The following is a 144,179-nucleotide window of genomic DNA, read 5'->3' as shown; positions in this document are numbered from 1 at the left end:
AAAGAAACTCAAGCATTTTATTCTATTTTGCTATGGACAGTAGAGTTAGAACCAACAAGTAAAAAGTAAAGGAAAATAAGGTTTCTAGCTCAGTTTAAGGAAAAGTCTGCCAAGCAAAGCTGTTCAACAAAGATGAAATGAATCCCTTATGAGGTGGTGAGCTCAGTGTCATTGGATGAAACCATGAAAAGACAGAAATAGTGGCAGAGGGTTAGTTCTTCACCAAGTGAGAGCTCTATGAGCCCTTCTACCTCTGACGGTACTTGTTTCCCTCCCAACTCTCCATGTTACAGGCATTTAATAGAAATATTTAGCATTTCTATTTAATATTTCTAACAAAAATATTTAGAATTTGTGTATCATAGTGGTTTTTCTGTGTATAAATGCCATATGCATAATATAATAAAATATAAATCCACAAATTCCTAATAAAAAAATGGAAAGGTGTCTATCATATAATACAGCATAAGATGTGTGACCTCACCTTAAAAAACTGATATGCGGCTGAGTGTGGTGGCTCACATCTGTAATCCCAGCACTTTGGGATTACATTTGTGAGGCCGAGGCAGTTGGATCACTTGAGATCAGGAGTTCGAGACCATCCTGGCTAACATGGTGAAACCCTGTCTCTACTAAAATACAAAAAATAGCCAGGTGTGGTGGTGTGGGCCTATAATCCCAGCTACTAGGGAGGCTAGGGTGAGAGAATCACTTGAACCCAGGAGGTGGAGGTTTCAGTGAGCCTTGATCACTCCACTGCACTCGAGCCTGGGCAACAGTTCGAGACTCTCTCTCAAAAAAAAAAAAAAAAAAAAAAAAAAAAAATGAATATGCAAAACTCCAAACTTAATCAATTAGGGATAGAAGACTCCTCACAATATTTTGATAATAAACATTTGTAAAGTAATATGTATGTGAGAAAAAATGTTTGGAAGATAGACATAGCTATTTCTGGATTTACAAGTGATTTTGTTATTCTTTAGTGTTCTATATTTCCAAAATGTTCTATAATAAATACATATTATTTATGCCCTTACAAAATAATAAGTTTTTAAAAATAAATTTTGATTCTATCACCGGGGTCTCAAATTCCTGTTTTTGCACTCTGCCTTATCATTGGCACATAGTTTCCATTCTCAAGGTTCCCTCACATTCACAAGACAGCTACTGGAACTCCAGTCATCATACCTAATTTCTATACAGCAATTTCTATAGGCTGTGTCATTCCTGGATTTCCCATCAAAAAATGTCCACTTATATCTCATGGCCACTCCTAGCTGAAAAGGAGGCTGATAAATACATACTTTTGCTGCTTCAAATAAAATGTGGGTTTCTGTTTATAAGGAAGAAAAAAGGATGAATACTGAGTAGACAACTAGCATTCATGGCCACAGAAATCAATAAATCTGGGCTTAAATCCCAGTTCCACTAAACTAACTCTGTGATCTTAGGCAAATTATTTGGATTTTCTTTCTATTTCTTCTTCTAATTTACTTTCTATTTCTTCTTCTAATTTACTATCAAAATAGCCACTTCATAAACTTATGGAAGAGAGAGTATGTAAAAGTAGCTATCACACAGTAGGTGCTCAGTAAATGAAAGGTTCAGGTCATTCCTTTACTGAATGTACCAAAAGGGTACTCTGCAATGGAGAATAAGAGTAATCATGAAATGTTTAAAGGAGACTATTTCTAGGCAAATATTTCCCCTTCAAAAGATGCCTGTTTAGATTCTACACTTCAAACTACCAAAGGAAGATAACTAAGTCATCAAAATCACAATTTACCAAAACTATGTTTCTCTCCTAGTTGTTGAGCTCATATGGATTCCCTGGATCTTCATTTATTATCAGAAAAAAAAAGTATCATTTCAGAACAACATGGTTGCAAGTTTTGTTCTTTTTGATAGATGACAGAACCAATTAGTAAGGAGAAAGAAAATGGATTCTCTTCATGAAAGGATTCCATTTTTCTTTACTGATACCATGGAAAATGATAGCACATAAATGAGCTATCTCAAAGAAGTACTATAAGCAAATTATATACAGAAAGCCAGGATGATGTTGGCTTTTTGGACCAAGAACATCCATTCTGATTAAGAACATGTTGGCACAGGAAAAACAGAAGTGAAAGAGTTTATAGTTCTCAATAAAAATCAAGGCTTTTATTCTTTACCTAAGGAAGTATGCTTTACTAACAGAGATTCCTAAATCGTAAATAAAATCCAGGTTCTAATTTCTTACACTAAAACTAAATGAATAGCCTTCCTTTGTCAAATACTGTGGTTCATCAGAATACCTATGAAACCAATTTTTGAGTGGTAGGTTTTAGCAACCTCTAAATTTACTACATGGAACAACTCCATAAGTAAATATGAGTGCCAAGTGTACAGAAGACAGAAGCATTTAATAATCTCCAGCTTTGTCCCATATGGGGCTACCCAGGGCTCTTTTTACTATGGGAAATCAAGCTATGACAAACAAAACCCATGGGAAACATAAAATGTGTTCCACCCCCTCAGAGACTGGCAAGTCACCAGGGGAGGCAGACTAAATAAATTCTATATTTGCATATTGCTGTCAGGGACTACACTGAGTAAATAAAACAGACGTGACTTTCTTGAAAAATCCCATACTCTGTATATGAAAATTCACACTGACACATATTTTTAAGTTGATGTCAGAGGAGACCCAGAAGCCTTCTCAGCATATCCTTTGGAGACTGCTTCTAGCAACCCGAAAGTCAGGTAGAGTGGGACTATGCTCAGAGTCTGTGACTGTAAGGTCCAGGAGAGCTGGGTTCTTGACTGGCTTTGCCATTAACTGTTGCATGACCTCGGACAAGTATCTTCAGCTCTCTGAATTAAAAGTTCTTCAAAGTCCCTTCCAAATCCAAAATGATTAGTTTGTGAATATCAGATTTGTTACAAGGGAGGTTACAGGCCTCATTAGACAAGAGCTAAGGAAAGGAGAGTGAAAGGTCTATTAGAGGGTCAGCGAATGAACCTGATCATCTAAAGAAGGATTCGGTATGTGTAATAACAGGAGAAAAGGTTGAAGAGAGAGGTCTGGCCAGAACATGAAGGGCTTTGAATACCACTGCAACTTTTAAAGCACACTTGTATTTATCTAACATCTGATACATAGTAGAGCCTCAAATGTCCCCAGTTACATAAAAATGGAACAAAATGGGCATTTGAGATTCATATGCATTCCCAAATCTCAATTACCTAATGATTACTTCAACTTTCCTTCCACACCTTTCATCAGAGCAGTTAACAATGACAAAATTTCCCCTTCCCTTTCTCAGACTCTTAAGGACAAAGAAACAGCCATAATTTGAAGCATAAAAGCTCCTCTGACCAAATTCAGAAACTATTCAGTACCTTCCCTACCTACTTTGCATACATAACACAGCTCTCCCTTCCTGCCATCCAGTGTTATGGTTAACTGTATGTCTGTCTCACATTGCAAGCTAGGCCTATAGCTCAGTTGTTAAAATTCCAACTCCGGATTCAAATCCAAATTTCTACACTTAAATGTTCTGTGACCTTGAACTAAACACTTAAATCCCTGATGCTCAGCTTGTTTATCTAGTAAATGGGATTTTATTCATTCACTCAACAAATATTAAGTGCCTTTATGTGTGAGGTACAGTTCTAGATGCTGAGGGTAAAATAGTGAAAAATGCAAGGTCCCTGACTTCATGGAGACTATATTATAATGAGGCAACAGGCAATAAAAAGGTAAACAAATAATTTATTGCTATAAAGAAAACAAAACAAGACAGTGTGATATAAAGTATGAAAGAGAAGGCAACATTAGGATGGTGAAACAAGGCATCTTTTGAGGAGGTGACATTTGAATGAGGACAGAAATCTCAAAAAGTCAGCAACTGGAAGAACTGAGAGAAATGCATGTCAGGCAGAAATCAGAGCAAGTGCAAAGGTCCTGAGGCAGTCACAACTTGGTGGGTTGGGAAGAACCAAAAGCCACTGTGTCTTTTGGTTCTCAGTGGGCCAAAGGGGCTTAGTAAACCAGAGACAGAGCAGTAAGAGATTAGTTTGGAAAATATTAATGTAAAACACTACATGCCTCATATTCCATTTTTCACAATTCTGACCTTTTCTATATCAAAAGTTTTAAGAATCTCAAATATGCTCTTTCTTCTCAAGTCTAATGAAATTCCAGTGCTTAGCCTTGAAGCTATGTTCCCTAAAAAACTACTTGAGCAAGAGTCTCAGAAACAGAGTTCTGAAAAAGATTGTCTCTTACCATATAACTGAAAGAAAAGAAGGATATATTCTATAACAAAAAGATATAGTGTGTTATCTTTGAGGAGCAATACAGTGTAATGTGAAAAGTATGAAACCTGGAGCCAGACTGCATGGATTCAAATCCTGACCTGCTACATACTAAATGTGTGATTTGGGTAGATTACTTAACTTTTTGTACCTCAAATCTCATTGTAAAATTACGATAATAATAGTACCTATCTCATAAGTCATTAGAAGGATTAAGAGTTAGTAAATATTAAAAACAGAATAGTGCCTGGTACATTGTATAAGTAATATATGTTACTTATTACTTTTATAATTATTGTATTTAATGAAGTGTTATATCAAGAAAATTCACAAAATATCTGACTTACTCTGCTACCTCATTTGAAGACATCTGAAAACATATATTCTGCTTTCTGTTATAATAAAAGTGTTATTTGTAAAAACACAAGAAATTAGTAATTGTTGCCTTGTTTTATGAAAGTAACTTATAACTCCTAAAATTCTCCATTCTTGATTATTTCATTTAATAACTTACTGATGTTGTAATAGTATTTGAATTATTATCTATTTTCTGAAAAGTATACTACTTGGAAAGCTTCATTGTTAAGTAAGAAAAGAGCTTTGAAATTTCCTTTTTATTCTCTTTATCATTAAAGGTTGTGATTAATCCTGTGACTCTACTGGATTCCTTTATTAAAAGAGCTTGTCTCATTTAAATTAAGATTGTTAAGCAAGGAACAGATTGTGTAAGATCCTGTAGATCATGGTAAAGAGTTTAGATTTAATTCTAAATATACCAGAAAGGCATTTAAGGCTTTTAAGAAGATATAAAGACACAAACCAGTTGAAAGAAAAAGGATAGAAAACTATATTCTATGCAAACAGTAACCGAGAGAGCTGAGGTAGCTATATTATTATCAGAAAAAAATAGACTTAAGCCAAAGAAAGTTACAAAAGGCAAATAAAGACATTGTATGTTGAAAAAAGGCTTAACTCATCAAGATATAAAAATTATATACATAAGCACAAAGTCCCAAAATAAAAAAAGCAAAAATTGACAGAACTAAAGGGCAAAATGCATAGTTCTACAATCATAGTTAAAGATTTCAATAACTCACTTTCAATAATAGAACAACCAAATAGAAGATCACCAAGGACATAGAGGATTTCAACATTACAAACTAGTAACATCTAACAAACATATGGAATCCTCTAGCAAACAATAACAGAACACATTCTTCTCAAGTGCACAAGAAACACTTTCCAGGACAGCCTATAAGTTAAGCCACAGAACAAATTTTAAAAGACTAAAATTATATCAAATTTGTTTTCCAATCACAATAGAAAGAAACTAAGAAAACAACTGAAGGAAAATTGGAAAATTCACAAATATCTGGAAATTAAATAGCACATGCTTAAACAATCAGATCAAAAAGAAATCACAAGGGTAATTTGAAAATACACTGTGACAAATGAAAATGAAAATATAACATACTAAAACATATGAGATGCAGCAAAAGCATTGCTCAGGGAAATTTATGGCTGTAAATGCCTACATTAAAAAAAGAAGATTTCAAATCAATAATATAAACTTAAAGGACTACAAATAAAAAGGGCAAAACAAACTCAAAGCCATCAGAAGGGAGAAAATAATAAATATTGGAGATATATAAAAGAGAGAAAAAAAGAAGAGAAAATCAACAGACTGGCTGCAATGGCTCATACCTATAATCTCAGCTACTTGGGAGGATGAGGTGGGAGGATTGCTTAAGCCCAGGAGGTGAAGGCTGCAGTGAGCTGATCATACCACTGCACTCTAGCCTGAGTGACAGAGCAAGATCTTCACAAAAAAAAAAAAAAAAAAAAAAAAAAATCAGCAATATCAAAAGTTGGTTCTTTGAAAAGATTAACAAAATTAACAAACTTTTAGGCAAATTGACTAAGATAAACAAAAAAGAGAAGACTCAAATTAGAAATGAAAGCGGGGACATTATTACTGATTTTATAGATATAAAAAGAATTATAAGAAAATACTATGAATAACTGTAAACCAAAAAATTGGATAACCTAGAGAAAATGGATAATTTCCTTGAAACACACTAACTCAAAAAGAAACAGAACATCTGAATAGACGTAAAACAAGTAAGGAGATTGAATCAGTAATCAAAAACGTTTCAACAAAGAAAAGTCCAGAATTGGATGACTTCACTGATGAGTTTTACCAGTTCTGCCATTTAAAAAGGAATTAACACCAATCCTTCTAAAAACTATTCCAAAAAAGTTAAACAGAAAGAAACATTTACTCACTCTACAAGGCCAGCATTACCCTGTTACCAAAGCCCAACAAACACACAAGTAAACTACAAACTAATATCCCTTATGAACATAGACATTAATAATCCTCAACAAACTACTAGCAATCATATTAATTGCTTCATATCAAAAGGATTACTTACCATAATCAAGTGAGTAGGATTAACCCCCATGAATGCAAGGATGGTTCAAGATACAAAGTCAATCAATGTAATATGCCATATTAACAGAACGAAAGAAAAAATATATTATTACCTCAGTTGATATAGTAAAAGCATTTGACAAAATCCAATACCCTCTCATGATAAAAACACTTGACCTAGGAATAGAAAAAAAATTCCTCACAGTGATATAGGCCATATACAAAAAAACTCACATCTAACATCATACTCAATGGCAAAAGACTGAAGCTGAACCTTACTTTATACCAGATACAAAAATTAACTTAAAATTGATCAAAGACCTAAAATCAAGAGCTAAAACTATCAAAATTTCTAAGTTTTCTCTTAGAAGGAAACATGGGCAAATCCTCATGACTTTGTATTGGGCAATAGTTTCTCTCTTTTTTGGCAATAGTTTTTTATTTATTTATTTAAATTTTTTTCATGGAGTTTCACTCTTGGTGCCCAGGCTGGAGTGCAATGGCATGATCTTGGTTCACTGCAACCTCCGCCTCCCAGGTTCAAGCACTTCTCTAGCCTCAACCTCCTTAGTAGCTGGGATTACAGGCATGCACCACCATGCCTGGCTAATCTTTTGTATTTTTAGTAGAGATGGGATTTCTCCATGTTGGTCAAGCTGGTCTCAAACTCCCAATCTCAGGTGATTCGCCTGCCTTGATCATCCAAAGTGCTGGGATTACATGCATAAGCCACCACACCCAGCTGGCAATAGCTTTTTAAATATGGTCCCAAAAGCACAAGCAACAGAAGAAAAAATAGGTAAACCGCTTTCATTAAAGTTAAAAATAGTTTTTACTTTCATTTTAAGTTCAGTGGTACAAATGTAGGTTTGTTACATAGGTAAACTTGTGTCATGGAAGTTTGTTGTGCAAATTATTGCAGCACTGTTCACAATAGCAAAGACATGGAATCAACTTAAATGTTTTGCTTCTAAAAGGCAGAACCCTAAGTATTTCATTCACCTCTGTGTCCCTAGTACCCAACACTATGCCTCATACCTTGCAAGAGTTCTAAAACAGTTATGGAAGAAGGTCTAAGTAAGGCTTTCGAATGATGTCAGTCAAACATATCTTCCTACATTCCTTTCATGAGGGCAAGGGGTGCCACTGAGCCCAAATGACAACAGGGCAACTGACTATTAAAGAATCCATCTCTCTGAATGGGAAAAAACTGGAAGCATTCCCTTTGAAATCTGGCACTTAACAATGATGCCCTCTCTCACCACTCCTATTCAATATAGTATTGGAAGTTCTAGCCAGAGCAATCAGGCAAGAAAAAGAAATAAAAGGTATTCAATTAGGAAAGGAGGAAATCAAATTGTCTCTATTTGCAGACGATATGATTGTATATTTAGAAGACCCCATTGTCTCAGCCCAAAATCTCCTGAAACTGATAAGCAACTTCAGCAAAGTCTCAGGATACAAAATCAATGTGCAAAAATCACAAGTATTCCTATATACCAATAACAGACTTAAAGAGAGTCAAATCAAGAATGAACTGCCATTCACAATTGCTACAAAGAGAATAAAATACCTAGGAATACAACTGACGAAGTATGTAAAGGACCTCGTCAAGGAGAACTATAAACCACTGCTCAATGTAATAAGAGAGGACACAAACAGATGGAGAAACATTCCATGCTCATGGTTAGGAAGAATCAATATTGTGAAAATGGCCATACTGCCCAAAGTAATTTATAGATTCAATGCTATCCCCATCAAGCCACCAACGACCTTCTTCACAGACTTGGAAAAACCCACCTTAAACTTCATATGGAACCAAAAGAGAGCTCACATAGCCAAGTCAATCCTAAGCAAAAAGAACAAAGCTGGAGGCATCACACTACCTGACTTCAAACTATACTACAAGGCCACAGTAATCAAAACAGCATGGTACTGGTATCAAAACAGAGACATAGACCAATGGAAAGGAACAGAGGCCTCGGAGGCAATGCCACACATCTACAACCATCTGATCTTTAACAACCCTCACAAAAACAAGCAATGGGGAAAGGATTCCCTGTTTAATAAATGGTGTTGGGAAAACTGGCTAGCCATGTGCAGAAAGCAGAAACTGGACCCCTTCTGGACACCTTACACTAAAATTAAGTCCAGATGGATTAAAGACTTAAACATAAGACCTAACACCATAAAAACATTAGAATAAAACCTAGGCAAAACCATTCAGGACATAGGCATAGGCATAGGCAAGGACTTCATGACTAAAACACCAAAAGCATTGGCAACAAAAGCCAAAATAGACAAATGGGATCTAATTAAACTCCAGAGCTTCTGCACAGCAAAAGAAACAATCATTAGAGTGAACCAGCAACCAACAGAATGGGAAAAAATTTTTGCAATCTACCCATCTGACAAAGGGTTAATATCCAGAATCTACAAAGAACTAAAACAGATTTACAAGAAAAAACAAACAAACCCATTCAAAAGTGGATGAAGGATATGAACAGACACTTTTCAAAAGAAGACATATATGAGGCCAACAAATATATGAAAAAATGCTCATCACTGGTCATTAGAGAAATGCAAATCAAAACTACATTGAGATACCATCTTATGCCAGTTAGAATGGCAATCATTAAAAAATCTGGAGGCAACAGATACTACAGAGGATGTGGAGAAATAGGTTGGGTGGTAATGGGAAGTAACTGCTAATGGATGCAGGATTTCTTATGAGGGGGACAAAAATTGATTCTGGTGTTAGTTGCATGATTCTGTGGATAGACTAAATACCACTGCATTGTATACTTTAAATGGGTGAATAATAAGCTATGTGAATTATGCCTCAATAAAGCTGTCAAATACAACAAAAAAGAAAACAGGGCTGGGTACTTTCCATAAGTCAAGTTACATAAAACCAGTCTACGTGAGCCAAGAAATAAAAAGAAATGAGCTATAACTCTTGCAAAGCCTTCCCTATCAAGCATATACCCATCAATTTTATTCATGTTTAACAGTTTCTCGTTATTCTTTTCTATAAATATATCATCATATATTAAACTATGTTCCTCAACATGTACACTTAGAATGTTTTAAGCCTTGCATTTGATGCAATATATACACTTATGTTTATATATGCACATGCATATGAATTTATAAATATACACACACACGTATATATACATGCTTTAGTATTCTTTTGGGATTATCACTTTATGAGCATATACATAGGATAGGTTATTTACAGGAGAATTAATAGAGTCAAATTCGGGTTGATAGGTGCAGCAAACCACCATGGCACATGTATACCTATGTAACAAACCTGCACATTCTTCACATGTATCCCAGAACTTAAAATAAAAAAGGCATGTTCTACACATACACACACACATACATACACAAATTTAATATATTATTTTGTGAGTTGCTCAAGACATTGTAAAACTTACCTAACTAATGTCTAAGTGCCTAAGCAATTATAGGACCAAATTATATATTATCAAATAAAATGTAAACATTCACCTCTAAACAATATCAACAAGTAGGTTAAATTTGTCTTTCGTAATTCAGAATTTTTCTGTTAATGAAAAAAGTTGAAAATTAAATAAATGCATTTATTATTATATGTCTTTCAAAAAAAACAGTGTCAAATTGTCCCCAAAGCTGTTCCTATTTACACTTCTATCTGCACTGTAGAAGGATGCCTATTTCCCCATGTCTTCAGCAATACTACCTAGAATTCTAATAAGTGATATTAAATATACTTCTGCTTTACATACAATTTCTTTATAAAGTCAAGTATCATTGCATTTATGTATTGGCCATTTGTATTCATTTTTCTATGGACTTCTTGCACTTCTATTGATTTTTCTTTTAAAAATAAACCTAAAGAAATTCATGCTTTTCCTGAAAAAACATATATACATAAACACACTCATGGTTATTATATCAACTACATAAAAACAAGGCAAAAGAAAAGACTGAAATTAAAGAAAATTTTTCCCTTTTTCCCTCTAAAATCTTTATAATACTGTATCTAACTTTTTACATTACACAAGAGGCAACTGGAAAGTACAGCCATACTTTCACTGATGAGAGAATAGATCTCAATGATACACTTTGTTTTCAAAACATATTTATGAAAAATAGCAAGGTAAGGCAGGTAAAGATTATGGCTGCGGAATCAAAAAACTTAAGCTGAAAAACCTGAACACTCCACCTAAACCCTGTAAGGAAGATTCATCCTCATTTGCAGAGTGGAGATATAAACAAACCCTACAATCACTGCAAAAATCCTAAGATGGTTCAGGTGGAAACAAATTGGAAAGAAATTTGGTATTATTCCTGAGTCTGAGGTACAGGCCAGCATAACCTTTAGGTCATCATCTTAGACAACACTGCCTCCAAAAAGTGTCCCCTGACTACCTAAATCTAGCTTATTTAGCCTTGACTTAGGTAGCAATTACTCCTCTAAACATGACATATCACTTATCGCACTGCAGTATTGTCTGTTTAATCACTTTCTATTTGGGGGGCCTTCACTAGCTATTCTGAAGTTTGCAGCAGACTTCAAAAGCTTGCTCATATAGCCTTCCAAAAAGACTGTTTTTAAATACAGGTCTCTGAACACTTAGCATTCCCTGTAGTATGGAGTAGTCTGAAGCATGTAAACATTACCACTTACAATAACTGTAAGGAAAGGCTGGATATGAGGTAGGAGGTGAGACTGGACTCCAGAGCCAGGGATCAGATGCTGGACCAGATTGAGGACTAGCTAAAACAGGGCCAGGATAGAAGCAGTTTTCAATCAGATGCCCCCAAAGTGTGCCATTTCAATTTGCATTTGCCATGGCAACACAGAGTTAATGCCCCTTTCCGTGGAAATGACCCAATGAGCCAAAAATCACTACCTCTTTCCTAGAAATTTCTGCATAAACCACCCCTTAATCTGCATGCAATTAAAAGTGGGCATAAATATGACCACAAAACTGCCCTGAGCTGCTCTCTCTGCCTACAGGGTAGCCCTGCTCAGCAGGTGCAGTCACAGAGCTGTAACACTGCTTATTTGATAATGCTGTTTTCTTCTATTTCTGGCTTGCCCTTGAATTCTCTCCTGGGCAAAGCCCAGAAACTTCCTGGGCTAAAATCCACTTTGGGGCTCTCCTGCTCTTCATCAGCTTGGCACCCAATGCAGGGTGAAGAAAGAAGATGGCTTCATGAGAGATGGCAGTCGGAGATCCAGGAATGGCAGTCTGCAAGGTGGCAGTTAGCCAGCGGCAGTCTGCCAGGCAGTAGTCAAGGACTGGCCAGGTGGCAGTGAGAGATCAGCCTGCTGGCAATCCACAGGGTGACAGTCAGCAGGAAAGTAATCATCTGGACGGCAGTTGGCAGGATGGCGATCATCGACAGGAGGGCAGGAAGGCAGGAGAACAGTCAGTGGTATGGCAGTTGGCGAGATGAGGAGCAGAGAGGAAGCAAAGCAGAGCCGTAATACTCTAACACTAATAAAGGGCTCTTTTCAAAACTACATTTTCCCTGGCAGGCAGCAGAGCTCATCAGAAGGGCAAGCAGCCATAGTGCCACTACCTCGTGTAGCGCCTGCTTCCCCCTCCTGCAGTCTGGTGGGTTACCAGCCTGGGCAGGACCATCCCATTGCCACCATTGAGCCTACTGGTGGAGTGGCCATAGTGCAGTCTACCTCATGTGACACCCGCCCCTCCCACTGGCAGCCCAGTGGGTTACCACACATGCAAGCCCTTCCCACTGCCGCAGTTGAGCCAAACCCAAGCAAGCTGAGGTATCCTAGAGACATCTTTACCCAGGTCCCACACAAAAGATCAGTCAGCTCCATTTCCACTCTGGTGAAGAGGTGACTGTCCCTTCTGCCCCCACTCCCATAGTATCAGGAGAACTAGGGAATAAAATAACAGCCTTTAGCTTAGAAGTCCCTTATCGTTTGAGTGCTAGAAAGCAGGTCCTTGTCACCTCTTCTCCCAGTCCTTTGTCTTCTGACTCCATTGTATTGTTCCATCAGTCATTTCATTTTCAGTCCTAAAATGAGTAGTCTTGTGTTTGCTTCTAACTTTCTGTTAATTATGTGTGGGCAATTAAAGCAAGACACTTGGTTGAGAGAGACCTCTGTTTTGTTCACTCTGGGATGCCAGAGTCATTTTGTTCTGTGACCAAAACTTGGTCTTGGGTTCACTGCTGGCCACCCCCTGGGTGGCCCAGGGTTTTCAGCATTTGGCAAGGGAACCTTTATTGGCTGTAATTTGGGCACTGTGATTTTCAGCATTGGTAATTTGACCACCCCCAGAAGCTTTGGGGTATTTGGTGTTGACATTCCCTCTAGTATTGTGGGTTATAGCCACACACCCAGGGTAATATTGGTCTTGCCTTGTTCTGCCCTAAAGTTAGAAGTATTATTTTCTTAAATGCCAATTTCAAGCCCTTTCCTACGTGCTGTCTTATAACTGCCTTGCTCAAGTCCCTCTTGGTCAAAGGAAATGGGAGTTCCCAGGCCCCTAGCCTGCCAAAGCCACTTACAGCACAGACAAGTGGCCACCCAAATATTCTTTTTCAGTGTCTCTGCTGCTGGGTAGGTTCTCCGGCAAGTCAGAGCCTCTGAGGTCTCCACCTTGGCAACACTGTTTACCCTTCCCTTCCTCCCTTACACAGTCACCATTTTGCCTCTCTCTCTGCACAACCCTCGCTCTCTGTGGAATTTAGGCTTAACACCCTACTGCCCATTTGAAGCTTGTAGTCTATTTTTGTAACACCTTGCTATCAACAGAAAGTGGGAAATGAAAAGAGAAAAGTAAGTAGGCATTTGCTAAACTTATGCTAACTGAAATCCCTTGTAGTGACTCTTACTAGACATAGGGACAACAGCAAGAATCCTAAAAGACTTGTACTAGAGTGTCTTTTAGACACTGGAGTAAGTTCACATTATCAGCCAAATTAAAAAAGAAAAAACTTACTCACTATGGCAATCATGTTTGGGTTCAATAAAAATTGGCAAATCAACAAATCTAGCCTAGACATGGTTCTTTATGTCATAATGATATTGTACAATTAGACTTGTTTTATAAAAAGGAAAGAAAATGGGAAGAAGTTCTCTATGTACAGGCTTTTGTAACCCTCTACCAGAATGCTAACTTAAGGGCTAGCTATAGAATGTCTCTGGCATATTCTAGCTATAGAATCTCTCTGGCATAGAATGTCTCATACTCCCAGAGACCTGGAAGCTGCATCAGCTATCCTAGATGACCCCCTCCTAGTTGCTCTCCATAGGAGGTCTGTGCTTCCTCTTTGGAGCCTCCCCAGCCCCCTCATTCTGAGAGGGGCCCCACTAGTTCTCTAGTGCAGAATTCTACTCCAAAGTCATCAGGAACCCCTCCCCCTCATTCAACAAGCCCTGGTCCCTATTTCCCACTGCCTGAGGAAGTAAGCCAACCAGTACTACTAGTACTACTAGGAGTGGGCCCCATATCAGCCACCTAAACTGAACTTGTGTCTGTTGCAGGAGGCAGCTGATGGAAATAGAGAAACAATCAGAGTATATGTGCCTTTCTCCATGTTTGATTTGGCTTTATGCAAGGAAAAATGTGGTTGGTTTTCGGAAGACCCAGAAAAGTTTATAGAGGAGTTTGTTAAGTTGACCATGTCTTTTGATTTAACTTGGCATGACATGAAGAAATTATCATCCACTTGTTGTACTGTAAAGGAAAAATGAAGAATTCAAGGTATTGCTCATTAACATGCAAATGGAGTGACTGTGCATAATCCAGGCCATGCCATGCATTGTGTGGGAGGAGATGCAGTTCCAGATCTAGACCCTGGGATTATCAAAGAGGATCTCAAGATATTGAATCCAGAAATCATATGTTAACTTGTTTAATAGTCAGTATGAAGAAGTATGCGGTTAAACCAGTAAATTATGAAAAGGTGAGAGAAATAACTCAGAAGAAAGATTAAAACCTCGCTCTATTTCAGGGCTATTTAGTTGACACCCTCAGGAAATATACTATTACAGACCCAGACTCCCTGGAAGAGTGAGCTCTCCTGGGTGTGCACTGTGTTACCTAGTCTGCCTCCAACATTAAGAAGTGAAGCTATAAAAAGTATCAATGGGACCCCAAACCTCCATGAGTCAACTCTTAAACATTGCTTTTGGGGTTTACAATAATAGTGACAGGGCAGAGGAAGAGGAAAAAAAAAAAAAAAAAACTGAATTGGCCAAAAAGCACAACTGTTAGAGGCTGCTATAGGCCCCCTACTGCCTCAGGGTTACCCCCATCAAGGAAATGTCATGAGATCAGCAACTGGAATGTTCAGACAAGAGCCCCCCTGCCCCCCGACCATTCACCAGCCTCTAGGCAAAAATCAGTGTGCTTTCTGTAAGCAAGAAGGCCACTAGAAGAAAGACTGACTCAGGCTTAAGAGGGAGTCTAAGACACCCAGACCCATAATGGCCAAGAAGGTAGAGGACTGATGAGGCCCAAGGTCCTCTACAGCTCCCACTGGACATCTTACAATCTCCACAAAAGAGCCTCAGGTAACTCCTAATGTAGCAGGCAAAAATACTTGAGTTCTTATTGGATACAGCAGTAGCCTGCTCAGTTTTAACCCATTTCCCAGTGCCACTGTCTTCCCACTCTTGTACAGTAATGAGAATTGATGGCCAGCCAAAAATTAGGAGACTCACCCACCCCCTTGGTTTTACCATGGGGTACCATGCGTTTTCACACAAGTTCTTACTCATGCTTGAGTGTTCTATCCCTGTAATGAGGAGAGACTTGCTTTCCCAATTACAGGCCAAAGTTCAGTTTGGGATGCCTCATGAGAAGGCAACAGGCCAGGAAGGTACACTTCTCCTAACCCTAAGTGATTGCCTTAACACAGAAAAAGAGAAGACCTTCCTTCCATCACATATTGTTTCTCAAGTAGACCCCTCTGTTTAGGACATGGAAGTTCCCAGCAGAGCTGTTAATGTACTCCTAGTTGAGGCTGTTTTAAAGCCCAGTGTTAATTACCTATGGAAAAAACAGTATTCTTTGAGACCTGTGGCTCAGAGTGGCATCCAGGCCCTAATAACAAAGTTCCCAAAGTATGGATTATTAGAGTGCTGTCAGTCTCCATGTAACACCCCCATTTTACCTGTAAAGAAATCAAATGGAGAATATAGATTTGTTCAGGATCTAAGGGTAGTTAATAAGGTGGTAGTCCCAGCTCACTCAATAGTTCCTAATCCTTATACAATATTGACCCAAGTCCCTGAAGATGTTCATTGGTTCACAGTGTTAGACTTAAAGGATGCTTTTTATTATATATATTCCTAGTATATTTTTGCTTTTCCATGAAATGATCCAAACACTCATACTGCATCTCAGCTTACCTAGACAGTCCTTCCCCAAGGTTTTAGGGATAGTCCCCACCTCTGTGGCAATGATTTGGCCAAAGAGTTAAGGGAACTACAGTAAACTAATGGGTCCATCTGGTAATACATAGATGACTTATCAGTTTCTAGCCCTGCTAGGGAAGACTCTGACAGAGACACAACCCAGCTCTTTAATTTTCTGGGAAAGTGAGGGTATTGGGTATCTCCCATATGAGGCCCAAATCTCTGCAGAAGGTTAAATATTTGGGGTATGTGCTCACTCCTGGACAAAGACTTTGGCCCAGGGGTGAAAAAAGACCATCATGGCAGTCCAGCCCCCTCAGATTAAGGGACAGTTAAGAACCTTTTGGATAATGGCTAGATTCTGCAGGATCTAGAGTCCTGGGGTTGTGTTTATAGCAAAGCCACTTTTGAAGCTTTAAAGGGAGTAATCATGAGCCTTTAAATTAGGATGAAAGCTAGCAACAAACTTCTTAACCCTAAAGGAAAAGCTGGAAACTGCTTCTGCTTTGGGAATTCCTAACTTAGAAAAACTCTTCACCCTCTATATGGCTGAAAAACAAGAGATGGCTTTGGGCATCTGATATGGTTTGGCTGTGTTCCCACCCCAATCTCATCTTGATAGTGAATAAGTTTCACCAGATGTGAAATGAGTTAAGACTTTGGAGCACTGTTGGGAAGGCACTGGTTTTGAAATGTGAGGACATGAGATTTGGGAGGAGCCAGGGGTGGAATGATATTGTTTGGCTAAATCTCCACCCAAATCTCATCGTGAATTCCCAACCATTGTGGGAGGGACCTGGTGGGAGGTAATTAAATCATGCGGGCAGGTCTTTCCTGTGCTGTTCTCATGATAGTGAATAAGTCTCATGAGATCTGATGGTTTTGAAAAAGAGGACTCAGGCCAGGCACGGTGGCTCACATCTGTAATCCCAGCACTTTGGGAGGCTGAGGCAGGCAGATCACAAGGTCAGGAGTTCAAGACCATCCTGGCTAACATAGTGACACCCCATCTCTACTAAAAATACAAAAATTAGCCAGGTGTGGTGGCAGGCACCTGTAATCCTAGCTACTCAAGTGGCTGAGGCAGGAGGATTGCTTAAACCTGGAAGGCAGAGGTTGCAGTGAGCCAAGATCACACCATTGCACTTCAGCCCAGGCAACAGTGTGAGACTCCATCTCAAAAAAGAAAAAGGAAAAGAAAAACAGTACAAGCTGTTTTTCTTCTACCTGCACAAGCTCTCTCTTTGCCTGCTGCCATCCATGTAAGATATGACTTGCTCCTCCTTGCCTTCTGCCATGATTGTAAGGTTTCCCCAGCCACATGGAAATACAAGTCCAATTAAACCTCTTTCCCTTGTAAATTGTCCAGTCTCAGGTATGTCTTTATCAGCAGTGTGAAAATGGACTAATACAGCATCCTAAGTCAAAGGTTCAGGAATAGCCCCAGACCAATGGCTTACTTTTCTAAATGGCTAGACTAGATGGCAGCTGAGTGGCCAGGGTGCTTGTGAGCCATGACTGCCACCATTCTATTGGTAGAAGAAGCCAGAAAGTTTACCTTGGGATAACAATTAGATGTCATGACCCCCACCAAGTATAGGAGGTCTTAGAAACAAAAAGGCACCAATGGCTAACAGGAGCTCACTTACCTAAATACAAGGCCCTTCTGCTTGACACCCCAGATGTAATTCTTAAAAGTGTGTCAGGTTTTAACCCCTGCTACCTTGTTACCAAAGTTCATGTCCCAGGAAACCGTTCCCCAATTCATTCATTCCTGTGTGGAAACCACAGAACAGATCTACTCTAGCAGGCCTGACCTCAAAGATGAGACCCTGCCTAATCCTGATGTTGAGGGGTTTATAGATGAGAGTAGCTTTACACATGAGAGAGTAAAAAGGGTGAGTTATGTGGTAGTTAGCCAACAAACATTCACTAACACAAAAGCATTGTCTCCCCAGATTTCCACTCAAAAAGCAGAACTAATTGCTTTATTAATCAGGGCCCTCCAATTGGGAAAAGACTTAAGAGTCAATATATATACTGACTCTAAATACGGGTTCCTCGTGCTCCATACTCATGCTGCTATATGGAAAGAAAAGGGACTATTAACAGCTAAGGGATCCCCCATACAATATCACTTTGAGATCCTGAAACTTTTACATTCTCTCCAGCTCCCAAAGGAGGTAACAGTTATTCACTATTCACTACTGGGGACACCAAAAGGGAGAAACCTCTATTATCAAAGGAAATGCTCTGGCTGACATAGCAGCTAAGACCACAGCTAAAGAACACCAATATTACAAGCCACTGCATTAATGCCAGATACTCCACCCTTGCCAGCCACCCAATATTATACCCATGAGGAAATAATAGGGCAGAACAGAAAGGCATACAAAAAGATTTCTCAGGATGGTTACTAGGAAACGACAAACTTTTTCTTCCCAAGGCTGAGCAATGGAAGATAGTTAAGTATTTCCATGACTCCTCACATTTTGGATGGGACTCCCTATTCAAAAGAGATTTTCAATTTTTTTAGGAAAGAAACTATTCCAGGCTATACAAGAGGGTAACCAGGGCCTGTGAACTTTGTGCCTATAGTGGTCCAGGAAGCCCCACCTCTACTCAAACCTGTACATCGAGGGACATAACCTGGGGAGGACTGGCAAATACTCAGATGCCATATTGCAGGGGACTAAAATATTTGCTAGTATCTATAGACACTTTCATTAGGTTGATTGCAGCTTTCCCTACAAAAGTGCCCAAATTTTTACTTAAAGAGATTATCCCAAGGTTTGGATTACCTAAAAGTCTGCAGACTGATAACGGACCCTCCTTCTCAGCTAACATGGCCCAGCAGATTTCCTCAGCCTTAGGTATTACCTATCAACTTCATTCCTCCTGGAGACCTCAATCCTCAAGTAAGGCAGAAAAAGCTCATATTTTAAAAAGGACATTAGCAAAGCTCTGTCAGAAGATCTCAGAGGCCTGGGTTTCTCTCTTACCAAGAGCACTTTTATGTGTAAGGATGGCTCCAACGGGAACTTTAAAACTTAGTCCATTCGAATTGACTTATGGGAGACCCTTTTAAACTTCAGACCTCCTGCTTAATTAAGAGACACATAGAATGAGCACCCATATTATTAACTTAGGCCAGGTTCCAAAGGCCCTCCAAGTATATGGAAATAAAATATTGCCCCCTCCAGGAAATAATTAACCTCCCTATTCAACCAGGAAACTTAGTCTTGCTAAAAACTTGGAAAGAAGGATCCTCTGAAGATCATTTACAATCAGAATGGAAGAATCTCTATCAGGTATTATTGAGTACCTACACTTCTGTTAAACTTCAGGGAATAATTAGTTGTATTCTCCCGTAACATGATTTTTCATTCTACTTTCCCTACTGCATTTAATCTGAGTGTATTATACTTTTATATTTGAAGATCTATCAATCATATCATAATTCTCTTATACAAAAGTTTGACAAACTTAATATTTTAACTTTTCTGACCATAAAGCCCCGAGTATTTTTAAAAGTTTTCCGAGTTATATTGTCATGACAATTATTAGCAGTACCCAATTGAGCAAAATAACATAAACATCATAAAATGTATATAGATATTGAACATAAAAATTGCATTGGCAATGTGTAGGCATATCTCATTTTATTGGGCTTCACTTTATGGCACTTTGCAGATACTGTGTTTTTTAGCAACTGAAGGTTTGTGGCAATCCTACATTAAATGTGTCATTTTTTCAACAACATGTGCTCACTTCATGTTTCTATGTCACTTTTTGGTAATAATTCTTAATATTTCAAACTTTTTCGTTATTATTATGTTTGTTATGGTGATCTGTAATCAGTAATCTCTGATATCACTATTGTAATTGTTTGGGGGTTCTATGCCCATATAAGATGACAAACTTCATCAATAAATGTGTGTGTTCTCACTGCGCCTCTGACTGGGCATTCCCCTTTCTCTCTCCCTCATCTCAGGCCTCCTATTCCCTGAGATATGACAATAATGAAATCAAGCCTATTAATAACCCTACAATGACCTCTAAGTGTTCAAATGAAAGGAAGAGTAACACATCTTTCACTTTGAATCAAAAGCTAGAAATAATCAAGCTTAGTGAGGAAGGTATGTCAAAAGCTGAGACAGGCTGAAAGCTAGGCCTCTTGTGCCAAAGTTAGCCAAGTTATCAATACAAAGAAAAAGTTACTGAAGGAAATTAAAAGTGCTACTCAAATGATAAGAAACTGAAATAGCCTTATTGCTGATATGGAGAAAATCTGTGGTCTGGATAGAAGATCAAACCAGTCACAGCATTCCCTTAAGCCAAAGCCTAATTCAGAGCAAGGCCCTAACTCTCTTCAATTCTATAAAGGCTGAGAGAGGTGAGGAAGCTGCCCAAGAAAAGTTGGGGCTAGTAAAGGCTGGTTCATGAGGTTTAAGGAAAAAAGCCATCTTCATAACATAAAATTACAAGGTGAAGCAGCAAGTGCTGGATGTAGAAGGCTTGCCAGTTATCCAGAAGATCAAGCTAAAATAATTGATGAAGGTTGGCTACACTAATCAACAGATTTTCAGTGTAGACCAAACATTCTTCTCTTGGAAGCAGCTATCACCTAGAACTTTCATAGCTAAGAGAGGTCAATGCCTGCCCTAAAAGCTTCAAAAGATAGGCTGACTCTCTTGTTAAGGGGTAATACAGCTGGTGGCTTTAGGCTGAAGCCAGTGCTCGTTTACCATTCCAAAAATCCTAGGGCCCTTAAGAATACTAAATCTACTTTGCCTGTGTTGTATAAATGATGTTTCATTTTGTTATCACAAAGCCTGGATGACAGCACATCTGTTTACAGCAAGGTTTACTGAATATTTTAAACCCATTGTTGAGACCTACTGCTCAGAAAAAAATAGATTCCTTTCAAAATATTACTGCTCATTGATAATGTAGCTGGTTACCCAAGAGCTCTGATGGAGATGTACAAGGAGAATAATGTTGTTCTCATACCTGCCAACACATCATCCATTCTGTAGCCCATGGATGAAGAAATAATTTCTAATTTTGAGTTATCATTTAAGAAATACATTTCATATGGCTATGACTGTGATTCATCCAGAAGGTCTGGGCAAAGTCAATTGGAAAGCTTCTGCAAATGATTTATCATTCTAGATGTAAACCTCAAGTTGAATTGCAATCTCTAATATTGGAGGTAGGGCCAGGTGGGAGGTGACTGGATCATGGAGGTGGGTTTCTCATAAATGGCACAAAATCATCTCCCTGATGCTGTTCTCATGATAGTCAGTGAGTTCTCATGAGATCTGGTCATTTAAAAGTGTGTGGCACCCCTTCTTGGCCCTGCTCTCACCATGTGGCAATCCTGTTCCCGCTTCACCTTCTGCCATGATTGTAAGCTTTCTGACCCCTCTCCAGAAACTGAGCAGATGCCACTATCATGCTTCTTGTAAAGCCATCAAAACTGTGCAGACTTTAAATCAGGTAAACCTTGTTTCTTTATAAATTACCCAGTCTGGCCAACAGATCCAAGATGGCCGATTAGGAGCAGCTCAGGATTGCAGCTCCCAGCAAAAGCGTGGAGGCTACTGCAGGTGATCCCCAGGCAAGCAGGGCCTGGAGTGGACCTCAGCAGTCCTATAGCAGAGGGCCCTGAATGTTAGAAGGAAAACTAAGAAACAGAAAGAAATAACTTCATCATCAACAAACTGGTTGTCTACTCAGAGGCCCAATCTGAAAGTCAACAACTACAAAGACGACAGGTGGATAAATCCACAAAGATGGGAAGAAACCAGCACAAAAAGGATGAAAATACCCAAAACCAAACGCCTCTCCTCCTCCAAGGGATCACAACTCCTCACCAGCAAGGGAACAGGGCTGGATGGAGAATGAGTGTGATGAATTGACAGAAACAAGTTTCAGAAGGTGGGTAATAAGAAACTTCACTGAGCTAAAAGAACATATTCTAACCCAATGCAAAGAAACTAAGAAACTTAAAAAAGATTTGACGAAATGCTAATGAGAATAACCAACTCAGAGAGGAATATAAGTGAATTGATGGAGCTGAAAAACACAACACGAAAACTTCGCAAAGCATACACAAGTTTCAACAGCCGAATTGACCAAGCAGAAGAAAGGATATCAGAGGTCGAAGATCAACATAATGAAATAAAACGAAAAACCAAGATTAGAGAAAAAAGGGTAAAAATGAATGAACAAAGTCTCCAAGGAATATGGGACTATATGAAAAGACCTAATCTACGTTTGATAGGTGTACCCGAATGTGACGGAGAGAATGAATCCAAGCTGGAAAATACTCTTCAGGATATTATCCAGGAAAACTTCCCCAACCTAGCAAGGCAGGCCAATATTCAAGTTCAGGAAATACAGAGAACACCACAAAGATATTCCTCAAGAAGAGCAACCCCAAGGCACATAATCATCAGATTCACCAGGGTCGAAATGAGGAGAAAATGCTAAGGGCAGCCAGAGAGAAAGGTCGGGTTACCCACAAAGGGAAGCCCATCAGACTCACAGCAGATCTCTCCGCAGAAACCCTACAAGCCAGAAGAGAGTGGGGGCCAATATTCAACATCCTTAAAGAAAAGAACTTTCAACTCAGAATTTCATATCCAGCAAAACTAAGCTTCATAAGTGAAGGAGAAATAAAATCCTTTATGAACAAGCAAGTACTCAGAGATTTCATCACCACCAGACCTGCTTTACAAGAGCTCCTGAAAGAAGCACTAAACGTAGAAGGGAACAACCAGTACCAGCCACTCCAAAAACATACCAAATGGTAAAGAGCATCGACACAATGAAGAAACTGCATCAACTAACGGGCAAAACAGCCACCTAGCATCAAAATGGCAGGATCAAATTCACACATAACAATATTAACCCTAAATGTAAATGGGCTAAATGCCCCAATCAAAAGACACGGACTGGCAAATTGGATAAAAAGCCAAAACCCATCAGTGTGCTGTATCCAGGAAACCCACCTCACATGCAAGGATACATAAAGGCTCAAAATAAAGGGATGGAGGAAGATTTACCAAGCAAATGGAGAGCAAAAAAAAAAAAGCAGCAATTGCAATTCTCGTCTCTGATAAAATAGACTTTAAACCAACAAAGATTAAAAGAGACAAAGAAGGACATTACATAATGGTAAAAGGATCAACGCAACAAGAAGAGCTAATGATCCTAAATATATACACACCCAATACACGAGCACCCAGATACATAAAGCAAGTTCTTAATGACTTACAAAGAGACTTAGACTCCCACACAATAATAGTGGGAGATTTTAACACCTGATTGTCAATATTAGACAGATCAATGAGACAGAAAATTAACAAGGATATCCAGGACTTGAACTCAAGCCTGGACCAAGCAAACCTAATAGACATTTACAGAACTCTCCACCCAAAATCCACAGAATATACATTCTTCTCAGCACCACATCACACCTACTGTAAAACTGACCACATAATTGGAAGTAAATCACTCCTCAGCAAATACAAAAGAACAGAAATCATAACAAACAGTCTCTCAGACCACAGTGCAATCAAGTTAGAACTCAGAATTCAGAAACTAACTCAGAACCGCACAGCTTCATGGAAACTGAACAACTGGCTCTTGAATGTTGACTGGATACACAATGAAATGAAGGCAGAAATAAAGATGTTCTTCAAAACCAACAAGAACGAAGACACAACGTACCAGAATCTCTGGGACACATTTAAAGCGGTGTACAGCAGAAAATATATAGCAATAAATGCCCATATAAGAAGCAAGGAAAGATCTAAAATCGACATCCTATCGTCAAATTTGAAAGAGCTAGAGGAGCAAGATGAAAAAAGCTCAAAAGCTAGCAGAAGACAAGAAATAACTAAGATCAGAGCAGAACTGAAGGAGATAGAGACACAAAAAACCCTTCAAAAAATCAATAAATCCGGGAGCTGTTTTTTCAAAAAGATCAACAAAATAGACAGACCACGAGCCAGATTAATAAAAAAGAAAAGAGAGAATATCAAATGGATGCATTAAAAAACGATAAAGGGGATATCACCACAGATTCCACAGAAATACAAACCATCATCAAACGACTCTATGCACATAGACCAGTAAACCTGGAAGAAATGGATAAATTCCTGGACACTTGCCTCCTCCCAAGCCTAAACCAGGAAGAAGTCAAAAACCTGAATAGACCAATAACAAGGGCAGAAGTTGAGGCAGCAATTAATAGCCTACCACCCAAAAAAAGCCCAGGTCCAGATGGGTTCATAGCTGAATTCTACCAGACATAGAAAGAGGAGCTGGTACCATTCCTTCTGAAACTATTCCAAACAATCCAAAAAGAGGGAATCCTTCCCAAATCATTTTATGAGACCAACATCATCCTGATACCAAAACCCAGCAGAGACTCAGGAAGAAAATAAAACTTCAGGCCAATGTCCATGATGAACATAGATGCAAAAATCTTCAATAAAATACTGGCAAACCAATTGCAACAGCACATCAAAAAGCTTACCCACCATGATCAAGTAGGATTCATCCCGGGGATGTAAGGCTGGTTCAACATACGCAAGTCTACAAATGTAATGCACTACATAAACAGAACCAACGACAAAAACCACATGATTATCTCAATTGATGCAGAGAAGGCCTTCGATAAAATTCAATAGCCCTTTGTGCTAAAAACCCTCAATAAACTAGGTATTGATGGAACGTATCTCAAAATAATAAAAGTTATTTAGGACAAACCAACAGCCAATATCATACTGAATGGGAAAAAAACTGGAAGCACTCCCTTTGAAATCTGGCACTTAACAATGATGCCCTCTCTCACCACTCCTATTCAATATAGTATTGGAAGTTCTAGCCAGAGCAATTAGGCAAGAAAAAGAAATAAAGGGTATTCAAATAGGAAAGGAGGAAGTCAAATTGTCTCTATTTACAGATGACATGATTGTATATTTAGAAGACCCCATTGTCTCAGCCCAAAATCTCCTGAAACTGATAAGCAACTTCAGCAAAGTCTCAGGATACAAAATCAATGTGCAAAAATCACAAGCATTCCTATACACCAATAACAGACTTAAAGAGAGCCAAATCAAGAATGAACTGCCATTCACAATTGCTACAAAGAGAATAAAATACCTAGGAATACAACTAACAAGCAAAGTAAAGGACCTCTTCAAGGAGAACTACAAACCAATGCTCAACGAAATAAGAGAGGACACAAACAGATGGAGAAACATTCCATGCTCATGGTTAGGAAGAATCAATATTGTGAAAATGGCCATACTGCCCAAAGTAATTTACAGATTCAATGCTATCCCCATCAAGCTACCAATGACCTTCCTCACAGAACTGGAAAAAAAGCACCTTAAACTTGATATGGAACCAAAAGAGAGCCCACATAGCCAAGTCAATTCTAAGCAAAAAGAACAAAGCTGGAGGCATCACATTACCAGACTTCAAACTATACTACAAGGCTACAGTAATCAAAATGGCACGGTACTGGTACCAAAACAGAGATATAGACCAATGGAACAGAACAGAGGCCTCAGAGGCAACACCACACATCTACAACCATCTAATCTTTGACAAACCTGACAAAAACAAGCAATGGGGAAAGGATTCCCTGTTTAATAAATGGTGTTGGGAAAACTGGCTAGCCATGTGCAGAAAGCAGAAACTGGACCCCTTCCTGGCACCTTACACTAAAATTAAGTCCAGATGGATTAAAGACTTAAACATAAGACCTAATACCAGAAAAAACCTAGAAGAAAATCTAGGCAAAACCATTCAGGACATAGGCATAGGCAAGGACTTCATGACTAAAACACCAAAAGCATTGTCAACAAAAGCCAAAATAGACAAATGGGACCTAATCAAACCCCACAGCTTCTGCACGGCAAAAGAAAGAGCCATGAGAGTGAATTGGCAACCAACAGAATGGGAAAAAATTTTTGCGATCTACCCATCTGACAAAGGGCTGATATCCAGAATCTACAAAGAACTAAACCAAATTTACAAGAAAAAAACAAACAAGCCCATTCAAAAGTGGGCAAAGGATATAAACAGACACTTTACAAAAGAAGATATACATGAGGCCAACAAACATATGAAAAAATGCTCATCATCACTGGTCATTAGAGAAATGCATATCAAAACTACACTGAGATACCATCTCACACCAGTTAGAATGGCAATCATTAAAAAATCTGGAGACAGATGCTGGAGAGGATGTGGAGAAATAGGAACACTTTTACACTGTTGGTGGGAGTGTAAATTAGTTCAACCATTGTGGAAAACAGTGTGGCGATTCCTCAAGGACTTAGAAATAAAAATTCCATTTGACCCAGCAATCCCATTACTGGGTATATATACAAAGGATTATAAATCGTTCTACTATAAGGACACATGCACATGAATGTTCATTGCAGCACTGTTTACAATAGAAAAGACTGGGAACTAACCCAAATGCCCATCGATGATAGACTAGACAGGGAAAATGTGGCACATATACACCATGGAATACTATGCAGCCATAAAAAATGATGAGTTCGTGTCCTTTGTAGGGACATGGATGAACCTGGAAACCATCATTCTCAGCAAACTGACACAAGAACAGAAAATCAAACACGGCATGTTCTCACTCATAGGTGTGTGTTGAACAATGAGAACACATGGACACAGGGAGGGGAGCATCACACATTGGGGTCTGTCAGGGGGAAATAGGGGAGGGACAGCAGGGGATGGGGAGTTGGGGAGAGATAGCATGGGGAGAAATGTGAGATACAGGTAATGGGGAGGAAGGCAGCACATCACACTGCCATGTGTGTACCTATGAAACAATCTTGCATGTTCTTCACATGTACCCCAAAACCTAAAATGCAATAAAAAAATCCCATGCCAATAAAAAAATAATAATAATAAAAATTGAGATCTTGGCAGGGTGCTGCCAGCATCTACTACAACTATTCCACCTCACCACTCTCCACAACACTGCTACAGAACTAAAGAGAATCATTTCTGAGGTTGAAATGTGAGGTTTGTGAAGTAGATACATCTAGAAGAAAAAGGGAGAATGCAGTAACTCAGATCAGTCCAGGGGAAAGTATGCTGTGACAAAAAACTGTTAGGGCCCTGAAGACATGGAGAGCTGCGGGCTGATGGGCTGTGATCATGACAGTGTTGGGTATGCTCTGACAGTCCCACTAGGCTCATGTATGCAGGGCTCATCTACGACACTGGGTGGTTTTAATGCTCCTGAACAGCAACTGGATTCTGCTAATTGCCTCACCGATGATGATGGGGAAAAGGATCAAAAGGTGAATAATTTACCATCTGCCATGAATGCTTTTGCCAACTTTATGAATGAAAAGTTCATTGGATTCTGTAGTTGGTTTTGGTATTTTTCAGGTCTTGTTATTGTTGACCTTTCTTTCTACAGAGTTTAAAAACCAGAGACTTTATTACTAAACTGATAACTGACCACATGCCAAAATAAACAAATAAATAAAACAAAAACCCACTTATAACCCATAAGTTGCCTTTTGAAAGAATCAATAAGGCATTTGAATTGCTCCAAGATGGACATTTGTGACTATTTGTGCCTGAGTGGTGTGTGTGTGTGTGTGTGTGTGTGTGTGTAAGAAGAATTTATGTGAGAGATCTTACACATGTGACTCTTACATAAAATTTTATGAAAAATGAGAGGGCTCAGATTAACTGTAAAACTCACCAGTTGTGGGAAATGGTTTAGAGAGAATATCAAAAAAAAAAAAAGAACTTTGAGTCAGTTGTGAGGTGCCCATGTTGCTGTCCTCATATATAAAATGAAGATAGTGACACCATATCCTTTGAGAGACTCCTGTGAAGATCAAATGTAAAAATAAAAAAGACCAATGAAAGGAAAAAAAATTACCCAGTTTGAGGTATTGCCTTCTAGAAATGCAAGAGCAGACTAATACAAGATGCCGTTAAGAGCATTTGTGAATCAAGAGTGGACTACATATCCACATAAACAGGAATTTAGAAGTGATTTCAATGCTTATGAATGACTTTGAGAGGTTCCAAAATTCAGTGGAGATTCCCACCACTGCAGATGTGGGAATAGCAAGAGAACTGGAATTAGAAGTGAAGCCTGAAGATGTGACTGAATTGCTGCAATCTCATGATAAAATTTGAACGGTTAAAGAGTTGCTTCTAATGGATGAGCAAAGAAAGCTATTTCTTGAGATGAAATCTATTCCTGGTAAAGATGCTGTATTATTGAAATGAAAACAAAGGATTTAGAATATTCCATAAACTTAGTTATAACGCAGCACCAGGGTTTGAGAGGATTGATTCTATTTTTTTTTTTTTTTTTTTTTTTTTTGAGACGGCATCTCATTCTGTCACCAGGCTGGAGTACAGCAACCTCCACCTCCCTGGTTCGAGCAGTTCCCCTACCTCAGCCTCCCAAGTAGCTAGGACTACAGACACGCACCACCACACCCAGCTAATTTTTGTATTTTTAGTAGAGACAGGGCTTCATCATGTTGGCCAGGATGGTCTCAATCTCTTTGCCTCAGCCTCCCAACATGCTGGGATTACAGGTGTGAGTCACTGCTCCCAGCTGACTGACTCCAATTTTTAAAGGAGTTCTACTGTAGGTAAGATGATATCAAATAACATCACATGCTACAGAGAAATCATTGTGAGTCAACAGAAGCAAAATTTATTGTCATCCTATTTTAAGAAATTTTCACAGCCACCCCAACCTTCAGCAGTCACCACCCTGATCAGTCAGCAACCGTCAACATCAGGGCAAGACTCTCCGCCAGCAAAAAGATTATGACTTGCTGAAGGCTCAGATGAGCTTTATCATTTTTCAGCACTAAAGTTTTGTTTTGAGTTTTGGTTTTTTTTGAGACAAGGTTTGTCTCTGCAACCCAGGCTGGAGTACAGTGGCACCATCTCAGCTCACTGCAACCTCTGCCTCCTGACCTCAAGCCATCCTCCCACCTCAGCCTCCCAAGTAGTTGGGACTACAGACATAGGCCACCACAACCGGCTAATTTTTGTAGAAACAGGGTTTCATCATATTGCCCAGGCTGGTCTCGAACTCATGAGCTCAGGCGATCCTCCCACCTCAGCCTCCCAAAGTGCTGGAATTACAGGCATAAGCCACTGCGCCTGGCCTAAATATTTTTAAATTAAGGTATGTACACTTTTTTTTAAGACACAATGCCATTACACACTTAATAGACTACAATATAGTGTAAGCATAACTTTCATATGCACTGGGAAACCAAAAACTTTGTGTGACTTACTTCAAGGTGTTAGTCTGGAACAAAATCTGCGATACCTCTAAGTTATGCCTGTATCTCTTAATGAGATGAACATGGCTTTTATTTTACAAATCTATGCACTTATAATAGTCAATGTACAAAATCAATCCTTTTTTATTTTATTTTTAAATATAAGCTCTGAGAAAGCTTGTTTACATAAATAAGTAGATAGGAAAAGTGACCATTTCCTTAATGCCAATGTCACAAAATCCTTTGATCTCCTCAGAATTATATGCCAAATATCCCATGGTGATCTATGATTTAAAATTACGTTTAATTATCTATTGGTTAATAGCTACATTAAGTCTTTCTTCAATTTTGTTGAAAGAAAGAAACCACCTAAACTGAAAAAGATTTGTTGCTCAAAGATTCGAGTCAATCACTTCAGGACCAGCACCAACTTTCCTTCTATGCACCTTAGCAAGAGTTGGAATGGATGAGAAGTATACATACAACACTAATTTTATTTAAGTATAGTTATCAAGATTTTTCTTAAACTAGGGACATAGTATTAAATATGCTTTCATGTTAATGCATTAAGTAAAGGATCGCACAACAAGTCAAATACCTCATAATTTCACAGTCGTGAGCAAAAATATTTCTACATGCCACAAGGTGAGTGACATTTCTAAGGTACAGGTACTGTTAACACTCCTGTGATTTCTTTTGGTGACAGTCACAGGTACTGCTAATATTATCATGCTTTGTGATTGTTTTCATACTTGAAGAAGATGCTAACATTTATTCAGATATTAGACAAAACGAAGATGTTCTTTTCTTTCCACCCTCATTCACAGACGACCAGAATTCTAGGGTTAAGAATTCCTGGTTTAATAATGAAAGGACAAATGGAGTGATGATGAAGAGAAGCAATCAGGGAAGAAGTGAAAAGGGAGGAGAGGAAAAGGGGAGACAGACAGGAGAAGAATGGATAGAATGAAGACAAGCAAGAAGGAAATCTATCTCCATCTCTGGGCTTGCAGATTCACAGGCAGTGTGTGGTGATTTCTGTGGTGATTTTATGTTAACATTTTATAACAACTAGGTTCTTCGGTTTACTCTTACCCACTCATCTCTTACTGTTCTATAAACAGGGTCACCCGGCTGCAGAACTGCAAGTCCCAATCCAACCAGGATTTTCAGCCGTCTTCCCCAACTGCATCTTCACAGACACGCCCCAAATCTTGTGCCCTTAATTAACAAGGAGTTCATAGTTTCTTGGGATATTCCCTCCCCATTAGTCCCTCTAGGAGTCCTCAAAGAGGGGAGTGCTCACCTCTTTTCTCAGCCGCCACCTGTTGCTCTCAGACCCTCCGCTCCGGCTCCCTCCGCGCCGACTCCCTCCGCTCAAGGTCCCTCAAGCTCCGGGTCCCTCAAGCTCCGGGTCCCTCAAGCTCCGGGTCCCTCAAGCTCCGGGTCCCTCAAGCTCCAGGTCCCTCAGCTCAGAGTCCCTCCGCGCTGGCTCCCTCCGCTCAAGGTCCCTCAAGCTCCGGGTTACTCAAGCTCCGGGTCCCTCAAGCTCCAGGTCCCTCAAGCTCCAGGTCCCTCAGCTCAGAGTCCCTCCGCGCCGGCTCCCTCTGCTCAGGTCACTCAACTCTGAGTTCTTCAGCTCCGGTCCGGCTAACTCAGCTCTGAGTTCCTCAGCTCTGAGAGTTCCTCAGCTCTGAGAGTTCCTCAGCTCTGAGAGTTCCTCAGCTCTGAGAGTTCCTTAGCTCTGAGAGAGTTCCTCAGCTCTGAGTTCCTCAGCTCGGTCCAGGTTCCTCAGGTACGGGTTCCTCAGCCCCGAGTTCGTCAGCTTTTGAGTTCGTCAGCTCCGGGTCCCTCAGTTCCGGGTCCCTTCACTCAACGTCCTTCAGCTCCGAGTTCCTCAGCTTCGGGCCCCTCAGCTCCGGGTCCCTCTGCCCAGAGGCAGGTACCTGCAGCTCCACGCTGTGGTCAGCCTCCTCTGTCCACCAGCCTGGGGGCGTTTCACCATTGCTGGTCTCAGAAAATAATCCTCTGGCTCCTTCTTCTTTGGAAGTAGAGCCTTCTCGCCCCTCTGACATTAATCATCGGTTTTCTTGGACTCTCCGCAGTCTGCCCCTCAAAGGGCACAGGCTCCCGCCAGGCACCGGTTGGCTGCTCTCGACGCAATTCCGCTGGGGCTCAGGCCGGTTCTTGTGCGCTTGGGGCCCTTTTCCTCTCAGGAGGTCGGCTCCAGAGACCACCATTCTTCTGCGGGCTCCGTCAACTCGAGTCCGCTGTTCTGGGGCCTTCAAGCCACGGAATGTCAGGGCAGAGGTGAAACACGTGTTGAAGGGTCGCTGCACAGTCGTGGCCTATGAGGAAGCTCTCGAACTTTCCATGACCCTTGAAGTGCTCATTCGAGGCTATGAGGAGGCTCCACGATGGCGAGTCTGGCTGAGGGCGAGCAGCAGGCCCCGGGCTCACACAGGAGACTGTGTGGCCGCAGCCTCTCACCTGCAGTCTCAGCCCCACTCAGCCAAAATACTAATTCACCAGCAGAGAAGGGCCATTGAGGGGAAAGCCCTCGGAGCAAAACAGCATCCGATTCCATTTGTCCCAGAGTACCTTCCCCCGCCCCCTCAAAGCCAAACAAGAAAATAACTACATTATTCCTTTCACAACCTCAGCCTGGCCTTTTTTTGGAGGGCGGGATGGAATCTCGCACTGTCACCCCGGCTGGAGTGCAATGGCGCGATCTCGGCTCACTGCAACCTCCGCCTTCCGGGTTCACTCGATTCTCCTGCCTCAGCCTTCAGAGTAGCTGGGATTACAGGCGCCTCCTACCACACTCGGCTAATTTTTTGTATTGTTGAGTAGAGAAGGGGTTTTCACTATGTTGGCCAGACTGGTCTTGAACACCTGACCTCGTGATCTGCCCACCTCGGCCTCCCAAAATGCTGGGATTACAGGCGTGAGCCATTGAGCCCGGCCTGCTGGCTGGCTTGCCTCGCTTGCCTTGCTTGCTTTTTCTTTCCTTTCCTTCCTTCCTTTCTTTTTTCTTTCTTTCTTTCCTTTTTCTTTCTCTTTCCTTCCTTCTTTCTTTCCTTCCTTCTTTCTTTCCTTTTTTCAGAGATGGAGTCTCCTTCTATTGTCCAGGCTGGAGTGCAGTGGTGCCATCTCCACTCACTGCAACCTCCGCCTCCTGGGTTGAAGCGATTCTTCTGCCTCAGCCTCCCAAGTAGCTGGGATTACAGGTGCGCACCACCACGTGTGGCTAATTTTTGTATTTTTAGTAGAGACGGGGTTTCACCATGTTGGCCAGGCTGCTCTGGAACTCCTGACTTCAGGTGATCCGCCCACCTCTGCCTCCCGAAGGTGCTGGGATTACAGGCGTGAGCCACCTCGCCCAGCCACCTAGTATGAACTTTCTAAAAACTCCCAGAGTGGTAGAACATCCTACTATGGATTTTTAAATCTTCTGTTTGTTTATATACAAACAATATACTCTCAGCTCTTACTGTGTAGTAGATACTGGAAATATAATGATACATATGATGATTCCAGTCCTTGAAATGACAGAATCCATATTCCTGCCAATAAATAAAACTAGCTATTACTGGCTAGTTTACTTACCATTAAATAAAAATAAGCTATTATCATGTAGAAGACGGAGCGATGGGTGCAGCAAACCACCACCATGGCACGTGTATACCTATGTAACAAACCTGCACGATCTGCACATGTGCCCCAGAACTTAATGTATAATAAATAATTATTTTTTATAAAAAACTATTATCCATTATATTATAAATGCCAGGAGAAGAACAAGAATCTGTGGGAACACAGGGGTGCTTCTGACATTTGTAATTATATGAATGTCGACATTTGTAATTAAATTATGATTATAAAATAATCTTATGTTATATGTGATTATTATATTTATATATTACATATTTAAATACATAATTATTTTATATAATTTTATATAATTATATATTTATGTTTTATATATTATATAATTTAATAATTTATATATTGTATGTATAATTTTTATATATTTACATAATTATAAATAATTATTGTGAAGGACTTTGGTAGGCCATATTAAGGGGTTTATAATGTACCCTAAAAACAATAGAGCACCATTGGAAGGTTTTAAGCAGGGGATTAACATAATTAGATTTATATTGTATAAAGATTGCTCTCTGCATTGTAAAGAATGGAGGAGAGAAACAAGACTGGAGTCAGGAAAAATGGGCTTGAAGAATCCAAGGCCACCATGAGTGAACCAATGAAATCCCTTATAGATATGTTTTCATTTCTACTAATAAAACAGTGAAGGCTGTTAATGTTAACATTCACCTACATGAATAATAGCAGTGTGTCCAAATAATTTCAATATATCATCCCTTGCTTGCCAAAAACTTATCAGTTTTGACAAGATGATTGGAAATTTGTTTTGCTTCATTGAAGATAATCTGCAAACTAAGAAGATATTGTCCCTATTGAGTCCTCCATCCAAATAGGTCTTTCTGATTTTATAACACAGGGTTGTCTTTGACTCCCATTATCCTGGGTCCCCAGTTTCGCAGAGACAGAGTCACTTGTTTACTCGATACAGAAAGGCTTTCAGCACACTTTAGTCTGTTTTGCCTAGCTAAACAGGTATTTCTCAATCCTCTAACCAGAATACAGGGTTATAGGTCTTGTTTCAGCGCATGATACATAAGTTCATGACAAGGCACATGCCCTCTACTCTTCTTACATCAGCCCAATTCCCTGCCTCTTAATAGACCAGAAAACAACTCCTTGCTTTACTTCCTCTTAGCTTCCTTTGCCTCTCCCAAGACTGTATCACAAAAAGCTCAAATTTTGTTCTTCCATATGTTTTCTCTCCTGTTTTTTCCCCTTTTCCTCTTCTAAACTGTCTCTTTCCCTCATTATCCCCAAAAGAAATGACTCAGGATCACACATTTTCAAATATGGAGGCAAATTCTTATTTACCAGAATTCCTCATAGAAAAAAAGATAATAGTGCATAACTATCCAAGTAATTGATCCATTGCCTGTTCTCTAGACCCTGGGAAAGTCATACTGCTGAGATGCAAATCCTGGCTCAACCACTTGCTGTGTGACCTTAGGCAAGTTATGCTTAGCCTCTTTTCATTTCACTTTCCCCATCTGTAAGGTAGAGATAATGGTCCTATCTCATAGGATTACTGTGAGGGTTGAGTTGATATACAGTAAATACTGAACAGGGTCAGGAACTCAATAAGTGTTCGCTATTACTGTATGCTAGGCACTGGGAATATAGCAATGAGTGAGATAGAAAAGATCCTTGCTCTCCTGGACTTCATATTCTAATGAGGGGAAAGACAATACAAGTAAATAAGGATAACTACAGAGTGTGATAATGTTATAAAGAGAACAATGGAGTGAGGATGAAGACTTTAGATAAGATGGTCATGGACAGAGGAAAGATGAGAAGGAATCAACAATGCAAGGAGCTGGAGAAATAAGCAGCAAATGTGAAGACCATAAGGATGGAAAGAGCTTGGAGACTTCTTGAAATAAGAGGCCAGTGTGGCTGACGATTGGTGAGCTCAGGGGAGAGTGAAGCTAAAGCCAACATTTAGGCAAAGGCCAAATTCAGCAGAATCATGTGTATCCTGTTAAGAGGCTGGATTTATTTTCAATGTCATGAGAAGACACTGAAGGGTATTAAGCAGGTAAATAATATCAGTCTATGTTTTAAGAAGACCCTTTCTACATCTCTGTGAAATGCATTGTCCCAAGCAACCTGCTCAGCTAACAAAATCTTAGTATGGCTCAGGAACTTAAAGTTCATGAAAATTCATCTCCAAAGTCCCTCCTATTCTAAACAATCAGTGGTTCTATGCTGAAATTGAAGAGACCTTTGATTTCTCAGCAACACAATGTACTTAACAGAGCTTTATTATTTCTTTTTCCCTTTGTGCCATTGGTTTTAAATGGTTGAGTCATATCAAATAAATGCTTTTAATTGTTCTTGTTTCTTGCCTTCAAATTCCCAAATGCTAATCAACAATTTTCTGCTAATGAAGTGTCCAAAACTAAAAACAGCATCCCAGGTGCTATCTCACTAGGGCCAAACAGAAAGAGCTATTATCTCCCTGCTTTATGACAAGAGACCAATGTCATATTTTTCTCACAATATTATACAACAGACATGTATCTAATTTGCCGTTTAGCGTCACCCTAGGGCCTCTTACAGCTATTACTATTTTCCAGGTGTTGCCCGCCTCATGAAAAAAATTCTTTTCAATTATTTTTCCCCAGATGCTTCTGCTTGAAATCTTTCCAAGTTGAGTGTCATTCCCTCTGCCATATTGTTAATGTTTTATATAATTTATTTGGCTTTCCTGGTGTTTGCAACATGTCTTCTTTTAGGGTCATCTGAAATTTTCATTAACATGTTTGTGAACAGGATGAAGCTAGAAGGGAAGTGCTTAGGGACTCATCTTCTGTTCCTTTATTAGTTAGGTATCGGTTCTAGAAATGGAGAAGGATCCCATTCATCAAAAGCAGAATTTGCCTCTACTCTTTTCTCTTTTCTTACACACACACACACACACACGCACACGCACACACACACACACACACAGTCCTTGACATGAACAAACCCTCTATATCAGGGATCCCTAACATGGGGATCACAGACAAGATGGCACACTGGGGTTCCCAGGCACCCCTGTGATTGTATCCACAATATGTTTACATTGTTGTGTCCTTGAGTAGATATGCAGCTTTCTAGGGAAAAGGCCAGCAGATTTCATTAGAATCTCATGGCTGGCGGCGGGGGGGCTCGGCTGGGCATGATAGCTCACGCCTGTAATCTCAGAACTTTGGGAGGCCAAGATGGGTGGATCACTTGAAGTCAGGACTTCGAGACCAGCCTGGCCAACATGGCAAAACCCATGTCTACTAAAAATACAAAAAATTAGCTGGGCATGGTGGCACACACCTGTAATTCCAGCTACTCAGGAGGCTGAGGCAGGAGAATCATTTGAACTCAGGCGGAGGTTGTAGTAAGCTGAGATGGCACCACTGCACTCCAGCCTCAATGACAAAGTGAGACTCTTACGCACATACAAAAGAATCTCATGGGAGTGTGTAAACTGCAAAAAGGTTAAGAACCATTGTTTTATATCATTGTTTCTCAAAGACTGAGCCAACAGTCAGCTCTATTGGAATCACATGGGATGCTTAGTAAAATGCAGATTCTTGGGTCCTATTCTAGACATACAGAATGGAAATGGAGATAGGAATGTCAATTATTTTTGACTGGGATAAGTATGTTAATTGTACAAAATTTAAAAGGTCAAAAAAGTCTCCTATCCCTGTTCCCTAGCTAGTGGTTTCTTTTCAGAGAAGCAACCACTGTTACCAGTTTTCTGTGTATTTTTTTAACTTGAAAAAAAACAAAATAACAAAGAAAAAAAACTCCCCAGGTGATTTATATTATGTTTATGCACAATAAAATTTGAGAACCATTGCTTTATAAAGAAAAAGAATGAATGTTTAACTGTGCTAAAGACTGTCTCAATCAGAGAGACCTTGTTCCCCTACCCAGCTAAGATCCTGATTATCCTAATACACAATGCTCAGAGCCAATTACATATATACAACTTTCCATTGTTTCATCTCCTCTTGGTAAAGAAAATATCTTCAATCTTTTTTCTGTTTCATTAGAATTTACCACCTCTGCTTCTGGCTCTCTGTGACCTAGCCTGATACCCCACCCTGATTCAGATGTTAATAAACTGGTAGCCAAAGTAGGATTGACCTTCTGACTGCCCCATTGCTGGGATTACTCATTCCCTCCAGAAAAACTTCTTAACCTCTTTGGTAAAACAAAAAACCTCCCTAGTCTAGGCAGCTTCGCTTATTAACTGATAGAAACAGCTCATCTCAGAAATTCTGTACACAAAATTAATCATTTCTTGTGGGCATTTACAAGTCTAGATTGCCTTGTACCTGCTCTACTGGCAGGTGTAGAAGCAGCCAGCTCTACGCTGTGGCATGGAAGCTGTATCTCTTGGCTTCTGTCTGAGTTGGGTCCAGAGATTCAAGCACAGTAAAGCATAGTTCATGTTTTCATATGTGAAGCTGTGTAAAATGTGGAATGGTCTATAAAAGAGAACAGATGTATTTTAAATGCCAGTTCAAAATTTTAGCCCCCAATTTTACACCTGAAAGGCTAACAAATATATGAAGAGAGGCATAAGGTTGCTAGAAATTTAAAGACATTCAAATTTAAAGAATGAGATAACACTTCATGTCCATCAGCTTAGCCAAATTGGAAAGAGAACAATACCAAATGTAGGATATAATCCATATACTGTGGTCCAACAGTCCCACAGCAGCTACATCCTAAAGGAATTGCCTCATAGATCCAGTAGGATTGTGGTCAAGGATTTCACTTTGGCTCTGTTTGTAGTTGTGGTAAGTAACCTAAGGGTCCATCCCAAAGGAATGGATAAAAATAATGTTCTGGCTATCCACTATGGAACACCATGCAGCATTTAGAATACCAAACCACGTATATATTCAGCAACATGAACAGATCTTACACAAAGACTGTTATGTGAAAATGTAAGAAACAGGACAAGTTCTATAGTACATTTTATGAAAATTAAAAACACAAATACAGGCAGAAAGTAGATTAATGGTTGCTGGAGGCTTGGGGCAGAGAATGGAGAGAAACTGTGAATGGGTACAGGATTTATGTTAGGCGTGATGAAAATATTCTGGAAATAGATTGTGGTGATTGTTGAACAACTTTGTGAGTATTCTTTTTTTAAAAAAATCACTGAATTGTACACTTTAGAGGGGTCAATTTGGCAGAGTGCAGTGGCTCAAACCTGTAATCCCAGAATTTTGGGAGGCCAAGGTAGAACGATCACTTAAGCCCAGAGGTTTGAGACCAGCCTAGGTAACATGGGAGAGACTCCCTCTCTACAAAAGTTGTTTTTTTATTTTTAACAAAATTAGCTGGACATGGTGGTGTGCACTTGTAGTCCCAGCTACTCAAGACGATCACTTGAGGCCAGGAGGTCAAGAGGGCAGTGAGCTATGATCATGCCACTGCACTCCAGGTTAGGTGACAGAACAAGACCCTGTTTCTAAAAAACATAAAAATAAAAATAAAATGGGGAATTTTATGATATGTAAATTATATCTCAATAAAAGAAAAACACACACAAACCAATACTAAGTATTTTACAAGGATATATACATACTTAAGGATATATCAGTCAATATTGGAGTGGCTATCTAAAGGGGGAAGGGATGAGATTGGGGATAAGAATGGGGTAAAAGAAGATTTTTATAGCCAATGATGCTAGTGCACCATGAACTATCAACTGAGGAAGACTCAATCCTCTGTGCCTGTGATAAAACCAACAAACACACACCAACAACAACAACAACTGAGGGTGGAAGGAGGGAAGAAAAAAGGAAAAGTATATTATAGTATAATGAGGGAAAATGTGCTGTAATGAGGAATAAAAAAAATTAGAATACTACAATGGTAAGAACATCATAAGTGCAACTGGCTGGGCACAGTGGCTCACACCTGTAATCCCAGCACTTTAGGAGGCTGAGGCAGGCAGATCACTTGAGGTCGGAAGTTCAAGACCAGCCTGAGCAGCATGGTGAAACCCCATCTCTGCTAAAATACAAAAAAAAAAAAAAAAATTAGCCAGGCATGGTGGTTCACACCTTTAATCCCAGCTTCTCAGGAGGCTGAGGCATGAGAATCTCTGGAACCTGGGAGGCGGAGGTTGAAGTAAGCCTAGATCTTGTCCACTATAGTCCAGCCTGGGCGACAGGGTAAGACTCTGTCTCAATAAAAAAAGAACATTGTAAGTGCAGCTATGTAAAACGATGTATGTAAATGAACAAAAGTACACAAATAGTTATAATGTAGTGTTGTGTAAAATAGTGTGTTGTACTGGCCATGCCTTGGCCATCCATTGCATAAGCTTAGACACCAATGTACTTAATTTTTCTGTAGCTCAGACTCCTCAGGCAAAATGGAAATGATAATAATAATACCTACTTCCAAAAGTTCTTATGAGAATTAATTAAGTTAATTTATGCATAATACATAGTAAACCTTCTGTAAAGGTTACCTGGTATTATTGTTTTCCTAACTTTTGAAACTGTAGACTCTGGACTCAAACTATGTGTCCCATTGAACTCTGCTAGCCACTGATCATGTGAATTTCACAAAGTCACCCAGTCTGAGCCTCAATTTTCACATCTATTGTGAGAATTAAAAGGGATAATGTAGTTGCCACATGGCAAGCACTCAATAAATGCTAACAGGCTGGGCACAGTGGCTCACACCTGTAATCCCAGCACTTTGGGAGGCCAAGGTGGGCAGATCACTTGAGGTCAGGAGTTTAGGATCAGCCTGGCCAAGATGGCAAAACCTCATCTCTACTAAAAAGACAAAAATTAGCTGGGAGTGGTGGCATGCTTCTGTAATCCCAGCTACTCAGGAAGCTGAGGCACAAAAATCGTTTGAACCCAGGAGGTGACGTTTGCAGTAAGTGGAGATCATGCCACTGCACTCCAGTCAGGGTGACAGACTAAGACTCTGCCTCAAAAAAAAAAAAACCTAACAGATTATATTATTAGGAATATTACTAACATGCTGTCATAGTTTTAAAGTACAAAAAAGGAATAGAATATACAAAATTTAATAATTTTATGTTCTTTCTAATGTATAAATTCTTCTATTTTTATAACATCTAATTTTTGTGGATAGAGTTCCCAGACCCTCTTCTCTAGATGATGGGTCCCATACATCCTCTGGGCACTTTGAACAGCTCCTTTATGGGAGTAATTAATTAATTAGGTAGGTAGGCAATTTTGGTTAGTGTCTGTCTTCCTCAGGAGAATCTAAGCTCCAAGATGACAAAGAAGGTGTCAGATATGCTCAATATCTAGCACTAGCCGTGGCATTTTGTTAATTAACAAATATTTGTGGAATGGATGAACAAGAAATGAAATAAGCAAAAGCATTTTAACATGTACATTCCGAAATAGCATAGTCATGATATTAGAGGTATTATTTCCTCCATCTCTCTGAGAAGTGAGGAAGCGCCCATCTTGTAAGTTAAGAAGACAGTAAACATTCAGATTCTGGGGAGCTATTTTTGGCAGCTTTTCCTTAGGAGAATCACACTGCCTGAACCTGTCCCCAGGAATCCTTTCAGTTACAGCAGTGCTCTGGAAAGCCAGTACTTTTCCAGAACCTCTTGTTCAGTAAAAGGAAAAGTACTCAGTCTCTCTAGATTATCTTCACCCAGTGTACATTAGCCCTTACTCACTGACTCATGAAAGGGTAGAGAGCTTAAAACTTTCATTTCACAAATGAGGAAATGAGCCTAGAAAAATGAATTGATTTTCCAAGCCTAATACTTGTTAATAATAGAGCTGGTGCATTCGGGAATAGGCTCATTCTTACAGTTCTCTCTTTCTCAATATATATATAATACATATAAAATATATTTGATTTATTTAAATTACATTTATGAAAGATTTTTTATTACATTGGGGGAAAAGCTCTTGATGTGTTAAGTAACATGAGCTGACTAGAATTACATATATAATACATATTCAATTATAAAATATATAACTATATGGAGAGCACATATGTGTATATGTGTATATATTTCTCAGTTACTCATCTATGTAGAAAATGTAAAAAGGAGTATAAAAATGTTAACAGTGTTTATCCCTTGTTGGTATGTCATAGTATATTTTTATTTATGTTTTTCTGTATTAAAATTTGTTGTTAATGAGCATATAATACTTTACAATCAGAAATTTCAGTTTTTTAATTCCTTCTCTAACAGTTTTTAAAGATTTTATTTTGGTCAGCTCCACCAAGTGAAGGGCGCACCCAAAGAAGTTCTACCAGTCATTTAACCTAATCTATAAAATGGGTATAATCATACCTACTTCCCAGGGTTCTTGTGTATATGGAATAATAAATATGAAATTCCTTCATAACTCTAAAGCTTGATAAAGATGTTAAGTGGTATTGTAATGATGATAATGGTCTGTGACCTATAAGAGATGGGAAAATCCTTAGGATAACAGGTATCTTTGTGCTGAGGAGTTTAGGTTGGGAGGGGAACAAAGTCTACTGTCAGGAGAGAAGTAAGAGCTATTTCGTGCTTAAGAAAAACAATCAGCTGGGTGAGGTGGCTCACGCCTGTAATCCCAGCACTTTGGGAGGCTGAGGTGGGCAGATCACCCAAGGTCAGGAGTTAAAGACCAGCCTGGCCAACATGGTGAAACCCCATCCCTACTGAAAATACAAAAATTTGCCAGGCATGGTGGCATGCACCTGTAATCCCAGCTATGTGGGAGGCTGAGACAGGAGAATTTCTTGAACCCAGGAGGCAGAGGTGCAGTGAGCCAAGATTGCACCACTACACTCCAGCCCGGAGAACAGAGCAAGACTCTGTCTCAAAAAAAAAAAAAGAAGAAGAAAAACAATCATATGGTTGACCCCAGTTCTCTCCTTCCCCTATACTTCCAATAAATGCCTCAATATTTCCTCTTAAGATTAAACCTCCTTTCTGTCTCTTAAGTAGCCCATACAAGAAGCAGCTTATAGTGGACAGGATCTAGTGTATTTTGAGACAATAGTATATCACAAATGCCATGGAAAATGAGATTTCACACATAAGGATGATTTTTTTTTACATTAATCAGAGATGCCAAGGGTAGTATGTAAAATTATTGTTTCTTTTTAATTTAGTAATTATTTTTAGAGACAGAGTTTTATACTGTTGCCCAGGCAGGACTGCAGTGATGCAATCATAGCTCACTTCAGCTTCAAATTCCTGGGCTCAAGTGATCCTCTTCCCTCAGGCTCCAAAGTAGGTGAAACTACAGACATGTGTCACCATGCCTGGCTAATGTTTTTAATTTTTAATTTTTTAGAGTTAGGGTCTCCCTATATTGCTCTGGCTGATCTCTTAACTCCTGGCCTCAAGAGACCCTCCCACTTCAGCCTGCCAAGTAGCTGGGTTTACTATATTTTAAAATGTAATACAGACTTATGATAAATTTACCCAAGAGAAATAAAAATTTATGTTCTCACAAAAACCTTCACACAAACGTTTATAACCACTTTTATTAATAATAACTAAAATAATAGCTAAAAACTGGAAATAAATCAAATATTCTTCGTTGAATGAATAAAGAAACTGTGACACATCCATATAATGGAGTGCTACTCACCCATACAAAAGGATGAACTACTGAAAATCACAACAACATACATGAATCTTAAATGCATTATGCTAACTTAGCAAAGGAAGGGAGACCCAAAAAGGCTACAGACTGTATTCTCCATTTATATGATATTCTGGAAAAGAAAACTATAGGGGAGAACAGATCAGTAGTTCCCAGAGGATAAGATGAAGGGAGGGGTTGACTACAATAGAACAATAAGAGAATTTTGGGGGGTGATGGAATTACTTTTGATTGTGATGGTTACATGTATATACATTTGTCAAAATTCATAGAACAGTACATCAAAAAGGAAGTTTTACTATATAAAGTTTAAAAATAAATGCATAAAAATAATGTAGTCCCAGGGTAAATTCAAACAATACAAGGAGTTTAACAAGAAAGTCTCCCTCCCAGGTCTTTGTGATAATAGATCTGTATTTTGATTGCAGTGCTGGTCACATACATCCATACACGTGATGAAATGATAGAGAACTCTACACATTACACCAATATCAACTTCCTGCTTTTGATATTGTACTATAATTAAGATGTAACAAGCCAGGCATGGTGGCTCATGCCTGTAATTCCAGCACTTTGGGAGACCGAGACAGGCAGATCACCTGAGGTCAGGAGTTCGAGACCAGCCTGGCCAACATGGTGAAACCCAGTCTTTTCTAAAAAAAAATACAAAAATAGCCAGGCATGGTGGCAGGTGCCTGTAATCCCAGCTACTGGGGAGGTTAAGGCAGGAGAATCTCTTGAACCTGGGAGGCGAAGGTTGCAGTGAGCCAAGATTGCACCATTGTACTTCAGTAACTCCATCTCAAAAAAAAAAAAAAAAATGTAACCAGTCAGTCACGGTGGCTCATGCCTGTAATCCCAGCACTTTGAGAGGCTGAAGCAGATAGATCATTTGAGGTCATGAGTTTGAGACCAGCTTGGCCAACATGGCCTACCATCCCAGTAGCTGGGATTACAGGCACCCACCACCATGCAAGGCTATTTTTTGTATTTTTTTTTTAAAAAAAAAAACACTGCGTTTCTTCACCATGTTAGCCAAGCTGGTCTCAAACATGGTGAGACCCCCATGTCTACTAAAAATGCAAAAATTCGCTGGGCCTGATGGTGCACGCCTGTAATCCCAGCTACTCAGGAGGCTGACGTAGGAAAATCGCTTGAACCTGGGAGGCAGAGGTTGCAGTGAGCCAAGATTGTGCCACTGCACTCCAGCCTGGGCGACAGAGCAAGACTCCATCTCAAGTTAGATAAATAAATAAATCTATCTCATATAAATGTGTGTGTGTGTACAAATTTATACATAAATACTTTTAACACAAATGTTAGCATATTATACTTGCTGTTCTGCACCTTGCTTTTTTCCTATAATTACTTTGTATATTTTTTCCATATCACATATACAATGGATCCACCTCTTATTTTTTCTTGCTGCATAGTATTCCATTGCACCATTTATTTCAACAGTTTCTTATTGATGGACAGTCGGATCTTAACTAAAAATTGAACTTAAATAATTCAGAAATTTGTACTATACGAAAGGTCGGCTGGAGTTGGGACTAAAAGTTTTCACATATTGAAGACTTGACTACAGAATACTCTTTTGACCGGAAGGGGGAATGCAAGTGGCAGGAGAATTGAAAAGCTGGGAAATTTCCCCGGCCAATGGGGAAGCGGTGAAGCGGGCAGGGAACTACTGCCGGGTAGGAGTTCGCAGAGGGGCACCTTACTTTTGGAGTAGGAGGCTGTGCTCCAAGCCGAGGCTTCCCAGGCTGCAGCTCAGATACACCGAAGTGTGTACCGGCTACACACCATGCTGTGATGCCTGGTCACCTCCAGCCTCCCGCGGGGACCCCTTGCCCAGGCGGAGTCTGAATGCCCACTGCCACCAGCCCACGCGCGCAGTGGGCGTACACGTGGTGACCTGCCTGCTGCTGGGTTCCCAGCTCCGGCTCCTCCTCCCTCCAGCTCTCGCTCGGCTTTCTGCAGTATCACGTGCAGCCGCGCCGGGTGCAGGATGGCGGCGGCCGCGGCGGCGGCAGCTGCAGCGGTGGGTGTCAGGCTCCGGGACTGCTGCAGCCGAGGCGCTGTGCTCCTGCTCTTCTTTTCCCTGTCTCCTCGGCCCCCGGCCGCCGCCGCCTGGCTGCTGGGACTGCGGCCCGAGGACACTGCTGGAGGCCGCGTGTCCCTGGAGGGGGGCACCCTGCGAGCAGCTGAAGGCACCAGCTTCCTCCTGCGTGTCTATTTCCAGCCAGGACCGCCTGCCACAGCCGCAAGGATGCCCGCACCGACCCTCTCCTCGGGGGAGAATGGCACCAGCGACTGGGCTCCTCGGCTCGTGTTCATCGAGGAGCCCCCGGGCGGTAGTGGTGTGGCCCCCAGCGCGGTCCCCACGCGGCCCCCGGGACCGCAACGCTGCCGGGAGCAGAGCGACTGGACATCGGACGTGGAGGTCCTGGGGCCCTTGCGTCCCGGGGGCGTGGCAGGCTCGGCCTTGGTCCAGGTGCGGGTGCGGGAGCTGCGCAAGGGCGAGGCGGAGCGGGGTGGCGCGGGCGGTGGCGGGAAGCTCTTTTCACTCTGCGCCTGGGATGGGCGCGCTTGGCACCACCACGGCGCCGCCGGCGGCTTCCTGCTGCGCGTCCGCCCGCGGTTGTATGGCCCAGGCGGGGACCTGCTGCCCCCTGCGTGGCTGCGGGCGCTCGGGGCTCTCCTGCTACTAGCCTTGTCGGCCCTGTTCAGCGGCCTGCGTCTGAGCCTACTGTCGCTGGACCCGGTGGAGTTACGGGTGCTGCGGAACAGCGGCTCGGCAGCCGAGCAGGAGCAGGCGCGGCGCGTGCAGGCCGTTCGCGGCAGAGGGACCCATCTGCTCTGCACCCTGCTCCTGGGCCAAGCCGGAGCCAACGCGGCCCTGGCTGGCTGGCTGTACGCCTCGCTGCCGCCGGGCGTCGGGGGAACCGGGGAAGACTACAGCGAAGAGGGGATCCACTTCCCGTGGCTGCCGGCGCTCGTGTGCACCGGCGCGGTATTCCTGGGCGCCGAGATCTGCCCCTACTCGGTGTGTTCGCGGCACGGGCTGGCCATCGCCTCGCACAGCGTGTGCCTGACCCGCCTTCTGATGGCAGCCGCCTTCCCCGTGTGCTACCCTCTGGGCCGCCTGCTCGACTGGGCGCTGCGCCAGGAGATCAGCACCTTCTACACTCGGGAGAAGCTGCTGGAGACGTTGCGGGCCGCAGACCCCTACAGCGACCTGGTGAAGGAGGAGCTCAACATCATACAGGGTGCCCTGGAGCTGCGCACCAAGGTGGTGGAAGAGGTCCTGACCCCCCTCGGAGACTGTTTCATGCTGCGCTCAGACGCGGTGCTCGACTTCGCCACTGTCTCCGAGATCCTGCGCAGCGGCTACACTCGTATCCCAGTGTACGAGGGCGACCAGCGGCACAACATTGTCGACATTTTATTTGTCAAAGACTTGGCCTTCGTGGACCCCGACGACTGCACCCCGCTCCTCACCGTAACCCGCTTCTACAACCGGCCCCTGCACTGCGTCTTCAATGACACCCGACTGGACACGGTACTGGAGGAGTTTAAGAAGGGTGAGCAGTAGTCTGTCTTCTCCCCCAACTCCTATCCCCCTCAAAGGTATTATCCTTTCGTGACCACGTGAGGCTCTAGATACCCAAAGCAATTTCTCTCCTCTGGTACGAAAAACCCAAGGAAGACTTTACCTCTTGGCTCCCTGGCTATTTTCATCTCACTTCTACCTCATTTCTTGCTCCAGATTGAGCCCCAGGCCTCTTCCCCTCTACTTGACTCACAAGACGCACCATATTCCTTTATTTATTCCATTCCACCAGTGTTTTTCCAAGGCCTACCAAGTGTCAAGTATCGTGTAGGTCGGTGATAGCCTTGAAGGTCATTGCATAGCTCTCCACCTATTACAGGAGGCACCTCTACAGGTTCCCATACAAGCAGCCTTTGCTTTAAACTCCTCCCAGGGCTGAAAGCTCACTATTTAAAGAGCAAACTAATTCCGTTGCTGGACAGCTCCAGTGGTTGACAATGTCTTCCTTAAATAGAGAAGTTTGTGTCTCCAAATCCTCCTAGTTCTGCCTTTTGAATCATGTAGACTAAGCCCAAACACCTTAGATGTTCTTCCCCGTATTTAACTTCCCATCAGGTATTGATTGCACACATATCAAGTACTCAGGTTCAGGTCAGGCGTGGTGGCTCATGCTTGAAATCCCAGCACTTTGGGAAGCCCAGGTGGGAGGATCACTTGAGCCCAGGAGTTCAAAGCTTCAGTGAGCTGTAATCCCACCACCTTACAAAACAGCAAGACCCTGGTGAGGGGTGGGGTGTGCTCAGGTTGGGGGTTAAAAGTTGACTGAGGCATAGGATCCTTGTAATTCTAGGAACTGTGGTCTTGTGAAATAGAATAGATCTGAGGAAATACTCTGGGTAGAGGAGATCCTAGAAAACTTGCACATCCAAATGAGTGAGGTTTCCTTTAGCGCAGTCACCATCCTCCAACTCTCCTCCCCAAACTCAAGCCTGATGTCATGCTTATAACATGTTTACTTTATGTCTGAGTTTGTCTTCAGAAAGCGCCTTCTGGTGACTACAAATTAACTCAAGAAAAATCAGCCTGGACACATTAGAGTCACCCCTCTTGGCATTACACAGTTTGACTCTCCCCTAGTTCACCAGATTTGGCCCAGAACCCTTGAATGTTTCTTAAAACCAAATCTACTTTCAGGAGTCAACATTAAGAGCATTCAAAAGACTATCTCACAAACCCTGAAAGCAACTAGAGACATCATAATTTGGAAACAGGGACATAATTAGAATAAGTGTGGAACTTTCCAGAATAACTACTTTGAAGTAGACACTCATCTGATATGAGTTGGAATGTTTATTAAAACCAAAAACCAAAAAATCAATCCCTTGACTTTAGATTCAGCCTTCAAATATCGCTTCCTTGTGGCTAGCAGTACTCTTATTTGACTGCATTTTGTATAAACTGTTTTGTCAAAAATTTAATCTCATGATAATTTGAGCCTGAGGCTGCAGTAGACTATGATTGTGCCACTGAACTCTAGCCTGGGTAACAGAGCAAGACCCTGTCTCAAGAAAAGAAAGAAAGAAGAAAATTCAATCTCATTACTTTAGCATCACAAGTAATCTTTAGGACTTTGAATACAAACAAATCTGAAGTCTTCTTTGTGCCACAATATTTTGAAATCATATTAAATATCAAAATATAGCCTCAATGTCATGTGCTGAAAGAAGACATTTTAAATGAAACTCCTATGAACTCATTCATTTATTCATTATTTATTTATTTATTTTGAGACAGAGTCTCCCTCTGTCAATGTCACCCAGGCTGGAATGCAGTAGCGCCATCTTAGCTCACTGCAACCTCTGCCTCTTGGGTTCGAGTGATCTTCCTGCCTCTGCCTCCCAGGTGTGTGCCACCATGCCCAGCTAATTTTTGTATTTTTAGTAGAGACGGGGTTTCACCATGTTGGCCAGGCTGGTCTCGAACTCCTGACCTCAGGTGATCCACCTGCCTCAGCCTCCCAAAGTGCTGGGATTACAGGCATGAGCCACTGCACCTGGCCTCATTTAGTATTTTTTAAACATCTATACAGTTTTAGGCAACAGGGGAGACAAGAAGACTGTCCTCAGTTGGTTAGCAATATACAAGGCATAGTGAGCAGTCTTTTGAAGTAGGAATTGTCATATTAACTCTTATATCCCCAGTATCTTACACAGTGTCTAGTAAGCTGTTCCAAAAAGTTGATATTGATCTGAAATGAATCCCTGTGCAGAATTTCTAAACCTGGTCTGAAAAAAAAAAGCTCCTTTAGTGTTCTATTAATAGCTACTTTGTATTTAGGTAGACCACTAAAGAGAAGCAGGCCATTACAGAGAATACCATGCCAAGGAAGATATTTCCACTTCCTTTCATAGCCTTGCTACTTCCTCAAAGTATGGTCCATGAAACAGTAGCATGAGTCTCACCTGGGAGCTTATTAGAAATGCAGAATTTCATGCCTCACCCTAAATCCACACTTTAGCAAGCCTCCAGATGGCTCCTATGTGGCATGGAAGTTTGAGAAGCATTACCTTCAGAGATCCCTTATTAATAGTGCTTGGTAGATCTACTGACATAATGAACAAGGTGGTTATTCTCAGGCTGCAAGCCATGTAACATAGTGGTCATTTTCTTTAGGAGTTATACATTTGCACCGTAGGTTAGGAGAGAAAGGATGGGTTGAACTGATTTTCTTTACCCTTAAAACATAACCTTTTTTGGCTGGGCATGGTGGCTCACACCTGTAATCCAAGCACTTCGGGAGGCTGAGGTGAGCAGATCACCTGAGGTCAGGAGTTTGTGAACAGCCTGGCCAACATGGTGAAACCTCATGTCCACTAAAAATACAAAAATTAGCCAGGTGTGGTGGCACGCACTTATAATCCCAGCTAATCGGGAGGCTGAGACAGGAGAATTGCTTGAACCTGGGAGGTGGAGTTGCACTGAGCCAAGATCACACCACTGTACTTCAGCCTGGGTGACAGAGCAAGACTCTGTCTCAAAAATAAATAAATAAATAAGGCCGGGAGTGGTGGCTCACACCTGTAATCCCAGCACTTTGGGAGGCCAAGGTTGGCGGATCATGAAGTCAGGAGATTGAGACCATCCTGGCTAACATGGTGAAACCCGTCTCTACTAAAAATACAAAAAATTAACAGGGCATAGTGGCATGCGCCTATAGTCCCAGCTATTTGAGAAGCTGAGGCAGGAGAAACACTTGAACCCAGGAAGCGGAGGTTGCAGTGAGCCAAGATCGTGCCATCGCACTCCAGCCTGGGTGACAGAGACTCTGTCTAAAAAACAAACAAACAAAATATAAATAAATAATTTTTTAAAATAACTTTTTAAGTAGGTCTTTAATAGCTCTTCCATTTTCCTTACGTCCTTGCATCTCAAGTAACTTAACCACCAACAAACCCCTTAGAAGGAAGAAGAGGAAAATGATGATATTAATAGGAGCCACAGTTACCATTAATTGAGCACTGACAGTTCTTCTAGGCACCATGCCAGGCCCTTTACATATTCAGACCAACCCGCCTGGGCAGATGTTATTAACTCTATTTTACAGATGAAGAAACTAAAGCTCAGATCAATAACATGACTTGCACAACTTTCCATAGCTAATAACCGACTGAATTGTGATGTGAACTACATCTGTAGGACCCCAAAGCCTGTTCTTTCCCTGCTACACCTGTCTTATTTCTTCTTCCATCCGGGAATTCCTGCCACCCACAGGGTTCAAAGGTAGCCTTTTCACCTCTGATTGCTGCCCACGGCTGATTCACCACTGGTTTCTGCAGGTTAGTAATGTAGCTTTATAATTACAGTAATTGCTAACATGCATATTGCTCTGGACAAAACGTTTCTATATACCTTCTCTTATCCAATCTTAACTCTGTAGTCACAGGTGATGACTCTAAGACCCAGAAGGGTTATTTGGCCACCCTAAAATCATCATTCCACTAGTTTATTCCATGGCCCAGATTCAGATCCAGGTCATGTGACTCCAGAGCACTTGGTCCATACGGGATTTTATTTTTTTACTTCTTATGAGTTGCAAGTCTTTAGAAGTGGGGAAAAGGAAAATGGTCTTTCACACTAGAGTGCTAGGTTTACAAAAAGGAACAGTATTTCTTACCACTGGACTATATGTTCCCTGAGAGCAGAGAATGAATCTTATTCACTTTGTATTCTCAGGACAAGTACAATGACTACCATGGCTAGGGGATGTATAAACATGTGTTGAATAAATGGTTTTAAATACCTAACTTCTATATTTCTATGTTTGAGTGAGGTGAACCCTAAGTACAGAATAATTAATGTTACTCCTTGATCACAACAAATCTCTACTCTTCTTCATGGGCCTCTATCCCCAGCAAGTGGCGCCACTTGTCCCTTTAGTCTCCCAGGCTAGAAAGTTCTCCTTCACATACACTTCATCCTATTAATCATTGTCTTAGTCTGCACAGGCTGTCATTACAAAATACCATAGACTGGTGACTTAAACAACAGAAACTTATTTTCTCACAATCCAAGGCTTTGACATCCAAGATCAAGGTTCTGGTCAACTCAGTTTCTGGCGATGATGCTCTTCCTGGCTTGCAGATGGCTGCCTTCTGTCCATGGCGTTTCCTCAGTGCACATCCATAGAGAGCAACAGGCTCAGGTCCTCTCTTCTTAGAAAGATACCAATCCTGTTGAATCAGGATTGATTCACCTTATTCCCTCATTTAATCGTAACTACTGTACTTCCTTAGAGGCCTCTCTGGGAGTTGTTAAGCTTCAACATACAAATTTTGTGAGAAGACAAACATTCAGTCCATAACACCAAGTTGGCCAAATAATTGGATGCCAATATTGCATCCAACTGCAGTCATATGTCATTTTGGTCAATGATGGACTGACTGCATATACGATGGTGGTCCCATAAGATTACATTGGAGCTGAAAAATTCCTATCACCTGGTGATGTCCTAGCAGTCAACATCTAACATCATTGTAAGGCAACACATTACCTTTACTATATTTAGATACACAAATACTTACCATTGTGTTACAATTACCTACAGTATTCAGTAGCATGCTATACAGTAGCATGCTATACAGGTTTGTAGCCTAGGAGCAATAGGTTATAACAGGTAGCCTACATGTGCAGTACACTATATCCTCTAGGTTTTGTGTAAGTACATTGTATGATGTTCACACAACCATGAAATTGCCTAGCAATAAATTTATCAGAGAGTGTCTCCATAGTTAAGCATTGCATGATGATTTCTTAAATCTGTACATAGTTTCTTCCACTTAGTTGATTCACTAATTTTATTCAACAAATAGTTGTGTTGCCACAGTGGAAAGCATCGCCAACAGAGTCCTTGTCTGCATAGAGCTTCATTCTAATACAGGAGACAGAAATTAAACAAACAGGATGGTGATTAAGAACATAAGATTTGGCCAGGTGCTGTGGCTCACACCTGTAGTCCAGCACTTTGTGAGGCCAAGGCAGGTGGATCATTTGAGGTCAGGAGTTCAAGACCAGCCTGGCCAACATAGTGAACCCCATCTCTACTAACAATACAAAACTTAGCTGGCAGTCATGGCTCACATCTGTAATCCCGGCTACTCAGGAGGCTGAGGCAGGAGACCCATTTGAGCCTGGGAGGCAGAGGTTGCAGTGAGCAGAGATTGCGCCACTGAACTCAAGTCTGGGGCAACAGAGTGAGACCCCGTCTCAAAAAAAAAAAAAAAAAAAAAGGACATAAGATTTACCAGAATGCCTGGGTTGATACTGGCCCTGGGCAAATTACTTAACTGTTTATGTCTGTTTCATTAGCTATAAAATGAAAACGATACTAAGATTTACTCATAAGATTGTATGAAATATTAAGACTATTGCATTATGCTTACTTACTACCTGTCATTTAAGTACTAAGTAGGTGTTAGCGATGATTATTAAACACAAATCTATTATTCATTTATGCAAATGCCTCCTAAGAAGTTACACTTTTTCATATTTTTGTCTCCCTCAAATTTGTTCTCTCCAGTGCCACTAAAATAATCTCCAGTACTTTGGGAGGCCGAGGCGGGCAGATCACGAGGTCAAGAGATCGAGACCATCCTGGCCATGGTGAAACCCCATCTCTACTAAAACTACAAAAATTAGCCGGGCATGGTGGCACGCGCCTGTGGTCCCAGCTACTCGGGAGGCTGAGGCAGAAGAATCGCTTGAAACCAGAGGCGGAAGTTACAGTGAGCCGAGATTGCGCCACTGCACTCCAGCCTGGCGACAGAGCAAGACTCCGTCTCAAAATAATAATAATAATAATCTCCAGTAATGTCACCCACTGCTTAAAACCCTTCTGCAGCTCCCCGCTGCCCACGGGAGAGAGTCTAAGCTGATAAGGCAGCCAGCAATACACTCATGACCTGCTTCCTGCCCTCCCCTCCAGCTTCATCACTCACCATTCCCTGCCACAGCTTTACCCTCCAGCAATGCTGAACTCTGTGGTGCACTGTGCTATTCTTGTCTTTGTCCCTTTATTCACACTGCACTTCTGTCAGGAATATGCTTTGCCTGACTAATTCATTGCCAGCTCTTTAACACTCAGCTCAGGGGCCACCTCCTCTGGGAAACGTCTGTAAACCCCAGTTTGGGGCCAGCTTCATTGTTCTATGTGCATATCTCAATCATTGAACTAAGAAGCTGTACTCTAAGTGTTTGTTTAAAGTGCCTCCCGCCCATATAATGAGCATCTCCAGGGCAAGACTGTCTTATCTATCTTTTGACAGGGTCTCCCTCTGTTGCCCAGGCTGGAGTGCAGTGGTGCAATCTTGGCTTGCTGCAACCTCTGCTTTCTGGGTTCAAGCAATTCTCCTGCCTCAGTCTCCCAAGTACCTGGGACTACAGGTGCCCACCACCACACCCAGCTAATTTTTTTTTTGTATTTTAGTAGAGACGAGGTTTCACCATGTTGCCCAGGGTGGTCTTAAATTCCTGAGCTCAGGCAATCCGCCTGCCTCGGCATCCCAAAGTGCTGGGATTACAGGCATATGCCACCCTATCTAACTTATCTATCTTTGTAGCTCCAGCAGCTAACGATGCATATGGCACATAGTAAATTTTCAATAAATGTTTGTTTAAAGACTGAACGGATGACTTAAGGAGTTAAACTTTAATATAATGGAAGAGAGCTGCAGAGCTCTGGTAAATGAATTAAATCATTTTGGACTATGTAGCAAATGAAACTTAGAGGTTTGTTGGTGTTAGAAGAAAAGTGTTGCATATATTCTTTCTCTGCTTCTTTAGGTACATCTGTTAATATTTATTACAATTTCTTTTCACATGTAAAGCACTGTGCTAAGAGTTAGGCGTATGAGATAAAAATCTCTGTTCCCAAAGAGCCTAGAGTATAGTGGATGAATAGTACTTCCCTTTGCAAAGCTAGAAGGCAAGATGGACACTCACCTTTCCCGTGGCTTCCAGTGACCTTGAATTCACAAGTTATGTCTCAGTATCTAAGTACAGTATATGGGTAAGACAGACCTTGTTACATAAAGCATTGAAACAAAAGTGCTATAATAGAAATGCAAAAATGCAATGGGAACATGAGGGATACGATAACTATGACTAGGTAGCATTTTTTTTTTTTTTTGAGATGGAGTCTCACTCTGTCGCCCAGTTGGAGTGCACTGGCGTGATCTCACCTCCCAGGTACAAGTGAGTCTCCTGCCTCAGCCTCCTGCGTGGCTGGGACAACAGGCATGCGCCACCACACCCAGCTAAAGTTTTGTATTTTAGTAGAGACAGGGTTTCACCATGTTGCTCAGGGTGAACTCTTGAGCTCAGGCAGTCCACCTGCCTCGGCCTCCCAAAGTGCTATGATTACAGGTGTGAGCCACTGCACCAAGCCATATTTTGCATTTATAAATTTTTTATTGAAGTTCGTGTTTCTATAATTTATATAGAAAAAAAGTTAAATATGGAATAGCAGAAAAAAGAATTATGAAAATCATATGAGGCTAATCATCCCCCATCCTGAAATAGTAACTCAATATTTTTTCACATTAAAAATATATTGCACATAATAACAATCTTAATGAAATTCTTAAAAGAAAACAAAAGAAAAAACCCATTGTCCTGCCATCAACCACAAATCAAATGTCCCATTCTAATCCTAAGAGTTATTTTCTTATAGGTTGGTATTATTTTTGCCATAGTTTCCTCAGGGTTGAGTTCTATAATTTGGGAAGACTAATTTTAAAAATGGAGCTGTAGAGACTTACCATACTTCTTAAATTTACTACTTTATTATTGGATTGCTTTTAGGAGAAACTTAAAAGCAATCCAATAATAGAGTAGGGGAAAGGAATAAAGCTTTGTTCTGAAGTCAAAGGCTTCTTGGCAATGCAATACTAACATTTAATTCAATTAAACAGCTTAGCTTTGCTGGACTAGTAACACCACCTTTGCAAACAAAAGACAGCACAACGCACATATGCTGGGCTGCTCTACCTGTACACTAGCATGGCTGTAACGTGGCCTACTGCACAATCCATACTCAGTCTTTGTGTATTCATTGATTCATTCAGTAAACATTTTTTGAACTCCTGCTTTGGGCCAGGCATTATACTAGACTCTAGGAATACAGTGGTGAGCTAGGCAGACATTATGAAGCTAAAAATATCCTCTTCCATCTTTGGTCTTCCTGCAAGTGGTCTGTTGTCTAAAGTAGGGGCCCCAACCCCCAGACTGCAGAATGGTACCAGTTCGTGGCCTGGTAGGAACTGGGTTGCACAGTTGGAGGTGAGCAGTGGGCAAGCATTACCATCTGAGCCCCACCTCCTGTCAGATCAGTTGGGGCATTAGAGTCTCATAGGAACGCAAACCCTACTGTAAACTGCACGTGCAAGGGATGTAGGTTGCATGCTCCTTATGAGAATCTAATGCCTGATGATCTGAGGTGGAACAGTTTCATACCCAAACCAACCCCCTCTCACCCCAGTTCGTGGAAAAATTGTCTTCCACAGAACCTGTCCCTGGTGCCAAAAAGATTGTAGACCTCTGGTCTAAAGCATGTCCAGCCAGCCAGTAAGTGCTCCTGGACCAGACACACAATGTGACCTTTTCACTACAGAATAATCTAGTCCAAAAAGCCATTGTTTTACTTTATACTCCAAATGCTGACCTTATCTATTTTTGCAGGAAGAGTAACCATTCCATTGCTTAATTCTATAAAAACCTCCCAAAACATTAGTACTATATTCTTTGTCGTCCATAAAAGAAAATAAAATTCTGCATTCATCATTACATTTCACTGGTATAAATCGATGTATTATGCTTTAAAATGTGTTAAATGTTGTGAAATAATACTTAGTAAAATTTATCATGAGATGCACAAACAATAACCAAAGCATAATCCATTGTGTATTGGGAGAAAGAATGAAAGGAAACAAAAAAGTGAAAATAATTAATATTCAAGATAATAAGCTTGTGGGTTTTTTCCTTTAAACATTTTCATTGTGATTGTTATAATGTTATTATGCAATACTCTTTCTTTCAGCCTGGCAAGAGAAGTGCCAGGTAGCAACAGAAACTGAACAGGAAGGGGCACTAAAAAACCTGTGAGAGAATCTCATTTACATTTTTTTCAGATTCAGTTATTTTTTCCAGGCCATACCAGCCTTCATTGTCAGACTTAACTTTTTATCTAATCTAAATCCCACAGGCTGCAGTTAAATTTCACTTCTTTTTTATCATCCTTTGTGAGTATTCTTTTATTTGAAGAACATCATAGCTCATCTCGATTCAATTTTTTCTCTACCAAATACATTTGATTGTGTTTCTTGCTCCCTTAAAGCATTTGAGTGTCTCCAAGGAAGGTCTGTGGGTTTTCCTAGTAGTACTCTTTTAAACTGAGTTACTTCTAGGCCCGTGTTTGGGGATTCTGGGACCTTCAATAACAACTCTAAATTTTCTTTTTATTTGCTGCTGTTATGTTCCTTTTCAGAATGAGATTCTCCTCAATTCTTTATGTCCTTCCTTCTTTTCTTTCTTTCATGTATTGAATGGGCATTCTTCTCTTTCAGGCCTGTGTTAGGCTCCCCCAGTGTGGGGATGCAGTGTGGATGAGACAGACACCGTTCCTGCCCTCCTAGGGCTTGCAGTCGAGTAGGAAAGAGACACCAAGCAATTAATAATTACAAATTGTCATAAGTGAGTTGAACGAAGAGTATAGGGAGCTGTGAACATATAATACATAGACTTGGTCTTATGGGTAAAAATAGATGTTCCCCTCACCAAGTGGTATTTGAGCTGAATCGTAAAGGGCAGTGAGAAGGAGTTCATCAGAAGAAGAGCTTCCCAGGAGACAGAAACAGACATGCAAAGGCCCTGAGGAAGGAGGGCCAGCATGGGTGCTGTGCCAGGCTCCAGGGCTGTGTAACATCCAGGAAGGAAAGTGCCACCTCTGCCAGCCACCCTCCCCCTCTCCCCGAGTGACTCTCAACATCATCTGGGCAGGTCAGTTCTGTAGGATGTATTGAGTACCAGGGCTCGGCAGATAGACATGGACATAAATGCAGGGCTGACCCTGCCCTCCAGGAACACGAAAGGAGGAAGGGTCATGATGGAATGATGATACGAGGCAGCCTGGGGTACAGGCAAGGGAATCCAGAAAACATCTATGGGTGAAAAGGGAAGAGAGAAATAGTCCCTGGATGATCTGAGAAAACTGTTCTGAGAAAGTGGAATTTCAGCTCAGCCTTGAAAGAAGAACTCTGCTAAGCGATTATGAAGGGAAAGAGCTTTCCAGCTCAGGCAGGAGTTTGAGCTGAAAAAGAAGGGCAGAGAGGGAGCCGATACTGCATCTGAATGCTGGGAAATCCATTATCATAATGCTATTTTCCTTCCAGCAAAATGGGGAGCTAGGCAGGAGGAGTTATTTGTCAAACATAATTTTGTTTCCTTCAAATGCTAAAACTGAATGTTTTAACCATTTTTCATGGAGATATTTCTAAAATATTTTATACCCATTCCTGCCTTCCTTAACAAAGGATTCTAAATATAACTTAATCTTTTCTTGATGACGCATAATCATGATCATGAAAGTGTAGTTATTTTATGCTGTATTATAAAACAGTTCTCTATTTTTTTAAATTTTTCTCTGTCCTCTGGCTGATAGATGTTAGTTCTCTTTGAATCTGCCTCCAGCAAATCCCTGCCCCACCATTCTCTTCACAAAACCACTCTTGCTGTGTTCATCTCACTTACAGTTTCTGTTTCACTGATAAACTAAGTGAATACCATGTTGAGAATCATGTGTTTGATATACAATATGCTTCAATACATACTTGTTGGTTAAATAATTAATCAGGTTTCAACTGTAAGCCTAGGGTATGGAATCAATGGAGAGACATGGGACAGTTCTTTCTGGGATGGTATTCAAAACAGTGTGAAGTCAGACCTCCAGATAATGGGTTGTTACTCTGCTATTTTTACAGTGTTGCTTAGCAAGCCAAACCACCAACTGGCTTAGATTCTAGTGACGAACAACTATTTTTTCATGCCCTAGTGATGTTGGTTACCATGGTGCTCTGGATGATATGGTTGGCTTTTTATAATTGTGTTTTAGTGGCTCAAGAAGTTATTTTGTGATAAAGGGGTTGATTATTTCTGATAAAGCAGAGCAGGATAATTACCACAAAGTACAGCCTTTTTTTTAAGCTAGAGAAAGGGACAGTTTTGTTTTTCCAAATCAAGGTGGTTGCTGCAGGATTGGCAGGATAACATTTTTATGTTTCTCTTCCTGATTTGGTAGAGAATGATTCCACTTGATTGTATAGATTAAAGGAAAGAAAAAAAAAAAAAACACCTAGCATGTGTCAAGGTAGCTGTTTCTTATTTCATTCCAAAGGAGTTCTTCAAATATTAAGATACAAACATTAGGAGATCAGAGCCCTTTATAAACACAAGAGGCTCTGACAGTTAGCACTATTAAAATTCTAGTATATTTCATTGCAAAGAAGTATGCTGTAAAACCAAACTGTTTTGTAGCCCAGGGCTGTTTAGACTTATAAAAGCATAGAATTTTAGAGCCAGAAAAGGAAACTTGGTGATCACCTGGTTCCATCTTTTATGATTGAGAAAACCGAGGCACAGAAAAGACAAATACTAAAAAGAGCAATGATAATCCCTTATGGTTGCAAAAGCTTTACATTTATTTATTGGCAATTTTTATGGCCATATAAACAAATATCGCAGCTGTATATATAAAATTTCCAATTCATTTTGTGCTCACCATAAATGTGAGGTCAGCATTTCTTATCACCATTTCGTATATGCAGCACCTGAGATCTAAAGACAGAAGTGTCCTGCTCAATGTTAGTGACAGAGGTGGGACCAGGACTCACATGTCTGATTTGCCACCTCAGACCATGGAGCCATGGACATAGACAGAGGGTCCCAGAGGCCCGAACTCAGATCTTAGCATCTCCATTGACTAGCTGTGACTAGGGCAAGTCACTATATCACTCTGAGACTTATCTTTCTTCTTTTTTGTTTTTTGTTTTGAGATGAAGTCTCCCTCTGTTGCCCAGGTTGGAGTCCAGTGGCATGGTCTTAGCTCACTACAACCTCCGCCTCCTGGGTTCAAGCAGTTCTTCTGCTTCCGCCTCCTGAGTAGCTGAGATTACAGGCACCTGCCACCATGCCTAACTTATTTTTTTTTAAGTGAGCCACCAAGCCTGGTCTATCTTCCTTCTTCTTAAAAGGGAAATAGGCCAGGCATGGTGGCTCATGCCGGTAATCCCAGCACTTTGGGAGGCCAAAGTGGGCGAATCACCTGAGGTCAGGAGTTCAAAACCAGCCTGGCCAACATGGTGAAACCTCCTCTCTACAAAAGTAGAAAAATTAGCCAGGCATGATGGCAGGTGCCTGTAATCCCGGTTACTCGGGAGGCTGAGGCAGAAAAATCGCTTGAACCGGGGAGGCAGATGTTGCAGTGAGCTGAGATCGTGCCATTGCACTCCAGCCTGAAGGACAGAGTGCTACTCCATCTCAATAAAGCAGGGGGAGGGGGAGGGGGAGGGGGCGGAATAGTGATACTACACTGTGAGTTTACTGTGAAGGCTGAAGATAATTCCTGCATAGCCCTAAAGAGATTCCACCATTTGTCTCTTACCTCCCTGATCTAGTTAAATGAATTGCATACAGTTAGTCATCTTGTATAACAAGTCCTTTATCTCTCTGATCCAGTCCATGTAAAACTGTATATAATAAGAAAACAAAATTGAAAGCTGTTTACTTTGGGTAGGGTCCAGGGTATGAAAATTGGGCTGTGGTAGGTTCCTTTGATTTCTTTTATCCTGTCATCAGTTAGAATTCAGTTTCCTTCCCCATCACTCTGCCCTTCCTCAGACATCCCAGGCAAATAACAAAACCTGACCATATAAACAAATATCCCAGCCGTATAAACAAAACTCCTCAAAGCTCCAAGCAGTCTACTAAAATAAAGTATCAGGCTAAACATAGGAAGGCTTGGACTTGAAAGCAGAAGTATAGTGAGGAGGTAGGACTGTGACTCCTTTCCCCTTCCCAGTTCAAAGCTGTCCTCCTCCCTTGCTGATCACTAGGGAGGTGCTGGGCATTAGCTCAGCATGCCTTCCTGCAGCCTCTAGGCATTTAAAGAATGTGTGCCCGTTGCTCTTAATACATCAGAGACAGTAAACCTGAGATTTGGTCTGGAATGTGGAGTCTGCATTGTATTGGATAGAATACAGGCTCAGGAGGCAGACAGACCCAAAGTTGTTCATGACTCCATCACATACTAATATTTGTCCTTAGATAAGTCACTTTATTTTTCCAAGTCTCAGTTTCTTCATCTACATATTAGTAATAACAATCCCCCTTTTGCAGAGATATTATGAAGACCAGAAGTAACATATGCACCAATTGTATAGTAGGTATTGCAGAAACTACTATGGCAAAAGCTAGAAAATGGAGTGAATGTTGACCCATGCTCTCAGGAGTCAGCTTGGTTTAGATCAAAATGATATGGAGAACACTGAAGAATCTGTAGGCTGTCTTCAGCTGCAATAAGAACCTTCAAAAGTGTGGATTTTAAGGTCATCTCAGGTGTCTAGCTTACTTCAAATAATGCCTCTGAGAGTCCACATATCTCTCTTCTCCCAGGGACTAGCCTCACTTCACCACACTCCCTGGCTGGCTCAGAACTAAGTGACGACTACAGTTGGCCCTATTTACCTTTCAATGTATCGTCCTCATATCTGAGGTTGGTTTGTGACCCGAGAACGACACCATCTACCAAAACTTAGCCAGATCACTCTGGGTCACCATGGTGATTTTTAAGCAGGGGATCCGGGGTATGATTAGTCTGAACCTGGAGAGAGGGAGAGTCAAACTGGACACCCAGGCAGTCTCCAAGACCGGGTCTGTATCTGAGAGGCCTGAGCTTAATGTATCCAACCTTTTCTAGCTGGGTCTTGAAGCTTTTCCCAAATCCTAACCAGGGTCCAATTTTGGCTTCACCATTTATTAGCTGAGTATTCTTGGACCAGTTATTTTATTGTTGTTTTCTTTTATATTTTTTAATTTAAAAAAAAATTTTTTTTAAAGACACTGTCTTACCATGTTGCCCAGGGTGGTCTCAAATTCATGGCCTCAAGTGATCCTCCCGCTTCCGACTCCCAAAGTGCTGGGATTATGAGCCACCACCCTTGGCTCTGGATTGCCTCTGAACCAGTTATTTTATGAATGGAGAATAAACATAATACATTTTGACATAGTAGTAAAAAGAAGGCAAATAATATACCAAAAATTCATGGGAGCCTTTAATGAGAGGAAGAAGAACTCAGAAATGATCCTCCTAAGTCTTAAATGATTCTCCTACATGTTATTGAGGTGGGGAGTAACCTCATAAATCCAGTATTTGGGGGATCGTTAATCTGGTTTTAGTGTATAAGATGTATTAGAGCTAGAAAAACCAAAAGGATGATTTGTTAGGATATTGGTGCAGTTGTCCAAGATCAGATAAGGGCATAGAAATTAAGGACACTTGGAATTAGAAGAAAAAAATAAATCTCTTAGACTTCATTACATATGAACACTCCTCCTCAGTCTCCTTTACTGGTTCTGCCTACATCATATCCACTGATGTATCTTCAGCACCTGGCACAGTGCCTACCCACAGCAGATGCTCAAATATTTGTTGCATGAACGTTGCCTTTTTTTTTTTTTTTTTTTGAAACCAAGTCTCCCTCTGTCACCCAGGCTGGAGTGCAGTGGAACGATCTCGGCTCACTGCAATCTCCACCTCCTAGGTTCAAGAGATTCTCCTGTCTGAGCCTCCTACATAGCTGGGATTACAGGCGCACGCCACCACACCCTGCTAATTTTTGTATTTTTGGTAGATACAGGGTTTCACCATGTTGGTCAGGCTGGTCTCAGACTCCTGACCTCATGATCCACCTGTCTTGGCCTCCCAAACTGCTGAGATTATAGGCATGAGCCACCGAGTATTTCTATGACATCTAAATGTTACAGTTCCTCAGTGCTCAGAAATTGATCTCTTCTCTGTCTATTCTCATTCCCTTGGTTATTTCATGCATTCTCCCAAACTTATCAACATGAACTCCAGACTTAAATTTCCAATTGCCACTGAACATCTCCACTTAGAGGTGTAAAATACATCTCAAGCTTAAACCTGCCCAAAACTGAGCTCCTACCTCTTTTTGCCAAACACGCTTCTTAAGTGATCCTCCCACCTCAACCACCTTAGTAGCCGGAATTACAGGCATGAGCCACCATGCCCAGCTAATATTTTTAATTTTTTATAGAGATGGGCTTACACTATGTTGTCTAGGCTGATCTTGGAACTCCTGGGCTCAAGCAACTCTCCTGCCTCAGCCTCCCAAAGTGTTGGGATTACAGGCGTGAACCATTGCACTCAGCCTTATGTCTATTCTTAACTCAGCAGTTTAGCAAATTAACACAGAAACAGAAAACGAAATACCACATGTTCTCACTTATAAGTGGGAGCTAAATAATGAGAACACATGGACACAAAGAGGGAAACAACAGACACTACGGCCTACTTGAGGGTGGAAGGTGGGAGGAGGGAGAAGATTCGAAAAAAAAAAATACCTATTAGATACTATGCTTAGTACCTGAGTAATGAAATAATCTGTATACCAAACCTCTGTGACATGAATTTACCTATATAAGAAACCTGCACATATACCCCTGAACCTAAAATAAAAGTTAAAAGAAAAAAACCACACACACACAATAGCTAGAGTTCCTTTTAAAACATAAGTCAGATCATATCACCTTTTTCCCCCCAAAAAAACCAAAAACAAAAACAAAAACCCACAACACAAAATGTTACAATGGCTTTTCTTAATGTCACTAAGAGTAAGACCCAAAGTCCTTACGAAGGCCTTTCCAGCTCTATCACATCTGTACCTCCCCATCCTCAGCTCCCTGACCTTGGCTCCCACTGCTTCCCTCTCCCACACTCTACAGGCACCACACTGGCCTCCTTGCCATTCCTTAAGCACATCAGTTACACTCCCAATGTGTGGCCTTTACACCTTGTTCTACTGCAGAGATATCCCCCAGTATCCACAGGGCTCCCTACCTTACTGCCTTCAGGGCTTTATTCCAACATCACCTCAGGGAGTTCATCCCCAGTCTTCCCTCCCTAAAATTGTAACACCTGTTCACTCGCTCCCGCACACTCCCTCATCACTCTTCCCTGCTTTGCTTTCCCCTTAGCACTGTGCCATATATATATATAGTATGCATATATGTGTGTGTCTGTATATATATATATACACACACACACACATACATATATATACACATACACACACATATATATATAGAGAGAGAGAGAGTCTGCAGAAGATCATAATTGCACCACTGCATTCCAGCCTGGGTGACAGTGAAATGTTGTCTCAAAATATATATATATATTTATTGTCTCAAAATATATATATATATTTATTGTCTCAAAATATATATATATAAATATATATATGAATATATATATAATATATATAAATATATATAAGATATATAAATATATATATAATATATATAAATATATATAATATATAAATATATATATAAGATATATAAATATATATATAATATATATAAATATATATAATATATAAATATATATATAAGATATATAAATATATATATTTATATAAAAATATATATATATTTTATATATCCTCCTGCCTCAGTCTCCCAAGCAGCCGGGACTACAGGCATGCACCACCCCACCTGGCTAATTAAAAAAAAATGTTTTGTAAATATGAAGTTTTGATTCATTGCCCAGACTAGTCACAAACACCTGGGCCCAAGCAGTCCTCCCACCTAAGCCTCCTAAAGTGTTGGGATAACAGACATGAGCCACAGTGCCCAGCCTTATGCTATATATTTTACATATGTATTTGCTTTATTATCTCTTACCTCTACTTAAAAGAGCGTAAGCTGCAGGAGGAAAGTGATTTTGTGCATTGTGTTCGTTGCTGCATTTCAAGTGCCTAGAAGAGTGCTCAGCACCTGGTAGTCATTCAGTAAGTACTTGTTGAAAGAATAAAGGAAGAAGAATCGAAATTATGTGGGTCTTTTTTTTTTTGTAAATTGACATAAAGGTAAAGAAGATAAAAGATGACTCGGGTTATGACTCAAAGTAACTAGAGTTGATGGTACCATTTACTGTAGTGAAGAGGGAGGAAGAGCAGGGGCAGTGTGTCTTGAAGATCAGGAGTTTCTATTTGGGTAAGTGATTTTGACAAGACAGCTCAGGCAAAATATCTAAAACAAGATGGGTGTTCAAAATAGACATTGAGACTGGGTGCAGTGGCTCACACCTGTAATCCCAGCCAAGATAGGCAGATCACTTGTGCTCAGGAGTTCCAGACCAGCCTGAGCAACATGGCAAAACCCCATCTCTACAAAAAAAAAAAAAAAAAAAAAAATAGCCAGGCCTGGTAGCTTGAGTCTGTGGTCTTAGCTACTCAGGAAGCTGAGGTGGGAGGATCCCTTGAGCCTGGGAGGCAGAAGTGGCAGTGACCTGAAATTGCACCACTGCACTCCAACCTGGGCAACAGAGTAAGGTCCTGTCTCAAAACAAACAAAATCAACACCTATGTTCAGATATAAATCCAGTTCTCAGGAAAGAAGTGATGGTGATATTTAAATTAATAGGCTTTGCAGGGATTTTTTTTTTTTTTTTTTTTGAGACGGAGTCTTGCTTTGTCACCAGGCTGGAGCACAGTGGCACAGTCTCAACTCACTGCAACCTCCACCTCCCGGGTTCAAGCGATTCTTTCACCTCAGCTCCCGAGTAGCTGGGACTACAGGCGCATGTGAAATGCCCGGCTAATTTTTGTATTTTTAGTAGAGACGGGGTTTCACCATGTTGGCCAGGATGTTCTCGATCTCTTGACCTCGTCATCTACACGCCTCGGCCTCCCAAAGTGCTGAGATTACAGGTGTGAGCCACTGCGACCAGTCTTTGCTGGGATCTTTAATCAACAGGCGAGATGAGCAGAAGATCAAGGACCGGAGCAGAAGTTCTTTTTTTTTTTTTTTAATACTTTAAGTTCTAGGGTACATGTGCAGAACGTGCAGGTTTGTTACATAGGTATACACATGCCATGGTGGTTTGCTGCACCCATCAACCCATCATCTACATTAGATATTTCTCCTAATGCTATCCTTCCCTTAAGCCCCTCATCCCCCAACAGGCCCTGGTGTGTGATGTTCCCCTCCCTGTGTTCATGTGTTCTCATTGTTCAACTCCCACTTATGAGTGAGAACATGCGGCATTTGGTCTTCTGTTCTTGTGTTAGTTTGCTGGGAATGATGATTTCCAGCTTCACCCATGTCCCTTCAAAGGACATAAACTCATCCTTTAGTATTCCATGTTGTATATGTGCCACATTTTCTTTACCCAGTCTATCATTGATGGGCATTTGGGTTGGTTCCAAGTCTTTGCTGTTGTGAACATTGCCACAATAAACATACCTGTGCATGTGTCTGTAAGGGTCCTTGGGTTCTTGCTGAGTTTAAAATGAAGAAACTGAGGCCAGCACAAGAAGATCCAATGCTAATTTATTCAGCTCCCCGGCGAGGTTCTGTGGTCTGACAGGAGGGGCCGGAGAAGTCACACGGACTCCTCTCAGACGTGGGGTTTTATAGGGAGCAGGGCAAGCTTGCTATTGGCAGGTAGATTTACAAGACTCAACTGCTATTGGGTAGCTAAGACTCGAATGCTATTGGGTAGATTTACAAGACTTCTTTTGCATTTTGGCAGGGTTCTTTAAGGGAGGGCTAGGCTGTGTGAGGGGGGTGGGCGTGTCCGAGCTCCCAGAGAGGGAGGGGGTGTGGGCGTGTCCAAGCTCCCGGTGAGGGAGTGGGTGTGTCTGGGCTCCCGGCCAGGCGACTGGCCTTACAGTGTCTTTATAATAGAATGATTTATAATCCTTTGGCTATATACCCAGTAATGGGATGCTGGGTCAAATGGTATATCTGGCTCTAGATCCTTGAGGAATCACCACACTGTCTTCCACCATGGTCGAACTAATTTACACTCCCACCAACAGTGTAAAAGTATTCTTATTTCTCCACATCCTCTCCAGCATCTGTTGTTTCTGACATTTTAGTGATCACCACTATAACTGGCGTGAGATGGTATCTCATTGCGGTTTTGATTTGCATTTCTCTAATGACCAGTGATGATGAGCTTTTTTTCATGTTTATTGGCTACATAAACGTCTTCTTTTAAGAAGTGTCTGTTCATATCATTTGCCTACTTTTTGATGGGGTTGTTTTTTCTTGTAAAGTTATTTAAATTATTTGTAGATTCTGGATATTAGCCCTTTGTCAGATGGATAGATTGAAAATTTTTTCCCCTTCTATAGGTTGCCTGTTCACTCTGATGATAGTTTCTTTTGCTGTACATAAGCTCTTTAATTTAATTAGGTCCCATTTGTCAATTTTGGTTTTTGTTGCCGTTGCTTTTTTTATTTTAGTCATGAAGTCTTTGCCCATGCCTAGAATGGTAATGCCTAGGTTTTCTTCTAGGGTTTTTATGGTTTTAGGTCTTACGTTTAAGTCATTAATCCATCTTGAGTTAATTTTTTTATAAGGTGTAAGGAAGGTAGGTCTGGTGGTAAAGAAATCTCTCCGCAATTGCTTGTCCATAAAGAATTTTATTTCTCCTTCACTTATGAAGCTTAGTTTGGCTGGATATGAGATTCTGGGTTGCAAGTTCTTTTCTTTAAGGATGTTGAATATTGGTCTCCACTCTCTTCTGGCCAGTAGGGTTTCTGCAGAGAGATACACTGTGAGTCTGATGGGCTTCCCTTTGTGGGTAACCCGACCTTCCTCTCTGGCTGCCCTTAACGTTTTTTCCTTCATTTCAACCTTGGTGAATCTGACAATTTTGGGTCTTGGGGTTGCTCTTCTCAAGTAGTATCTTTGTGGTGTTCTCTGTATTTCCTGAATTTGAATGTTGGCCTGCCTTGCTAGGTTGGGGAAGTTCTCCTGCATAATATCCTCAAGAGTGTTTTCCAACTTGGTTCCATCCTCCCTGTCACTTTCAGGTACACCAATCAAACATAGGTTTGGTCTTTTCACATAGTTCCATATTTCTTGAAGGCTTTATTCATTCCTTTTTATTCTTTTTTCTCTAATCTTGTCTTCATGCTTTATTTCATTAAGTTGATCTTCAATCTCTGTTATCCTTTTTTCTGCTTTATCGATTTGGCTATTGATACTTATATATGCTTCATGAAGTTCTCGTGCTGTATTTTTCAGCTCTATCAGTTCATATATGTTCTTCTCTAAACTGATTATTCTAGTTAGCAATTCCTCTAACCATTTTTCAAGGTTCTTAGCTTCCTTGCATTGAGTTAAAACATGCTCCTTTAGCTCAGAGGAGTTTGTTATTGCCCACCTTCTAAAGCCTATTGCTGTCAATTTGTCAAATTCATTCTCCATCCGGTTTTGTTTCCTTGCTGGCAAGGAGTTGTGATCTTTTGGAGGAGAAAAGGCATTCTGGTTTTTGGAATTTTCCGCTTTTTTGCACTGGTTTATCCCCATCTTCATGGATTTTTCTACCTTTGGTCTTTGATGTTAGTGACCTTCAGATGGGGTTCTTTTTGTTGATGTTGATGCTATTTCTTTCTGTTTGTTAGTTTTCCTTCTACCTGTCAAGCCCCTCTGCTACAGGTCTGCTGGAGTTTGCTGGAGGTCCACTCCAGACCCTGTTTGCCTCGGTGTCACCAGCAGAGGCTGCAGAACAGTAAAGATTGCTGCCTGTTCCTTCCTCTGGAAACTCCATCCTGGAGGGGCACCCACCAGATGCCAGCCAGAGCTTTCCTGTATGAGGTGTCTGTCAGACCCTACTGGGAGGTATCTCCCAGTCAGGATACATGGGGGTCAGGGATCCACTTGAGGAGGCAGTCTGACCCTTAGCAGAGCTTGAGTGCTGTACTGGGAGATCCACTGCACAGAGCTGGAAGGCAGGGATGTTTAAGTCTGCTGAAGCTGTGCCCTTAGCCGCCCCTTCCCCAAGGTGCTCTGTCCCAGGGAGATGGGAGTTTTATCTAAAAGCCCCTGACTGGGGCTGCTGCCTTTCTTTCAGAGATGCCCTGCCCAGAGAGAAGGAATGTAGAGAAGCAGTGTGGCTACAGTGGCTTTGCTGAGCTGTGGAGGGCTCCACCCAGTTGGAACTTCCCTGCAGCTTTATTTACACTGTGAGAGGAAAACCACCTACCCAAGCCTCAGTAATGGCGAAACCCCCTCCCCCAACCAAGCTCGAGCATCCCAGGTTGACTTCAAACTGCTGTGCTGGCAACAAGAATTTCAAGCCAGTGGGTCTTAGCTTGCTGGTCTCCATGGGGTTGGGATCCACTGAGTTAGACCACTTGGCTCCCTGGCTTCAGCCCCCTTTTCAGGGTAGTGAACGGTTGTGTCTCACTGGCATTTCAGGCATCATTGGAGTATGAAAAAAAAAAAAAAAAAAAACTCCTGCAGCTAACTCGGTGTCTGCTCAAATGGCCGCCCAGTGCTGTTCTTGAAACCCAGGGCCCTGGGCAGGTAGGTACCCTAGGGAATCTCCTCATCTGTGGGTTGTGAAGACCATGGGAAAAGTGTAGTATCTGGGCCAGGGTGCACCATTCCTCATGGCACAGTCCCCCATGGCTTCCCTTGGCTAGGGGATGCAGCTCCCCAACCCTTGCACTTCCTAGATGAGGCAATGCCCCACCCTGCTTTGGCTCGCCTTCCGTGGATTGCACCCACTGTCTAACCAGTCCCAATGAGATGAACAGGGTACTTTAGTTGGAAATGCTGAAATCACTTGCCTTCAGAACAGAAGTTAACTTGAAGCACTTATTAGAATCACCTGAAAAAGTTTAAAACATGCCGGTGTCCCAGCCTCATTCATGATCAATTAGATCAGAATTTCTGTGGGTGGGACATAGTCATCAGTAGGTGACTCCAACGTGTAGCCAGGGTTGAGAATCACTGAGTCCAAGTCTTTAAGATATATTTATCTGTAGGTGAGGATTAAAAAAAAAAGAAGGAATCCACAATGGAAATAGAAAAGTACGAGTCATAAGGGTGGGAAGAGAACTAGGGTAGTCTTGCCCAGGTTTTCTCATACTCAAATGTGCATAAGAATCACCTGGAGGTCTGGAGGAAATGCAAATTCTGATTCAGAAAGCTAACATGCAGGCCTGAATTTCCCCTTCTCTCATAAGCTCCCAAGTGATACTAATGTTTCCAATCCAAGGACTACACTTTGAGTAGTACATGTCAAGAGTAGTGCTTCTCAAACTTTAGTATGCGTAGGAATCACCTGGAAAGCTCACTGAAACAGCTCTCTGGGCCCTACCCCACCCTGCAAGATCCTGATTCTGTAGGGCAGAGATAGGACCTCAGATCTTGCATTTTGAACAAAAGCCCAGGTAGTGTTCATGCTGCTGCTCCAAAGAATACATTTCCATTGATACTGAATCACCAAGACCAAATTAAGAAAGAGGAGACACTCAGTGCTGCCTACCAAACAAATAGAGGATGCTGCAAGCACACCAGGAAGAAGGACGTAGCAAAAGCCACTATATTTTATAAGGTGAAGGTCATAAGTGAGGCAGAAACCATAAAACCATAAAATGATTTTGCTTAGTTCTCTATTTCCAAGCAATATGCTTTCCTCCTAGCTTTTATATTTTATCTTGGGAACAGTTACCGAAGTGCTGTAGCTATTTTTGAAGAAGAGAGGAAGTAAATCGATTATTTGCTTTTTTGTTTCCCCAAGGCACTGGAGGTATGCTAACAGGGTCCTTGAGAGTTCTTCTCTATGGATGTGCCTAAACCATGTAGAACAGATTAGGCTATATTTATTAGAGACTTTTAGAGGCTATTTTAGCTTCTTCAAATATCAAAATACAGTTGTGATGTTCCTTTCACTGCCTTTCTGTACATTTTTAAATTTTTATTTCAAGTTCTAGGGTATATGTGCAGGATGTAGGTTTGCTACATAGGTAAACGTGTGCCATGGTAGTTTTCCCATCACCTAGGTATTAAGCCCAGCATGCATTAGCTATTTTTCCTAATGTTCTCTCTTCCCCCACCCCACCCCCACAACAGGCCAGGGCTTTCGACCTCAGTAGTATTGATGTTTGGTGCCAGGTAATTCTTTGTGATGGGGGACTGTTCTGTGCATTGAAGGATGTTTAGCTTCATCCCTGGCCTCTACCTACCAAATGCCAGTAGCATTCCCTGCCCCAAGTTGTGACAACCAAAATTGTCTCCATACATGGCCAAATGTTCCCTGGGGGGCAAAATCACCTCCGTTTGAGAACCACTGCTTTAAAAATAATACCTGAAAACCTCATCATCTTCAAAGAAATCTGACTTGTAGTTTGGGTATGTCGATACAAGGTAGTGATAAAAACCTTAGGCAGAGCACCGCCAGTAACCAGTACTAGGACTGTCCGTCCGTTGGATTCTTGGGGCAATGGAAAACACCAATTTGACCTTCAGTAATGGGTAATTTTACTGACCTCAGATGTAAAAGAGCCTAATAGGTAATGTGGTATCTCAAGCCTGTCTCAGAGGAGATTGGTACAGAAGCTACAAAGAGACCCTTTCCCAAACCCAGTGTTGAATAGTTAATTACTACTTTTTGCCCATATCAACAAAATACTATAACCACTCACACTATGTGAGAGATAGCATTAATCGTCTTGCCACTACAGCCACCCTTTGTTTTGGGAGGTTCTTTTCATGAGTACTTAGCATCTTGTGAGCCTTAAGCTAGGTACACCAAAGGGACCAGGATTTACTAGACATCTCGGCACTTATTTCTCTTCGTCATAACCAGAGTGACAAATTACCCATAAACCAGTGGTTTTCAAACTTTAGCCTGTATCAAAACTACCTGTAAAGCTTATTAAGCCACAGATCACTGGGCTATGACTCCAGGGATTCTGATTCACTAGGTCTAGGGCTGAGCCTGAGAATTTGCATTTTTTTAATTTATTTTTTGAGAAAGGGTCTTGCTCTGCTGCCCATGCTGGAGTGCAGTGGTATGATCACAGTTCACTGCACCCTCAACTTTCCAGGTTCAGGTGATCCTCCCACCTCATCCTCTCTAGTAACTGGGACTATAGGCACATGTGACCATGCCCAGCTAATTTTTGTATTTTTTTATAGAGACAGGGTTTCCCCATGTTGCCCAGGCTGGTCTCAAACTTCTGGGCTCAAGCAGTCCTCCTGCATCAACCTCCCAAAGTACTGGGATTATAGTCATGAACCACTACACCCAGCCAGAATTTGCATATTTAATTAGTTCAAGTGATGTTGATGCTGGTGGTCCAGGAACCACACTTTGAGAACGAATGTCACAAGCCAAGATAGTAGTCCTCAACTTTGGCTGAATGTTAGACTCACTTGGGGGTCTGATGCCATCCCCTCACCAATGAAATCAGAATTTCCAGGTGTGAGATCCAGTTACATTAATAGAATATACTTAAAGCTTCTCAAATAATTCTAATGCACAGCCAGCGTTGAAAACCACTGAACTAGGTGAAATGCATTCCAAAGCACTGAGAGTGGAGGTTCTTACCAGGTGGCCCTGTTTAATAGAGGAAAAATAGATCACTAGTAAATATCAGCTAATCCTAGAGAAGTATGACTCCAATCCCTGAGGCTTCATTGAGGATTATTTCCCCTGTTCCACCCAGATGCCTCCTAACACTGTAGTACAAACGAAGTTGAGGTCAGGTACAGATCATTTTTGTTGTGTCTCATTAAGATGTGGGCAGGGTTGGAGCCAGAGATTGTAAATTGGAGGCTGGGCAAGGAGGAAGTAGTCAAGGCTTGAAGGAAGCAAACCAAGGCTTGAGGAACTCACAGCTGGTAGAAATTGGGAAAGGCAACTTTCAGCAGGCCATCAGGATAGTGCTGGGCTTCTGTCGAGGCTGATCACCAGGAACAGGGCAGAAATTCAAGCCAGAGGCCAAAGAGTTTGTAGACACCAGATCTGAAGTGAGACACCAGATCCGAAGTGAGACACCAGTGAGCCCAGAGTTAAATATGTTCTTTACATCTCAGAGACAGATGTAGCTTTCATTTTTAGAAAGTGCATTTTCATAAAGCCCACTGTTGCTTTACTTTTCAACTCAGCCCAGAGATTTCTTATCTATTGATGTTCAATGGTGCAGTAGTATACTCAAGATACATTATTAGCCTAAATTATTTCACAGGCATCTCACTTTTCTAGAAAGTTGGAAGGAAACCAAGATTGGACTAATGGTTGTGAGAAGGCATTTGAGAATTTTTGCTAGTCTGTAGAGGGATGGTTCAACAGTAAAGGCCACAGTTCCCATTCACAGAATCTCGTAGGAAGGCAGAAGAGAAATGCAAAAACTTAAGCCACTTTGCTATATATGCCATTAGGAAGTAAAGGTAGAAATGGTGAACAGGTAGAGAGGAGAAATAATGTGTGTTAGACACTAGCATTTTCCCAGAGAAAGATGGAAATGCTTGGGATATTTGAGCCCCCACTGCCCCAGCTGGACCCAGTTTAGGAGTTGTAAATATTCACAAGTCATCCCTGAGAGTTGATGAGGTTTCTGAAAGATGTGAACCTGCTATGTTCCAGGCCAGTAGCTCTTTGTTCTCATATTTTCCCCCTCCCATCTGTGATCAAGCCCTCATCCCTGTTCACCATTTCTACCTGCACAAAACTCATAATATGGTGCCTTCTCCCCTGTTTCTGGTCTCCCAGTGGCCTCATCTGTGGGAGACCATTTTTACTCTCCACACATACTAGAGCACAAAATGATAATGTGTGCTTTAAATTATTACCCAGGTGCAAACAAGCATTCCTCTCATTTCAACCCATTCTCTTTATGAAGCAGTCCCTACATTTACTCAACTTGTGTTGTAGGTTGTAACTCTCAGCCGTACCAACTTCCTGCTCATTCAGGCATGGGTTATTATTTTTTTCAATTGGCTTTCTTTTTAAAAAATAATAACTTCATTGAGATAAGATTCACATACCATAAAACTCATCCTTTAAAGTGCACACTTCATGCATTTTAGTATATTCAGTTGTGCAAGCACCCCTAAGAATCTAATTCCAGAATATTTCATCACCCCAAAATAAACTATTACTCACTAGTAGCCATGCCCCATACTCTCCTTTGCCCAGCTTCTGGCAACCATGATCTACTTTATTCATCTGTAAATTGTCTATTCTGGAGATTTTACATAAATGGAATCAGACAACATATGGCCTTTTGTGGCTGGCCTCTTTCACTTAGCATAATGCTTTCAAGGGTCATCCACGTTGTAGCGTGTACTTCATTCCTTTTTATGGCAGGTTACTATCCCATTGTATTTATTTACCACATTTTGTTTATTTGTTTGGAAACATTTGGATTGTTTTCACTTTTAAGCTGTTAGGAATAATACTGCTCTGAACATTTGTGTACAAGTTTTTGTGTGGACGTATATTTTCATTTCTCTAAAAGTAGAATTGCTGGGTCGTTTGATAATTTTGTGTTTAACTTCTTGAGGAATCACCAGACTATTTTTAAATCGAGTGAATTATTTTATAATCCCACCAGCAACATCTGAGGGGTTCAATTTTTCTGTATCCTAACCAACACTTGTTATTATCTGTCTTTTTTATTATAGCCATCTTGTGAGTATAAAGTATTTCATTAGCATCTTGATTTGAATTTTCTTCATGATGACAATGTTAAGCATCTTTTCATTTGCTTATTAACCAATTGTATATCTTCATTGGAGAAATATCGGTTCAAATCCTTTGCTCACTTTTTGAGTTAGTTTTCTGTGTGTTGTAGTATTTCATTATATATTCTGGATATAAGTCCTTCATCTAATGATTTGCAAACATTTTCTTCCATTCTGTGAATTGTCTTTTACCTTTCTTGGTAGCATACTTTACACGGATGTTTCTCATTTTGGTGAAGTCCATTTGGTATGTTTATTTGATTGTATTTTGTGTGTCCTAAGAAACCACTTTTTGCCTACTCTAATGTCACAAAGATTTTCTCTTATTTTTTTTCTAAGAGTTTTACAGTTTTTACTCTTATATGTAGGTGCTTGATCCCTTGTTAGTTCATTCTTATGTATAGTGTGAGGCAGGCATCCAACTTCATTATTTTTTGTATGTGGATATCCAGTTATCAGCTACTAGTTGTTGACCTTTCAATGTTAAGCATCTTTTCATGTGCATTGACCAATTGTTTGTCTTCCTTGGAGAAATATCACTCAAATCTTTTGCCCACTTTTGGAGTTGTCTTTTTATGAGATGTAAGATTTTGATTTGTATTTCCTTAGTGATAATGTGCCAGATGCTATTCTAGATTCTGAGGAAACAGAATTAAATAGGACATAGCATATCTGTTGCCTCTCAGGGAGCTGACCTTCACTGGAGGGAGTGGGAATCACATAAATAGAAGAAAACCAGGGTGAAATAATGTGTGTGCAATGCCTGACATTGTTCCTGGCCCATAGAGTGTACATAGCAAAAGATGGCTTCAATAATAATAATAACAGCTATTATTGTTATTATAAATACCAATAGAGAGATATGTACAAAGTGCTGTGGCAGGAGAGAGTGACTTGCTCCTGTCTCCAGATTGGCTTCATGTAGGGCCACCCCCAGCACCTCTAGGATCCAGAAAGGGAGTGGGAGAGGTGCAGGCATAGGGTTCATGAAGACCAACCTTTCATGAGAGGGAGGACCTCAGGTCTATGTATCATGGAAGCAGTTGGTTTCCTTATCCCTGTGAGTGTCAACTCAGAATAAGGATTGTGATTGACAATTCCCATCCCAGTTTGTCCTTAAGAAGAAATGGTTTCCTTCATTTTTTTGTAGGCTTTGGAGGGAAGTTTAGAGGCTAAGGGTAAATTATAAAGTGTTTCTAAATAGATTGCCTAGGTACATTATCTTAAATGTTATATAATTAGGACTTAAAATCTCTATTCCTTGGTGATAGCATAGTGTGTCCTCAAACTGAACTTTCAAAATATAGAGCAATGGTGGCTTTTTAATATGGAAATCATAGTACTCTTTGTAAAATATCAAAAACTGTCAATTTAATTTCATCATATGAACAAATCATCTTAGTGGTAGGGAGTATGGCTGTAGTATATGTATTCTAGGGTTCACATTACCAAAAAAAAAAAAACAATTATAGAAAAAAATTTTAAGAAATCACTTTTCCAAGGCTTTTCATTATATTAGTCATTTGTTTTGTCATCTGCTAGCACATGTTAGCAGAAAAGTGAGAATAGGTGCTGTAAGTTAAGCAAAATGTGTTAGAAATGAAAAACTTTAAATTGAGCACATTCTAACAATTAACATAATCTAATTTAAGCTACAAAGTACTTTGGCCCAATTGGGTAGGATATAGTTGTTTCCAAGAAGGATAATTTTAGAACCACTGATGAAGGGTTTAAATTTTAATTTAAACATACTATTATATTTTATCAAAAAATAAAGGCTTTATTTAGTATCTGATTTTAATATCACCTATTGTATAAACTATGAGTTTTTATTCAATCTTCTGTTCTTCAGGCACTGATTGGCTGTGGGATATATGGAGGGAACCTTATTTAAGTATATGATCCTTTGTCCTAAAATAGTTCATGATCTGAGGAAGAAATGCTGTCTAGTATAGGACACACACATTGCTAGTTACAAGAAGTAGCAAATTGTGATAAATGCTGTAATAGAGAGATTAGTTCAGATTCAGAACGGAGCAGATCTAGAAGAGCTTTCTTGGAGAGCTGATACCTGGGTTAGAGCCCCCACCCCGCCATGGTGGGGATCACGGCGATGGGAAAGAGAAATCGAGGAAGTGGTTGTAACCTGGTATGTCTGGAGTATAGAATGAATAGAGGATGTAGCAGGGCATACAGTTAGACAGAGAAGAGCCACATTGTGGAATCTTGATAATATAATGCCAAATTAATGAGCCTGGACTTGATTCTATAAGCAGTAGGGAGCTATAGAGGGTTTTCAAGGAGGGCTGTGGCATGATCAGATCAGTATAGAAGTAGACTGAAGGTTAGGTTGAAGGTGGGGAAAAAAATAGAGACCATTCTTGGGTGATACAAATGCCATCTTTCCAATTTCATTTCAGTTTAAAAACTCCAAGGGTAGCTATCTTGTGATTTCAGATATTTGATATAGAAGTTCATTTACATTTTAGTGGTTCATTATGCCTCCAGCAAACCGATGACTCATCTTAACTGATATTTTTAGCAATGGCGAAGCGAGAACTTATAAAGGTACAAATAAAACATGAACTTGCTTTTTGTTGTTGTTTTCAAGAATAACATCTGAGTCAGTACCCTAGATTTTCTCCTTAAATGTCTCTGAGCCAAGAAAAAAGAACCACACAGATTTGCATTTCAGAAAAAGGACTAGGAAATGTGTCTATACAGCAGAAGAAAACAAACTGATACGAAGCTGGACTGTCAGATAAAACTTCAGTCCCCAGGTTAGTACTGAGCCTAGTTACCTGGATTTGCAATCCAGCTCTGCCGTTTAGTCTGTGTAACTTTAGGCATGCTACTTAACCAATCTGTGCCTCAGTTCTGTTATCTGTAAACTGTGGAGAATAGTACTCACCTCAGTGGTTGTTACGAGAATTAAATAGATAAATATAGAGTTATCTCAATAATGCCTGGCACATAGTAACGGCTCAATAAATGTAAACTATTATTATTCAGTCATCGGGCAATAAAAATGAAGTCTATGAAGTCTCTGCCAGTGACACATTGTAGTTTATAGTCTTTTCACATATCCACTAGGTCATTTGAGCTCCATAGTCACCTTATACGTACTGATTGTTCTAGCTACTATTGCTGCTCACAAACTACCCCAAAACTTACAGCCATAAAACAACAACTATTTTATTATGCTCGCAGACTCTATGAGTCAGGAATTCCAAAGAAGTACAGTGGGAATGGCTTATCTCTGCTTCTCAGTGTCTGGGTCCACAGGTGGAAGCTACTTGAAAGGCTGGGGGGTGAAACAAGGGGCTGGATCAGCTGAGACTGGCAGATCCACTTCCAAGATGGTTTCTTCTGCCAAGCTGCCTGGCACTTTGGTGGGAAGGCTAGAAAGGTGGGCTCAGCTGGGACTGGCACCTAAGCACCTACATGTGGCCTCCAGGGTAGTAGTCAGACTTTTTACAGTGTTCTTGCAGCAAAAGCTACATGCCTTTATGACCTAGCCTCAGAAGTCCTATAACAGACATTCATTTCCCATTCTCTTTTGGTCAAAGTAATCACAAGCCCGCCCAGATTCACGGCAAAGGGCTGTAGACCACACCTCTCCGTGGGAGGCATACCACGGGGACCATGTTTTAAAATCACACACTGGCATTATTTCCTGATTCTAGATGAGAGATTGTAATTCAGTGGAGATTAAATGATTTGTCAAGGAATAGTAACTGGAATAGTTAGCGGGGAAAGGGACTTAGGGGAGGAGAATGACTTCTACCATAATTCTGACTCTAAATTCTTGCTCTTTCAATTAGTGTATATTAGATCAGCTAACATATACTTTCTAATACATAAAAGTTCAAAGAAAAATTTAACTGGTTTTGAGTATATTAGGTAACTTCCTTCCCTAAATAGAAAAACAAATCTAAAAGAATAAGGTTTGCATTTATAAATGCTTGTTTTTATAAGCACTTGCATTAAAATGTCATATTTTAAGTAGGTCCTGGGATGAGTACAGTCCTGAGATTGGTAAGACAGCAACTTTGTATCATTTTTCTCACAAAGAAAGATGTCTGAAAATGTCCCAGATACTTAACTGTGATTTCATTTGTTCTCTAGGAAAATCTCACCTGGCCATTGTCCAGCGGGTGAATAATGAGGGAGAAGGGGACCCTTTCTATGAGGTGATGGGCATTGTTACGCTGGAGGATATCATAGAGGAGATCATCAAGTCAGAGATCCTGGATGAAACTGATCTCTACAGTAAGTGCACGGCCTTGGCCTGGGCTTCTGTCCTCCCCCAGCCACCAGAGTCCCTGCTCTTGTCTCTGCTTCCTTCTTTCTGATCTACTCCCCCTCCTAACTCCCTCACTCAGGAACAATATGGACTTTTCTATCCAGACGTGATGACTTCAGGTTACTGAACCTTATCAAAGTTTTGCTTGCAAACATTACAAAGGCATGCTTTGTCTCTAGGATTGGAATGTTATCTAAGTCCATGGGATTCCCTAGGCCAGGAAGTGTTTCCTCCTCAGAATTTCATCTCATGGGATAGCCATCCTTTTCTTCCTCTCAGAGAACTCATTTCAGACTTCTGTCCTTAGTTGGTGAGATGCAACCTTTCAGAAACTGGCTTCTGGTAGAAAGAGCTTTGATACCGTAAGGCAGTGAGCAGTGCAGAAAGAGTGCCTTTCTTTTGCACTAAGAAGAGATCAACCCTAAAAGGTGTGCCAGGCCTTAACAAAAATGAGCAGTCAAGTCATGGTGCCTCCCTCCAAGAGCCTGGTACTGCTGTGCTTGCTCTGACTGTGCCTGTCTTCCTCATGTAGGGACTGAGCTTGGAAATATCCTCTCCCTCCCCCGCCTCTGCCAGCCACTCTTGATTTAGAATTCTCAGGAGTAGCCTAGGCAACATGGTGAAATCCCATCTCTACAAAAAATACAAAAGTTAGCCAGGTGTGGTGGCACATGCCTGTAGTCCTAGCTACTTCTTAGGCTGAGGTGGGAGGATCAGCTGAGCCTGGGAGGTTGTGGCTGCAGTGAGCTGAGGTTGTGCCACTGCACTCCAGCCTAGGAGCCTGGGTGACAAAGCAAGACTCTGTCTCAAAAAAAAAAAAAAAAAATTTCCAGGTGTCTCAAATAAATGAGTGAAGACCTTCACACCAAGGTGTTAGGTGCTGATAAATGAGTAAGCTCCACCCAGAGCACTTGTTTGAACAACCTTAAGCCTTCAAACATACACTATTCAAATCTAAGGAATAAAAGGGAAGATCAGAGGAATGATTCCCTAATGATGCCATGTTTAGTGGCAATCTGATGGGGTAGAGGGGAGCTATTTAGGCAAACTCATACAAATCAGAAAGTTGCTCACTAGTTCCAGAGTAAAAGACTTGGGCCAATACCTGTATTTGCTACTTTTGAGCTGAGTGATCCTCTTTCTACAGGAGGAGGTTAGGGTCATTCTACCTTATAAATCAGCTACTGGCATGATTCCTTAAGAGCTGTGAAAAGGCCAAGAAGCCAGTGATACTGTCTTTCTTCTTGCACGACTCCGATGTCTTACGTGATCTGGACACCCGGGTCTGGTTCTCCCCATTGTGACTTGAGCAAAAGGAGTGTCAAAGCAGGGGCCAGATGACTGCAAAGGCCCGGAGTCCGAGCAGGCCACGGAAGAGCTGCGCCAGCAGGAGGGCACTTTGTCCCTTCTAGAAGGAAATCCAAAAGCAAGCCCCAAAAGGAAGAGGGGGTACACCAGGGAGCCAGATTCTGGGGCCTTATTTTCCTACCACAAGGGTCCATTCCCTTTCATTCCCACTGCATCCACTCAGCCGGCACCATAAGTTCCCTCACAGCCCTGTTTCTCTTTTGGCCAAATTTGAAGAACATCCAAACCCCTTTTCCCTGTTCCCCTTAGTGCAGATAAGATGGGCTAGCAGTTTCAAAATTTTACTCAAAACTCAGAAAGCAAAAGAGAAACGATCAAAGAAAACATTCTCTCTACCAAAAAGAAAAAGAAAAAAAAAAGTAGATATATTTAGACAAGCTTTAAAAAGAACATATGAACAAATTAAATTGGGAAAAGCAAATTTTTTCAACCAATAATTACATGACTGATATATACATGCTCTTGGGAGGTACCAGACCCTACCTGAGGCCCCCACCCAGAAAACCCACCTTTAGAGATTATAGTTCCAATCTTATTTCTTCTCCTCTCTTCTTCCTTATATTTTCTGATTTTCTCCCAGTGGAGGGACTGGGGTTGAAACAGGGAAATTATGAGATAAGAGGTAATGGCCACCCTCCTCCCTTGTGTGGCATGCTTCAGATGCCACTCAGAGCATGGTTCAGATAAGCAGCAGGAGACTAGGTAAAGCCAGCTCAGGGGAAAGGAGCGGGACAGAGTCAGAAATTCCCTGGGCCCCTGCAACCTTCTGGATACTAAGAATGCAGGTCCCTTGTGTTTGTATGACTTGGTGTAAAAGCATTCTCACAGGTAGTTTCCAGTTGGAGTCTGATAATAATTGTACAAGATGAGTACAAGAGCTATATTAAATATTAGCCTCCTTGTACAGATTAAACAAACAAAAACTCTGATGCTTAGAGAGTTTGCATGGTTATTAAGTAAGGGAACAAGCACCAGAACCCCAGACTTGCGTACCCCAAGCCAGCCTTCCCCTTTTTCTATTATACACCCCTTAAGTATGGAAAACACTGAAATGAAGATGGCAATCTCTCATTTTCTATCCCTCACCAACATCCTTCTACTTCATGGGTGATGTTGTGATATCACCCATAGTTGACACTGCAGAAATGTTCTATCTGTCCCCTGTGATTCTGGGAAAAATTTCAAAGACCAACAATGATTCTGAGATAGCTGCAATCTGCCCTCTGTGACCCCACAGCTGATAATCGGAAAAAGCAGAGAGTCCCGCACCGGGAGCGGAAGCGGCATGACTTCTCCTTGTTTAAGCTTTCGGACACGGAGATGCGGGTGAAGATCTCACCACAGCTCCTGCTGGCCACACACCGCTTCATGGCCACAGGTAGGACTCTGCCTACTCAAGTCTCCACTCCAGAGAAGCCAAAACAGAATAGGGTGGAACCCAGGCACCAATCCTTGTTAATACCTTCCAGCCTGCACAGTATGCTGCCAGGATTGAGAACCACTGTTCTAGCAAGAAGGTTGCCTTAGATAGGGTAAGGGATGCCACCTACTGTCGGATTGAGCCCTAGGCCTGATCTTATAGGGGAAGAAATAAGTATAACTCAACTCTTCTGCCAGAGAAAAGAGCTAAAGAAACCATTGCTGTACTTCTCCCTTTTCTTTGCACTTCCTGGCTGAAGCCTGAGGCCGTCTCCCTGTCTGTTAGACTTGGGTTCCTCGGAGTATTTGTAGGGGAGGGAAAGGCTGTGTCCCACCCAACAAGACCCTAGGGTCCAGTAGCCTCCAGGGGTCACAGAAGCCTGTGAGCTATGAATTGTTAAAATACGGAAGTGGATTGTGAATCTTGGAATCTTTAGAGAGAAAAAAAGTGAGAAGATCCAAGGATAAACTCCTTCTTGTGAAAAAGGTAAAGTTTCTCTTTGAGCTCTCTGACCGTCAATGCCTTATTAATTTGCTGACCTAGAATGATCATAATCACTAAGTTCAATATTTAATTAATCCAACATATATTTTATTGAGTATATAATGAGTGCTAGCACTGTTTTAGGTGCTAAAGAGTAAAAAATTTTAAGTTGGAGCTTCTTTAAGGTAGAATTTCTAGTTCTGAATACAGATTTAACTACTGGCTGATTTCCCAGAGCAAAGCAGCTCTATTTAACATACTATATGTAATATAAATAATATCTGTAATATATAAATATGATGCAATGATGCTTTACATTATTGACAACTTATTAAATAATTGCCTGTCTCTATTAACCTGGGATTTCATTTCATTCAGCAGATGTATGTCATACAAATAAGCCAGATTAAATTCTCTGCATTTCATTCAATTATAGCATTGAAGTCTTTGTTATTTATGTGGCTTAGTTATCCATGCCCAATTTTAAATAAAATCAAAGAAAATTAATAACAAAACAGACATTTCCAAAATGGAGACCTGTTTCTCCTGAGATGCCAGTGCAGGGACACACTGTCCAGAGGACATGAGTAAGGCCCTGAGATGCACACTTGGGATTAGGATCCTCCACTCCAAAGGAACTGCAGAAGCCCTGCCAGCCTGGTGCCCAGGTACATGCATAGGGGGCCCTAGTTGTGCCCAATCTGACTCCTCCCAGCTGCCACTGCTGGAATGGGTGGGACACGGCTGTTGCTGATTCCTCCTTCCCCACTCACTCTCCTCTAGAAGTGGAGCCATTTAAGTCTCTGTACCTTTCGGAGAAGATCCTGCTCCGGCTCCTGAAACATCCCAATGTGATCCAGGAGCTGAAGTTTGATGAGAAAAACAAGAAGGCCGCAGAACACTATCTCTACCAGCGCAACCGCCCTGTGGACTACTTTGTGCTGCTTCTACAGGTGAGTAGGAAAGTCAGGGAATCTCTAAGAGCCAGAAGACGCCATGCCCAGGGTGAAGAAATGGCATGTCTCCTTCAGCACCAAGTTCCAAGACTTGGCTGGCTGCCTCAGGGACAAGGCCAGATGGGTGGACATTTCTCCATGACTCACAGGAGGGGCCTAGACATAGAAGACTGGTGTCCTGGGAGTTATGGTGTCTTTGACATTTAGTCTGACAACTCAGCGATGTTTGGGGTGGGGTGAATACCTCTCCAATAGAGGGGTTCTGCTTCTAAACTTCCAAAGCTGCTGCTCTGCAGAAGCTATAATACCTCCTCATCTCTGCTTGAACATCCCCTGAAATGAAACTGCCCACTGCCTCTTAAACTTTAGACAACTCTTCTTTAAACCCTTCTATCTCTTGAGCAGAAAAATCACCATCTCTGACTTCCATACTGGTCCTTGCTTTGCTCTCTGGAGGCACATGGGACACATTCATTCTCTCAGCTGCATTTTAGACTTTGCAGGTCCTGGAAAATTCTCACCCTTGAGAGGACCAGGAAGGGGAAAATGACCTCTTCAAAGAAGTGCAACAACTTCGCAGTGCTCACATAAGTATGCTCACCTTCTGCTCTGGATACTTGGATAGGCCTGTCTTAGATAAGTGTCAGACATGATTACAGCTTGTAACACTGCTGGTGCCCTGTCTGGCTTCACCATTAATTCTGATTCCCTGTCCCTTCCTAACATAATGTTGTGGTTCCTAAATACAGTGATTATACTTTAAAGTCTTGATTAATCTCCCATGAACTTAGAAATGGTCTCTTTGTTACAGTCCACCTCCAGCCTCTCTGCTCTGACACTGTAATTTGCCTCACATATATCCTTCCTAATGTTCTCAATGAAATGACCTCTCTTCTCCAAAAAATGGAGTCATGTGCTTCACTGGCGGAAATCAACAATAATCCTGTTACATTGTTTGTATAATATAATGATCACATAGTCTCATGTCTTATGCTTAAAATAAACTTAACAGTTTTCAAATAAAACATGGAGGGAATAAAATGTAGTAGAAAGAGTGTAGGCTCAGAAATTTGAAAAACGTGGCTTTAAAATTCCATTGTTGACATTTCCTAACTAACCTTGACCAAGTTATTCAACCTCTCTGAGCCTCAAAACTGAGCCCCCTGTAAACTGGGGATAAAAATGGTATGTGTCTCATGGGGTTGTGCATGAGCTAATTATGCAAAAGAATCTATGCAGTGCATATAACACAGCGTCATATCCATGCATGCTATACATTACACATTAGCTATCACTGTTATTGGCAATGAATTAAACAAGCTTCACACAGAGTTAGATTTTCTCTTGACCTGACTTAAAAATGCTCCAATCTCAGACTAAACCAGTGGGGTAGTTTATGAGGCCCTGGATTAGCTGGTGCTTTGGCCTGCATCACGGAAGGGCCATTACAGTACACAAGGAGAGCTTGGCTATTCATGACTGGTTGCTGTTTTATGAACAGTGAAGCACTGAATTTACTGCAAAGAGCTACTAAAGTTGCAGGTGCTTTTTGAAATGTAAATCTGGACAGAATTAAAAATTAACATTCCTGGGGGGTGGGGAGTTAGGGAGGGATAACATAGGGAGAAATGCCAGATTTAGGTGATGGGGAGGAAGGCAGTAAACGACACTGCCATGTGTGTACCTATGCAACAATTTTACATGTTCTTCACATGTACCCCAAAACCTAAAATGCAATAATAAATAAATAAATAAAAGAATTAACATTCCTCTGTGATAAGAACATGGGTCTAGTCCAGTTATTATCCAAGCAGAAACGCTTAGGGTTCTGGTCAATAGTAGAACTGGAAGTGCTCATACACATTCATAATACGTTTCTTTTTTTTTTTTCCCCAGGGTAAAGTAGAGGTGGAAGTTGGTAAGGAAGGCCTTCGCTTTGAGAATGGAGCCTTTACCTATTATGGCGTCCCAGCCATCATGACCACTGCTTGCTCAGGTATTCTAGTTTCCATTTGTTTATTGGGGAAGTAATGGGATATGGTAGAAAAAGCATAGGGGTTCAAGTCTTGACTCCTCTTTTGACTCTTGTTAATCACCCTGGACAAGCCATTTAACTTCCTTGGTTTTAATTGCTTCCTCTGCAAGATGGGTGTACAAATCACTTTTCATTCAGTTAGTGCTTAAAAAAAAGTGACGAAAAATTGAATTGTAAAAAGCAGTAATATTATTGTTAGGGATCTAGGACGATCGATTTCAGTATGAAAAGACAAGTTTATTTTGCTTTTTATACTTGTTCCATTTAATTGCCTAGTTTTTACAGGGTTAATTGGTGGTGGGGGTGGATAGAAGAAGGAAGATTCCCATAAGAAGTGTGTTTTCTGAGTTGCCTCTGAAACCCACTGCATCCTTCTATCCTTAGATAATGACGTGCGGAAGGTTGGAAGTCTGGCTGGATCTTCTGTCTTTCGTATGTATCTCTCAACCCCCTTCCTCATCCTCCCCATCGTGGTCCTGCCTCAGCCCACTCTGGGACCTGGACTGCGATCACTTTGAGCCTGGGCTGGGGCTAAGACAAATGCTGGCAGCCTCTTTGTAATGTTCTGCCAGGAACACTGCTTCCTGCCAGGTACCCGCAGACCATGGGAGCTTAGGTTCTATGTGTCTGGAATGTTTTCTGCAGCTTCTCTGCTCACATGCAAGTGATGAATGGTTGGGGGGATGCAGGGGTTATGAGGGGAGGCACTACTTATTGCCACCTACCAGGAAATGCAGGCAGGTGATTTGGCAGAGGTTCAGCTTTTCCTTCTGTGCAATGATAATTCACTCATTTTAGCCTTTACTCGAAAGTTCTCAGATGCTGTTATTGCATCTGTGGGGTTTGTCCTCAATAAGAAGTGACTGCAAGATTTGGGGATATAAGTTCCACCCTTGGGCAATGCATTGCTTATCTGCTTCTCTTTCCTTGTTCTCTACCTCTCAGTTAGTTGAGAGGTATCTGCCAGCTGGCTGTGCATGCTGTTGGTGGGGGGCTGGCACAAGGCTGATGACTGATTTGCTCTGCCCCTTCTGTGCTTCTGTTTGCTCTGCCTTCTTGCTGTTTCCTGTGTAGTCACTGCACTTGTGTTTAAAGGGCATGGCATTTCTTGTGAGTAAAAGCGTGGTCCAGAAAGAATTATTTCTCTAGATTTATTCTTTCTGATTCACAGATGTGAATTTTGCATTGCTTTCAGCCGTTAGTGTTTACAGTGGCCACTTCAATGCCAATTAGGGTCTTTCATCATAAAGATTTTACACACTGCCTTGTGGGAATTATCAGAGGATCCCAGAGCTTGATCTCATAGTCCCTGGAACATGGCAAGGTGGATACCATTTTAACGTGAGTGAAACTAAGGAAATGACTTGCTTCAAATCGCCCTGTAAGTTGGTGACCTGCCAAGATGCTTCCTGGTGTCCTGGCTAGTTCACACAGCACAATAAAATACAGATTTTAGATCCAACATATTCTGGAATGCAATTTCTAAGTGGAAATAGTGGAACAATTTACAGTGTAATTGTTATAGTGTAATAGCCCAGCCAGTGGCTGAAATGAAGTACCTGTCCAGTCTGAAGAGTGGCAGAGCTTAAGGATATCTGTAAAATTGAAAAGACCCCGGTACATTATTATACTTAAGCCAACAAATCTCAGTCAAGTTTGATGAAGGAAGCATCGGTGCTCAGTAGAACTCTAGATGAGTGAGGGACAGGCTACAGGACTTGGGCAAACCTTAGTTCTCTAAAGGAAATTTCCATCATCCATCACTTTAGCGACTATTCCTGGGATTCTAATATGTTACCTAGAAACGTCTGTGATTTCTTCCAGAAGACCAAAAGAGGTGGAAATTCCGAGAGAAAAAAAAAAGACCTACACATGGCTTCCTAGCCCAGCCAATTTATATGACCTTCTTTCTTTAAAAAAAAAAAATTGTTTTAAGTAGAAGGAAGATGTTATCTGATTTCTTCCTTTCCCACCTTCCTGTCTCTAGTTCTTTCCAAAGCTTTCAATTGTATCAGTGAGGTAGAAATAAAGTTGCAACATTGATTTCTCCTTTAAAAATAGTTAACTAAAAAGAAGCATAACACTCTTTCCCTTTCTTTCACCATGTTACTGAGCATCTTTGTAAACCTTCCAAAGGAAAAACAAATATTATTAGCCAATAGGGGTAAAAAGACATTGTCCCTCCTGCCCAAATCCATACTTAGTGTAGTGAAGTGTGAGGTAACTGCAAAGGCCAGCCATACCCCACGGTTATCCCCAGTGAATGCTCAGCCCATGGTCAAGCCACCCAGCATCTTTCACTTGCCAAGAACATCAGCCTATAGGTTGAGGGAGAGCTTCAGTCTAAGCTAAACGGCAATAAAATCTTGTAGGGTCTTGGCCCAGCCCACTCCCCGTATGCTTGAAGCTAGCCTGTAGCTTAATCAGTCTTTGAGGATGAGGAGTAAGATGATGAGTTTGCTAGAATACTGGTGCTATGACCTATGCTTCAAAGTTGAACTTGAGGCTACAAAGAAGTCTCTGGCTTTCCTAAATGAGGTGAAGGGAACATAATCTACACTGTCTTCTTCTTCGTTCTGATTGCCAGGAACCCACGGTAGCTGGAATAGGTGCACACACAAGTGTACAGATGTAGAGAAAACAAGTCTCCTATCTGTTTGGTGTATACATTTATACATTGTATAATACATTGTATACAATGTATACAGTTTGCTATATACATTTATACATTTAGAACTGTGATTCTTCTTGATAATAGAGGGTTTCTTAACTCCAGTGTGTCTCATAACATTAGAGGCCCATTCTAATATTCATTAACATCTCATGTCAGAGTAACGGATTATCAGGTAGGTAATTTCAAATAAAATCATTTGGTGTAGCAAATAAAACTGCAGAAGCTGCCTATTTCAGTATGCTATCATCTGCAGTCTGGTTTCAGTTAGCTCCTTAAAAGGACTCTGGGAATGATCAGATAAGAGAGATGAAGACAGGTTCCCATGGTTCCCGTGCCCAGACACCACTTGATGGGGGAGGGACTGGACTGTTACAACACACTCTACTCCACCCAGGCCCCCAAGCGATAGCCAGCACCGTTTCACACTCTGTGGGGAAAGAGAAAGAAAAGGGAATAGAGGGATGCTTTGGACCACTGGTACTTACTGCGAAGTGGCTATGATTTAATTCATCAAGTCGATTCACATTAACACTGCTAGATACAGTGTTCTTCCTGTTTCCCTATCCTCTAGCAATGCACAATTCCTCGCCAACACTGTGACCAGAGGGAGCTCCTAGGAATCAGACAAAAGATCTAGCTTCCTCAAGGATGCCCCTAGCAGGAGCACACACTTTCCTTTCAGGACTCTGTGTGCCTATGCAGGCGCCCTTGGCAGTTGAGCTCCATGGCAGATGGGAGAGCTTGGTAGGAACACAGTGCTGGGCTCCCAGCATGTTTGCTGGACCAAAACGGGAGCCCCAGAGAATGCTGCCTGTATGTTCCCCACAGGGCTCAGCTTGTGCTTGTGCATCTCTGACTTCCTCTAAGATGTGTTGCACATCTTTTCAGATCACTTTCAGCAAAGTCCATTTTATTTTCTTGTCTTTCTGGAGAGTGACTTTGTAAGAGGATGTGATTCCTGTGTTTTCAGAGTCAAGATTCCTTTTTGCAGAGAAATGTGATGTTGTGAAGATCCAGGAACAGTCTCACCCACTTTGTTCTTTGTCTCTTTCCTTTTGTGTTTATATCTTCCCTTTTGCAACTCACAAATCCTTGGCCCCTGACTCTTTAGTGCCCGTCTCTGTGTCTCGTACCTTCGCTGTCAGCAGAGGGGACTCTCTGGCAGGCTCCCCAGGTAAACATGCATGTGTGTCTTGGGTCTCTGTAGATCCAGAGGGGTTTGCAATAAGCCTTTGGCCTCTGTCACTTTCCTGCATGAGAACTGATCTCTCCAGCAGGCACTCCTGTGACTAAGGCTGAGCACTTTGCACAAATAGCACTCATTTGCACATACTGGCCAGGCATTGCTGGTTCAGTGGTGTCATTTGTGAATTGACCTCCCAGGAGTGTATCTGTATGTGCACATGGAAAAATGGTAGGAGTGAAGGATAGTGTGAGTTTTTCCTCATTTGTCTGACCACAGAATGGAGGGATGAGGAGTACAGCAGGAATGAAATTGGAATTGTGGAATACTATGCTTTATTTCTACCTATTTTCTTTCTAATCTTCTTTCCTTCCATGTCCTCGTCTTCCTAGTAATGTTTACTATGTGATGATCCTATTCTCACTAGCTCTGCTCATACAAAGGATGCTATATATAAAACTTTAAAAACAACTTTTCATTAGGTTTAAACTCTTTTGTTAATAAATAACATAGTTACCGAGTTTCTTTTTAATGAGGTAACAACTCCTCATAGAGCTAGACAGTAATTCAGTGACTAAGTGGAATGCAATAAATCTGAATGATCAATCAACTGTTTGGTTTTAATCAATCAACCTCAACTCAGAGGTTGTTCTGTTGGACTCACAGAGCAAGTAATGACTAAACCAGGAATTTATTTGTTAAGTTGCCCTGCAGTTAGAACACAGTCCAATTTTCTCAACTCTCTAAATCGGTATCCCTTATCACATTGCTGGGGTAATGATACTAAGACCCCACCATATCCTCAGTCATCCAGAAACCACTTATGTTTCTCTGTCTGTATAGTAGACCCTCAGCATTTAAAAAAAAAAAAAAGGCTATTTTCTGAGAAACCTCAAATTTGCAACCTCAGAAGTATTTATGTTGACTTCTGTTTTTTCCCCAAATCACATTTTTTTTCATCAAAAACCATCTGGTTCCCATTTTATCTATACAAGATAAGTTAACCCACCTTCTCAAGTTTCACTGAAGTTTTCTCTCTCTCTCTCTCGATGGTGATTTTCCACTAAGAAATAGTTTTTCTTGCTTTGTGAGGGCTCATGCCTTCATGATGACTACAGGATCGGACAGTCAATGTGAGATGCCAATATGGTGCCCTCACCAACTAAATGGTCTACTCCTACATGCCAGCAAAATTAAAATTGACCACATGATGGACCTTCAAGTTTCTTCACATGCAGTGAACCTTGGTGAATGCCAAGAGTGTGCTATGAAGGTTCAGTGGAAAGGGAAGATGCACATTTTAAAAGACTTTCAGCCGAAAAGATTAAAGCAAGGGTGTGTTTTCCTTTTTAATTAACTTCAGTTAACCAGATGACCTAGTTAATTGTAACTTCCCAGTTAAAGGAAGGTTAATTCTAGTTCATCTGTATTGATTACGATGAAGTTCATGATAACCCAGTGTCAGACAGAGATTAAAGTGACTCCTTCCTGCTGTGCAGAACCCCCAGGAAGTGCTGAGACTTCTGATCCCACTCTGGCTGGTGTCATGTGCCCCTGAGAGCATTTTCAACTTTCCCCCCTTTTCCATGACTGTGGGTATTCAGCCCAACAGGAGATTAGAGTCAACACAATGGCAACCCTACCCATAAAGAAGTGAGATTATTCCCACCCTTGGTTTAACTCTGCAGGGTGAAACAATGGTGGGTACAGTGGGAGAAAAATAGAGGTAGGGAATGCCTAGCTTCTCCTTTGGCTCGTTCCTCTCCACCTTATGTCTGATCTCTATCTATAACTAATCACGGTGCCTTCTCAGTGATCAGGTGACATCCACAGACCTATTCTGTGGTATTTCCTATGTCCCTCTTGCTTTTGTTCCATATCATTAAAAGAAGTAGCCTCAGGCCAGGTGCAGTGGCTCACACCTGTAATCCCAGCACTTTGGGAGGCCGAGGCAGGCAGATCACCAGGTCAGAAGTTCGAGACCAGTGTGACCAACATGGTGAAACCCTATCTCTACTAAAAATACAAAAATTAGCTGGGAGTGGTGGTGTATGCCTGTAATCCCAGCTATTCAAGTACTCAGGGGACTGAGGGAAGAAAATGGCTTGAACCTGGGAGGCGAAAGTTGCAGGGAGCTGAGATCCCGCCACTGCCCTCCAGCCTGGGTGACAGAGCGAAACTCCATCTCAAAAAAAAAAAAAGTAGCCTCAGAGGTCTGGGATTTTGTAGAAAGAAGTTCCAGGTAACTTCTGGCCCCTGGAAGCACAGAGACTTTGGAACCAAGTGTTCTTTTTCAGTGCTCAATTGTCGATTCATAATGTACACTGAAAGCAGTAATGATGCCATTTTCTCCTAGAATATACCAGGAGTATCTGAAAAAAAATCTTTTTACTTTGCAAAATATGCTAAGTGGAACTATTGATTTCTGATCCAGATACATAATTTACATATATGCTAAGTCTCAGCCCTACCTTATATGGCGGGGCGGGGGGATAAATCCTAGAAATTAGTAGGGCCTTTAAGTCTAAAAAAGAACTGTCATTGTCTTATTTGACTCCCCACAATCACTTTGTAAGATAGGCAGGAATTGTCATTGAAAAACAACAGATAAAAAATCAGGCTCTGAGAAAGTCAGTCAGTGTTGTCTGTGTAGTAGGTAGGTAGAGGGGCAAGGACTAAAACTAAGTCTTAGATCCTGCTCTCCACTTACTGCCCGGGACCTTGCTGTACCTCTGAATATAGACATTTTGTGCCCCCTAGAGGGCGGTGATTTATTTGCATTTTGAAAGCAGTGCTAATAACAAATCTGTTGCTCACACTAGATTGAGGCCAGGGTCTCTGCACCAAATATTGCCATCATTATCCATAGGGAGTGTCTTTCTATTTGAGCCTTAGTTTGAAATAAGAGCACAGTGGTTTTCAGATTACCTCCAGAGTGTGGTGTACTTAACCAACTTGGCAGGTGCTTTCACTTAAAAATGAAACTTCTGGTGGGTGGGGGGTTATAAGTACACAGCCCCACTCCAGTTATCATTCCCTTTCCCCAGATTCACTCCTCCTTTCTTCTCCTGGTGGTGGAGATAATTTTGAATTCCCCATGACAGTCCTTTCAAATCCACAAAAGCACAGAGACAAAGACTTTGGAACCAAGGGTTCCTTTTCAGTGCTTGGTTATCCATCCGTAATGTGCATTGAGATCAATAATGACACAGTTTTCTCCTCAAATATACAGGGAATCCTTAAAAATAATATTTCTACTTTGCAAAATGTGGTAAATGGAAATATTCCTTTGGGTTGGCTCTTCTGTGATGAACATTTGGGAACCATTAAAGCACCATGTAAAGTGAGTGAGTTCAGCTGGGATCCTATCTTGAGCTGACTTAGAGTTCACATTGTAGTTTTGACAGACAGCTGGCTTTGGTGTTTGGTTGTCTGATGCTAAATATTACCCCAGTATAGTGAATTTTAATAATCCTAGTTTGTACTCTTACAGGTCTATGTAATTAAGCTTCCTTATCCATTTTGAAGAACCGAGATGGCCCATGGCACAATCACGGTCAGACCAAAGTAGGCCATTCTCCCTCATCCTTCACTGATACTACAAAAGACGTAGGCAGGCAACCCCTGAACCCTCCTTTTTCCTCAAATCCCCATAAGGAAAATGGGAGCATAGCATTCTACTTCTATATCTTGGGTCTGCTTCCGGGATAAGGTTGTGAAGGCTCCCTGGATACAGGTGTCACAAATAAAGCAAGAGTCCCAGAGCTGCTGTGTATAGATTTTCAGGCTTCCTGACTATTACTGCAGAAGGAGAGGAGATTCCATCCGGCCCCAATTACAGTGTGAAGTCCTCTTCCATACCCATTGCCACCTTGCCCCCAATTTTACCCTAGTGCCTTCTCTACCCAAAGCTCAGTAATCCAAGTAGCCAACACAGGACAGATATCTCTTGCAGACTGGCCACTCAAAGGCTGCAGGAATGAGGTCTGCCACACTTTCATAGAGCAGAAAACCCTGCTCCCCAATACCCAGTCACACCTGAGCCAACCCGAGGGTCTGATGTAAGAGCAAGAGTGAGCACGGGATGGGTTGGCTGCTTGGCCTGCTGCCTGTTGACAGGTCTCGTGGTATGTGGCACCCATCACTGTGTGATCTGTCTCCTTCCAGACCTCCTCACACTATACTTAGGATTTTCCTCCTCGCTTCACTCCCCCAAGCTGTGTCTCTGTGCTCTTAGGAGATGCCAAGGGGAATTATACAACTTGAACTAGTTTGCCATGCTGCTAGGACACTCGTCTGTTACTGATTTCTTCTGTTTGTTTTTTTTTTTTTTTTTTTAATTAAAATCATTCCCATTTCCCTTACTCAGAAATCTCTGAGTGTATGTGCACAATTACCAAAATGCCAAGTCATCAGCATCCCACCTATTGAGGAATGTCAGACTCTAGGACACAAAAACATTGATCTCACACAATACTCAGAGAAGCTGGGACTTTGTCACAGAGTAAGGGTTCTTTTCTCTTTTGAAAATTGTTTTTATAGACTCGACCTTTGTAAGATAGTTGTATCATTCGGTGTTGGGAATTTTTTATGATTTTATAAATACACTTTCAATAGCATTGTTTTTACTTAAAAAAAAAAAAGACATGTTTTCCTCCCAGCATAACAGTGATGTACCTTGCATTCATGGAGGTGGGGAAAGCCTGCATGGTTAAGGACGCCCAAGGAGGCCAGTGACTAGAACAAAGCAAGAGAGGGGAAAGGAGGCTCCAAGATAAGATCAGACAGGAAAGCAGGGACCAGGTCACAGCAAGGAATTTGGATTTTATTCAGACACAATAGGAAATTGATTTGTTTTAAAATGATTCTGTTAGCTAAGGTGAAAACAGACTATAAGATTCTAAGAGGGGAGACTGTGGTCCAGGCAAAGCTGAGGTAGCTGGGATTTGAGTGGAGACAGAGGCAGGACCAATGGGCTCGTTATCAGAGTCAATAGCAGGGCTCCATGTGGGGCTGAGGGAGTGGCAGAAGTCAAGGGGGACCCCGGAGTCTCTGGTTTCAGGAACTGCATAGAAGTGGATGACACTTACTGAGAAGGAGGAAGACTAGAAGTGAACTCCTTAATTCTATAGTCAGATCAAGGCAGTGATGATTATGGTTCTAATGAGAAAATGATTCAACCTATTGTTATTTTACTCTTTCTGCTACATTGTTTCCCAGACAACAGCTTGGCAGCTAAATAGATCATCAACTTTCCATGACTCACTCCAAATAAATGCTAATCAAATATTTTGATTGATGGTAGCATTATCTCAAGAGACAGGATTAAATTTCCAAGGTTCTACCCTGAAAGAGCAGAATCTATAAAGAATCTGCTTCTTTATTTGAGCCCTCTGAGCTAAATCTGTGTTAAGAGAAGCTGACAGTCTCCTCATCCCCATTTTTGGAAGAAATGCAGAGCTGCATCATTTGGGAAGCAGAAGGATGCGAGGAGCTTTCTTTGCAGTCTACCACGGGGTGGTTCCACAGTTGAGACGATGTTGGAGTCACCTTTGTATCCTCTTTTCTGTTGTTCCTGGGGAGGGCAGCTCACATAAAACCAAGGGACATGGTCTTAATTGATCTTTTCTAAGAAATATTTCTTAAAAATGTGAAAAGAACCTGGCTAAGCATTCAGGAGATCTTTGACAGAAGGCCTGCAGGTTATTCCAGTGCCCCCTTAGGCTTATGCAAGAGGGAGCCCAGCCCTAGACACACACCTTGGTCCTTCTCAGTCCAGCCCATCTATATGGAGCGAGGAGTTCTCAGGGCCAATGGGATGTGCTGAGGTAGAGCCTGTGTCCTCCCTTCTAAACCACATTTCAGATATCCAGGATCCTGGAATCCCCCACCCAAACAGTCCTAGAGGACCAGGGTCCAGAAGCCCTAGGGCCAGGGCTGGGTCTCCACCCACACCTGTTTTCTGGCATGGTTGCTATGAACATTTGTCAAAGAAGAGGATAAAGCCTATTTTTACCGTTTATTAATGTGACTTCTAACTTAAGAATATTTATCCTTGTGGTTTGTGGGCTTCTATTTGTCCCAGGCCCTGCCAACATAGGGGCAGGCCTGAGTTCTCCCCACTAAAGTGTATGGCCACATGAGGATTGGTTGCCTGTGCTGTGATAGATGGTTTTGAGGGCAAACCCAAGGCCTTGGCCTTTCTAAAACAAGGTTTGTGATTGGGGTTTATGTAAATACGTCCCCATGGTAAAGAGGCTAATGGTCTAGGGTAGCAAGCCACGCTCATAGTAGCGACTTCATCTTGTTTGGGATCCTTGTGCACCTAACCTGAAGACAAGAATCAAGGAAGGTGTGGCCTATCTTCCTCCTGTCTGGGGGAAACAGATGCTCCAGCTCCTCACTGGGAGAGGTTGTGGGGAGCAGCCCGAGTGGAAGGGAGCCATGAGTTTGTCTTAGGTATTTGTTTCTCATAGGACTAAACATCAACAAAGCAGCTCAGCTCCTTCCCGGGTTCTGATGAGAAGGGCAAGGCCTGTTGCCACCACCCAGTGTTACCATTGCCTAAAAGTCGTATGGGACTTCAGTAAACAAAGCCTGTCTCTCCCTCCCTCTCTCCTTGCCCCCCTTCCCCTTCTTCCTCCCCACCCATCCCTCCTTGTCTTTCTCCATCTCTCACCATCTGCAGTAAACCGGTCCCCTTCTCGCTGCAGTGGGTTGAATCGCTCTGAGTCTCCAAACAGAGAGCGTAGTGACTTTGGGGGCAGCAACACCCAGCTGTACAGCAGCAGCAACAACCTCTACACGCCGGACTACTCAGTCCACATCCTCAGCGATGTGCAGTTTGTGAAGGTAACTCCCCCAGGAAGGTGATCCTCTTTCTTCCCAGTGGGCAGCATTGGCTGGCTGAGCGGGACAAGGAGACTCCCATCCCTAGGCAGGATGTGGGCACCATTCCCATGTGTTCCAATACAGTGCTGGGTAACTGCTACTGGCTGTATAAAGGCTGTTTTCAGTAAGCTTTATGACTGTCCGTTATTTGTCACTCTTTTAACATCTCCTGACCCCCATTTTTCATGTTGGGAAAATGAACCACAAAGTACTAGATTAGCTTGCCTGACACAAGTTGCTGCCAGAATCGCTTCCTTTGGATCCCCTACCATTGGCATCAGTTTGATTTTGTTCACTGATTTTTTTTGAGATAAGATTTTTCTAAGATAAGTTTGTAGGTGATTAATAAACCAAGTGATGTATAGAATAAACCATGCTATACATCTGCCTGTCTGTTGGTTGGTAAGAAGAAACCATGCTATACTTTCACATATGTTAATATATTTTACTACTTTAATATTTAATGTCTAAAACACGACTTGTGTGTTAACTGAAAATCTTTGTAGTCAGTAGAAGGACCCCCGAAAATTAAGCTAACTGAAGAGAACCATGTGCAATTGCCCAGGAGAGAGGTAGCAGGGCTCACGGCCTCATAATTAAAGAGGAGGGGAGCTGTTTCTTCATACCCCTCACTGGGATTGGCATCACACAAGCCTTTAACCTTTTCCCCTTTTCTCTTGTTTCCATAGGTTCTATTTGTTTTGTTTTCTAGTATTCTGCAAACCATTACAAACTTTGGCCTGATATCTGGCTAAAGCCCAATTTATCCCAGGCCAGCAAAACACCCAGTGAGTTCACTTGGTAGTTGCTGTCCCAGTTGTGGGCTGGGTCATGAGAGGTGCACTGAAGTCACAAGGGTGGAAGAAGGTCATTCTTTCCAGAACACACGCCTTCAGTATTTGGAGAGCGGTGTGTGCTAAAGTAACCATGGAATGTTGCCAGAGGGAGTGACAGAACCTGGGGGATGGGGTGAGACAATAACTATTTTTGCAGTAAACCGTGCAAGGCACTTTACTGAGTCCTTTGTTTGAATGATCCATTTAATCTCACAGCCACCCTATGAGGTAGGAATTATTGTCATTCCCATTTTATAGATGAAGAGTTGAAGTTTGAGGAGTATACAGTCACATGGCTAGTAAGTGGCAGAGCCAAGCTTCAGAGTTGGTTCTTTCTGCCTCCAGAATCCAAGCCCTAAACTCAGTGGGCTTTAGAGCAAGTGGTAGGACGTCGGAGCTAAAGGAACCCGAGGGAAGTGTCTTTACAAGCTGACCATGCAATACTCACAGGTGAATGTGACTGTGGACACTTAAGTCTAATGTGACAAGGAGGTTAAACCTTAGAAAACCATAGCCCATGATTCTCCTCCGCATAGCTTCCATCCCTGAAGCCTCCTCATTGCTAATGCAGACCTTCCCCAGAAGGGAGGGAGGGGAAAAGTGGGAAAAGAGAAACTCTAATATGTTAACTCTGGTTGTTTTTTGTGTTGGACATGCGATCTGTGGGAAAAGAAATAGAAAGTCATATTATGAGTGTGTGATTCAACAGATATTTAATGGAGGTCTTCTCTGTTCTTGACATTGTTGAGATACTGTGGTGAAGACAGCAAGCTGCTGCCTTTCGGGAGCTTACAGGCCAATGAGGGAGAAAGACGACAAACAAATAATCACATACATAACCTAGGTAATTTCAGGTAGTAATAAGAGTCATGAAGGAAACAAAGAGGTCATTGGGATTGGGCAAAGAAAGAGTGATTGGGCAGAGAAGTCAAGGAGACTGCTCTTGAAATGGTTATCAGACAGGCTGAGAAAGGACATTTTTGCTGAGAGTTGAAAGGGGACAGGGAGAATATTCAAGATAGAAACAACAGAGGCAGGAAGGAGCTTGGTAGTTTAAGGGTCTGAGCACTCAGACCCATGGTGTGCAAAGGCAGAGGCCCCATGAGAATGGGGCATCAAAGGCGGTATCATTTGGGAGCTTTAGGCCAGAGTAAGTAATTTGGATTCTATTTTAAGTGTGTTGGGAATTTTTTTTTCTTTTTTCCTTTCTTTTTTTTTTTTTTTTTTTTTGGTAGAGACAGGGCTCTCACTGTTTCCCAGACTGGTCTCAAACTCTTGGCCTCCAGTGATCTTCCTGCCTCAGCCTCCCAAAGTGATGCAATTACGTGTATGAGCCACAGCACCCAGCCAGAATTTTTAAGTTTGTTTCTTTTTTCATTTGTATTAGTCAGTTTTAGCTACTTTAACAAATTACCATAGACTGTGTGGCTTAAACAACAGACATTTATTTCTCACTGTTCTGGAGGCTGGGAAGTCCAATATCAAGGTGCCAGCAGATCCAGCATCTGATGAGGGCTCACTACCTAGTTTGCAGATTACCTCTCATTGTATTGTCACATGGTGGAGAACAAAGAAAGGAAGTAAATTCTCTCCTTTATTATTTTTTTTCTTAAATTGAGACAGGGTCTCACTGTATTGACTAGGCTGATCTTAAACTCTTAGCCTTAAGTGATCCTCCTGCCCTGACCTCCCAAAGTGCTGAAAAGCTCTCTTCTTATAAGGGCACTAATCCCATTCATGAGTAATTCACCTTACATCCTAATCACCTCCCAAAGCCCCCACCTGCTAATACCACCACGTTAGGGGTTAGGATTTCAACATATGAATACTGAGGGGACACAAACTTCTGTCCATAACCATTTATATCAGAAGTTGAGAAAATCAGTATGAAGATTTGGTTTGCTGCTTGGAGTAGAAAAGTGAAGAAGATTTTGAAAAGTCATATTCAATGGGCTTTACAGATTGGACAGTACTTTCAGGAGATGTATTTGGCAACTCCTCAGAGGAATGTGCTAAGATGATTACCTAGCGTTAAGTTTGTAAGGAGTTTCTTAAAACTTGCCGATGGGCCAACTGTGATGGCTCACGTCTGTAATCCCAACACTTTGGGAGGCTGAGGTGGGCAGATCACCTGAGGTCAGGATTTCAAAACCACCCTGGCCAACATGGTGAAACCCCATCTCTACTAAAAATGCAAAAATTAGCTGGGCGTGGTGGCAGGCATCTATAATCCTAGCTACTCAGGAGGCTGAGGCAGGAGAATCACTTGAACCCAGGAGGCAGTGGTTATAGTGAGCTGAGATTGCACCACTGCACTGGAGCCTGGCAACAGAGCAAGAGGTTTTCACAGGTCAAAGCCCCTGTGGTTGGCTGCTAGAAGTTTTTTAAGGACTTTTCATGTCCAACAGATTGAAGGTCCAGAAGTAAGTCCAGGAGTAATTAGACTTCAAGTGATCTTCCTGCCTCAGATGCACTAGATGCACCTTTCTATCTTATTTTGTAACTTCAAGATAAGTTGAGAATATCTTCAAGATAAGTTACAAAATGAGATAGAAAGGTTCATCTAATGGTCATCTGGGAAAGGTGTTAAACAAAGCCATGATTAATAGTAGTTAATAAGTTGTATGAATGTACCAAAGAATTCTTACGAAGGTTTTTTGAAATGTGTTCTGTGTTATCATTAAGCTGAGAATACTTTGCAGATGTCTTACAGTCTGGACTGTGTAACCTTGACCAAGATCCTCTTTACCATCTGGTGGCCAAATCCCTAGATTGCAGCATTGTGTTTTCAGGGATTAATAAACACCTTGAAAGTGAAAACAGAACATCGTACAATGATAAGAGGCCAGGTGCAGTGGCTCACACCTGTAATCCCACCACTTTGGGAGGCTGAGACAGGAGAATTACTTGAGGCCAGGAGTGTGAGACCAGCCTGGGCAACAAAGTGAGACTCCATCTCTACAAAAAGAAATGTTTAAATTAGCCAGGCATGGTGGCATGCACTTGTAGTCCCAACTACTCAGGAGGCTGAGGCAGGAAGATTGCTTAAACCCAGGAGTTCAAGGTTACAGTGAGCTGTGATCATGCCACTGCACTCCAGCCTGTACAACAGAGCGAGACCCGGTCTCTAAAATAAAATAAAATAAAATAAAATGACAGGAGACATCATGTTAGACTAAAGGTTAACTTCTGGACACCTTGGCTGCTAAGTCAAAATGTCCAGAAAGGCACCCTTGCTTTTCGCTAGTTTAAGATTAAACAGACCTCCACTTCCTTTGTAGCTTAGAGGGTGCTTGGATTCTAAACTGGCCACTCTATAGAAGACAGTTTGAACTAAAGCTGTTGCTAATACATGCTTATATCTACTGCAATGAAGAGGAAACAAAAACATGGAGTCTGTTGAAAAGTGGCTTGATTCCCTCAATCAACTAATCAATAAGTATTTGTTAAGCATTAACAATGTTTCTGGGTACCCTGAGCTATAATACAGAAATACAAATCTAATAAAAATATATCCTCTGCCTTATAAGTAGATTAAGACCTAGTTAGAGAGAGGAAGCTTAAGTTAAGTTAAATAACAGTGACCAATGCAGGGTACTATCTAATTCGTTACAAAATTATGTGGCATTTTTTAAAGCACTAATTGGCTGGAGAATGTACTGAGCCTTTAGGAATTTGGAAAGAACAAGAGGATAGTTAAGGCAATGCCATGCAAAGGGACACCCCTGAACAGGTATGGAAGGCAAGTAGACACGGCGCATTCAAGGGACTGGTAAGAGAGAGGAGCTGGGCAGGACCAGTGGTTCTGTCCTGGTGAGTAGTGGGAATGCTGCTGGCCCTGCAAGGTCGGGCCATGGAAACTGGGCACAGCTATTTAGGTGATCCACTAAACCTTCACCATCCAGTACAGTAGCCAGTAGCCATGTGATAAATGCAACCATTCAGTACATGTGGCTATTGAATGCATGAAGTGTGACTCTTTCAAACTGATGTGCTGTAAGTGCAAAATATACATTGTATTTCAAGACCAGTACAAGAAAATAATATAAAATTCCTCACTAATCATTTTATACTAATCACATGATGATGGGAAATTATTTTGGATATATTGGGTTAAATGAAATGTATAATTAAAATTAACTTTACCTGTTTTTACTTGTTAAAATGTGACTACTAGAAAACTTTGAATTACCCAGGGGACTCACATTATATTTCTCTTCAACAGTATTATGCTAGATTAAAAGAAGTTGTCATAAGTTGTTGAACAAGGGGAAGGAACTGACAAGAAGTGATACCCGAATCTAGAAATGCTGCTGGGAGAAGCAGAGCAGAGTTGCTTCCCTGGATATACTGGGACCTTGTCAATAATTTCTTTTGAGGCAACACATTGACATGGCAAGAGTTCAGAATTTTTTTTAAAATTTTTTAATGGAGAGATGTGTGAAAGCAAGGCTGTTAAGGCTGTGAGACGCACAGAGGATTAGCCATTGGATGATACCTTTCCTTTTACATAAAAACCCACCAACAGTGCAGACCCTCTCCAGTCCTTACCCCTCCCCACCCTCACTGCCACACACTGCCATGCTTCTTCCGACCAATGTCAGACCCTGGCTGTGGCTGTCTGAATCTTCTCTTTGGCATCACTGACAAGTGGTGGTTTAACATCTGTGTGAATGCCTCCTATGATGAGGAACTCGGTAGCTTACAAGGAAGTGTGTTCCATTCACTCAGTATTGTTACCAAAAATACTTGCTTCCCATCCTTTTCCCCCTGACAATGTTTAAAGAGAGGGTTAGAGTTCCTGGATCCTTGATTCCAGGTAACAAGAGGGGCACATCATTGTTTCGTAAAAACAAAAAGAGGCCAAGTGCAGTAGTTCACACCTGTAATCCCAGCACTTTGGGAGGCCAAGGAGGGTGGATCACCTGAGTTTAGGAGTTCAAGACCAGCTTGATCAATATGGTGAAACCCCGTCTCTACTAAAAATACAAAAAAATTAGCTGGGCATCATGGTGTGCACCTGTAGTCCCATCTACTCAGGAGGCTGAAACAGGAGAATTGCTTGAACCCGGGAGGCAGAGGTTGTGCCACTGTACTCCAGACTAGGCAAGACAGAGCGAGACTCTGTCTCAAAAAAAAAAAAATTTTTTTAATTTAAATTTTTTTCAAAAAGAGTAGTACAACTCACTGAAGATAAAATCTGAGCAGAACTTTTCCAAAAATAAATTAGTTAAATAATATAGAGCATTTTGCACCGTAGTCATTCCCAAGAGACTTCCAGCTTGGGGGACGCAGGCAGTCTACCAACTCATAGGGGCCCTGGGCCAGCAAATCCATTTCAAAGCCAACTGAAACACAGCCTCTTCCTTCTCTCTTCCTCCTCCATTTCGTCACTCTCTGTCCCTTTCCTTCTCCACTGTCCATACTTGGAATTGCCTTCCTTCCCCTACTTTCCTTTTTGCTTTCTTAATTAAGGGTTTTTTTTTCCAAGACCTAGTCTTGCTTTCACAGCACCTCCAGTCACACTGACTCTGGGGGTGGAGGGGACACTGCTTCTTCCCCCACCTCCACCCTGTGCACACCATGGCCAATTTAGACAAAATGAGATGGTAAGCTCGACAGTTGTCTTTGAAATGTATGCCCATTATAAAGTCAAATGGTGAGACATGCATGTGGGCATGTTTTAAACAACCATTCCTAACAGTTTTATATGGTGGATTCACTTGTGTTACCTCATTATCTCTGGGCCTCTTTTACAAGCTCGGAGAGGTTAACAATGTGGCCAGTGCATTGATTTGCCCATTGGCTGATTGAAAATGTATATGTATTTGGCCAAGGTCACCCAGCTTGAAAATTGGGACTCAAACCTTAGTTCTTACCAGAAAACTTGGGACTCGAACCTTAGTTCTTAGCAGAAAAGTTGGGACTCGAACCGTAGTTCTTAGCAGGCTATGTGTTTCCTGCCATATTTCCTAGATGAAGGGACACTTGGCCTTTGACAAAACTAGAAGCCAAATTTAAATAAAACTGAAGAACCCAAATAGAGTAAAATCAACTGCTTTGCTGGGCTTATCAAGCATCATTTAGGGAATTTTCCTGTCCTTTGCTGTTAGAGCCAAATTTCCTCATCTTTGGGGGAAATTTTGGAACCTGACGTCTCACTTCCCAACAGAGGGGGCTGCAAAAGTCAGGTGTTCTCAACAAGAACATTGAATCGATGGAAGACTTTGGATAAATGCTAAGTGGAGACCTGTGGTTCCATGCCATAAAGCATAAAACATACCATTTTGACCTGAAAAATACAAAAGCCAGTTAACACTTCGCCGCTTTGTCCTTTAAAATCCTTTAGAAGGGAAAAACCAACACCTGAGTAGTACCTGTGTCTGATTTTAACTAAGTCTGAAGTCGGCAGTTCTCAAAGTGTGATCTCCAGACTAGCAGCACCAGAAAGTAACTAAAAATGCAAATTCTCAGTCTCCACCCCAAACCTAGCAAATTAGAAACTCAGAGTTAAGCCCAACAATCTTGTATTAACAAGTCCTTCAGATAATTCTGATGCTGAGGTTTGAGAATCACTGATTTAAACCATCAAGAGAAAACACTATTTGCCCGCTCAAATGGACAGTAGTAAGATTAGAAGCCTGGAACCTGCATGTGTGTGTCCCATACGTGCTGCAAAAAGGCATGCATTCTTAACTGGTGTTTTGTGATTAGATTAGTGATGCTTAGAATTTCCTTGCAAATATCCTGAAGTTTGTTAAAGAAAGGATTGATCATGTCTAGTAAAATAATGGGTCTTGTCAGTAGTTAACACGGGGCCTCTGTTGAGAGCTTGCCAGATACAAAGCCAACTTCAAGCCTACTCTCTGTCCCACTGTGTAAGCTTTGACCATCCCCTCTCCTATTTCCAGCAGACGTCTTTTCTGAGTCAACATGTAATACCAATTCTGCCCTAAAGGAAAGAGAAGGAAAAATGAGCAGAATTTTTGGTTTTGTCCGTTCTCTAGCGCTAATGCAGGGAAGGAGGGATAAAAACGCTTTAGGAGATGGTGTGATTGGGAAGGATGTTATGCCACGTGCCATTTCCATTCTTCCCCTAGTGCCAGTCACTGATTAGCGGTTTCACATTCCTGTACTGAGTGGCACACAACCTAACCTGTTTTCATTGCTAGCAAGGATTCACAGTGCCAGTCTATGATGTATACCCAGAGAACAAGGGTGACAGAGACACCTTCCTGCCTTTTAGAAGGAAAATATTTGATTCGTATTTTTCCCGCCTGGAATTTTGAAGACTCCTGTCTGGTCTAGCTGCAGTCTGACCTTCCAGATGCCTTCACTTGTGGGTGAGGTTTGACCCATCAGGAAAGTCACAAGGCTGACTCTGTGATTTGAAGAGGCAGCTAGGAGACTTCCCTGCTGTGGTCCTTGCCAACATAGGATCATGACCCTACCTCCAGGGATGGGCTTAGTCCAAGTCAGAAATGCCTGTGCTCTCTCAGGCCTTAGCCTCCAGCTTCCAGACACTAAGACCTGGGGAACAAGAGCGTCCCTGCCAGAGCCCTACCTTATTCTCATCAAGTCACCCCCGACGCACCCTTTGGGCCTTTGGCAATAGTATAAATGTGTGGGGGGTTTTTTTTGTTTTTTTTTTTTTTTTGAGACGGAGTTTTCGCTCTTGTTACCCAGGCTGGAGTGCAATGGTGTGATCTCGGCTCACTGCAACCTCCGCCTCCTGGGTTCAGGCAATTCTCCTGCCTCAGCCTCCTGAGTAGCTGGGATTACAGGCACGTGCCACCATGCCCAGCTAATTTTTTGTATTTTTAGTAGAGACAGGGTTTCACCATGTTGACCAGGATGGTCTCGATGTCTTGACCTCGTGATCCACCCGCCTCGGCCTCCCAAAGTGCTGGGATTACAAAATGTGTGTTTTAAACTTCTCCACCCTGCTCACTGAAGATGCTCTCCATCCTCTCCAGGATCTTGGAAGGTTTGGCTCTTCTGGGTGCCATAAAAATGAACAGTGGGTATTGGGGCGGCAGACCAGCAAAGGGACCCCTCACTGTCCCTGCTGGACTGCTACAGCGTGAGTAAGGCCCCTGTTTGTGGATCTCAGGCCTCAGAGGCCGAGGGTTCCAAGCACCAGAGCAACGCTGCCCCTGAGCCTAGAAGACTGGCTGCATGCAGGAGGGCTCTGCCTAACTGCTCCTAAGCTCCTGCCTCTTCCTTGCAGATCACACGGCAGCAGTATCAGAACGCACTCACCGCCTGCCACATGGACAGCTCGCCTCAGTCCCCCGACATGGAGGCCTTCACTGATGGGGACTCCACCAAGGCCCCCACGACCCGGGGCACACCCCAGACCCCTAAGGATGACCCTGTCACCATGCTCCTGAACAACAGGAACAGCTTGCCGTGTAAGTCAGCTGGGCGGACGGGCAGGCCAGGCTGGTGTAGGGTGAGGGCGGCCCTGCCTTCCTCTTCCAGCCCTGCCCAGGACTCACACCCCTTGAGCCCTGGGTCTTCTCCAAAACAGAGAGGTGATGCACTCGCCGTCCTCCCCAGGCAGCCACTCAGACGGGCTGAGAAGCCCCAGCGAGGTGGTGTACCTGAGGATGGAGGAGCTGGCTTTCACCCAGGAAGAAATGACTGACTTCGGAGAGCACAGCACACAGCAGCTCACGCTATCTACTGCAGCCGTTCCCACAAGAGCAGGTCAGGGAGGCCAACTGGGCCCAGTGGAGCAAGGGGAATCATCGCCTTTGGGCATTGGGATGGCCCAGGGGAAGCTGGCTGAGGGGAGCCCTGGGACCCCAGACCCTGCGTTAAACCTCCAACCTCCTTACACAGCCGGGAAAGGGAAACATTTATTGAGCACCTACACCATGCATCAGGCCCTGTCTGATTCACTCTCCCAGGAAAACTGTGTAGGGCAGTATTAGGAGTTGGATTTCTGCCTGGATTCAGATCCTGGCTCCTTCAGTTAGGAGCTATGCAATTTTAGGCAAGTTATTGAACCTAAGACTCAGTTTCTTTATCTAAATAGATAAGTATCCTTATGTTAATAGATATAAATTCTAACAGCTATCTCATAAAGTAGCTTTGAGTATAAATGAGATAAAACACATAAAAGGTATATCACAGTGTTCAGTACCATGCTCTATAAATGTTAGGTAGCTATTGTTAGGCCTACCTTATAGATCAGGAAACTGAAGTCAGCCATCATTCTAACTAGCTGTGGCTTTGACCAAAGGTGTAGTCTGTAGGACTTTTCCTGAGATCTCAGATCACATCACCTCCATCTGAGACACTGAACACTTCTGCCTTGACAGTGGTGTTGCTCTGAGCTCCCAGAGTCCCAGCAGTCCTGAGATGCTCCTGTGTTTGCCTAACTAAGATGTACTTCCCCAAGTTTTCAGCAGCCCCCTACGCCTGTACCCAGACCAGCAGTTCCCCTACCCAACCTTTCAGACTCACCCCAATCCATAGTATAAGACCCCTCAAGTCCAGAGCAGTGACCTGAAAAAGTGCTCCAAGATTTTTAAAATCAGCAATACAATATGTTTGAACTTATGGCTGACCCAGAAAATCTGGGACATACATAGTCACTGTTCCAGGACCTGAATTTAGAACTGATGTTCTTTTTCTGCCCCTAACACCAAATCTAGTAGCTAAAGCATGTAGCAAGAAAATGTAACAAAGGAGTAAGAATGAAGGCGATGAAGTAGACTTGGAGATCATCTAGTCCACCCTCGCCCTGTGACACGTGAGGACCCTGGAGGCCTCGAGAAGGGAAATAACTTGCTCAAGTCCAAAAACTGCTTCAGAAGCAGGCTCAGCCTCGTATCATGGCTTTAGTGCAGTGCAGTTTCCAACACACCACTCTGCCTTCTGTTTAGGTTTTTATTTGCATTGGTGGTAAGGCTTGGCCCCATTCTGGGCTCTCAGATTCTGTAACTTTTTGAATTCCCATTGAGTCCCGTGGGAGAAGACAGGGCATTGTTGTTGAACCCTGTGGCTTTCCAGGGTTGTGCAGATAAACCAAGGAGACCTCCACCTGGCCTCATGTGTGCTTTTAGTCTGGCAAATAGACTGAGTGGAGAACATACTGTTCTCTAACCCCTCTCTCTTGCCAAACAGTGTTTGAGGAGAAGGAATGATTTCTGACTTTGCATGGATTGTTGAATTCCTGCCCCTGTTCTCCATCTTTTTGTTCCTTTTGTGATGCTAAAATGCCTCTTGCTAACTAATGAGACCCAGCACTTTCCTGGGCATCCCTCCCTTGTTACATGCCCCTAGCCTTGGCTCATGTCTTAAACTTCACCTGCTGAGGGATGTCACCCAGAATCACCCTGTCTTAATCCCTGAGCACATAGGTTGAGACAACTTGAGTTCCCTCTTCTTTCCTTTCTCAGCATCAGACAGTGAATGTTGTAACATCAACCTGGATACAGAGACCAGCCCCTGCAGTAGCGATTTTGAGGAAAACGTGGGCAAGAAGCTGCTGAGAACCTTGAGTGAGTAGCTAGTTCTTCACCCAGATGAAAGCTACCCTGCTGACGGTTAGCAGGAAAAGCATGTTAGCATCTTCTTCCTGGGGGAGGAGCAAGGGACTCCTCTTAGAAACCCTAATGAGGTACAATTGTGGAAATCCACAAAAGGGATTGGGTCAGCATTCCCCCAGTTTGGGGATCTGTCCCATTCAGTTATTTGTCCTCTAGGATAGGAGTCTGCACACCATGCCCACAGGTCAATTCTGACCTCCCTCCTCCACTTGTTTTTGTAAATAAGAACTTATTGGATCATAGACAGATACATTTGTTATCTATGACAACGATGGCAGAGTTGAGTAATTGTGACAGAGACCATATGGCCCACAGGCCTCTAATATTTACTCTCTAGTCCTTTAAAGAATTGGTGTCCAGGAGACTCAATAGGAAGAGAACAATCTCCTTCACAGATGGAAGTCCATGGTGGAGAGAACCCAAAGAGAAGGCATTCCTTCCTACAAATAGACCTGGGAACAGATTGCTCTGTCATCCTTGAGGACAACTATGTAATTATACCCACCTGCCCCAATGCCGAAGGGAGGCTGCTTCAGAGCTAGAGACTGCAGGTCCCTGGAAATGGCTCCCAGCTACAGCCACCAACTCTGGCTCATGGGACATCAAAGTCTATGAGATTGGTCCTCTCTGAGGGTGTCTGGCAGTCAGTGAGGCTGGCCCCCCAGGGATGCTGGAGGCATGAGCCTGAGGTGTTATATGGGCTTTACTCAGTCTCCTCTGAAGTCTCAATTCCAGGCACCAGCCTGGGTTTGTGACTTTTCAGAGATGGCATCTTATGTGGAAAGTGTGGCCTAATCTTTCAAGATGTAAATATGCCAGTATCAGCACCAGCATACAGTGCAGGTTAGTTCTAGCCAAGCCAAGTTCTAGTCAAGGGCTCTGTCCCCATTTCTGCTTCTGTTTTGAAAAGAACTCAGACTGCCAAGCGATTATGAATATTCCTCCAGTATTACAGGCTGATACTTGCAATCTGCTTTTTTTTCAGGTGGCCAAAAAAGGAAGAGATCACCAGAAGGAGAGAGAACCTCTGAGGAAAACTCCAATTTAACACCTCTGATCACATGACAGGGCAAAGTCAGCATTCACTGGGTGTATGAAATTCCAGAGCTTTGGGGGAGAACCCACCCTCTTATCTTCTGCTTCCCCCAAGGCCTCCCACAGGTGACAGAACATTCTGCCTTCCCTTCCATCTCTTCGCCCCTAGCTGCCAGTTTGGCAGATTTTCCCTCGTTGCCTCCAGTTTGACTCAGAGCCTTGACATGGCCATAACAGAAGGAGGTGCCGCTAACAGAACATGCTAGAAGTGGTCTTTTCCACAGCATAGTCTGAGACTGGAGAAGAGATGTCTGACTGCAAGCTGACAATGCCACTCTGGGACCCCTGATGTTCTTTGTTCTTTGGGATCCCCCGATGCCATAGGAGACCTATTGTCTTGGAACTCGCCATTCTTTCCTCCAGAACAAAATGTTAACTTTCTAACACAGTTCATGCTTAGTTTGGCTCAGAAGGTACCATTGGCAGACAGGCACATGGTAGGCTGGAGTAGGAAGTCTGAAGATTAGTTCAGGAGATGGACCAAGAATCTCCCCAGAGTTTTAAAGTAGTGGGACTCAGCCATGTTGGCGTGTGATTGACATTACAGCACAGAAAGCTGTTAGTGACTGGTTTCCTGTTAGAAAAGGGTTCCAACAGCCTGGGGAAGTGTGTCTCAGCTGGAATGGAAAGAATGTGAGATGGAACCTCAATTCACTGTTTTTCCCAGGGATACATCTGTTTTGGTTCCCAATCAGCAGTCATCAATTCATCAATAAATCTGCTCTGGAAGAGAAGAAACAGGGAGCAGAGACCCAATTGGGAGCCAGAGATGGAACTTCAGGTCTTAAGTGCAAATCAAAGCAAAAAACAAAACTTACATGGAAAAATTCTAAGTGCTGAAAGCAAGTTTAGCCATGACAAACCAAAGAGTGCCCAGCTCAGCCAAGAAAGATACATTATTTCATGGGACTTCAGGGAGTTACACAGGAATGTTGAAGAATCATTCTTCTTTTTCATGCATTTGTCCCTCTCCCACCCCTTACTACACCCTAGGTAGATCAGCTAAGTGTACTTTATTCCAAGAACTTACTGATTTTTCTCCTGGAAGTTGGGGCAGTTGCAATCCCAAGCATTACCATCAGATGGCAGAGTGAATGCACACACCCGCTTCCAAGAATAAAATAGCTCTGAAAAGCAACCACAAGACCCGGTGCAGTGGCTCATGCCTGTAATCCCAATACTTTGGAACGCTGAGGTGGGTGGCTCACTTGAGGTCAGGAGTTCATGACCAGCATGGGCAAAGTGATGAAACTCCACTTCGAGCCTGTAGTCCCAGCTACTCAGGAGGCTGAGGCAGGAGAATTGCTTGAACCTGGGAGGCAGAGGTTGCAGTGAGCTGAGAATACACCACTGCACTTCATCCTGGGCAACAGAGCGAGACTTGTCTTTAAAAAAAAAAAAAAAAAACTCCACAGCCAGCCTTAGGGAAAACTTGGAATTAGTGAAGTTTGTCTTTGGAATACTTCTCTCCTTTCTGATCTATCTCCTACCCTTTAGATGCTCAGTCAGGTACTCATTGAACTGTCTGCTGAATCTCCAAACCATTCCCAAACCTTTCCCTGTGGTATACCATCCAGCTTCCCTCCCCTTCCTCCAAAACCCTCACTCCCACCTCCCCACACCCATTCAATCATTCACAGGGAGGAGGGAGATTGATCATTCCTCTGGGTTATCTGCATCTCAAAAGAAAATGCTTACCCACAGGAACCTTTAACTCAGGGGTTCTTAACTTGGGGTCCATCACCTCAGGGGGTCCATAGTTGGACTTCAGAGGGTCTATGAAACCCCTAAAATTATCAGAATTTAATATATGTATTCTTGTATTTTTTTTCCAGAGCATTAAAGCTTTCATAAGGTTCTCAAAGGTCTCAGACCTACAAAATTAAAAAAAGAAAACCCACTGTTTTAAATAGTGGAACTTTCAGCCCAGGGTTTCTGCAATGCAGAGTGAAGTGGATACTGGGCAGTTCGAGACAGGTTTTTATTTTTAAGTGGTCTTCTCAAGTGTCCATCAATTGGTGGGGAAGGCTGGCACCCACCAAGAAGTGGAAGTCCTCAGAAATTCTTGGCACACCCTAGAGTATTGTACAATCTACACCCCCCCACATAAACTTTGTCCCCTCTTCCCCAATAACCCAGAGCAGGTGTTGCAGACAGGAGGGCCACAGCATGTGGAAGTAAAGACTTTGGAGCTAGAGATGCCTTTTCCAGCAATGATTATTGACTTCAGCACACTCCTTGCCCAGCCCAGCCTGAGGCTCCAGCAGTGCATGACTTCTCATAGGTAATTTCACAGACATCCAGTCCCAACACCTGCTCTTGCCTGGTAGGAATAGGCGAAGTGTCAGCCCTCAGTGTTGGGTACCTAGACCCAAACCAATAAATGGTGAGTTCTGAGCAAGAACTACCATTATGCAGGCTTCCTGCCCAGCTGGCCACTGGCCCCGGGGGTGCCTGCCCAACTGGTCTTCATCACCCCTGAGGCCACCAGGCTCAAGCCACTGCTGTTGCATTACACCCATCCCTTTGCAAAATCCCAAGAAACCTGTCACCACTCCCCTCCCTCTACACCCTCACCCCACAAAGACTTTCTTCAGGTTAAAAAAAAAAGTTTTAAAAAAATTAAGATAAAGCATTTATGAAGGCTTAATAAATTGTAAATAATTTTTAAATAAAATGAAAATGTCTTTCCTGGAATGCGGCTGTTTTCTTTGCCCCTGGAATCTTCTGAAGTGGCTTCATTTGAGATACAGGTAGAGTGATGCCCACGTGTAATGATCTCACCTGTGGCCCACCTGCCTGAAGAGGCATGCCGCTCCAGGCCAGGTGTGAGGCTGCAGTGAGATCACAGAGAAGCCTTGGCACATACTCTGGGAGACCAGATGGTAAGATTTTGTAAGAGTGAATGACAGAAATGAGAAGTAAAAGCCAAACTAGAAGTCAGTGTGCATAAAGACAAGGAGCACTAAGACAACAGTGAGGAGGGCTAGCATTTGTTGACCCCATGTGATGGGTGAGGTGCTGCGCTGGGTGCCATCCAAATTCAAGGTCTTGAGGGCTAAACCCAGACAAGTCCTTGAGAAAATATGCTGGTTATACTAGCTCGCTTCTGCAGACCCTTCGGAAAGGAGTACAAGTGGCATGACTCACGGTTTGCAACCAAAGGCTAGGGAACGGAACACAAGAATGGGCCAGGGCTGTTCGTCAATTTTAAGCCAATGCTGGAGGAAGGAAACAGGCAGGCAGGTGGGAAGATGTGTTTGGGCATTTAATGCCTGTGTGGAAGGAAGGCTGAAATCTGACACCTACTACTATTTTCTCAAAGCACACAGGATAATAGAGGCCTATGCCAGGACCTCTTAAGGTTCTTAGGAACCTCAGTAGAGGCTATTCATTTCACTAACGGTAATAATAAATGATGAAAACAACTATTTTGCCCAGGGCTTTATGTTCCAAGTATTGTGCTAAGTACCCATTAGCTCATTTCTTTCTCACACCCTGTGGAGGAGGGGTTACTGTCTGAGAGGTGGGGTGACTTGCTCGAGGTCACACACCTGGGAACTGGCAGAGCCTGGAGGTCCAAGTGCCCTGCTAGTGACTGGGCAAAATTTGTGAAACAATCCCACCTCTGAAGTTCACTGGCATGTTAGAGGCCCTGAAGAGTCCTGCCAGCTTACCAAACTCACACAGAACGCTTTTTCAAGTGAACGCAGTAGGGCCACACTGACCAAGTCAGAACAGAACTAAGAAGGCCAGATTCCCATTGAGATGGGCTTTTTTCAAGTGCTAAAAACATTTTAGCACTTTGGTACTGTCACTTAGGTTTAGAGATCTGTTTATCTTTAATGGTTTTGGCAATCCCCTAAAGAGAAAATTTAAATTTTCCCTAACACGATAAATACTGAGAAATAAGATTGTCAGGTAGGGTTGCACTTTGGAAGGCTATAAACATTTTAGTATTTCAGGCTTCTTTTGCCCCCAAAGAACCAATTTTTGTCCCCATAGAGGCAGTATCGTCCCATGGAGAATGAGTGGTTTAAAGTGTCTGGAGAGAATGGCAGATTGACAGAAGGTAGAATCATTCAACTTCCATATTGGCTGCCTTCCCTTATTAACGACAAGGATCTTTACATTGGAAGAACAAAGACTACATTTGTTCAGAAGGCTGTGAAGAGATGGGTGGGAGGGCATCTAATCACATTCACTCATTAACTTCCAGCAGCCCACCACACACTTGCAGAGAGTGCCCTCAGAAGGACTCCTGGGGCTCAAGCCAGACAGGGAAGGATCTGGAAACCACATCCTGCACAGAAACAAAAATGGTGGGGGAGAGGCAGTTCACATGGAAAAGTATAAACAAGGAATAACAACTGCTACTTTCAAATATTTGAAAGGTGGTAGATTAGAAGTGCCAGTAGATTTACTAGCTGTCATTTAAAGGAAGGAAGGAGGGGCAGGGGAGTGGGACAAAGATCAAATTCTGGTTCAATATAGACAAACTTTTACCATGAGTTAAAGATAAACGAGCCTCTTTTTTTAATTAAGAGGCTCCACCAGCAGAATGGGATGCCTCACCAAGTATTTAAAGAACCCATCACCACCACCACCCCACCAGTTGAAACTGAGTCAGAGACAATATGGGAGGGACTATTTCACTGGGGGAGAGGCAGGACTTGATAACTTCTAAGACCCCAGCCACCCTTCAGGACTGCAAGATTTTATAACAACCCAAACAAATCCTAATAGGATCTACGTGGCAGATCCTATTAAAATCACAAGAACTATCTTTAAATATTAAAAAAACTCCAGATAATAGACAACTTGTTTTAAGTAACATCCAGCCCCATTAAATTCTACAAAACGGCCGCTTGGAACAGCCCTTGGACTCTGGAAATTGTGATCTATGTTGATGTGGTTCTAATTGCTTCAATAAACCAGGAGGGACTCTGACAGCAGGGGACAGGCTGGTGTTTCAGAACCACCCTGAGTGATGTCATCCCCTCTCACAAGTCCAAGAAGTCCAGTTTTTAAAGTAACATATGAAGAAATGGCTGGCCTCCAAATGACAAGCCCACAAAATGGCCACAGAATTATGATATGGTGAGTTCACTGAAGGAAGCTACACTGTAAGAATACATTGTAGTTTTTTCTTTAGCCACTAGTAAAACCATCTAAAGCATTCATTTTAAACTGTGGATCACAACTCATTAGTGGTCACAAAATCAACTCCATGGGTCTTGATCAGCATTTTTATTTTATTTTTTTAGATGAAGTAGAACACAATAGAATGGACTCAAAAATATCAGAATGCACTACACACAGCACAAGTAAACACTGTTTGGTGAAACTTCTGTTTCTGTTAAATATCTGTGTGTCTGTGCATGTCATGATTAAATATCTTTCTTATCACAGTCACCCTAAAGAACCAAAGCGCAGGACTAGGGACACAACCATGCAGAAAGAGCAGGGAGACCAGACACTCTGGGTTGAGATGATGAGTTTAATGCCACAGCCAACACCCACATTTGCACTTTGGCTCCTTCAGACGACTTGATCTTTGGGACCAGACTTTGTACAGAGTCAAACACCACGTAGAAGCATGTGGTCACCACACACAACACTACTGCTTCTTAGCGAGGGGGACAAGATACCTATGTCTCATGATCAAAGTACTCTTTTATTCTTAAATAAAGATCTCAATTTGCTTTGACCTCCAAAGGCTCTAATCCCAGCGTCCAAACTCGTCTCAAGGGATGTTCACTTCATGTGGGGCCGGTTTAAACAGAGGCTGCCTCACCAGAACAGCCTTTCAGTCCTGCCAGAGTCTCTGATCTGTGATATGTACATGTAGGTTTGTGCAGGCAGGGAACACACATGACAGAGAACTACTTTGGTGGTACTGTACGGGTGGTTTTTCTTCACTGGATTTTGGTAACTGCTTCATGGATGGAGGTGGCCACATAATCTAGATTTTTGGTGGTTAAGCCACACATGTTGATTCGACCACTTGGTAGCAGGTAGATGTGCTTTTCATTGACCAGATACTCAACCTGCTTGGCTGTTGAAAACCAAAAGAAGACATAATCAGAGCAAAAGGGATCCTTAAAGCAGTAGAGGTTGAGCAATTATGTGACAATTTCAGCTTTCATTCTTTACCCTTAACAGAGAGAAGCAAAACAAAAGGTGCTATTTTGTCCAACTGACGAGCAGAAAAATATACTCGCTAGACTTTGGAAAATACTCTTATTAGTTCACCTTCAAATCCCCAGAAAATTCAATATGGCTACTACTGATGGAAATTTTAATCTGCGATTACCTTATACATTACATCCACCAGGACACCCTTATCAATAAAAACAACCATCAGATGTAAGAACCCTCCAGAAATATAAAACGCTGGCTCTGAAAGGCTTCCTTTAGTTCTTCCTTAACATGGACTTGCACTGATCACCCGCGGCAGCTTCCCCTTTTTTATATTTTTACAATACATTGGACAAGGCCCCATGCCTGAGGCACCTGATCAATGAGGCCTTGTCCAATGTAGCTGAGAAACAACACAGACATCCCCAACCTGGCACCATCAGACTTCTGTTCATTTCTCAACTCTCTCTCAGATACAGTAGGGTTTTTCCATGCTTGCAGAAATGCATCACATATAAGTAGGAAGAGACCACCTGTACTTCCTTTATACAAAACAGTCTCTAGAGCAAATCCATTTATAGAATTTTAGTGAATCTGGCTCACGCTTGTGATTCCAGCACTTTGGGAGGTCGAGGTGGGTGGATCACCTGAGGTCAGAAGTTCAAGACCAGCCTGGCCAACATGGCAAGACCCAGTCTCTACTAAAAATACAAAAATTAGCCAGGAGTGGTGGTGTGCACCTATGGTCCCAGCTACTCTGGAGGCTGAGGCAAGAGAATTGCTTGAAACTCGATAGGAGGAAGTTGCAGTGAGCCGAGATCACACCACTACACTCCAGCCTGGGTGACAGAATGAGACTCTATCTCAAACAAACAAAAAAAGAATTTTAGTGAATTTTTGCCCAAGTAATCAGTACCTTTAAGATACCACCAGCTTGAGGAAATGAAATAATAATCATAAACTCATCAAAATCAGAGAAGCAAACACTATGTACCAGGCAGTGCTCTAAGCACTGCATCTTAGTTCATCCTGATAACTTTATCGTGCCCGTTTTACAGATAGGCCTTAGAGATGTTAAATGGCCTTCCGAGGACACACAGCTGGTCAGTGGTGGATGTGGGATTTTAAGGCAGGATTTTAAGTCCTGGCTGTACACCATAACGCTACACTGCCTCTCTACAGAAGTGAAAAATCTAGACCCTGGACTCAGTGCTGCCCACATGCTCCTTGAAGGAAACCAAAATAGTTCACCCCAAAATATTTTTGGACATATTTTGAGATGGCCGTTCAAAGGCCCTACATACAGAAGTACCCCTGCAAAGCTGTCTTTTGTGGGAGAGATTTGTATTTGTAGAGAAAATCTGCATGGCTGTCTTTCTCTGAGCTAGGCTTTCTCTGAAGCCCTCCCTTGTCCAGATCTAGGGGAGATTAACTGAGAATCTGATGCCTTTAAAGGTCTACAAGGAACAGATCTTTACCAGCTATTTTCTGTGAGGGCTGCTACCTGTGACTTATCTACGTAACATAACAAGACCACCTTTGCTAGCCAGGCCTGCTCTTCTCTGCCTGCCATAACCTGTTTCGCCAAGCTCCAAGCTCCCATTTTTCTGTAACCCCAAGATGGTATAAAAGCATCAATTATCTGGCCATTTATTTGAGTTCTACTTTGTAAGACACCTCTGCAGGTTAATAAATTTACATGCTGGCCAGGCACAGTGGCTCATGCCTATAATCCAAGTACTTAGGGAAGTTGACAAGGGAGGACTGCATGATAAGGAGACCTTGTCTCTACACAAAAATCTTAAAAATTAGCCGGGCGTGATGACACATGCCTGTGGTCCCAGGTACTAGAAAGGCTGAAGTGAGTGGATTGCTTGGGCCTGGGAGGTCAAGGCTACAGTGAGCCATGATCATGCCACTGCACTCCAGCCTGGGCAACAAAGTGAGACTGTCTCAAAAATAAATAAATAAATTTGTATGCCTTTTCTCCTATTAATATGCTTTTGTCAGTTGATCTCCAACGAACTTTCAGAGAGCCAACGGGAAGTTTTCCTTTGACCCCTTCAAACAAACAAACAAATGAATAGCAAATAAAGCAAGCTTCAGAAGTGGTTTACCTGTGTGAATTGGTCACCCGAGGGGACAGAGCCTCAAGCCAACACAGCCCTGGGTACACCACTATTTCTAAAAGCCTGTGCCCTGAGGCAGTGATTAAAGGGCTCCTATCCTGGTTTTTGGTTTTGTTTTAATAAAAATGAGGCCTTTCTACTTTTTGGAAGGAGGGAAGTGTCACAGTTCGAAAAGCTAGTAGAAGTTACGGACTCTTTCCCTAGGGTAAGGCCAAAATACACATATGCAATTTTTAAAACATAATTTCAGGGGCTTCACAGTTCTCCTAAAGTACATCCAGGGACTCCAGGTTAAAAGCCCCATTCTGACAAAGAAAAGATAACAAAGGAAGAATTGAAATGTAGAATTGTAGAAACCAGGTGGCAGGTATATGGGGTTCACTGTACAATTTCTCCAACTTTTCTGTATGTTTAAAATTTTTCCAGCCAGTTTTGGTGGCTCACACCTGTAATCCTAGCACCTTGGGAGACTGAGGTGGGCAGATCACTTAAGCTCAGGAGTTTGAGACCAGCCTGAGCAACATGGTGAAACCCCATTTCTACACAATTTAGCCGGGCATGGTGGTTCATGCCTGTGGTCCCAGCCATTCAGAGGCTGACCTTTCACCTGAAGGATCACCTGAGCCCAGGGGGCAGAGGTTGCAGTGACCCCAGACTGCACCACTGCACTCCACTTTGGGTGACAGAGCAAGATCCTGTCTTAAAAAAAAAAAGGCCAGGTGCGGTGGCTTACGCCTATAATCCCGGCACTTTGGGAGGCTAAGGCAGGTGGATCACTTGAGGTCAGGAGTTCAAGACCAGCCTGGCCAACAAGGCAAAATCCTGTCTCTACTAAAAATACAAAAATTAGCCAGCTGTGGTGGCTCATGCCTGTAGCCCCCCAGCTACTTGAGAGGCTGAAGCAGAAGAAATGCTTGCATCCAGGAGGCAGAGGTTGCAGTGAGCCAAGATTGTGCCACTGCACTCCAGCCTGAGCAACAGAGCAAGACTCTGTCTCAAAAAGAAAAAAGTTGGGAGGAAAACAAAACTAAAACTCCTGTTTTTAATAAGAGCAAATGATGTCAAGTGCTAAAAATACAACTTTTATGTTATAAGCACAGTTCTATTCTCATTTTTCCAATTCATAATATTAATAAAACTAATTTCCTCCTGTGGATAAGGGGAAGATATGGATATTTTATAGGGAGACATTCCCATATTGTGAACTTTTAGAATATTACTACTAAAGACTATTAATATTTCTGTTACACCTTATCTTTTCATAATTGTGAGTGAACTAATTCTCCATTCCACAGTCAAGAGGATACCTACAGCTAACTTAGCTATTTCTTTCCTATCTTAGGTAGCCTCATTTTACTCCAAAGTATTTTGAGGGGACCACAATACAATCTCTATTAACTCTCATTTATATTTATTTCCTTTGGCTTTTTCTGAACCCACTTCACACTGGCACTGTGATGGCCCCAGTTCAATACCTCCCCGAGGCCTCTGATGTTCTACCTACAAACCAACCCAGCCACATATCTCCCCCAGAGTCACTGGGACACAAAGGTGAGTGGCCAAATCTGCACTGAGGGAATTACAGTAAGTAATTCCTGTAGAATGACATTCCAAAGAAATGACTCCTGTAAACGCAGCAACTCGGGAGGCTGAGGCAGGAGAATCGCCTGAACCCAGGAGGCGGAGGTTTCAGTGAGTCGAGATCACACCACTGCACTCCAGCCTGGGCAACAGAGTGAGACTCCATCTCAAAAATTAAAAAAAAAAAGAAATGACTCTTCTGTCATCAGATGGGATGTAGATGGCAGATATGCCCTACTGACAACTGACCAAGATCATGTATGACCGCCTACTAGATTTTCAATCAGCTTTTAATTCCAACCACCAATCTAGGTTCTTGTTTATGAAATGCAGAGATAACTTTGTAACCTCTTTTTCAGGATAATACCTAGAAATAGGAAAGATCTGTTAAGAAATCAGATCTCTGAATAATCATACATATTTATATTCAGGATTAAGGCAAAGCCAAAATATACCTGAGCATTTATAGAACTTTTCATAAATTAAGGTTCCCAGCTACCAATCCTGTTACCTCCTAGCTGGCTCTGAGCCACTTCCCAGCCCACAAAAATGGGAATATCTTGGCTGTGGGTCAGCAGGACAGACCACAACAATACTCTTCTGAGACCCAAAGAGTTTATGAGCTGGTGGGATACCCTAAGAAAACCTAACTTGTCCTGGTCCAAAGCAATGGCTGCCTAGTTAGGCAAAGGCCATGAAGGTGAGCTCAAGGCCAGCAACTGAAAGGAATGTTGTGTGTCTACACGCACACATGCACTGGAAGTAGGGGGCATGGGGGTACTTACGGTTCAACCCGGTGAAGCTGAACATGCCAATTTGCTCAGTGATGTGGTTCCAGGTCCCAGGGGTTTTGAGGGCTTCTAGTCGTGCCCTGAGTTCAGATCTCATGGTCAGAATCCGGTCAGCCATTATCTTCACATTACCTGTCCTAAAGCATGGACAGCAACGTAAATACCAATCCAGACAGGAAAGATAGTACCCGAAAACACATAGGTTTAAAAAACATAATTTAAACTATAGCTGACAATGGGATCACAACCTGCCTATTACGGTGTGTTGATGTCTGGATGGGTGGATGAACATACCAGAGACTGAGGAGGCAGAAGGAAAAGACTGTATTACTAGTGGAGTTTAGTGCTAGTCTTGGGTATACTGGCTATAATACACTCATGTTTCAACTCAGGCTTCATCAAGGTGCTGATATAGATATTAATAGGGTAATATGTTGTATCAGGTCTTATTAAATAGAGATTGCAGATTTAGCAATTATATAAAAATAACTCCGTTCTAAAATAAGATAAAATGTATGTAAATTACGGATAAAAACCAAGAGCTCCCAAACTGTTAAACTGCCTTGACATTGGATATTCTATTCTGTTGGGAATACCTTCCTAGGTTTTCCAACTTTATGGAGAGGAAGACTGGATGGAGGGGAAATCGGGGAAAACTACCATTCACCAAGTGCCCCCTCCTCTGTTCCCAGTGTTGTGTTATGCACATGTGAGGTAGGTATCAATCCCTGTTTTACAAATATCTGAGAGTCAAAGAAGTTAAAGTAATTTTATCCTGCTTCTGCCAAAATGAAAGGAAGAGACCCAGTTAAATGTACTGGGACAATTACCGTTCTGCACTCCCCAATCCCCGGCCCACCAGGCTGGGAGCCTCTTACCATTCCTTAAAGAGCTCAGGGTTAGAGAGGGTACAGGCTACAATTCGTGCTCCCTGGGCGGGGGGATTGGACCAAGTAACCCGCACAATCTTCTCCATCTGGGAAAGGACTCGCAGGACACTCTCAGGATCTTTTCCAACCACAGTCAGATTCCCGACGCGCTCATCTAAAGAGAGGGACCAGAATCAGCTATGGCTGCCGAAGCAGGGAGTGATGTGGGGAGGTGGGGCTGAAACTCCTCAGGAGAGCACTCACTGTAGAGCCCGAAGTTCTTGGAGAAGGACTGGGCACAGAAGAGCTCGAAGCCTTCAGACACAAAATAGCGAATGGCCCAGGCATCTCTCTCTAGGTTTCCAGATGCGAAGCCCTGATAGGCTGAGTCAAAGAAGGGGAACAGAAACCGGTGCTGCGAGGAAGGAAAGTGAGTCAGGGCAGGAAATCCTTCTGGCACCAACCTCAGACACCGGCCTTACTTCCCCAGCTGATGCCTGGAGGGAATTTCAAACGCTGTCCATTTCTCCTATTTCTTGACTATATGCACCCAAACACCACTTTACATCTGTTTCTCTCTACAACCAACAACCTTTGCTGTAAACTTTACTTTTTAAAAGTCCATTGTCCTAGAGTGTCCTGATTCAGCTTTGCTAACAGGGTTTACTTCTGACGCAAGGAGGCAATGTTCTATGCTGGTGGATTCTCCTCCTTGAATTCCTGGTGTGAGAACCTTAGTCAAGTGTAGGCTTGGTATCCCCAGGGCTCCTCACAACCTCAGGGCTATTCTATTAGGTACTCAAGAGGAAGGGAACAAAGAGTAGCCTCTATTCTTGTCACTCATCTCCTCAAAGAGCTCTCCACAGGGAACCTGCTTCTACTGCTGGGCTCTCTCTGAGTGGACATCACTTCCCTCCTCGGAACTGTCCAAGCCTTTGGTTGTACATTGATTCTCATCTCTTGGGTGTATCCTGAATGGGTGGGATTGGGGGGTATCTGGACTCCTACCTCTGCAGCTTATCACCCACATCCTGGTATGCCCCAAGTCCTATCAGTCTGTCTCTTCAAAGCTCCCAAATCCTTTTGCATCTCACTGTCCCCAATGCCACCTACTTCCTCCAGGTCATCACTATCAATTTCTACCTGGACTATGGCAACAGCCTCCTAACCGCTCCCACAGCCTGTCTAGTCTTACCTCTCTCTTATCCATTCCTTGCTATGATATCAGGGTGACCTTAAGACCATGCACATCCGATCATGTCACTCCCAAATCCAAGATTTCAGTGGCTTTCCACTGCCCTGAGAATAAAGTCCAAGCCTCAGCGCAGGGTCTGCCCCTATTCACTCTAGCCTCATCACTCACACTCCCCATGATCTCTGCCTGGGGCTTCTGACCATGCTCTGCCCCTGCAGAGCACATCCCTTCCCTGCCAACCTGTCTGTTGATACTTTAACTCCTCCCCATCCTACAGGACTCAACATGGAAACCACTTCTTCCAGGAAGGCTCCTGCCACTCCCCCTGCCAACCCCTACATGTACACTGCCCAAAGTCTGGGCTATGCTGCCCCACATAACGCCGTCAACACAGCTATCTTACAGTATCGCAGCTGCCTTAGTATTAGTCCATCTCCCCAAACAGCCTGTCTGTCTCTGAGGGTAGGGACTGCATCTGCTCTGTTCACTACTATATTCCCATAGTGCCTCATTAATGAAGAATACACACACTTTCCGCTAGGAATTCCCATCTAGAAAGTTACACCAAAGAAATGATAAAAATAAGTTTTGTTACATAATTGTTCATCAGATCAAGCAATCTGAAGTAAACCTAAATATTCATCAGATGATTTATCCAATCCCTAATATGACAGATCTATGAAAGGAATATAATATAGCTACAAAAAATGATGTTGCAAAATATTCAATGACATGTATATAAAGAAGTACAAATGAAAAATAAATTGTTACAAAAACAGTAAAGACAAAATGATTTCATCTTTGTAAAACATAAAACATATGCACAAAACACACACACACACACACACACACACAAAGTATGATATTTTATCTACTAAAACATTAACACTGTCTTTCTTTAGGTAATAAACTTTCCAGTTAATATTTATTTTCTTCTTTGGACTTTTCTCCATTTTCCAAATTCCTCAGCAAACAACAAACAGGTATTCCTTCTGAATATATTAAATAAGAATACACACTATTTTTTAAGAGATACTCTGAAGGGGCAGTTACCTTCATGACAGAAGCAATCTGCTTCCACTGCTCCGGAGTTGGGTCGGTCCCAGTTGGGTTGTGTGCACAGGCATGGAGAACAAAGATGGAGAACTCAGGAGCATTCTGAGGAGAAGGAAGCTATGTCAGCTCTGACACTGATAATATTGGGAGACACAGTCAGCAGCAGACCAGTCAGTGATGGGCGACAAAGGGCAACCATATTCATATCACTCTTTCATGTCTCCTTTGTGCCCTTTCTCTTACATGCTATGTCAGAAACCACCATCTGGTGTGGGGAAGGTGTCTCAGACTCTCACTTAGCAACTGGTCCAAAGACTTTGCCTGCTGTTCCTGACACCATGCAATTCTCTTTACTTTTTCCTCTAAAGCACCCACCTCCAGATCATTCAAGAAGCCCTGGAGGTCCAGTCCTCTCTTCTCTGCATCCCAGTAGTGATAGGACCGAATGTCTTTAAAACCAGCAGCAGAAAATACAGCATTGTGATTCTCTGCAAGCAAAGGAGTAAAAAGTTAAGCACTTTTACAAACACCAGGAGGCACGAGTGGAAAGGAGGCAAGGCAGCTTTCAGGGCCCTCCCAGGCTCAATGTCATTGGGCATTATCAAGGCTGAGGGTTAAGATGCAGAATGATTGTAACCAAGAACAAATTCAACCAGTCACATTAATGCCAGACTTGTATCCTACTACAATGATACTTCCTGCATCTACATTCTATGCCTCCTCTGGGGAGTTTCAACATAGCCTTGGGAGATACAAGTCTACCAAGACTCTTCAGAAAGAATATTCTTAATTTGATTTTGAGCAGGTTTCTCATGCACTGCCATAAACACTGTTCAAGCCATTCCCAAAGGCCAGTTGTTCCAGGGCTGGATTACATTTTCTGGGTAACCAGGGAGAGTCATGAGGATAATTCTCTCTGGTTTCTGTTCTTCCTCTCACTTCAGCAAAAAGACTCACCCCAGGTTGGTGAGGACACATAGATGGGCGTGTCCTTGTTGTTTGTTCCATTGTACCATCGCGCTAAGAACTCGGCTCCAATCCGAAGCGCACCCGTTCCCCCCAAACCCTGCACGCCACCTACCTGAAAGAGAAGAAATAGGGTCACAGGCTGATAATGGTGAGGCCAGATAATATTTGCAAAAATGAGGTAATAACGAACACTTACTTTGTGTGTGCTCTGTGCTAAGCCCTTTAATTGTATTATCTCATCAAAACCTTAAAGCAACTACGTGAAAAAGGTACTATGGTTTGTCCATGTTTACAACTGAGGAAACCAAGACTGAGAGAGGTGAAGAACCTTGCTCAAAGTTACCAGCTACTGAGCCGGAGCACTGGTCTTCAAACCAGGAGGTCTGACGCTAGAGGGAGCTTCCCTTCTGAACACAGACGTAGAGGACACAATGAGGCCACATTAGTGCGTGTGTGCGCGCACATGCCTTAAAAGGCAAACCCATCTCTTCAGCACCCATCTTAAGATGACTTTCCCTCTAGCATAAGTCTCTAAAACAGTGTTCCTAACTTGTCACTGACATCAATCTGTGTTACTCATCTCTAGAATTCAGGCTTATTCATCCTTAGAAGTATGATCTAACAAAACAGAGGTGATGCACAAATACTACCTTCCTTCCTCTCCTTGGCTTCCTCTCATTTTTTTTTTTTTTTTTGAGATGGAGTCTCGCTCTGTTGCCCAGGCTGGAGTGCAGTGGTGTGGTCTCAGCTCACTGCAACCTCCACCTCCCAGGTTCAAGCGATTCTGCAAAAAATTAGCCAGGCATGGTGGCACACACCTGTAATCCCAGCTACTCAGGAGGCTGAGGCATGAGAATCATTTGAACCTGGGAGGTGGAGGTTGCAGTGAGCCGAGATTTCACCACTGCCTTCCAGCCTGGGTGACAGAGTAAGACTCTGTCTCAAATAAATGAATAAATACAAGGAGGGACAAACACCAATCTCCTAACAGTGGCAACCTCTGGGAAGGGATCCAAGGATATAGAAATAGTGGTCGAAAGGGACTTTGGCCTAACCTATGAGTTGTTTTTTCAAAAATAAGATGAATGTATTCATGTATTAGTCATACAATTTTACAAAATTTAAAACACCTATTTAGATGTCTGGGATTTACTATAAAATAATCCAGCTTTGATAGAGGGCAGGGAGGCTGGGAGTGGGTAGAGGGAAATATACAGGATTGACCATATTCAGATACTTGTTGAAGCTAGGTGATGGATATATAGGGATTCAATCTTCATACTGTTTTCTCTACTTTCACATAGATTTGAAATTTTCTATAATAAGAAGGTTTTAAAACTCTTTCTTAGAGAAGAAAAGCTTCCTAAATCTTTTTAAGAACCTAACATAACATTGATGCTAAAAGACAACAAAAGGGAAAAAAGCAGAATGAGAGACCTAGCTCATTCAAGTATCTTGATATCTAAGCCACTCTCAAGTGCCAAAACTCCCTAAACAAATGTTTACTAACTTCCCAAGTAAACATTAATGAACAGTATTAATCCAGCAGTACATTAAAATTACTACCTTGATTGAGAGTCATCCCAAGAATGGATTATAAAAGATATAAAATTTGTCAAGCTGCTACATAGAGAATGATCATCACACCTGATAAGAAAAGCTTAGCTATTCCTGAGATAAATGCTTAGTAAAATAGGAAACAATGGATACTTCCTGAAAATGACTGAAAAAATTCATTTAACCCATAGTCTGTTTAAAAACAATGAATCAGCCAGGCACGGTGGCTCACGCCTGTAATCCCAGCACTTTGGGAGCCCAAGGCGGGCGGATCATGAGGGCAGGAGATGGAGATCATCCTGGCCAACATGGTGAAACCCTGTCTCTACTAAAATACAAAATAACTAGCCAGGTGTGGTGGCACACGCCTATAGTCCCAGCTGCTCAGGAGTCTGAGGCAGGAGAATCGCCTGAACCCTGGCGGCGGAGGATGCCATGAACGAGATTGTTCCGCTGTACTACAGCCTGGGTGACAGAGCAAGACTCCATCTCACAAAAAAAACAGCAGAAATCCCATTTAAGCCAGGAACAAGGCAATGATACCAATTATCGCCACTATTATTCACCAATGTTCTATTTGTATATATACGGGTGAGCATCTGTGAAAGAATATTATCTGAAATGTGAAACATAAGCAAAGTTGACATTCAAGGAGATGCACAACTAAACACAGCTGTACATTATAGAGAGAAGCAAAGGCAGTGCACTGGGGTGAAAATGGTCAGTGTATGCCAGATTTGCTGTGCTAACTTCTCTGTTCTTTACAGTGACCCTCACTGAGCACTGATACCTTGCTATTACTTTAAGTTTTGGCCCCACATGTGGTCTACCTGAATTCTTTATGCAAATTGCTACCAAGATGATACAACACAAACATGCATTTGTTTTTTATGGATTTGTTATCCAGCTAAGTTGAATGTCAATTTCATACATGACTTCACATTTCAGATATCTAAGTCACTCTCGAGTGCTAATACTTCCTAAGCAAATGAGCAAGACTTCCCTTGAACGTGGTTTTAACTTCTGGAAACATGACAGATGCATACAGATACCAGTGGAAACATTCCCAGGCATAATTTTTCATTTCCTGTGCTCAACTTTTAACTCTACCCTTTCTCTCCCACTACAGAAAGCAAATTCATTCTACATAGTCTCTCATTCCAATCCAGACAAAATCTTAATCAAATTCATTACTTGCCTAATCATGGACCTGAGTCCCAAGACCTTCACCAGGGCCTTCTCTGCTTTTTAGTACATGTACAAATGTATGTGTGGGCAACCTTCATTGTACTCTGCCATTCTGATTATCAGGGCATCTGGGTAACATGATATACAAAAGAAAAACCTACCGGACACAGCATGTGGCGAATAAATCAGATGACTCCAAGATGCGGTCCCCTCAATGCATGAACTGCAGGCTACAACACAGCACTGACCAGGGGGAACAATAAGGGCCACTGATTTAAACTGCACCATTCCCAACTGGACTAGTGCAAATACCTGAGCTCTTCCCTTTCCCACCCACCCAATCAGGCTTATCCTTCAACCAACACTTTTATTAGGTAACTCCTCTGCTCAAACCTTCAGTTGGCTTCTGCCCTGGCTGCCAACCTGTCCAACATGTTCCCAGCTCTAATCAGGTAGGTCTCTTTACAACCTAGACATGCTTAGCTCTTACCTCTGTCCCTGCACTCCTACCACTCAAAATGGATATGCTTCCTCTTGCCCCTCTTCCGTATTTTGTGATTCTCAAACCTGGCTATACTTTGGAAACACCTGGGGAGCGTTTAAAAAATATGCCCATGGGGGAGAAGAAAGGGAGTGATAGAGAGGGGAGAAGGGTGATGCCCTCCAAATTCTGACTTAACTGACCTAGCATGGGGTTCACGGGGTCCAGTCACACACTGTTTTTAAAAACTCCTCAAGTAATACTAACATATAGCCAGAGTTGAGAACCAGTGTCCCGACCTCATTCACACATTCTCTCAGGTTCAGCTCAAGTGCCATCTCCAGCCCTCACAGGTATCCCTCCCCTCTGAATTCCTACAACACTGAGAATCTGTTGCATACCACTTCCTGCCACACACAGCCTATCTCGCTGTGACTACTTCCAAATGTGTTCCTCCTTCATGTGTCTCTAGTTACACTAGAATATATACCAGGAAGCACTTAAATGATAGATGCTGAGATCAACAGTAGAAGTATTAAAGAATATTAGAACTGGCAGGGACTTCAGACAGCATCTACTAGTGGCTCCTGAACCCTTGGGGGCCACAGACACCTTTCGAAAATCTGATAAAAAGCTATGCACCTTCTCCCCAGAAATAAGTACACACAAAATTCTGCATATAATTTCAGGGGACTCAGAGGCCCCTTAAACAACTCCCTATCCAAGTGCTCCTTATGGGATCACAGGCTCGCACTATGTGGTCTTTCTCTAACATGTATATGTGAGGCCAGAGGGCTAAATGACTTGCCGATGATCAAAAGTAGTGGCAGAGTTGGATCTAGAACCCTGGTCTTTTTATCATTCCATTAAGTTCTCTCTACTTGGCATCTCCACTGATGGCTTTAAATGCAGTAGCTAAAATCTGATGATCTATTGAGCAAAACTGAACAAGAAAAGAGGCTGTGCTTGGTACATGGCCACATTATCTGCACTATCACGTTCCTGAACTCACACTACTGAAACCCTTATTCATTGGCAGTTCAATAGACATAACACTTTAAACAAACTGTATTCTCAACCTCTTTTACCTTCCATTTCTAAAGAGAAAATACATCCTCACCCAAAACTTACCCGCTTCTCCTTCAAAGCTGGACTGTCATCCCCAAGGGCAAGACGAGAAGCACAGCTCCGGAACTCGGGCAGGCCCAGGATTGGCAGATACTCGTGGTTTAGGCTATTGTCATTAGCAATCTTCTGCTCCACTTTCCTCACTACTGGCAAAACCCAGGGCTGGCATTCTTCTGTGCGATACGCTGGAGAATGGAAAAGGGTTAAACATAGAGGAGGCTCAGGCTGTGTCCAAGTAAAGAGTCTGTAACTGTGAACTGGGAGAATCCTACCACCTTCCAGTCAAAACAGAATAGTGAAAGAAATTGGAGAAAAGTTTGTTCACTTATTGAGTACCTAATTTGAGCCAAGCACTGGGCTAGGTGCTGGGCAAACAGAAAGACAGATGTGGTCTCCATCCTCGTGGAACTTACGGCTCTTAACTATGTGACCTCCAAAAAGGAGAATGCTGAAATAAAACTGGGACATCACAGAGCCTGGTCACATGAGAGAGCACATAGAAAAGCACTCTGCAAAGTAAAAAGCATCTTGCAAATGTCATGTCAATATTGCTAGGGCACTGAGGTCTGGTCTCTAGGCCATTGGCCCAGCAGTCTTCTTCCTTCTGCATCTCCCCAAGAGACTTCCAGAAAAAGCCTAGGTGCTACTTCCACATGAACTTGGCACCTTAAACACAAACATGGAAAAGGAGTGGAAGGAGGCCTACCACTCCTCTTATCCTAGAAGAGCAGAAATAAGATGAATAGTAAGCAAATGCCCTGTGACTGAAGATTTCAACAATCGGTGACACAATCACCCAACGACCCACTTAAACACATCTTTATCCTCTCTCTGTATTTTGACCTCAGCCAGTGTTTACCCTTCTAACTTCATCCCACTTCATCTGCCTTATGATTTCATTGATCTAAATTGATCTATTTCACAATATTTAACCTTGCTCTACGGTAAACCTCTGAGCATTCTGTCTTCCCCTACAAGTATTTTTAGGTCATTCTGAGTTATCCATCACCAATTTTTTTTCCCTACACTATTCTGTGATTATGTTCGGATTAGAGCTTTACACGGCAGCTGCTTTAGCCTTGTACCTATGCCAATAATCTCTCCAAGTAGGATTCCTGGCAGGGGTCATTTGCCTTTCTGCTCGAATGTTTAGGTCCTCAATAATCCTATACACAAGTGATTTTGAAAGGAAACAAAATTTTAGAATGATTCTGATTTTTATTTTCTTGATTTCTGCCCAACATCACTCCCTGACTTAAAAAAAAAAAAATCACATTTTAGGGTGGTTGTTATTGTTTACTGAACAACATGTTGATTGTAGAAAATTGGGAAAAGCCCAGAAGGTTAAAAAAAAAAAATCAACATTATAATTAACATGCGATTATGTTTTGAAATGTGAGAAGGACATGAGATTTGGGTGCGAGGCCAGGGGTGGAATGATAGGGGTTTGGCTCTGTGTGCCCACCCAAATCTCATGTCGATGGACCATGGTGGGGATTTCTCCCTTGCTGTTCTTGTGACAGTGAGTGAATTCTCACTACATCTGGTTGTTTAAAAGTGTGTAGCACCTCCCCCTTTGCTCTCTCTTCTCAATCGCCGTGTAAAGGTGCTTGCTTCCCCTTCGCCCCTCTTCCATAATTTTAAGTTTCCTGAGGCCTCCTTATACAGCCTGTGGAACCATGAGTTCATTAAACCTCTTTTCTTCATAAATTACCCAGTCTCAGGTATTCTTTATAGCAGTGTGAGAACTAACATAACATAACATGCAATCCCAGTACTCAGAGACAAGCAGTATAAAAATTTTGGTGTACAACCTTCTAAGCTTTATTTTTGATAGGCATATTCTTTTATAAAATATGGATCATACTGTATATAGAATTTCAACACGCTTTTTTCCATTTAAATATATATTGTGAATTTATCATCATCATTAACTATTCTTCTAATAGGTGCCGTGTTTGCATGTCCCTATACCATTCTTATCCTCTATCTAACTAGTTCCCAAATCCCTCTCCATAAATAACAACTGTTAGTTTCTTACATATCCTTCCAGCATTTCCCTATGCCTACACAAGCAACCACAGCTTCTTACATATGCCCTTTTACACAAAAGGTAGCATAAAACATACCATTCACTGTTTTGTGTTCCTTGCTTTTTCCACTTGAAGATCATTTTACATTTGTGCATAGAGAGTCTGTGTTGTTTTTTACAGCTGCTTAACTGATGAATGTACCATATTTTACTTTGCCAGTCTCCTGTTGACGGACATTTGAGTTGTTTACAATCTTTGGCTATCAAAACAATACTTCAGTGAACAACCCTGTATATACATCATCTCACATGTATGTAAATATATCTGTAAGATGCTGGGTGGAAAACAAAAGAGTGGGCTAAGACATATGTATTTTTGTAGTTTTGACAAATATTTCCAAATTGAATTGATATAGGAATTATATCAATTTACATTCCCACCAGCACTGTATAAGAGTGTTTGTTTCCACACAGCCTTGCCCACTGAGTGAATTTTTGCCAATATGATAATACATCAAGTAGTTTTGATTTGCATTTCTCTTATTATGAAGGCAACTGGGTATTATTCATACATATCAGCCATTTACAACATCATTTTAGTGGTTAGATTTTTCTTTTTATATATAATTTATTAACTGCATTGTTTTAAATTATTTGCTATTATAAACATTGTGATAAATGCTCATATTATGCATATTCATGAGTGTTTTCTTAGGAAAAATATCTAAATGTTAATTTATTAGGTCGCAGGATATACAGCAAATAAAAGATTTTATAAGATCATTTTGAATCTTGTGTCTGTCTTCTATCAGCTAACTCTACCCTCCAGGAAAGTATCATCTGCAAATCTGAGAAACATGTCAAGCTAGTAACAGAAATGTGGACAGCTACAGACTGACAGAGCCACAAACCAAATGCCTCTGGGTAGATGAATCAAACAATACTCTCACACCACTCATAGTCTACCCTCTGGCTCTGGTGAATCTAACTCACAGTATTTTTTTCTTTTTTTTTTGAGACAGGGTCTCACTCTGTTGCCCAGGCTAGAGTGCAGTGGCATGAACACAGCTCACTGCAGCTTCAACCTCCTGGGCTCAAGCAATCCTCTTGCCTCAGCTTCCCATGTAGCTGAGTCATTTACCACCATGACAAGCTAATATATATATATTTTTTTTTTTTTTATAGAGACAGGGCCTCACTTTGTTGCCTAGGCTGGTCTCAAACTCCTGGGCTGAAGTAATCCTCCAGCCTCAGACTTCCAAAGTGCTGGGATTACAGGCGTGACCCACCACGCCTGGCCAAACTCACAATACTCTCCATGCCATTCATAGTATACTCCTTAGTCCACCAAACTTCTCAACAAGTTCAAAAAGCCGCCTTTGCCAACTGGGGTTTGGTCTGGTTTTTCTAAAAATGTACCAAAATAACTACTTTCAAGTAAGATTTGTCCCTAAAGCACATCAAACTATCTATGGTCACAATGCTACCATTGTTCAAAATATTCTTGAAACTTCTTTTGGAATTGTTTTTAGAGGCAACATCTCTTTATTTTGAATATCCTCGGTAGCAACAAATCTTTGTCTTTTGAAAGTCAGTTTATTTTTCAGAAATAGTATTTGCGTCATCTCCATTGAAGAGAGTGAGTGAATAAACTGAGTAAAACTCAAGGAGAACAATTATTTTTAAAAATGGTCTTTTGTGTGGGTCCTACATACTTCCACGGCCAGTCGAAAAGAGGCTTCCAGAAATCTTTGAACAAGAAAAGCATATATGAACTACCTACAAAGGATACTATTTAGATGTAGAAAAACTTGGATGCTTATAGAAAAACCAGTTCTGTTATGTTTCAGTTCTGTGTCTGGGTGTTATATCTATTCTATAATATTATTAGGCTATGTGTTTATATTTAAGATAATATATCTTCATAAATAATGTGTTATAAATAAATAAAATATGAAAGAGAAAGAAAAGACTGAAATACTGCTATTCTTACCACTACTAAATACTCTATGAAACTCTAAAAAATCCTATACTACTACTTGGGTTGGGGATGATAGGAGAGGCATTGTGCCTATACTGTGACTAAAAAAAAAACTGGCCAATTTACAACTCCCCTTCCTTCTCCACTGCCCAGTTTATCTTAGGTTGAGTTCCAGATTTGTTCCCAATGCCTCTCCTAACTGACCTAGTAAAGCAGAACCAGATTCCTCTTGGGTGACTGGAGCAGTGACGTCATGCATTATCAACAACCACTATTCCTGCTCTCCCTAAGAATTTTTATGCCTGTTTGTTGGACCCTTGAGTTTCTCATTCATTCTTTCATTCACTCACTCATGAAACAAGTACTTACTAGTTCTTACCATGAGGCAGGCACTGGCTAGTAGAAGCTACAGAGATTGATAAAATAAGATCCCATCTGCCCTCCAAGAAACATAAAAAATAGAAAGAGCCTTTAATTCTACTTTGAAGGGTCAGGGAAGATTTTACAGAGGATGAAGTATGAAAGATGAATAAGAGTTTAAAAGGCAAACAAGAAAAGAAGGACATGCCAGAGGGCATACCTGTGCAAGGCCCCAGAGGCCTGGGGAGCATGACATCTTTGAGAATCTGCATTTTCATGGCTCTGATGTGGAATTCCTTAAGGATTAGCAGGGAGTGGCTAAAAGAATCCTGGAGTCTCTTCTAAGGAACTTCAGTTTCAATGGGTAACCACTGAAAGCATTTCAGCAACACAGTGACATGAAGGGCTGCACATTTTAGCAGGATCATCTGAGTGACAGCACAGAAAATAAACTGGAGAGAAGTACAAAGGTAGTAGTTAAGAAGGGTGAGTAACTAAAAGTAGAAGCAGTAGAAGGCTACTGCAATATTCCAGAAGGGAAATAATGAAGCCTTGAATTCAGGCAATGGCAGCAGGGATAAAGAAAAGGGGTGCCACTGGAAATAGATTTGAGGTAGAAAAGACAGAACCTATTGACCACATAGACAGGGGATTGGGGAAAGGGTTGCTGATGACTCCAAGGTCTCCCTCAAGTCTGGATAACGAGTGGGTGGTGGTGGTGGGGTCAACCAAGATCTAGAACACAAGAGAAATGAAAAGAAAAGATCAAGGGGAAGGTGGAAACGATGAGTTGTGCTTTGAACATGCTAAATTTGAGGGAGCTGGAGGATGTGCTCACTACAGGCCTGGCATTCAGACATGGGGTCTGTGGCATAGAGAAAGACATTGACAGAACCTGAGGCCATAGTGATAACAACAAGTATTTACTAAATACTTTGTACATATAAGGTACTGCGCTAAATACATTTCTTTACTCTCATTTAATTTGTATAACAACCCACAAAATAGACATTGTGATGTCTATTTTAAGGATCTGACCACTGTGGCCAGAAAAGTCAAATCATTTGCCCAAAATCACAAAGATAAGAAGAGCTAGGCTTGTTAACTATTAAGTTCACAGATCCATGTGCTTTTTTAAAAGCAAGAGATGTCTAGAGAAAGCCTGAATTAAAGCAGGCCCCGGGACTGCCTTTTTATCAGCATGCTCCCCAGCTCCATGAGGCACTACTCTTCTTCCTGGGTACAAGCCCTTCTACGGGAGTCACACACAGTCTACAGGTGGGCCCCACAGTCTTGCTTTGCAGAAGGAAAGGAAGAAAGAACACAGAAATTTAAATGGTCAAACCATCACCCTCATCTTCCTCCTAAGATCTCCACTTCCCTCACCCATCCCCACTTAAGAGCTTAACTAGGATACTGGGGAGACGGCCAGGGGTACTCAGAAACACCTGATAAAGTGTATCTTTCCAATTATTTTATTTGAAGATGCTAGCAAACCATGTTGAAAACAACAACAAATATTAGCGCTAACAGAGTTTATCTGGGCCAAAAGAAAACTAGGCTCACATGAAAAAATGGACTGGAGTCTTTGAAGAAACTTCTTGCTACAGGTTGCATCAGGTTGGATCCATCCCCCATGTCCTTAAAGCCACTTCAGTTTGAAGCTTTGAGAAGCACTAAAATGATCAACTTAGAAAGCATTGTGCTTAGCAGTGGAAAATGTGATACTCTCCCCTGTTTACCTATAAGGAAATTATCTAAATCATCACAGCAAGAAGAAAACCTCTGGGGAAACTAGCTGCAAGTAGGAACTATCTGAGATTACAGCTGCAGTTTATTCTAAACATGTCCAAAATCACCAGAACATTAACTAGATAACCTCCATAGGATTTTTCTTAACTTGGGGGAAAAAGTATCCTCCCTAAGGTCAATGATTAACTACATTTTCTTCACAAAGGGTATATTTGGGGATGTGTATAAATCAGGTTGCGACATATAACAGCTAGAAGAAGATCTTTTATTCTACTCTATTTAGACCCTTATCCAAACACTTGCTATCCACAAAAAGATGGGTCACAGTGATGATCAAAAATAACATTTATACATAACACTTTTCATTGACATTTCACAAATAATTATTCATTTAACCCTCAGACAACTGATGAGGCCAGTAAAATTATTATCCTACATTACAGTCATAGAATGTGCTAGTGAATTGTGGAGCAGAGTTTTAGTAGAGTAGAATCTTAGAGCAGAATTTGAGAGAGGTCTTGGCTCCTCATTTAACAGACTGAGCCCCAGGGATGTTAAATAACCCTTCCAAGTTCACATCGCTGTACCACAGTTCTGGGCCTGTACCCAGGTCTCTTGGCTCTTCCCACTACAGTGTACTGGCTGTCCCTGGACCACCCGAACGCACCTGAAATAGAGGCATGGGCGAGACCCTGGGGCCTGAGACCTAGCCTGGATTGCCAGCTCTACCACCTAATGGTCAAATGACCTAGGGCAAATTGCTTCATCTCTCCAGTCTTCAGCTTCCTTGCCTCTAAACAGTAATAGTAATAAACCACCCTCCAGAGTTGTGAGCATTAAATGAGATTACATGTATAAACCATTTGCTCATGGTAAGGAGCTGGAGTTCCTGGAAAACAGAAAAAGCCACTATCACAGCTGAGGTGGCTATCTGAGCTAATGACTCCAATCCCCAGTCCATGGCTTCCGGCCTCTGCTGTCAGGGTGCTTTTTCTCTGCATGAGCAGTTTATTTCTAAACCAGTGTCATAAATTAGTTCATTTTGCAGTTCTTGAGCTTCAAATTTTTATTCAACATCTTTTATGAGAATGACTCCAAGAAATGTCAAAACAACGACACTAATGGCTAACACTTATATAAATCCTACTTATGTGCCAGACACAGCTCTAAACACTTCAAATGTACTTAATCCTCACAGAAACTCTGTAAGATAGTTCAAAGGTAATTGAGTTAATTAAATCTGACATGTTTTTTGTGTTTTTTTTTTTTTCTTTTTTTCTTGAGACTGAGTCTCACTCTGTCACCCAGGATGGAGTGCAATGACGCGATCTTGGCTCACTGCAACCACCGCCTCCCAGGTTCAAGTGATTCTCCTGCCTCAGCCTCCAGAGTAGGTGGGACTACAGGTGTGCACCACCATGCCTGGCTAATTTTTGTATTTTTAGTAAAGATGGGGTTTCACCATGTAAGCCAGGCTGGTCTCAAACTCCTGACTTCAGGTGATCCACCCGCCGTGGCCTCCCAAAGTGCTGGGATTACAGGTTTGAGCCACCATGCCCAGCCAATCTGATGTTTTAAAAAGATGTATTTAGATTGACACTAGTTCTTTGTATATATCTGGCTGCAAAGAAACACTTGGGAGGTTTTGGACTGGATTTAAATTAAGAGATCGAATGGTGTCCATTCAAATTCAATTTGAGGCAATCTTTCAATATTTCTGATTCTGCTGCCTGCTAAAAACATCCTTTTTCCTCAGTGGGTCAAACTATGTAGTACTGGTTTATTTTAAGAGCTTTATTATGAAAACCTTCAAACCTATACAAAAGCTGAGAATAATATAACATATGCCCATGTACCCATCACCCAGCTTCATACTAGCTTCAACAAACCATCACTTTTTAATAGATTTTTCCTTACCCTTCCCCATACTCCTTAGTGGAGACTTTTTTTTCTTAACAAATGCTATGCACAGACAAAACATTATCTATGAGAAACTTGATACTGAACGTCCTTCATGTCACACTGTGCTACAAAATGATTCCATCTTCTCTTTCCACAATTTCTAGACCTTTTATTCTCAGTCTGTTCTCCAGCATAAGACTTCATCCTACCCGTTTTCGTGTCTCTGGCTGGTCTTTGGAACATGGCAAAATCCAAATGCAGAAAGTGTCTGTGGGGCTTCAGACATCCAAATGACAGTGAGAGGAATAATAAATTCATCAGAGAGGGTTGGGGTGAAAGAAATTTAAGAGGCACTCCAATACAAATCTTCTTCTTATCAGAAGGGGAAACTGAGGCACATGCCCTGAGCTGTACAAGGTCCAGATGGGAATCACTTCAATCAAGAAATGAAGACAGGATATGTGGAAAGTAAGCTTATACTATCCGTATTTCTCTCCACTCCTTTCTACCATCTCTACCCATTCCTACCACATCTGTGAGGGCCAGAACCATCTTCCCAGACCCGCCTCCCCTCCCACGCCGGGGGCAGCATTAACCTGTCTCAAAGCATTGTGTAACACCAGCAGATTTTTAAATCCTTAAGGGTAAAATCAAGCCTCAGTCTCCTCCCACCAAAGCTTAATAAGGTACCTGATTGATACTCGGTGGTCACTCAAATATTTACCGACCCAGAACACAGCTTCCTTTCCCAGCAACCAGAACCCTAAACCTATCAGGCTTCCTATTTTTCTCCCTCTCTCTACAAGCTCCGGCAGCCCCATTTCTTAGGAGGATATAGTATAAAGAACACAGAATGGGAAATCAGAAAGACTGAGTTTGTGTCTTGGCTGCTACCCTGGTTTGTGCGGCCTTGAACACATCGCCTCTTTCCAGGGACTCCACACCCACATCCATAAAATGGGCAGGTTTTAGGAAGCCTTTGTGGATCCTCCCTCCTCTCCCGCGCCGCCCTCTCTAGGCAGCGCCACGCTGGGCCTCAGCTTCTCCCCCAGTCTCCATGACCCTCGTTGGGTCCGCTCCACTTCCCGAGCCCCTCACACTCCAGGGCACTGCATCCTTACCTCCCACTCCCAGGTTGACCTTGCGGGGGTCCGGATCCTCCCGGAAGTCGGCAGTGAGCTTGAAGACCAGGACAGGCTGGGCCCGCGGAACCTCGGCAAAGATTGACGGAGACGCCATATCGAGAGAGCAGGAATCGAGAGGTTTCACCGCGTACCCAGAGCTGCCAGGTCAGGTCTGGCCTCTGCGACTAGAGGAGACTCTCACCTTCACCTAGCCGGCGGGGGCGGGCCCGCGGCCTCCAATGGTCGAGCCGCGTCCAGAGCTTGGCAACGCGATTAACCAATCGTCAGCTTCTGACGAACAAGAGACAGGAGGGAGGGAAAGCTATTAGCCAATCCAAGGAAATAATCTTATCGGCGCTGTGAATGATGAAACCAATGCAATTTACGCCGGCTGCGGCGTGGGCGGGGACTACGGTTGATTGGCAAAGCGTTCTCCTATCGCAGAGGCTATTACTCCGTGAGTCTCCCGACTGAGGGGAGGAGCCGAACGAGCCGGGGTAGTCCCCGAGAGGCCGCCTCTTTGACCTTCGAGGGTCCGGAGGATTCGGGGAGGTGGCCGGAGGCAGTTCCCAAGGACAGGTCTTAGCGTTCCCGCCGAGCAGTTGACGCTGCCAGGCTCGACCTGGCGGCCACGGGCTGGCAGCCAAATTCCCTGCGTCTGTGCTCGGGACGCGAGTGTTCGGCCGGGACGTGCAGCTCCAGAGCCCGCGCTGGCAACCTTGACCACCTTGGTCGGCTGTTTCCCCCTGAGGGAAATGTGGCAGTGCTGCCAGCCTTGGTCTCTGGCTGGGAAAGTCCTACCAACAGGGAGGGGTGCCCACGAGTTCCTTTCTGCCGCTCTTCTATTAATAGTTTGAGATTTTCCTTCCCGGTTCCTTGCAGAGAGGCCTGGTCCTCAAGGACCTTCGGGATCTGGGCGCGGCGTCCCTTCTCAGCTTCCTCCTGTTCGCACCGGACCAGATCTTGCTGTCGACAGCTGGCTGGTACCCAAAGTGCCTCTTCGTCAGGCTGTTCCTTCCCCGTTAGAGTTCTTCCTCCCCAGAACCCTTCTCCATCTGTTGACCTTCAAGATCCAGAGCGAATGCCACTTCATCCATGAAGCCTTCCCATTCTGGTCAAAATGTCTCTTTCCTGTGCTTCTGTATTTTAACGAAGTTAGAAAATGCCTTTGTGGTTAAGAACCTAGCTCCAGGACTAGACTATCTAGGTTTAGATTCTGGCTGCCGCTTACGAACTTGGGCAGGTTTAGTCAAGTTATTTTAACCTCTCTGTGGAGGTTCCTGCTCTGTGGAAGTAACAGTATTTTCCTCAGGGTTGTTGTGAGGATTTTGTGAGTTAATAAGTATACAAAGTGGTTAGTTGCATATTAGAAGCACTCTCTAAATGTCAGCTATTGTTGTTATTGCGTATCTGCCACACTCTTCGTAGATAGCAAACATTTTTTTTTTTTAACTTTTAGGTTCAGGGGTACATGTACAGGTTTGTTTTATAGGTAAATTGCGATTCATGAGGGGGTTGATGTACAAATTATTTTGTCACCCAGATATTAAGTATAGTACTTGGCAGGTTTTTTTTTCTGATCCTCTCCCTCCTCCCACCCTCTACCCGCAAGTAGGTCTGTTGTTCTCTTCTTTGTGTCCATGTGTTCTCAATGTTTAGCTCCCATTTATAAGGCAGAACATGCGATATTTCGTTTTCTCTTTCGAATTAGTTCACTTAGGATAATACCCGCCACCTCCATCCATGTTGCTACAAAAGACATGATCTCTTTCTTTTTTGTGGCTGCATAGTATTCTGTGGTGTATATGTACCATATTTTCTTTATCCAGTCTGCTGGTAATGGGCATTTAGGCTGATTCCACATCTTTACAATTGTGAATAGTGCTGCCATGAACATACATGTACATGTGTCTTTATGGTAGAACGATTTATATTCTTTTGGGTATAGACCCAATACTGGGATTAATGGGTCGAATGGTAATTCTGTTTTAAGTTCTTTGAGAAATCGCTATACTGCTTTCCACAGTTACTGAACTAATTTACGTTCCCACTAGCATTGTATAGGCATTCCCTTTTCTCCACAACCTCACCAGACTTTTTAATAATAGCCATTCTGACTAGTGTAAAATGGGTATCTCATTGTAGTTTTGATTTGCATTTCTCTAGTGATGCTGAGTATTTTATATGCTTGTTGGCCATGTAGCTTCTTCTGGCTAGGGACCTGTAAGTCTCCCTCCGTTTCTTGCATTTACTAAGCCTTCAACAAACGGTAGAAGAAAGAGTCAATTCTCGTGACGTTTCAGAAGGAAACAATATCACAGTGTCTGTTCATTGGATAATACTATAAATCTCAAAATGATTTTCATTCAGCTTAATAAACACAAGCAAAAGAACTTTGTGTAGCATCTGTCAACTTTTTGTGTCATCTACTTCTTTCAGAAACATTGCCTCTGGTTTTAAAGGTAACTGTCCACAGTGTTTCACTAATAACACTTTAAGCATTGCAAGTTCAACACTGAAGGTCAAATGACAATGAACTTTCAGTGTTTCCAAAAGCAGGGGCAACTGCTGAGAGGGGCCTTGTGGAATTTGATTTAAAAGTATGATATTGCGTTGGCCAGCAATATCATGGTCACTCCCTACGTCATTCCCTGGGAGGAAAACAACCCTAGGTTGCCTAAACACTGTTGGCTAAGACCAAATATTTATTAACATCCTAAGCAGCTCCATAATCAAGCCAATGCTGATAGGGACAAAGAAGGTGCCAGGTGCAGGTTTTCTCCATGTCCCCACAGTATTTGCTCTGAATTTTTAAAAAGGCAATTACTGGGGGAGAAGGAAGCCTATATATTAAGTGAGATCTAAGTCTCAAACTGCTTTCCTAGGGAGTGTGAGGTTCTTGGAGTTTAAGTGCAGTACCTTTCTGTCTTGAGCCCTGTGTGCTGCCTCTCTAATTTAATGCCAGTATTGAAATAAACAGAATGCCTTTCAGGTCAACGCTAATTTTAACACTTTGGCTTAGAATTGACTCAAGACTGTCTCCTTGCTGAATGGATAATTCAGCTGGATACTGCCCAAACAAGTAGGCAGCCAGAAAAAGTGAGTTCCCAGGGAAAGGGCAGTAAGGATCAGAAGAGAAAGAGGCAGATATTCTCACTGCCTCCTACCTTCCTTATGACCGTCTGTTCAGGAGTCCCCCTAGAATCTCCCTTCTGCCTTCCCCTGCTCCTTTCCCTGAAACCTTTTCTTCAAAAGAATTGGAAAAGAGGAACTGGGAACCCATATAGCAAGAGCATCACCTGGAATGAATTCCTTTAGAACGTACTGTCTTGGAAATCTGAAGCCTGCAGGCTGGACAGGCAAGAAGAGCAGTAGGCACTGCATGAACCTGTAAGCAAATCTACACGTGGTTGGTTTTTTGTTTTTTGGGTTTTTTTTGAGACAGAGTCTCACTCTGTTGCCTAGGCTGGAGTGCAGTGGCACTATCTCAGCTCACTGCAGACTCCCCCTCCAGGGCTCAGGTGATTGTCCCACCTCAGCCTCCCAAGTAGCTAGAACCACAGGCATGCACCAACATGCGCAGCTAATTGTAGAGACAGGGTTTCGCATATTGGCCATGCTAGTCTCAAACTCCTGGGCTCAAGCAATCAGCCTGCCTCGGTCTCCCAAAGTGCTGGGATTATAGGCATAAGCCACTGCACCTGGCCACACATGTTTATTTTACTCAGTCTTGCCCCTGAGTACCCAGAAGGTCCAAACTTAGGAACAAGTCAGGGGAGGGACAAGTTTATCATTCTTTGCACTGAAGCGCAAAGTGCTTTGGAATCGTCATATTTGGGTGTGTGCTGGCACTAAGGGTAGGATATTATTTGGAAGCTGAGTTATGTCCTGAGCAAATATTTCTTTAAAAACCAAAGCTGTATGAGGAGTTCTGTTCTAGTGTCACAGTGTGGCTAAACAGTATGCAATAAGTATAGGGCTCCTGAGGTGGTGCTGTCCTCCCACTGTGATGAGTTTACTCTTCTTTCTAAGGAAAGTGATTCTTGATCAACCTCTCCTCTCAAATTAACTGGCTTGTTTTCTGAGTGTGCCTTCATGGAAACATATCTCCTTCTCTTCCCTCAGTTCTCTTTCCCTCCCTTATGTATGACTCCTCCCCAAATCTGCACACATGGATTGAACCAAATGAGGGTATTTTTCTGCTTCCTCATAGAAGGGTACAGAGTGGACAGGGTCTAAGGTTAGTTCCTGAAGTGGGTACCCACGTATGCAGAACTTTATTTAAAGCTGCTGAAATCTTTGTATAGCAGATAGATCAGTAAGACTGAAAACTACTGATGGTTTTATCTACTTGTTGAATGTGATTAAGTTCCGTGGCACCATTTAGAAATTGTGCTGTATAGTTTTTGTACATTGCTTAAGAAGCAGTATAGCATAATGGTTAAACGCATGGCCTCTGGAACTAGATTTCCTCTGTATGCCTCAGTTTCCTCATCTGGGAATAATAATAGTTCTATCTCATCAGCTGCTATGAGGATTAAATGATTTAATGATATCATACAAAACTCTGAATTGTACTTGACACTTAGTACTCAGCTATTCACTGGGACCATCATTATCATTACAGATGTTGTTTACAAGCACTTGCCTTTGGGATTTGTTTAGCTTTTTTTTATTAAATTATAAGCAGCATAGCAGAACAATACATAGGCTTGGGCCTGGAATCAAATTCTAGCTTTGCCTCTTACTAGTTTTGAAACTTTGAGTAAATTACTTGATGTGTCTGAGTTTTAATATTCTTAACTGTAAATTATTTTTAAAAAGAATTTTGCTTTGTGTTGATATGCACACATTTAACACAGTTATAGAAAGTATTATTATTACTATTGTCATAGATATGATGAAATTAGTCCCTGGGTTGCTGTAGGGTGGTAGTGGTTAGGCAAACTCTCTTTGAAGTCTGTCTGATCTGGCCTCTTGCAGGGATGTACTCTGAAATATTTTTCAAATGGAAAAGAAAGCAGAGAACACAGTTTTCAAAATATCTAGAGCCCTCCAAGATGTCTGTAGTAATCTATAAAATCTCAAGACAATTTAAAGGTAAGACAACTTTATTAATAATTAATTAAAATGTAAATGTTAACAATAGCCCTCTGTATAGCTATATTATCTTTTTCAGAAGAATAGAAAATGTTTTAGAAACACTATTCTCTCCATATCCTGGGCAGCAGCCTTCTCCGAAGAAACGTAAAGAAGGAAATGGATTGCCTTAGCAAAAAACAAATGAAGACACTCCAAATAACAGAAGAATGGGAAGACTACAGACCTTGAAGTCAGAAGAAAATTTCCTCTTCTTGTCCTGTTTCTCCTTCAATGTGTCACCAGTACAGTCTCTTACTTCTAGGGCCATGTTCAGCTTTTTTCCCCTAAGTTGTAATGTCCTTCTTTTGGTTGGGTCATGTCCTAAAACCCTACTCTTTGGTACAAGATGAAGGCAGATGAAGAGATAATGAAGGAAACAAATTCAATGTGTTTGCTAAGAACGCAGTCTTCTAAATCATTCTTAAAGGGTTCTTTTAAAACAATGTAAAAGATTGTCGTTATCTTTACACAAAGCTAGTAGGAACCGTGAAGGGTATTAAAAACATTTCAACATTCAGCAGTAGAGGGCAGCACTGCCCTTCATTTGCAAAATGTTGCGCACTCTTGAGACGGAAAATAAAGGCAAACCTCCTGACCCCTGTGTCTGTGTATTTACTTTTACTATATACTTTAAAAAGTTGAGTATTTTTGTTATGGTTTAGGTGATTATGTAGAAAGAATGTCAGAGCCTGGATTGCCTGGAAGTGGTACACCAGGTAACTGGCAAAAAAACACGGAACGTTTGAGGTCCCTAACTCAGGATATGGGTTCTGTCTGGCAAAGATAAACAGTAGCTTGACCCTGGGTAATCAGATAGGGTTATTGTATGAACAGACTTAATGCTCCTGCACTTTCTGGATAGAAGTCAATCTACTGAAATAGCAGGATGTGGTTTTAAAAAATGTGTGTAACTCATATAGTCTTAGCCCTCATAACTACTTCTATTCTGCCTTTATTCTGTCGTGTTAGTGTTGCTCCCTGTTATACCTGGGTCAGGTCAGAACTGTCTCAAATAGAGTATGTGTATTATGACTTTGAAGAATGATGTCAGACATGATGGGTAAGGAATGTCTTTCATGGGACTACAGTTGACTAAACGGCCGTGTATAAATAATGAAATTGAAGCTTGTATGCTCTTCCTCATTCTGTCACAGTATGATTTGAGTTTTCCTAACCAGTAAATAGCAAGAAAAAATGATCTGTTATTTTGTACTGAAAGTTACTTGATGCTTTTGATCAGGATGACAGAATAATTCTAATTTTAGCAAATATAATAAAACTATGTAATCCTAGCATATTTGAATTCTGTTTAACCCTGAAAACGTTTTTGGCAGCAAATCTTCAGTGCCAATTTAAATAAATCCCACTAGGAATAAGCACTAGAAGACATTGAGTCTAGTTCCCAGCTCTGCCATGTGAAGTTGGGCAAATTACAACCTCTGAGCTTTCATTTCTTCATCGTTAAATGGAGATAATACCTCCTAGATTTATTAAAAGGGTCAACTTAGAAAATACAAATTAAAATGGTTTGAAAGTCATTTAAGTACCTAACAAATATTTCTATCACTGTAGCCCAAAGAGATTCCTGACTAGAAGGCTTTATGTCTCTTCTCCTTATTTGGTATCATTCTGTTGCCTGAGATTATTAATTAACTTTGATGCATACTTAATATTTTCTCCCAACTTGGTTGCTAGTTAGTTCCTTGAGAATTGAAACCATCAGTTGCACTTCTTGGTATCCTCCACAACAAGGTATCTGTACTCAAATATTTGATTAAAAACATAAACCACAAGATATAATTGACTCTTTTGTAAATTGTGGTAAAAAACATGTATTTACCATCTTAACCATTTTTAAGTATACTGTATATTAGTGTTTACTATATGCACATTGTTGTGCAACACATCTCTAGAACTTTTCATCCAGAATTCTTTTTTTTTTTTTTTTTTTTTTGAGACAGAGTCTTGCTCTGTCACACAGGCTGGAAGTGTCATGGCACCATCTTGACTCACTGCAACCCCTGCCTCCCAGGTTCAAGTGATTCTCCTGCCTCAGCCTCCCAAGTAGCTGGGATTACATGTTCCTGCCACCATGCCTGGAAAATTTTTGTATTTTTGATAGAACTAGGGTTTCACCATGTTGGCCAGGGCTGGCCTCAAACTCCAGACCTCAAGTAATCCACCTGCCTCAGCATCCCAAAGTGCTGGGATTACAGGCATGAGCAACTGTGCCTGGCCTAGCCATTTTCTCTAAGCCTGAAAATGGATGCCAGAAAAGAAGGTACCACTATAAAATGCTTTCATGAGTGATTTATGTCTAGCATACAATTAAACATTTATAAGAAGGAAATTATCCTGTTAAAATATAAACTCACTTGCCAATTATTTGATTTTCAGGATATCTGACTTTTGTTAATTATTGAAAATAAAATATTATTTCTAATCACTATTGCTATCACAATAGCATTTTTATTTGGCAGGTATATGTGAGACCTGGAGTATAGAGGGAAACTGTCCTAGAAAAGGACCGTGCATTGGCTGTAGAGAGTTCCGGAACTCTCACAATGGCAAGACTGTATTTAACTTTTGATATGTGCTTTTAAAAACAATGTACCTTTTCAAGCACAGATTTTCATCTGATGTCATGATTGTCAATTATGTCAAATTTGTTTGGTATATTAAAAAATTGGTTTTCTCCTTTGCTCAAAATAAATTCTAGATGATATAAGATTTAAATATTTTAAACAATATAGGGAAATAATATTTTTTAAACGTAGTGTTAGGGTAGAATAGACTTTTATAATCATAGCACAATCTCAGAAGCTATTAAGAAAATAATTGACTTTGCATGGCTATAGACACCATAAAGATGTGATAACATGGAAGAATATTTGCAACATGCTTATTAGTCACATCTATTATTTACTCAGAGCTTCATTGTATTGGTGGAAAAAAGAGGATATAAAGAAATCATTCAGAAAAGAATAAATACAAATAACACCAATAAACATACCCAAATCATCCTCATTATTAAATTGAAACCACACAGTTTATCAGTGTTTACCCATCAGATTGACAAACATTTTTTAAATGTTGAAAAAATAGTGTTGAGGGGAAAGAGCACTGATATGCACTATTGCATGGGAGACTGTCAATCAATAAAGCCTTTTCTTAGAGTGTATTTTGGTAATAACAGTCAAAATTAAAATGCACATGCCATTTGACCAGGCAATTTATCCTCTAGGAATCTACCTAAAGAAATTTATGCAAGTTTTTAAAGATAGGAATGGAGGCATACAGTTATGCACTGTAACTTTGCTTTA

The 144,179-nt window shown here is 41.9% G+C and overlaps 2 protein-coding genes and 1 long non-coding RNA gene across 4 annotated transcripts; 2 read left to right on the top strand and 1 right to left on the bottom strand.

Moving 5' to 3' along the window:
* The first annotated feature begins 44,779 nt into the window (after positions 1 to 44,779).
* Positions 44,780 to 110,193, top strand: CNNM1 (cyclin and CBS domain divalent metal cation transport mediator 1). Its single transcript, XM_012439470.3, has 12 exons — positions 44,780 to 46,355; positions 77,798 to 77,941; positions 80,581 to 80,721; positions 82,030 to 82,199; positions 84,099 to 84,198; positions 84,622 to 84,669; positions 88,023 to 88,085; positions 94,783 to 94,946; positions 104,052 to 104,235; positions 104,384 to 104,533; positions 106,234 to 106,335; positions 107,369 to 110,193. Exons 1-12 carry the CDS (start codon positions 44,780 to 44,782, stop codon positions 107,446 to 107,448), a joined length of 2,922 nt encoding a protein of 973 aa, XP_012294893.2. The 3' UTR covers positions 107,449 to 110,193.
* A 2,520-nt stretch (positions 110,194 to 112,713) lies between these two features.
* Positions 112,714 to 135,937, bottom strand: GOT1 (glutamic-oxaloacetic transaminase 1). Its single transcript, XM_012439472.2, has 9 exons — positions 135,712 to 135,937; positions 126,567 to 126,748; positions 122,198 to 122,321; positions 121,616 to 121,728; positions 121,238 to 121,342; positions 119,254 to 119,404; positions 118,999 to 119,164; positions 118,115 to 118,257; positions 112,714 to 113,536 (listed from the first exon to the last, which is right to left on the bottom strand). The coding sequence occupies exons 1-9, from the start codon at positions 135,827 to 135,829 to the stop codon at positions 113,397 to 113,399; spliced, it is 1,242 nt and encodes a 413-aa protein (XP_012294895.2). The 5' UTR covers positions 135,830 to 135,937; the 3' UTR covers positions 112,714 to 113,396.
* A 262-nt stretch (positions 135,938 to 136,199) lies between these two features.
* LOC105708143 (uncharacterized) lies at positions 136,200 to 141,455 on the top strand. 2 transcript variants are annotated; one of them, XR_010341699.1, is made up of 4 exons: positions 136,200 to 139,104; positions 139,840 to 139,954; positions 140,698 to 140,814; positions 140,894 to 141,455. It is a non-coding gene; the product is annotated as an uncharacterized LOC105708143 (long non-coding RNA). The 2 variants fall into 2 exon arrangements; XR_001105245.2 differs by lacking the exon at positions 139,840 to 139,954.
* The last annotated feature ends 2,724 nt before the right edge of the window (positions 141,456 to 144,179 follow it).

The sequence above is a fragment of the Aotus nancymaae genome, unplaced genomic scaffold (assembly GCF_030222135.1).
Source record: "Aotus nancymaae isolate 86718 unplaced genomic scaffold, 86718_ANA_hifiasm-v0.15.2.pri h1tg000010l, whole genome shotgun sequence".
NCBI classification, from domain to species: domain Eukaryota; kingdom Metazoa; phylum Chordata; class Mammalia; order Primates; family Aotidae; genus Aotus; species Aotus nancymaae.
This window is presented reverse-complemented; position numbering and strand designations above follow the sequence as displayed.

Coding starts and splice junctions, on each gene's coding strand:
- CNNM1 (XM_012439470.3), top strand. CDS start 44,780: ATGGCGGCGGCCGCGGCGGCGGCAGCTGCAGCGGTGGGTGTCAGGCTC. Junction 46,356..77,797: donor ACTGGAGGAGTTTAAGAAGG/GTGAGCAGTAGT, acceptor TTTGTTCTCTAG/GAAAATCTCACCTGGCCATT. Junction 82,200..84,098: donor ACTTTGTGCTGCTTCTACAG/GTGAGTAGGAAA, acceptor TTTTTTCCCCAG/GGTAAAGTAGAGGTGGAAGT.
- GOT1 (XM_012439472.2), bottom strand. CDS start 135,829: ATGGCGTCTCCGTCAATCTTTGCCGAGGTTCCGCGGGCCCAGCCTGTC. Junction 121,729..122,197: donor TGTGTCCTCACCAACCTGGG/GTGAGTCTTTTT, acceptor CTTTGCTTGCAG/AGAATCACAATGCTGTATTT. Junction 119,405..121,237: donor AGATTGCTTCTGTCATGAAG/GTAACTGCCCCT, acceptor CCTTCCTCGCAG/CACCGGTTTCTGTTCCCCTT.